At 47.1% G+C, this 121,896-nt stretch overlaps 3 protein-coding genes, 1 long non-coding RNA gene and 1 pseudogene across 6 annotated transcripts in view; 2 read left to right on the top strand and 3 right to left on the bottom strand.

The window, feature by feature from the left end:
• Nucleotides 1-14,623: 14,623 nt before the first annotated feature.
• Nucleotides 14,624-82,130, bottom strand: JPH2 (junctophilin 2). The gene is made up of 6 exons (XM_077168151.1): nucleotides 81,249-82,130; nucleotides 62,343-63,141; nucleotides 19,134-19,252; nucleotides 16,570-17,282; nucleotides 15,856-15,950; nucleotides 14,624-14,925 (listed from the first exon to the last, which is right to left on the bottom strand). Exons 1-5 carry the CDS (start codon nucleotides 81,625-81,627, stop codon nucleotides 15,870-15,872), a joined length of 2,091 nt encoding a protein of 696 aa, XP_077024266.1. The 5' UTR covers nucleotides 81,628-82,130; the 3' UTR covers nucleotides 14,624-14,925; nucleotides 15,856-15,869.
• A 7,336-nt stretch (nucleotides 82,131-89,466) lies between these two features.
• On the bottom strand, nucleotides 89,467-100,858 carry OSER1 (oxidative stress responsive serine rich 1). 3 transcript variants are annotated; one of them, XM_077168143.1, is made up of 4 exons: nucleotides 100,699-100,858; nucleotides 96,824-96,939; nucleotides 92,445-92,558; nucleotides 89,467-90,296 (listed from the first exon to the last, which is right to left on the bottom strand). In XM_077168143.1, exons 2-4 carry the CDS (start codon nucleotides 96,898-96,900, stop codon nucleotides 89,609-89,611), a joined length of 879 nt encoding a protein of 292 aa, XP_077024258.1. In that variant the 5' UTR covers nucleotides 96,901-96,939; nucleotides 100,699-100,858; the 3' UTR covers nucleotides 89,467-89,608. The 3 variants fall into 3 exon arrangements, with proteins under 3 accessions (XP_077024258.1, XP_077024259.1, XP_077024260.1); XM_077168144.1 differs by lacking the exon at nucleotides 100,699-100,858 and adding an exon at nucleotides 99,326-100,610; XM_077168145.1 differs by lacking the exon at nucleotides 100,699-100,858 and adding an exon at nucleotides 98,074-98,862.
• A 160-nt stretch (nucleotides 100,859-101,018) lies between these two features.
• LOC143690233 (uncharacterized) lies at nucleotides 101,019-105,790 on the top strand. Its single transcript, XR_013179052.1, has 2 exons — nucleotides 101,019-101,354; nucleotides 103,086-105,790. It is a non-coding gene; the product is annotated as an uncharacterized LOC143690233 (long non-coding RNA).
• Nucleotides 105,791-109,702: 3,912 nt separating this feature from the next.
• Nucleotides 109,703-110,698, bottom strand: LOC143680031 (E3 ubiquitin-protein ligase RNF113A-like; annotated as a pseudogene).
• Nucleotides 110,699-119,365: 8,667 nt separating this feature from the next.
• The window catches only part of GDAP1L1 (ganglioside induced differentiation associated protein 1 like 1), a 24,706-nt gene continuing 22,175 nt past the window's right edge, over nucleotides 119,366-121,896 (top strand). Inside the window, 1 exon segment of the mRNA XM_077168139.1 lies at nucleotides 119,366-119,605. Within this exon segment, the coding sequence (XP_077024254.1) occupies nucleotides 119,426-119,605 (180 nt within the window). The 5' untranslated portion in view covers nucleotides 119,366-119,425.

The raw sequence follows: 121,896 nt of genomic DNA, 5'->3' as shown, positions 1-121,896 counted from the left end.
AAAAATATCCATAATTTTTTCACTCCTGTAATAAATGCACAGTGAGTTACACATTTAGGGGATAATATTCCTACATTTGTGAAGGCTTTAGGGTAACTTTCCTTTGAGTCCCTCTTGTACAGTGAAGGCTGACTTCTGGCAGCATTTCCACATATATCATATTTATAAGGTTTCTCTCTAGTATACCTTTTGTGATATACAACAAAACAGGACTTCTTGCCAAAGAATTTCACTCTATATAAACGGTTTCTCACTTGTGTGAGTTTTCTGAGAAGACATGATTTCTTGGCAAAGAATTTCCCACATTCATTACCTCCCTAGGTTTTTTCAACTGAGTCCTCTGAAGTGCCGTGGTTTCCATCCTATATGAAATATCTCATGCACACTACAATGCCCCTCTGCTTGAAAGAACTGCCACATTCATTACACTCATAGGGTTTCTTACACACGTGAATTCTCTGATGTTATAAAATGAGATTTAACAGTCGTGCAATTTCCCACACACAACACAAATGCTAGAAGGAGCAAAGAGTTGAAACCTTTGATTTAGACCATTTCCACAATAATTCAATCTATAGGGTTTCTATCCTATATGAGTTCTCTGATGTACAGTGAGGGTTGACTTACGGTTAAATGATTTCCCACATTCATTACATTTATAGGGTTTCTCTTCTGTTTGAATTTTTTGATGGACATTGAGGATTTCCCACTGATGGGAGGATTTCCCACATTCATTGCATTCGTAAGGTTTTTCCTCTGCTTGGTTCTCTGATGTTCCATGAGGGATAATTTGAGGGAGGATTCCCATGTATATTATACTCACAGGGGTTCTCCCATGAATTAATTTTCTGATGTGTAAGTGGCCTGCCTTCCTACCAGAGGGTTTCCCACATTCATAGCGTATGTGAGCTTTCTCACCTGTGTGAGTTCCCTGACGCACAATGAGATACTCTCTGTGCCTGAAACATCGGCCACATCCACTACATTCATAGTTTCCCCCACCCCACGAATGAATTCTTTGATGGACAGTGAGATTTGACTGCTGCTTTGACTGCTGCTTGAATGATTTTTCTGCACTCATTATACTTATTGGTTTTCCCCGTGTATGCTCTCTGATGGAAAACTATGTCTTATTCCATAAACTTTGACCACATTTACTATAGTCACACAATTTCTCTCCTTCAGGAGGTCTCTTACATGTCAGAAGAACGGCCTTCTTGAGGAAGACTTTCCCAGATCCCTTAGATGCAAAAAGATCTTCATTTCCACTAAAGTCTTTGTCATTTTGATTACTTTCCATCTTTAATTCCAGAAAACGTTTCTCTTTCTTGGTATCACGGAGAGTTTCACCACATTCAATACTATTATTGGGACACTTTTACATACAACTTACCCTTCAAAAAATTATTCCCACATTCAGTTTCAAGCTTTGTCTATATAAGTCACCTTCGTGGGATATTTTACTCCAGGAGTTGTGCCAAGATGAAATGGTTTCTCAAGTACATTACCTCTTTCTTGAAGCAGTCCTTTCTTGGGCAGGGATGCACTTCTCTGCAAATGACCATTTTTGTTTTCTTGATTCTTCTCTGACAGGTCAACAAAATTCCAGGCTTTTCTTTAGAGAAAAGTAAAATTAAATATTTCTTGTAAAGTCTTTGCATATTTGTTGCTTAACAGGATTTCTCAGTGAATGTCATGACGTGGGGCTGAATCTTATATTACAAGATTGGTCTTACAGGATGAAAGAAATTACAATCACAAACGTCCCCCATCCTCTTCCTTTACTGGGGAAGGTAAACTAATCAGGTATCTTGGAAAAAATAGGGAATAAACTTACAAAATATATAAGTACCTTAGGCACTTTAAAATATGTCCCGGGCGGGCCGCGGTGGCTCAGCGGGCAAAGTGCTTGCCTGCTATGCCGGAGGACCTCGGTTCGATTCCCGGCCCCAGCCCATGTAACAAAAACGGAGAAACAGAATACAATAAAAACAAGAAAATGTTTAAAGATGTTTCCCTTTCTTCCTTCCTTCCTTCTCTCTGTCTTTCCTTTAAAAAAAAAAAAAAAAAAATATGTCCCTTCTACACTAGAAAGAGTAGATGAAATGAAACCGAGAAACACTGAAGATAAATTAGATTCAAAGAGCAACTAATATAGTATTTAACCTGAAGGTAAGATGCATGAAAAACCACTTATTGGAAAAAGGTATGTCCAAGCAAGGTAGTGATGTGTAACCAAAACAAACGAAACAAATAAATATCAATAAAAAACATGTTAACCTTGATTTTCAGGAAGATGGTATAAAACCATCAAATGAAGTTTAATGGTGCATTAAAAAAGTAACATACTGGAAATAATAATTCTGGAAGAGGCATAAAGATTTTGAAATTGGACTGCACATCCTATAAAACAATGAAAAATCAAGCAGACAGAGCATAAAACAAGTCTGAGGAATTTCTTAGTGAAAAAAAATGGGCAGTGTCATGGTCAGGTTCATGTGTCAACTTGGGCAGGTGGTAGGACCCGTCAGTCTGGTTGGGCAAGTGCTGGCCTGTCTGTTGCGATGAGGACATTTCATAGAATTAAATCATGACCATGTCAGCTGCATCCACAGCTGATTCCATTTGTAATCAGCCAAGGGGAGTGTCTTCTGCAATGAGTGATGCTCAGTCTAATCACTGGAAGCCTTTTAAGGAGGATTCAGAAGAGACAGGCTCTCTTCCTGCTTCGGCCAGCGAGCCTCTCCTGTGGAGTTCGTCCAGACCCTCCATCGGAGTCGCTGGCTTCACAGCCTGCCCTGCAGATTTTGGACCCTGCGTTCCCACAGTTACGTGAGACACTTTTATGAATTTTATATTTATGAATATTTCCTGTTGATTCTGTTTCTCTAGAGAATCCTAACATAGCAGAAACAGGAAAAAAGTCAAATGATAATGTTTTAAAGGAATATCTATAAGTAACTCAAAACAAAAGCAGTCTAGGGTGGGCCACAGTGGCTCAGTGACAGAATTTATTTTTGCCTGCCATGCGGGAGACCCGGGTTCATTTCCTGGTGCCTGCCCATGCAAAAAAAAAGCAGTTTAAAAAACAAGGCTTTTTATAATTGGCAACTATGAAATGTACAGAATAACCAAGATGTAGAAGGAACTAACTAGATCCTAAATATAGGTTAGTGAAATGGTAATAGCCATGTATTTTGAACAACAACCAAAAAAAAAAAATGCATTTAGGGGTCAAAGACAATGAAGTGTGTGGCTTACCTCTGAGGCATGTAGAACAACTTTCTCCTGTATTTCACACATCTGGGGCCTTTAAACAGACTCCTAAAGAATATGTCAAAATTGCCACTCCCTCACTGTCCATCTACAGAATGTAATTTCTAAAAGCTACCATCTGCTTGGTTCTCACTAACTCACCTGTGAAATTCTGACTTGGCAACACACATTTTATATCTGTGATGGTCAGGTTCATGTGTCAACTTGGCCAGGTGACCGTGCCCAATTGTCTGGTCAAGAAGGCACTAGCCTAGCTGTTGCAGTGAGGACATTTCATGGACTTAGATCATGGCACACTGGTTGCATCCATAACTGATTACATCTGCAGTCGGCTAAGGGGAGTGTCTTTGCAATGAGTGATAATCTAATCACCGGAAGGCTTTTAAGGAGGGTTCAGAAGAGACGGTCCCTCTTTCTGCTTCAGCCCAGCTGGCCTCTCCTGAGAGTTCACTGAGGAACTTCATGGGGGCTGCCAGTTTGTGGCCTGCCCTACAGACTGGTCAAAGAGCTACTCTTTGCGAGCACGTCCCTTGACATTTCGGAAGGGGTAAGGAGGGCATGTTCAGGTAGCACCTGTCCATTTATGACACTGCTTTCTCCCTGACTTCAATTATTTACATTTTTTAACTAACTAAATGTGGCCATTTTTCCCACTAGTTTCACAAAAATTTAGTAACCCTTTGAGTAGCACAGAAAATTTTTAAACTTAAATATCTAATAATCAGATGATTAGTTAAACAAAGTTTAGTCCATTAAAAGAGTAAAACACTCTGCTGCCATTAAAAAATATGTTATAGAAAATATTTACTGAATGGAATGATGCTCACCTATTTTCCTGCTAACAGTTTTATGCCCTGGAGATCAGAACATCCACAAGACCTGAAAATTGGATGAGAGTCTAAACTACCAGAACTAAATGGTAATTTTGTTCTCCCTTAGTTGCAGTGGCTCAAAATGATCTTCCACTTAAAAAAAATGTGTTCTGACTTTCCTGTGGTAAATTGGACACAGCACTACTGTGGAAGTCAGATCTGAGTTCCAATTTTTACTCTGCCTTTTACAAACTTGATGAGGCTAGACTAGATACTTACCCTATCAGGCAGACTTTAATGATATTCAAAATTAAAAAGCAGGATTATGTAAATCCAGAAGACTTTAATAGTATCTTGATTTTGTGATTCGGAAAGGGTCAGAATTGAGGAGAAATCAGCATAAGAAATTATGTGTGAGAGCATCAGCTTAGAATCTGACAAGTATAAGAGAGTGGAGTGGCTGGGGGAAGGGAATGGTGAATAAAAGTGCAGGATTTGTAAGGAGACACACTGTGGTGACAGCACCCGAGTCTTGCTTACTCCTGAACAAAACAGCCAACCATCCTTCTATTACCTTGCCAGCCAGGGATCTGCTCCCTTCCTGGAATACTTCTGCCTCTGATCTGAAGGTCTGTTGACAGGCATGTCATTGAAAGTATCATCAACCCCTTCTCTCTCAGAAGAGCTGATTGACATTATGGAGATGGAACCTAGGTGTCTGTCCCTCTCAGACTGAACCTTATAACCTCAGATATGGGCTACGGGAAGCTCTAATCAGGCTTGCGGGGGTCTCATCTGGGTGGAAGGCGGAGCAGGGGTCCACGCTCCTCACAGCACAGTTTGACTAATTGCTCCAAAGAAGTTCCAAGGCTTTGTGAACGTAACGGCCCCAGAAGCTAAGCTGTCCCACTTTCCCTCCCTCCACAAAGATTCTGATGTGTGTATACTGCGTGTGTGTGTGTGGATACATAATTGTGCTAATTTGTACACGGTAGACAATTTGGGATATAATTAAAATCTGCTCTAGGCCCCGTAATTATCTAATTCTAGGTTAGAATTCCAGCCCTCCCACCTTCTAGTGAAAGAACTTGGGTTAATTTCAATATCTTTAGCCTCAATTTTTCTGTTTAAAAAAAAAATGGCAATGAGTCTTATGACTTGGTTGCTACGATTAATTAAAATCACTAAATGAATTTAACAAAGTAAAGCATATGTGTGCTTATACCAGACCAGAAAGTTTCCCAAGGATTTATTTACATCCCCCTAAATCATTTAATCCCCACAACACACTAGCAACTAGGTATCCTCAGGTTAACCGACAAGGAAACGAGGGCTTCCAAGGGTCTTCTGGGCTTAACAGACAAAGTGGAGTGAGGCGGCTGCACTGGGCCTGGAAACCCTGTCGGCCCGCTCCGAGCTGCACGTTCTCCCAAGAGAACAAGAACAGCGCAGCCCCCCACCCTGCCCCCGGGCCCTCCAGGCCAGCCCCCCCCAGGCGTGGGGCAGCATCGGTCACCCCGGGAACAGGGAGGCCAGAACAAGCTTTCAGCCTGTGCTGACCACACCCGGCCACCGCCCCGGCCTCTTCTTGGGCCAGGCTCCAGCCGTGTCATGTCTCCACATTCCTACGTGTCAGCCATGGGGATCGCCACTCGGTCCACGTCGCCTGCATGCTGGGCTCAGCTTGTTTATGGGGGTTACGTGCTGTCCCTTGGAGTTTCCACTTTGTCATCCTTTCATTCCCATTGAAACCAGGAGAGACCAGTTTGAAAAGAATGATGGCACCAATTATGGGCATCGGTGGTACATCGTGGGCAGACGGAAGTTAACCAAAAAGGCGCATCCCTAATCTCATGGAGCTGACAGTCTAGGGGGGAAAGCCAGATAAACAATAACCGCACAAGCTCTTTTTTATTCCCACCCCTTCACTCTCTGTAAAAGAATTACACAACCACGCCATTTGCATTAAGTATCTCACTCTAGATTGAGAAAACTTTACTTTCCCACCCCCTGGATACCGGGCTTAGGCATGTGTTGCTTTGGCCAGGGGGATGCGAGCAGACATGACATGCACAGAGGCTTTAAATGTGCTTGGGCGGCTGGCTTCCCCCAGGTGGCTGGTGGTCCCAGGATGACAAACATCTAGAGGAAACCTTTCCTGAAGCCTGAAGCGGAGCCAACCCAGCCAAGCTGCAGATTCGTGAGCAAGAAAAAGAAGCATTTGTCCTAAGGGGTTGGTTTGTTATGCAGAATTATCACAGCATCATTTCACTAATACATCTGCCTTCCTTTTTAAGAATTTCACTCTGCTCTCCCTTTTTTTTTCTATCTTACTTGCAGGTGTCCCAAATGATCTTACTATTTTTAAAAACATTTTCGAGGAGACTCAGGGGACATTCTTTCCCCCTCATCGAGGTACCCAGAAATCATCTTCTGAACATAAACAATACCACCCATTTGTTAATCGCTCCCCTTCCCCGCCCCCTCCCCCCGCCACACCTCTGCCCGGGAAGTCTCTGAGTAAAGCAGCAGCCGTGAGCTGTGGGAAGAGCTTCGGTGCTAGAAAGATCTCACCAGAAACATGAGGTTTGGAAGAAATCGTGTAACTTGCCCAGTCGTGTATTGTAACAGTTATTGTTTACTTAACAAGAAATTCTAGAGGTCGGTAGTCAAAGGACTGATTAAGCAGGCTCAGAAAGCTAGAATCCCAAGTTGGCATCCTGACAAATTTCTTGACCTTTCTCTCATGGTGGCAGGGTGGCTGCCACAGCTCCAAGCATCAGTAACTTTCCCTGCAAGTTGCATTTACAGCGGGGAAGTAGAGAGGAAACCAGGATAATGGGGAAGATTTTGTTTGCAACTTTTCTTTTACTGGAGAAGAAAGTCTTTTTGAGGACTGTACACCGCCCCTCTCCCCCCACCCGAATTAAACATCATGGCCAGTTATATCTTTTGGGTCACACGGCTACTCCTAGAAGCCAAGGAGCATAGGAAATGCGTTTTCCTTCTCTAGATTCTACGGCGGAGTCAGGAGTTAGAAATAACTGTTGGGTAGTGTAGTATACATAGAGACACATCCTCCAGACTGCCCTTGAAGGAAGGACCTGCTGCTCAGCTGTGGGCGAACCAGCTATCAGCTACTTCGGGGTCTGCCCTAGCATCACAGAACTGTTCCACCCAAAGCCACATCCTTCCGAGCCCATAACCCATGACCAAGCAAGACAGGGGCATGAAGGTCCAGCAAAGGACTACAGACAGTGCTTGCTCTGAAGCTCCTGCTGGGTTGGCCCGGGCTTCGTCGGTTACATTAGGGTTAGACTTCTGCCTTTGCCTTGTTCTGCTTCCTCCCCCTTCTTCTTGCAGGTGATGGTTCCTCATAAACTTCCTGCGGCCTAAATTTCTCTGTTTCTGCTTCTGAAGGTCCATGGCAGGTGGCCAAGCAGTAGGGTCTGCCACATGCAGCAAGGACGTAGTAGAGCCAGGATCAGGAACGAGGTTGTCCAGCTCCAAAGCCCCAACTCATCCCTCTCTACCACATCGCCTCTCACAGCCACCATTATTTCACCTAAAGCACCCAGGCCAGAGGAAATCAAGTTCTTTCTGGATGAACTTCAACAAGTACCCATTTTCTCAGTAACCACTCCCTGAACGTCTCCTCTGTGCCCCCAAACACTGAGTGGGACAATAGGGATGGTGCCAGAGACTTCTGGCTGTTTACCGAAACCCACATCCTTCTCTTCTTCCTGGGCACACGTTTAGTCCCTATTTCCCAGCCTCCCTTGACACTAGTTGAGGCCGCGTGACCTGAGTTCTGGCCAGTGGAACTGAGCAGAAGTGACGTGTGCCATTTTTTCAGGCAAAGGCATTTAGGAAGTAGATTGCCGCCTCCATGCTCCACACTCTCTTTCCCCTTCCGACAAAGCCCTAGGAGGTGGTGGGGCCACAAGATGGAAGGAACCTGGATCCCTGAATCACCATGCTGAAAATAACTAGTCTGCGCTTTTCTGTAAATAAGAAACAAAATTCTATTGTGTCTGTTACTTCAACCGGGCATTTCCCAACCAAAGCAGGTATAGGGGGAAGATTCAGATATGTCCCTTTCTCCAGGAACTTAGTTTCATGGCTTCTTGAATGCTAAAAAAAAAGAGAGAGAGAAAGAGAGAAATAAGGTAGAGCTTATTCTCCTATCCACCTCTGGACTTAGATGTATGGAGACAGGAGGTCTGGCCTAGCAGCAGCCCCCTGTATCTATGAAGAAGGTTTGCCCAAGTATACATGTCCGGGGCAGCAGGACAGACAGATGAAGGAATCTCCATTACTGCTGCCCTGCAGCCGCCTACCTCCAAGTTTCACATTTTTAAAAAATGAGTAGGGCATGAGATTTTGTAGGTTTGTCCACAGCGATGCCCCGATAAATCCCAGAGTGATTTGAACAGTGAATAAAAAAGTATTTGCAAAGTCCCCTGGGGGAAATGGTGAGAAAGGGGCAAAATTAAACTTCCCCAAGTGGAGAATTCTTGATATTCTCACAAGCAGTGGGGACAACCAAAGCAATAGGCTTAGCCCCCAAACTTGGGGTTTGTTCATGTGACACTTAACCCCACAAAGGATAGGCTAAGCCTACTTAAAATTAGACCTAAGAGTCACCCCCAAGAGAACCTCTTTTGTTGCTCTGATGTGGCCTCTCTCTCAGCCAACACAACAAGCAAACTCACTGCCCTCCACGTTTACGTGGGACATGACTCCCAGGGGTGTGGACCTTCCTGGCAACGTGGGACAGAAATCCTAGAATGAGCTGGGACTCAGCATCAAGGGATTGAGAAAACCTTCTCAACCAAAAGGGAAAAGAGCGAAATGAGACAAAATAAAGTGTCAATGGCTGACACTCTAAGATTCCAGAGTTGAGAGGGTATCCTGGAGGTTATTCTTACACATTAAATAGATATCACATTTTTAGTTAAGGTGTAATGGAGAGGCTGGAGGGAACTGCCTGGAAATGTAGAGCTGTGTTCCAGTAGCCATGTTTCTTGAAGATGATTATGTAATGATAGAGCTTTCGCAATGTGACTGTATGATTGTGAAAACCTTGTGTCTGATGCCCCTTTTATCTACTTTATCGACAGACGAGTAAAACATGTGGATGTGGATGAAAAATGAGTAAATAATAGGGGGAACCAAAGAAATTTAATAGGTTGAAATGCTAGTGATCAATGAAAGGGAGGGATAAGGGGTATGATATGTATGGATTATTTCTGTTTTCTTTTTTATTTCTTTTTCTGAATTGATGCAAATGTTCTAAGAAATGATCATGATGATGAATATACAACTATGTGAGGATATTGTGAGTTATTGATTATATATCAAGAATGGAATGATCCTATGTTTGTATGTTGGTATGTTTAATAAATAAAATTTTTAAAAATGTGCCACAAAAAAAATTTTTTTTAAAAGCATGTTAAGGCTTTTTCTAAGTTGGGTTTTCCATTACATGCATCAAAAATCACGGTTTGTGCCTAGAATGCCTGGTTTTCATTTAACACACACAAGACGATGCCTTTGCTCGGGGATGAATTCTGAGAAGGTGAACAAAGGGGAAAGAACGCGGCTGCAGAGCTCTCTTCTGCCCACTCGTACCTTTTTCTCCAGGGAAGTTGCCCCCGATGGCCTCCTCCTCTCTCACTCCCCTTTCCCGCTGGAGGCACACTGGAAGCATCAGCCTGGCCTGGGCCTCAGCACCAGCCACCAGGCAGCCAAGGCCAGACCCCCTCCCCAGCGGGTGGCATGGCGCCGTTGTCACAAGAACACCTCTGAAGCCAGGCTGTGTGGTCTTCAAGCCTGGCCCTGGGTGAAGCTCAGCATCCTCAGCTGTAAAATGGGCACAATCGTGGTGTGTATCTCACAGGCAGGTGCCTGGCCACATGATTCCCCAGGAGATGGTGGCAGGACCAACTGCATGGCATGTGGGACCCAGTGCAAAATGACAGGGGGGGCTTCTCAGACAAAAATTTATTAAGAACTTCAAGAGAGCAACAGCAGAGTATTAAATGACAGGTGGGGTCCCTAAAGCCAGCCCTGAATGGTGGCCATTTTTATTCTTCCTTCCGGCAGAACTGCTGTGTGAGTTTGAGAAGCTCGACTCCCCTCTCTGAGCCTGACCTGCAAAGGAGCTGGGTTAGATGGTCTCTGAGCCTCTTTCGGCTCTGATGGTTATTACCCATCACGTCAGTCTTCTGGCCCCTAGTGGACGCTGGGAGCTGAGCTCCCGCCCCCTTCTGAGAGGCAAACAGGCCCTCTTGCCACCTGCAGCTGCCAGTCCCCCCCCAAGCCCCCCTCCCGCACCCCTCTTGCCACCTTTCAGTGGATTGGCTCCAACTCCTTCTGGTAACTTGCTTTCCTCACACCATCAACAAACTCAACCCCAGAAGGTGGTTCCTGTGTGACCCAGGCCCCTGGAGAGGTGGGAGACAAGGCTCAAGATGGTGCCTGGGCTGACCACCCAGACCCGAGGCATGGAGAGCACAAACCAGTGACGGATGGAGGAATCCCCAGTGCCGGCTGAGACAGGCTGGAGTGGGCAAAGGGTCACTCGCCCTTCAGTCCTGGCTCTGTCACGGACTTGCTGTACGGCCCTGGCAAGTCACGACCCTCTCTCCAGGCCTCGGTTTCCCCGCATGACTTATAAGGGGGCCAGATGAGCTGAGATCTTAGCTCCCCTCCACCTCTGACAGCCTTGGCAGTCATTTTCCCAAGCTTCTGGGGGGCCCATCCTCCATCCCTGAGTTCGTCAGGAAACTGGATTATCTTGTCCTCCTCTGTCCAGTATATGATTCCTTTCTGCAGCGACCCTACTGAGTAGCAGTTTGGCCTCACCTGGCTTATCCCAAGTGACAGGGAAGTCAATGTGGGAGGCAGTGTGGTTCACTGGAGAGAACACAGACCTTGGTTTTCAGTCCAGCTCTGCCCTCCCCTCACTCAGGTACCGTGAGCCAGTAACGCCATCTCTCCAATCCTCGACTTCCTCATCTGTAAAGTGGGCGCACTGATATCTACCTTGCGGAGCTGCGGTGAGAATCGAGTAAAAAGAGCGCATTTATTGCGCGCTCCCTCCACTCGAGGCATTGCTGTAAGTGCTTTGCTCAGATTTTTCATCTTAAGAGGAGGCGCTTGTCCCTGAAAAGGAACCAAGAAGGCTCAAGATGTTAAGGAAGGGACAGAACCAGGATTTGACTCCCCACACAGTCCACGCTGCCGTTCTGCCACCAGAGAGGGGCAGGCGTCAGCCCGTGCCTGACCCACAGCCCACGCGGCTCCAACCCGGGTGGCGTTTTCTCCTCTCCTGCGGGACCAGAAAGATACGGAGCGGGGCCGACGTTCCGCCTGCGTGGACATATGCAGAATTTGTACACAGAAAAAAAAAATTGAAGCTATTTTAATTTCACCATGTATGCAAATTTTGTGATTTACAACTTAAGTATGATTTTTATTTTTATTTACACACTAGGGGCTGTTCCATATGTTTCAGGCATGGAGCCTCCAAGCTTGCCCTCTGGGCCTGGGCCTCTTCCAGCACACCTGGGTCCTCCGTGGGACTGTCAGAGATTATGAAAAGTGTTTTCTTGCCTTGAATGCTAAATCTGACTCCCCCAGCTTCTGGGCTCCGCCCTTTTCCTGCCTGGAAAAGAGTCCTGCAGAGAACCGAAGGGGGTGGTCAGTGCCCACAGGTGCCGGCAATGCCTGGAAGGCAGTGCCAAGTTCACTCCTTAAATGAACCAGGACATGGCAGACACCCACAGTCTTCCTGGGTACGCCGTGTGCCGAGCCTGGACGTGCTGGCACCTGCCTGCTGTGTCCACGCTGAGCCCCCAGGGGGCACCAGGCTCCCAACAGCTTCACCTGATTCTGGGTGGCCCGTCCAGGGACTCCAGCACACCTGCCTTCTTTACAAACCATACAGGGTGGTGCAAATGCAGCCATCCACCTTCCAGCCCCTCCTTCTGCAGCCAGTCTGCAGACCACAGCTGGTACCACCCCCTGGCCCCCGTGGGTCTTGCCAAAGCCTCTGCAGATTACACAATTCCCCCCTTTCCAATCTCACCACCCCTCCTCCAAGCCCATCCTCTTCCTCGGAGTCCCTGGATCGTTCCAGGGTTTTGAAAACCTCCTTACCGTCTATAATCAACCAAGTCTGATTATCACAACTGTGTTACCTGTGAGGAAGACATTACGACGGGGATTGTAGCTTCTTAGGCAGAAGAGGAAACTCAGGCACAGAAAGGGGGACACACAGAAAGTCTGGCAACCCAGGGTTCCTGATGACCAAATCGCTGCAGGACCAGCCAGAACTCAGCCTACTGATGGGTGAGGCACTCTCCCCAGAGCCCCAACCCTCCTTGAGAGAGGTTTTGAGAGAGCCTTGGTGGAAAGTGCTTATCCATAAACAAGTTGAGACAACTTCCCCCACTGACCCTGCCAGCAGTGCTGTGCAGCCCTGGGCACGTCCCTTCTCCTCTCTGAGCCTCTGCTGAGTAAATGTGAAGATGGCCTCCAGATGTCCTTGCTGAAGCATCCTGTGACTCTACAAGTGGTGCCTGAAGCATCTCCACCCCTTTGTGGCTTCCAGAGTCCTCAGCCAGAGTGCAAGAGAGCTTGGGAGAGCTAATGACCGTTGTACAGTATAATAATAAGTCTACATTTCTCAACCGGCCTCTACTGCTGAACTTCATATGAACTTCAACATTTAATGTAAGCCTTGTTACAACCCCCATGAGGTAGACTGTCTTATCATCTTCATTTCATAGATGAGAAAGCTGAGGCTCAGAGTGAAATCAGTGGCTGAGCCAGGATGGAAGCCCTGGGTGACCTAAGCTCAAAGGGCAGTCTCTTTCTCCTTCCATACACTGCTCAGAGACGCCTCTGGAAGTATGCTTTGGAAACTCAGGTTCTACCCCAGGAGGTCTGCAGCCTGAGCACGGCCCCTCCAGGACTGAAGCCCCCCAGCTGTCCCTCAAGAGGTGCTACAGGAACTGCAAGAAAGAGCGAGGACCCCCAACCAGCAGGACCCAAATCCCCCAGCCTCTCCCCAGCCCACCTTCAGCCGGTGCCTCATCCTGGGCCCACAAGCAGACACTGCAGCCCAGCCAGAGCCCGTTGGCAGATGCGGGTTTATTATTGCATAGACTGCGGCATCCTGAACCAAAGCCGGGCCCTGGAGCCCCAACAGCCAAAGGTCTGTTCCGAGCACTGGACTAGACCAAAAGCTGCGGACACTGGCCTCGGTGTCGAAGCCTGGAGCCACAGCTCTGAGCAAGGTCCCCACCCCACCCTCCCCTGCCCCCTCATTCCCTAGGAATCCAGAAAATCCCACAGACCCAGATGCAGAGCCACGGCTCAGGTGGGCTGAGAATGGGAGAATCCATAGGCTCCTCTCCACAGAAATGCAGCTCAGGTTTCCAGTGAGGCCACCAGGCCCCGACAGTGCTTAAAACATCAAGTGTGAAGCTGGAGGGGCAAGTTCCCAAGTTTTGAGGCCAAAATGGAGAAGCTGACCCCATTAAGAGGCAAACTTCTGGGAGGCAGAGCTGCCTGGGCAGACCTGGCCACACTACCAGAGCCCTAAGATCCAGAGACGCAAGGCAGGACAGCAGCAGCTCCCCCAAACTCTGCTTGGATGCCATCCCCGCATCCTTCCTGGGCTCTCAGGGGCCCAGCAGACCTCTCCATCCATTCTCCTTGGGGCAGGACTACCAGCCCTTTCCTCCCCGCCCCAGGCTCCACCCATGCCCGGCAAGCACCAGGGCCCAGAGACCCTGTGTGGTACAAACATCTCTAAATGAGGTTCATGCCAATATCATCTTCTGCCAAGCAAGCTGAGGGGCACCCCCAAGCACCCAGTCAGAGCCCCCGACTCCCTTCTCTCTTTCTGGGAAATGCATCTTGGCATTCCCTGTCTTCAGCACCTGCCTGATAGTGGGCCCCAGGGAACTGCCCCCACTTCCCATGAGGAAACCTGGTGGGGGGAGCAGACAGGTCAATCCACAAGGCCACACCGAGTCACCCCGTCTCACCAGCCTCAGGGTCCTGCAAGGTGACCTCTCTCAGCGTCTCCCACCCTGAGCACCCGGGAAGCTCTAAATGCAGGCCCCACCTCAGGGTGAGGTGCACTCAGAAACAAGGACGGTGGGACTGCCCCTTCCCGTTTGCTCACACTCCTCCCCGGGCCATGTGGGCGGCGGTTTCCCAGCCAACCCTACCAGCTCCCCGGGGGCTCCCCTCTTCCGTGGGCCCAGGCGGGAGCTAACTGGACCAGTGGAGGGGAAGTATAGGGCAGGGGCCTTCTGGGGTGGGGCGTGTCCGCCCCTCTACTGTCACCCAGGCCGTCTGTGACCACGGGGCCGGGCGGGGGCAAGTCTGCAAAAGGAAGGGCGGCTGCACTGCTCTGAGGTGCCCCCCACAAGGGATTTCGTGCTTCTGTGGGAGACCTCAGCCCACCGGCTAGAAGCTTTAAAGAAAAAAAAAAAAAGAAGAAGGTGGGGGAATAAGAGGAAGAGGGGGTGGGATTTAATATTAAGAACTTGGTTCAGTGACATCTTCCAAAACACACGAAAGCCCAGGGAGGGGTAACTTGGGACAAGGCCGGGGGGGTGGGCCCCTCAGGGCTCTCCATGCGGCCGGGGGTCCCCGAGGCCGGAGGCGGCACCGACCAGTCCTGGGCGCCTCCTTTCCCCGGCCGGCTGCGGGGCGTCCGCGGTGAGCGGCTCTGGGGCCAGCGGCCTCCTCGGCACCCCCGGCCGGCCTCGCAGAAGGACGGGTCCCGGCTCCGCGGCTGGAACTCCTGGCCCTGCGGAGAGACAGCAAGAGAGTCGGGGCGCCAGGGAGGGCCCCGGGGGCTGGGCCCCAGCCGGGCACGGGTCAGGCCTGGCGCGGGCTCCCCGGGCCCTGCGGTCCCCACTCGGCGTCTCCCGGGAATGCTCCTTCCCAGCCTCCAGGTCACCGAGCCCTCCACGGTCAGCAACTACTCACAGGGCGACCGGCCGGGCATCTCCCCCCACCCCCCCTTCCTCTGGCCTGGGGTGGGGGTCCAGCCCACACTGAGCTAGCGCCTGGGGAGGGGGGGAAAGAGGCAGAAACTGTCAGCACCGCCGAGGACAGGACGAGGGTGGCGAAGGCAGGGCCGGACAGCACAAACGGCTCATTCACCCTGCAGGTGCTTCACCCCGCGCCCGGCGAGGGACGCTACCCCCAGCGCAGGCCCCCACCCACCTCCTCCTTACACGGCCTCACCCAGGAGATGACCAGGAGAAGATTGGGACCAAGCCTAGCGGGAGGCTTTCTGGAAGTGGGGGCTGGAGGCGTGGGGGGCAGACGGATCAGAGACTAAAGTGGGGCAAGGGAGAGAGGGCAGAGAGAAGACAGCCCTGCCCGCCCCACGCAGGCTCGGCCTAGACTCACAGGGACGCAGGGGGAGGGAGCCAAGAACAGTTCTGCTCAATGTTTTAACTGCAAGACTGTCACATAAGCAGCTAAGGGGTTTCTTTTGCTGAGTTCACCCTGTTTCTGAAGGCAGGGCCAAGTCCCTGCTGTGCCCCCAGCTCCCAGCAGGACTGCTGCTCAGTAAAGGCTGGTCAAGTGAGTGAATAAACGAATGAGGAAATGGGAGAATGCAGAGCTCACTGCTTCTGCTGGAAAAAGGGCATCCGGCAGGTCCCTCCTCCACGACCCTGGTGCCCAGGCCTCCCCCCGGGCTCCCACCGCCTCCCCCCATCCGCACCTGGCAGGCGAGGGTCAGGTGAGGAGGTGAACGAAGAGGATGGCCAGGCCGATGTTCAGCAGAATCACCATGCAGATGAGGACCGTGTTGGGGACCTGGGGCCAGTGGAGAGTCTGCCTGAGTCCCCAGGCCTCGAGACCCCCCAACCCCATGTCACAAAAATGTGGGACAGAAAAACGGGAACTAAAAGGACCCTACTTTTGCTTATCCCCGGTTTTGCTGTATCCCCAGAGCCTGGACCGAAGGCCATCAGAGTGGGAAGTGGTCCTGGGAATAGTTAACTTCAGGGCCAGAGAGGGGCAGGAACATGTCGCAGATCACACAGCAGGCAGAGTCAGGCCTGGGACCCTGAGCCCTACCCCCTCTCCTGCTAATTCCTCTTGGGACACATTCTGCAGTCCCTCAGAATCTAGTGCACTCCGACCTGCTGTAGCTCCACGTTTCCAGCCCCAAGGCCCAGCACCCAAGTCCTGCCCGGGTGGGTGTTCACATGGGCCCCTTCTCCAGAGAACTGCCCCCTGCTGATGAGAGCCCCGGCACAAAAGGCAGGGAGGCCTGTGCGGTGGAATGTATGCTACAGAGGCCCCCATGGGTCCGTTTACTGGGACCTGCCCCTGCTCTGACGAGCCTCCATCGCCCTCCGAGAAACCACCGCGGGAATCCTGCCTCCAGCCCCACTGCCTGCGGGCGCGCGGCTCCTGCCCACGGCCTCACCTCTTCCACCTCGACCTCGGCCTCTGCCACCAGCGCTGCCTCCTTCCGGGACTTCTTCTTGGGCCCGGGCTTGGTCAGCCCTCGGGCCTCAGCCCTGCGCGCCTTGGCCTTGGGCTCGGCTCTGGGGACGATGGGCTTGGGCTCCAGCCTGGCGGGGGACTCGGGGCCGTGCGGCGTGGGGACGCGCGCAGGGGCGATGGCCGGGGAGGGGGGCTCCGAGTCCGCCGAGGGGACCTCGGGCTCGGGCTCCTCCTCGAAGGGCGGCGGCTCGGGGGGCCCGGTGCGCACGGCGTAGCTGTGGTAGCCGCGGTACAGGGCCACCTCGGGCTCGCGCGCGGGCGCGGGCGGCGTCTGCAGCGCCTCGATGGCCATGTGCTCGGGGGCCGGGTGCGCGGGGCTGCCGCGGGCCGCGCCCTCGGTCGGCGTGACGGGCCGGCTGCCCCCGCCCCCGCCGGGCTCGCCGTTCCAGGCGCCCGGGCTCAGCAGGCCGTCCTTGGACGCCCGGGGCTTGGGCCGCTTGGGCTGCGGGGGCGTCCCGGCCGGCGACGGGGGGCCAACCTCGGGCCGGGGGGTCTCGCGCTCGTGCAGCTGCGGGCTCTCGCGGGTCGGCCCTGGGAGGCCCGCGGGGCCCCGGGCCCGGTCGGGGGGCTCCAGCAGGCTCTCCGAGTTCTCCAGGATCTCTTGGAGCAGCCGGCGCTTCTGATACTCAGGACCTGCCGGGGGCGGGGGGACACAGAGAGGCTGGGTCAGGATCCGCGTCCCACCACCGGGTAACGGTGGGCAAGCCACCTGACCTTTCCGAGCTTCATTTACTTACCCAAGCAGCACCCATAGAGCATTTTCCAAGTGCCAGGCACAGTGCTAAGCAATTTCCAAAAATCAGATGGTCCTTTTCCAGTGCTATGATGTGGTTGCTATTATTAACCTCCATTTTACAGAAGAAGAAACTGAGGCTCAGAGAAGTTAAATCTCTTGCCCAAAGTTACACAGCTGACAAAGGGCAGAACCAGAACCAGCATACAACACCGGTCTCTTTCCATTCCCTTATCTGTAAAATGGGCCTAAGGGCAACCATTATATGAGAACTGAGGGAAGGATGAACTGAAAAACTGTACGTAAAAGAGAGCGTTCACTGCCTGGCATAGACATGGAGCCCTTCCCAGGAGCAGCGGGGGTGGGGGGTGGGGGAGCACTGTGTCGGGAAGCTGCATGTGCAAATGGTGCTCATCCTTCCAGGCACAGAACTGCGCTCCAGGGCCTCCCACTCAGACCCCCTCTGGTCTCTCCTTGCTGCAGCCAGAAAAATGTTTAGAAAACGCAAACCTCATCACGGGATTCACCTTCAAACCCTTCAATATCGAGACCACCCCTTGTCCTTCGGGGCTGCCACTGGCCGATCCTAACGAGAAGTGGGTCCAGGCCCGGAGACGCACCGTCCCCCACAGCCTCACTTCCCACCACCCGCTGCTTGTGTCACGGCCAGCTGCCCGGCGTGCCATCCTGTCTCAGGGTCTGTGTACCTGGAGCTCCCGCCTCCTGGGTCCCCTGTCCCACCCGGCACAGAGGGATGTCATCGTTTTCAAAGTGCAGTCCCCATGCAAACAGCAGCAGCACCCCAGAAAACTTGTTAGAAATGCAAACTCCTGGGCTCCACCCCAGCCCTACTGAATCAGAAACTCGGGGTGGGCCCAGCCATCGGTGTGAAGCCTTGAGACCCACGGGCCTGGGGAACTTCTCCCAGCCTTCAGGATGCAGCTGAAACGGCTGGTTCTGAAGGAAGCCCTCCCTAACCCTTCCACTCGCCTGCCTCAGGAAGGGCTTCCGATGAGTCCTGCAGCCCCTGTTCTAACCACACAGCCTTCCTCACCCTGGGTGGGAGTTCACCGTAAGAGTGAAACCGGAGCTAACAGCTTACTAGGACGGGGCAAGGGGTTTCCCACCTGCCATGCATTTAATCCACACAAAACAGTAGCTGCTAATCTTATTCCCATTTTAGAGATCAAGAAACTGCCCAGAGTCCCACGGCTGGTAAGCAGTGGCATCAGGATTTGAGTTCACACAGTCTGCAGGCTCCCCCCGCCCCCCAACCACGTCATCTTTGTGATTCCTGCTCCTCTGGAGTCTGGATCCCAGTTGCATCTGCAGGCCCAGCCCAGTGCTTGGCCCCTGGACAGCGCTCAATTAATGCTTGACCACAACTGTTGTGCAAGAGCAGGAAGCCGTCCTGGCCCCTCATCACCCGGACTCCCCTCCCTCCTCTAGCTTCATCAGCTCCAATGTCTGCCCTGATGTGAGTAGAGAGAAGAGACCGCCTGGCACAGGGCCAGTCCCCGGATGGGCGCCTCTAATGCTCTCACCAAAATCTCAGCAATGAGAGGGCAAGGGTGTGTCCCCCCCCAGTGTCCCGGCATCACATACGGCCCCACATGCGAACCATGCCCAGTTTCCAAAGCTCACAGGCATTCAGGGACCAGCTGGGCCTCCCAGCTCTCCCGCAAGCAAAGTGCGGGGGTGCCCCCCTCCCTGCCCTGCCCTGCCCCCCACCCTGCCCTGGCCGGCCCTACCTGGCTGGTAGAAGTCCGGAGCCAGCTCCCTGGCCAGAGTGCGGGCAATGCTGGACTCTTGGTTGGCGGCCAGGGCGGCCTGTTCCGCTGCCCCAGCTTTGGCCTTAGCGTGGCTTGTCCTGAGGAGACAAGAGACTCAGGCTCCCTCCAGAGAACCAGGCCTCTGCCCGTCCTCCCCGGCCCCACCAAGGGCACAGCCTGGACGGCGTGCTCAGGCCGTCGGTCAGTGTCCGTTCAGCACTGCGGACCGTTTCCCCTCCTTTCGGGGCACACAGAGGGACCACTTCTCCGGCCTCCCTGGCGGTGGGGTGCGGCCAGGTGACTGAGTTCTGACCGGTGCCGTGCGGGCAGACACGATGTCCGTTATTCCTAGGCCTGGTCTACAAAATCTCCACTGCCATCCTCCATGCCCTCCTTTCCCATCACTGGGTGGACGCCGAGGAGACAGAGGCCCTAGAACAGGACACGTAACCTTTCTAGAACCTTTCTAGATACTTTTTTTGTGTCACAGATCCCTGGTGAAGCCTATGGGCCCCATCTCAGAATTTTAAAAATTTTCAAAATGCATAAAATACAGAAGACTACAAAGGAATACAATTATACTGACACACTGTTACCAACAGTTTTAAAGAAAATTTGTAATATAATAATGTTATGTCCTGGGCAGCGCGACAGTGGCTCAGGGGCAGAGTTCTCGCCTGCCATGCCAGAGACCCACTGCCTGTCCCTGCGAAAAAAAAAAGAAAAGACAGAGAGAGAGAGAATAAAATAATGTGTGTCCTTTTACAACACATTAAACAAAAAAGCTAGCCGGTCTATTAACTACTGTAGTTTTAAAGTGTAGATGAGTATAAAGGACATTCAAGGATATCTGCTATCACAGTAATGTGTCATAAAAATATATGTGATTTCTGTTGGTGATAAATTCACCGTCGCTGCTGATGTTATTGCCTACTTCCATTATTGGAGAAAATGCTAAATTGCAGTTAGAGGAAAACAGTCAAAGTCAAGTTGTAGCTCTTCCCATCCCCAGTAGACACTTGAGGTGCCCCCACCCAGAGCCCTTCGCAGGCCAAACGTGCCCACCCACCAGCTGCTGTGATGCTGGCTGCTAACAGGGTTCACTGCTCCCCCAGAGAATGCAGCCAGGCCCTCTGGTCCCAGAATTTAAAACACTCCACCCCCACCCAGGCAGCTCACAACCAAGGACAGACTGACACCAAGTCCAACCCAGTCTTCTTGTCCCAAAGAGAACCAACTCTGCAGTATAACCCATGCCCGTGGCCCCTCGTGTGCGGGCTGGAGCTGGACTCCAGCTGAGACACATCCTTGCTCTGCTCCCTCCCATCCTCTCCGTCCCCCTCACTCAGCCTCTCTCCCAGGAGCACTCGTCCACAAATCACCTGCGCAAGAACCCCCAACCCAGGCCCTGCTTCTGAGGACTCTAACCTCAGACACCACCCAAGTTCATGGGCCCCCTGAATTCCACCCACGGAACCACCACAGACCCAGGGTAAGAAATGCAGTGGAGGGAACCTGAGTCCATAAATGATTGCTTGGAGCAGAGCCCTACCCCTCAACCCGTGCACTCTGGGGTGCGAGATGAGCAAGATCTGGGGATGTTTCTTTGGGCTGCTGTCTCGCCTCCCTCACCCAAGCACCGACAACATGATCCCAGCCCCACTCACCACGGGCCAGGCAGGGTTCCAAGCGAGGTGCCTCCTCGCCTCGGGAAGTGGAGCCATCAAGGCTACCCCGATTTTCCACAAAAGGACACTAGGCTGCAGTGGGTTAAGGAACCCGCCCGCAGGTGCCTGAGCCGGGGTTTTGAACCCAGGCACTGTGCCCGGAGAGCGCATTTGGGCACTACTCCAGAGGCCACACTGGGAGCTGAGGACAGACATGTGGACAAGGCAGACCCGGCCAGGCCCTCGCCAGGTCACAGTGAAATGAGGAAGGCATCCAAAACTTCGTTAACGAAATGGAATTAAAGTACCTAGCTGTAATCGTGAGAAGAGTCATGAAGGAAGAGTACTGAATGCATTGAAAATGTCCAACAGGGACGCTGGGGTGGGGACACGTAAGCTGAGACTTGAAGAGACCTGTGGATATAGCCTATAGAAGGATGGCGTTGGGGGGGGGACAGAGACACAGGTCAGAGAAGGAGCATGTGCAAAGAGCTTGGTGCTTTGTGGGGCTGGAAGGCAGGTCGGAGCGTCAGCAGCTTTGCTCCTGCGGGGAGCTACGCTGTGTGTCTCTGTACCCAGGTTTGCTAGCACAGAACTGGGCCTACAGTAAAGGAGGCCAGTTTTATCAACCAACTGTTACATGCCAGGCCCTTGACCTATGTCACCCCTTCTCAATCCTCAAAACTGGTGGTGAGGTAGTTTAACTGTCCCTCCTTCACAGGTGGGGAAACTGAGGCTCAGAGAGGTATCTTGCTCAAAGGTGCAAAATAATACTAACACAGGGCACTCATTGCATGAGATTTACAGAAATTACCTCACTTCTTCCCCTCGATAACTCTACGTGGTGATGTTATTATTAGCATTTCTCTTTATAGAAGAGGAAACTGAGGCACAGCAAGCTTTTAAGGAACTCACCCAAACTCACAGAGCTAGAAAGTGACAGTGTAGGATTCAAAGCAAGGTACACAGGGATTTAGAGTCAGTGCCCTGAACCACAAGCTGGACCACCATTCAGGAACGAGAGTGGAGTAAGACTTTAAATCCAGACCATCTGATTTCCAAGCCCCCACCCTCTCCACTACGCCACACTGCCACAGTGACGTTTACCAAGTCAGAGACTAAGTGAAGGGGTGCACACGGCATGCGTGCGCGGATGCACAGGCAAGGAGAAGGCAGAGGGCCCAGCTTCAGAATCAGCAGCCCTGGGTTCCAATTTTGGCTCTGCCAAAGCTGGAACAAGGGTGAGGAAAGTGAGGCACTTGCCTCAGGAACAAAATTTAGGGAGATGCCAAAAAATAATAAAGTTTTAATGCAATATTTTTTATGATAGTACATTTCTAAAATTGTGCTTAATGCAATATTTTTAAGTCAAAATCAATGCAAAAAAAAAAAAAACTATGAAGCAGCTACGTGTAGTAAAATTTTAAAGACAGGATTGGACCCTGCACTTGCACAGCTCACCTCCCTCAGCGCCGCTCGCCCTGGACCTACCAGGATTCTAGGACATTTGGTGCGTTGCTTTATCACTCTGTGCCTCACTCTCTGTAAAGCAGAGAGCATAATTCTCCCCTTTGGGAGTTGCTGTGAAAACTCGCTGAGTGACAGCCTGTGAAGGTGGTTATCCTAGGATGGGGCAGAGAAGACACCCACTGCGTCACCTGCTGGGGAGAGGAAGAGGAGGACCGAAGGAGGATGGAGGAGATAGAGGATGGCACTTGTGACATCAAAACTGAGCGTGTCCAGGCGCATTCCCGGCTCAGCTGTGCCTGCCGGTGGATGCGTGTGAGACAGGGTCCTTCACTCTTCACAGCCACTTCCCTGGGAACCTGAAACCGCAGGTGGAGGCAGGAGGGAAAGGGCTGGGCGAACCTGCAAGCTGAGAAAATGCCCTTTCCTGGTCCTGTGAGCCCAGGAGCGCTTTTCCCGGGGCCCTGAGAGGCTGAGTCGAAGGACTCTGCAGGGTAGCCTGCAGCCTCCTCACAGCCTGGGAGGGGTCTGGGGAAGCCACTGGGGACGCTCCAGGGTGGCCAGGGCAGGGGAGGGGTCTCCTGCAGACGGGAGGGGACGGCCACACAGCCTATGGCAGTGACGGCCCCTGTGCCCCTCCCCGTCAGAACCTCTAACACCCCCCGCCCCCAACCCCTGCTCTCAGAAATGACTCCCCAGTTTCCCAGCCAGGAATCCTAGTGCTCTCCCAGACCCTCCCTCCCTGTCTCTTCCATCCCCTCTGTAGCTCTTGAAGCTGCCCATGTCACCTTCTGCCCTCCTCCTGCCACTTGCCCCCACCCACACCTGCCTCTTCCCCGCCTCCAGTGAACTTTCTTAATCCATCACCTGGTGGCCTCACCTCTTGCTTACAATCTTTGCAAGGCTCGCTACAGTGCTCAGAATAAAATCCAAACCACCTAGCCTGGCACTCAAGGCTCTCCAGAGCCTCTGCTTGACATGCTCTCGGCTGAAAAGGAGCAACTCTAGCGGGGGTGCAGGCTGGACTGCTGTTTCCCAGAGGCCCTCACTTCTGGTCCCTGCTGCTCACGGCAGGGTCCACGCCCCATCAGCATCCTGATCCCCTGAGAGCCTGTCGGAGATGCAGGTTCTCAGGCTCCACTCAGACCGGCTAAATCAACATTTCTTGGGAGGAGCCCAGGAATCTGGGTTTTAACAAGCCCTCCAGATGCTTCTGATGCTCGTTAAAGTCTGAGAAGCACATGTTGGACCGGACACCCAGCTTCGTCCCGGGCTGTTCCCAGCTGTTCAACCCTCAGGAGCCTCAGATGTCTTTCTTTAGGCACCAGGGCCCCTCACTGAGACAAGGCCCGGCTAGAGAAATGCAGGAACCACTTCTTCTCCCAAGCTCACTGTCTGTCTGGGCTGAGGTGGCTGGGCGAGGTTCTCCTAGGATGGCCCTGACCCAGCTTAGGGATGGGAAGGGGGCAGTAGCTCGGGCAGGGGGACAGGCAGGGATAAGTCAGTCTTCTTGATTTCATGTGGATTCTCTCTCTTCAGCAGGCTGAGAAAAAAGACCAGTGGTTCTCAGCTATAACCCAACAGAAGCATGCACGTGAGGCATCTACCCCTACCCTTGCTTCCCTTCCCTGTCCCCAGTTCTCTAACTGCGTGATTCCAGCCAGCCACCTGGGCACTGATCATTTCATGTGGCCAAAGGAGGACACTCACTGAACTTACCCATGACTCCAGGCCTTTGCTTGGGCCATTCCCCCACCTGGAATGCTCTTTCCCCTCCTTTCACCCTTCCAGCCTTCGAGGACCAGCTCAAGTCCCAGTTCCCTGTATTGGTTTACTGCACGCCTATCTATGGAGCACTTGCTATGCACTAGGCATTGTGCCAGGCACTGTGGGTACCACAAAACCAACACCCCCAAATCCCTCTGTGGAGCTTACATTCTAGTGTGGGGGTCAGCCAACTGCAGGGGCAGGCCCAACCCAGCCAGCTGCCTGTTCTCGTACCCACCCACAAACTATGAGTGGTTTTAATGTTTTTAAGTGATTGGAAAAAATCAAAAGGGTAATATCCATGAAAATCATATGAACCTCAAATTTTAGTGCCCATAAAAAAAGTTTTATTGGAACACAGCCACACTCATTCATTTACATATTTTTGTACAGTAATTGTTTTCACCCAGTAGCAGAGTTGAGTAGTTGTGACAGAGACTGAATGAACTGTAAAGCTGTTTATTATTGGGCCCTTTACAGAAAAAAAATTGGCCAACCCCATTATAATGCATCTGCTCAACAAATGTTTCTAGACTACTATTATTAACGATATTAATCACAATTGTTTGTTGAAAATTTTGTGCCCAGCTCTGTGCCATGGCCTACTTTACACATATGACCTCAGAGAGGTGGAGTCACTTTCTCAAAGTCACACAGCTAGAAAGTGGAGCTGATCCTGTCCAATTCCAGAGCCCAAACTCTTCCTCATCACAGCATCATGGACCATCTCTGAGAGTCCATGTAGGGGGAAAACAGACACTCAGAGCAAAGCACAGTGGAGAAGCTAAGAGGGGGCCCTCCGGCCAGGTTGCCTGGGTGAGAGTCTGGCTCTGCCCCTTACAACCTCAGGCAAATTATCTGACCCCCCAAGCCCCGGTTTCCTCATCATAGGGATGACACTAGCAGCTGCCTCAGAGGAGTGGTATAAGGATGAGATGCGCTAACCACACCGGACTCTTGGACTGCTGGCTAGGACACAGTCAACGCTATATAAGTTCTTGTTCGATAAAGTCAGCAAGATGTGCAATTTATTGGAAGGACAAAAACATTCCTTGGGAACAAGTAGCTCGTTGTAGGTTGGCGGCTGGCTGCCAAGCTCAGGGACAGGGACAATGCTGCCAGGTGTCTTCCTGAGGGGGGAGGGGCTTCTGATGCCCTGCCCTGCGCTCTCCCCAAAGCGCTCCATGTAAGTATTTGCAAAATGTTCAGAGTTCCAGTTGAAGCAAGGAGTGAGGGGCGGTGCCACTCCTCGGACCCTCTGCACAATTGGCTCACCTGGACTCCCCCAGCCCAGGGCCCCAGTGAGTGGGTGAGTGGGTGATGCTCTGGCCTAGTGGGGGGCAGGCAAAGGAAGAGGAGTTACTGCTGAGTGAGCACTAACTATGTGCCAGGCACTTGACCTCTGTGATAAGCCCTATAATGGCCCTAAAGCTATCCAGCCTTAATCCCCGGAACTTGTGAACATTCCCTTATACGGTAAAAGGGACTCAGCAGATGGGATCTGGTTCAGGAGCTCGAGATGGGGAGATTACCCTGGATGAGCTGGGTGGCCCTAAATGTAATCACACGTGTCCTTATAAGACGGCGGCAGTGGGAGCTGGGACAACAGACAAGGGTGAAACCATGTGATGATGGAAACAGAGGCTGGATTGATGGGCTTTGAATTTGCAGGAAAGGACCATGAGCCAAGGATGCAAGCGGAGACGGGAAGCCAAAAAAGGAAAGGAAACGGGCTCTGGCACCTCGACTCTAGCCCAGGGAAACTGACTTCAGACTTCTGACCCCCAGAACTGTAAGAGAGTAAATGTGCACCGTTTCAGTTTCTGATCATTTGTGACAGCTGCAACAGGCGACTAAGCAACCTGTGCAATCTCACAGCACCCTCAAGACAACCGCGTGGGAAGGTGTTATCACATTTTAAAACCGGAGAAGCAATGCAGCCTCGGAAACTTCATTTGCCCAAGGTTCGTAGCTAGTAAGTGGCAGAGGCAGCACCAAAGCCTGTGACTGTCCATGTATTCTTTCCTGCTGCTTCAGTTCAAGCCCGTTTTCCAGAAGGGCCCAATAGCTGGCCCTGGTCCCAGCCGGTCCTCTTCCCCGAGGGGCGGATGAGGCAGTGTTCACTCTGCCTGCCGCAGGGCCCGGAGCCAGGGGTGCTGGCGACGCCACCCTGCACCCCGAGGAAGGGCTGCTTCTCTGGGGCCTGGGCAATGCCCGGCCGGCTCGGTGTGAACCCCAGACAGAGACCCACGGTCCAGCCTGGAGCCTCGCTGCGGCACGGAGGCCTTCAGTGAGTGAGTTGGCAGAGGGTTCAGTGCTGGGGGTCAGAGCCCGGGCCTCTGGCTCAGCAGGGTTAGGGAACCTTCCTTTCATTAAAAAACAAACAAACAAAAAACCACAAAAAACATCTACAACTAATTTCAAATTACATTTAAAAAAATGTGAAAACAGTAATTGAAAGCAAAAGCACTCTGAAGCCACTGCATTAACACACCAGCTATTTTAGCTCTTGAATATTCTTTTCTAGCCTGGCCACATGTACACTGACTTTTTAACAGGGCTGTGAGCACAATGAAGATGCAATTTTGAGGCACTGGAAAATAGAAGTTAAGAGCAGGGAATCTGAAGCATACTGTGTTCAAACCCCTGACTCAGACACTTACTAGCTGTGTGACTCTGGGCCAGTCACTTAACCTTTCTGTGCATCTGTTTCCTCTTATGAAAAACAGCTGAGGCAGGCAGATGTCTCAGATGGCTCCCAACTTCCTGATATTCACACCCTTGTGACATCCTTTCCCCTTGAATGTGGATTGGACCTAGCGACAGGCTCCTAACAAACAGAATATGGCAAAAGGGACGGGATGTCGTGTCCATGATTATTATCCAATACAAAATTGTGACTTCCATCTTGCCAGCAGACTCTCTCGCTGGCTTTGACAAAGCTGCCACGCTGGGGAGGCCACGTGGCAAGGAACTGAGGGCAGCCTATGGCCAACAGTCAGCATGAAACTGAGGCCCTCAGCCCACCAACGTGCGAGGCACTGAATCCTGCTAACAACCACAGGCATGAGCTTGGAAGTGGGTCCTCCCCCAGTGGCACCATGAGACGGGACCACGGCGTGGCTGACACCCTGATTGCACCCTCGTCATGCGAGACTGAGCCTGGTGACCCAGGTGAGCCGTGTCCTTGATTCCTGACTCACAGGAACTGGGAGACAATGAATGCAGAGTTTTAAGCTGCTAGTTTTGGGGGCTAATTTGTTACACAGCACAGATAACTAATACAGTGGGGAACTTGGAAAACTTCAGTTGGTAACAGAGACCATCAGGAGATAGAAATAGGGTAGATATTGGGCAATTGGAGCTGAAGGGATACAGATTGTACAACAGGACTGAATATAAAAACTCAGAAATGGACAGCACAATACTACCTAACTGTAATATAATAACGTTAGAACACTGAATGAAGCTGAATGTGAGAATGCTAGAGGAAGGAGGGTTGGGGGCACAAATGAAATCAGAAAGAAAGATAGATGATAAAGACTGAGATGGTATAATCTAGGAATGCCTAGAGTGTATAATGATAGTGACTAAATGTACAAATTTAAAAATGTTTCTGCATGAGGAAGAACAAAGGAATGTCAGTACTTCAGGGTGCTGAAAATAGATGGTAATTAATATTTTAAAACCTTAACTTATGTGTGAGACTAAAGCAAAAAATGCTTATTTGGTACAAAATTTATATTTTGACCAGTGCATTTCCTAATATAACTTATGTGGACAGCTTAATTGAACACCATAATACTTGGAACCTTGAGTAGGGTATGAGATTTTGTAGGTTTGTCCAGAGTGATGCCTCGATAAATCCCAGAAGGATTTGAACAGTGAATAAAAAAGTATTGGCAAAGTCCCCTGGGGGGAATAGTGAGAAAGGGGCAAAATTCAACTTCCCCAAGTAGAGAATTCTTGATATTCTCACAAGCAGTGTGGACAACCAAAGCAATAGGCTGAGCCCCCAATCTCAGGATCTGTTCATATGAAACTTATAGGCTAAGCCTACTTAAAATTAGACCTAAGAGTCACCCCCAAGAGAAACTCTTTTGTTGTTCAGATGAGGCCTCTCTCTCCAGCCAACACAACAAGCAAAACTCACTGCCCTCCCCCCCTCTACGTGGGACATGACTCCCAGGGGTATAAAACTTCCTGGCAACGTGGGACAGAAATCCTAGAATGAGCTGAGACTCAGCATCAAGGGATTGAGAAAACCTTCTCGATCGAAAAGGGGAAGAGAGAAATGAGACAAAATAAAGTGTCAATGGCTGAGAGATTCCAAACAGAGTCAAGAGATTATCCTCAAGACTGGGTGGGCCGCGGTGGCTCAGCGGGCAAAGTGCTTGCCTGCTATGCCGGAGGACCTCGGTTCGATTCCCGGCCCCAGCCCATGTAACAAAAAACGGAGAAACAGAATACAATAAAAAAAACCAGAAAATGTTTAAAGATGTTTCCCTTTCTTCCTTCCTTCCTTCCTTCTATCCTTCCTTCCTTCTCTCTGTCTTTAAAAAAAAAAAAAAAAAAAAGAGATTATCCTCGAGACTATTCTTATGCATTAAATAGATATCACCTTTTTAGTTAAGGCGTAACAGAGAGGCTGAAGGGAACTGCCTGAAAATGTAGAGCTGTGTCCCAGTAGCCATGTTTCTTGAAGATGATTGTATAATGATAACAGCTTTTGCAATGGGACTGTGTGATTGTGAAAACCCTGTGTCTGATGCTCCTTTTTTCTACTTGATGGACAGATGAGTAAAACATATGGATTAAAAATAAATAAATAATAGGGGGAACAAATGTTAAAAAATTTTAGTAGATTGAAACACTAGTGATCAATGAAAGGGGGAGTAAAGGCTATGGTATGTATGAATTTTTTTCTGTTTTCTTTTTATTTCTTTTTCTGAATTGATGCAAATGTTCTAAAAAAATGATCATGATGATGAATATACAACTATGTGATGATATTGTGAGTTACTGATTATATATGTAGAATGGAATGATCACATGGTAAGAATGTTTGTGTTTGTTGGTATGTTTAAAAAATAAAATAAAATAAATCAATAAATAAAATATTTTAAAAAAACTAATACAGTGGGGATAATAACAACGCCTGCTTTATAGGTTGTTGTGAGCATTAAATGAGTTAATGTATATTAAGTGCTGAAACGATGCCTTGCACGAAGTAAACACTATAAAAGTGTTAGGTATTATTATTATAATACCTTTTTTTCACTTACAAATAATTTCCCATGTTTTCATAGATTCATATTTATAATTTCAAATTGCTCAACCCTTTTTTCTTTAGAAATCCAGCATCTACATATCCTTGTGCAAGTGATTCCACTTCTGGGGATTTGGCCCACAGATCCACTCAAATTGTGCACGATGACACACGTACAAGGGTACTTATTGCAGCACTGTCTGAAATAGCAAAAGACTGGAAATAAATCCTAAGTCCAGTGTAGGGAATTAAAGTATGGCACAGCCATTTGAAAGACTATTGAGCAGCCATTAGCAAGAATGAGATTGATCTTTATTTATTGATACAGAGTAAATTCCAAGACACGTAAATTAAAAACCAAGATATGAAATGGTGTAGATTGTATTTAGCACTTGTGTAAACAAACACGTTTTCTCCTCTCTGTAGTGTATATAAATAAACCGGTAGCACAGGTTGCCTACTGGCAAGGAAACCAGGTGGCTGAGGATCAGGTGGAAGGGAGGAAGCTACACACACACGCACATGGACACACAGGCATGCACACTTGTGCCCACACGCACGCACATGTGCTCCTTTGGGTGATTGTGTCCTGTTCTCTCCACCGCCACCACCAGGCACTCTCCACCTGCTCTCCACCTGTCCGGGCCGGCCCTCTCCAGCCTGCACCTCCCAGGGCCCTTGTCCTTCCTGCTTCCAGCTGGGTTCCACCAATGCGAAGCACCAGCGAGAGGATGGTTTGATCCCCTCTTCCTTTTCCCACCCGGTTTCCTCCTCCAGGGCCCTTCCCACTGCTGCAGCTCTCACGGGCCCTGCTGATATCCGTCTCCTACAATTGCTAGTCCTGGGTGCCTGGACCCTCTGTCAACTTTCTAACCCTGCCCACATCTCTGCAAACAGTACCTTCATTAAACTCTCTCCAGTTAAATCTTTTGAATATACCCTTTCCTTCCCTGCAGCACCCTGACTGATGCAATCCTTTTGGACCTTTAGAGTGTGCATGTAGTATACCCCTTCCAAAAAAAAAAATGTTTAAAAATGCTAGCACCAAGCCTAAGTATAATTATCCCTAGGAGTTACTTCCAGAAAACCTCTTGTGTTGCTCAGATGTGGCCTTTCTCTCTCTAAGCTCAATTCTAGCAAGGAAAATCATTAACCTACCTCCTACGTGTGGCATGATTTCCAGGGGTGACAGTCTCCCTGACAATGGGGAAATGATTCCCAGGGATGAGCCTGGCCCTGGCACCATGGGATCCACAATGCCTTCTTGACCAAAAGGGGGAAAAGAAATGTAATAAAATAAGATATAAGTGGCTGAGAGACTTCAAATAGAGTCAAAGGCTATTCTGGAGGCTACTCTCATGCAAGCTTCAGCTAGATATTGCTAATCGCCATGGTTTGCCAAACCCCAACCGACACCATTTCTATAAACTCTAAAGAACACCCAGGGCTCTATCTGAGATTTTACAAAAGTTTCTGCACTAAGTTTACTTCCCCAAACCTATAACCTCCAGATGGTTTCTAGGCCAGATGAGTCCTGAAACCCAGCGGGGCCAGCCTCTCCAGGAACATCAACCAGTTCCATCCCACTATCCTATATTGTTGACACCCCTTTTCAACATGAACCACTTAGAATGGGCATAGTCCAAATATCCCCAAAGGTTGGGAGAAGGATCTAAGGAGAAGGAGGAGTTATAACAGAGAAGAGAGGAGTTAACAAATGAGTACGACTGCCGAATCATTATATTGATATTTCTTGTTAGTCTCCAGTGTCTTGGAACAGCTTGAAGGATAAACCTGAAACTATGGAACTGCAACTCATACCAAACTCTGAAATCTGTTCTATAACTGCTTGTTGAAATGTACTTTGAAATTTATCACTTTTTTTTATATATTTCACAATAGAAACAACATTAGAGACTACCAGCATCTGCATCCCTGGGGGGCTGGGGTCACTGTGCACGAGGCAGAAGCAGGAATGAGGCTTGAGCAGCAGGATTTGTGGGTTCCAGCTGGGTTCCACTCTGCTGCTACCACAGCGTGACCACACACCCAGGAAGTGCCGGGGCTGGAGGTACCCCTGGTCTGCCCAACTCCAAATCCCGCGCCAAGCCTCCCCGAGGGACCACCCCAGCCCTGGAGGATATGCCAGTCTATCCTTCTCCCTACCCAGCCAGAGAAGGGTGAGGACTGGGCTCAGCCAGCCTTCCCACGCTGATCCGCTCTTCTCATGTTCTCTGATGCCTTCTGGAGCTGGAAAGCTTGACTGGGATGAGAGCAGGGGGGTGGCATTAAAGATATCTAGCATTGGGCACCCCAATAGAATGGTGCTCGAAGCCCCCCTGCTGTGCTGGTGGTTAACCATTTAGTTGCTGGATTCTGGGCAAGTCGGGTGTGCTGGGGAAGGGAATAGGTAAACTGGGCAGCAAGGGATGCTCAGGGCAACCAATGGTTACAAACAATGCAGAATGTTTCGAAACTTTTTAACAACTGGCCTGGCCCTCCTGGAGTGTCCAGCCAGACACTGAATTGGATCTAAGTTTCCTTCTTATGACCAATCTGATTGAAGCCACCAGAAGGCACGCCCAGCAAACTTGACCTTGACCCTCTGCTTAAAACACCACAACACCTGAAGGGTAATGTGGAAAAGCTTCAATATGCCTTCCTGCAGAGCTCTGCACGCGGACTACAAACACAGTCCCCCAGACGGACGGAAACTCCCAGTCCCCCCAGCGTGCCCTACTGCTTCTACGTCTGGGAGATTTAGACAGGCTGTTTCCTCTCTGGGAACGCTTGATCCCACCCCCATCCTTTGCCTGTTTATTTGGGGAACTGCCGTCCATCCCTCAGCACCCCTCTCGGGAACGCCTAGTTCTCCGCTTTTGCAGGGCCCTGCAGTTACCGGCCTCTGACCGATCTGTGAGCCCCTTTGTGGGCTTTATGCTGTCACCTGCCGCCCAGAACAGAGGCTGGTGCAAAGAAGGTGCTCGGTAAATACTTCTCGAATAAATACTGGCTTAATGGAGCATATGTAACTGACTGTGAGACTCACTGAGCTGGCAGGACCTTCAGAAAGCATCTCATCTCTTTTCATACTCTCACAGCAGTAAGACGGGGGGAAACTGACACCCAGAGAAGCCACCGTGATTGTTTTCAATCACTGCACATGACTCATCGTGATCGCTGCTCTGTTCCAGACATGCTGGAAAGGTCACTTGCTGTGCGACGGGCTCTCGCCTAAGCGCTGGCGCAGATTACATCACTGGGCAAACCCCCATCTTACAGAGACGCGCATCAGTATCATCCTCGGTGCACAGACGAGGAAGCTGGGACCCAGAGCGTTTCAGCAACTTGCCCAAGGGCACGCCAGGAAGGGGTGGGGACCCAGGCAGTCGGGCTCCGGAGTCCTTGTCTCCACCATTCCCCTCCGCTGCTAGCACAGTGTGACCACTTACCCGGAAAGCTCTGGGCCCCTTCCAGCCTCCCGCTCCGGGAACCTGAAGGCTTCACATGGCCCAGGAGTAATGAAATGTTCCTACGGGAAAGCAGAGGCACTGCCCCACTGTCACGGTGCCCCAGGAACGGGTGGAGCCTGCGAGGAAATGGCCTCCTCTTGGTCACCTCCTCTCCTTGGATCTGGGAGCATCTCCTTCCAGCCAGGAAGATGCTAAATGCCGCAGAGCCCATCATCATCCTCCTCATCACCCCCACCACCGTCATCAATAGGAAGCACTTGCTGAGCGCCTACTGCATGCCCGGCAGGGAGCTAAGACGCTTGCGTGTGTCATTCCATTTGAGCCGCGCAGTGTTCTCCAAGGCAGACGCTCTCATTACTCCCACTTCATAGATTGGAAAACCGAGGACGAGAAGGTGATGAAACGTGCCCGACTCACACAGTCAGGAAGGGGGACATCCAGGAATGCCACAGCGGCTTACACGGAAATTAGAAGGTGGAAGCAAAGTTAGAGCTGGAGTCACATGACCTGGTTTCAAATCCCGCTTCCTTCACTTCCAAGTTGTGTGACTTTTGCAAGTGATGGACCTTCCCCCAGTCCTCAGTTTCCCCATCTGTAAGATGGGTTAATAAGAGCACTTAGCTACCACCTAGGATTATTGTGAGGATGAAACGCGACCTGGCATGGAAAGTGTTTTTATTCATTTGTCACAGGTGCTTAATAAGCAGCTGAGTGCTGGACCCTCGGTGGGATCTGGGGGAGCAACTGTGAGTGGGAGAAACAAGGTCCCAGCCCTCCTGGCACTCACAGATTAGCCTAGCATCTGAGCCCAGCGCGTAGTAGGCACTCCAGAAAAGGGAGCTTCTGTTTTTGTTATCATTTAGGGGGTGACTTTTCTCCCAAGGTGCATCCTTCCGTCCCTGGGTTGCTGGGATTCGCGGGGATCAGCTGCCCAAGAACCAGCTGGCCTGGCTGTGGGCGAGCTCTGCACGGTGAGCCTGCCCGCAGCGACGTCGCATGGGGCTGTGTCAGCAGACGCCTCCTGCCTAAATAAGGAGTGGGCACCCAGGAGAGCTTTCTGTGATCCACAGGAATGTGACAGCTGAGCCTCCCTGCCCAACACTCTCCCCCCACCCCCCACCCCCTCCGGCAATGCCCCTGTGTCACCAACACCCCCTCTCGCCCCACCCGAGGCTGCTCTGAAAACTGATAAGGAGCCCAGGGAAGGAATTCCAGGCAGCTCCATCTGCCCTGGGGGCTGGCACCTCTGCTCCCACGGGGTCAGGGGAGGAAGAGGACACCGGGAGGGGCCAAGCCTAGCCCCCAGCACTGGAAAATCTGCATCCTTTGGCTGAAAAGGTGTTTTCAGAGCGCTTACCTAGCCCCTGGCACCATGCCAGGCACTGGGGCTCCAGAGGAGATTCCGACCCATCTCAGCCTTCAGGTTACAAAACCCTGGCAGAGAGGTCGTGACCAGGTGGGGTCCGGTGCATAAAAGCTAGGCCTAGCCCAGAACATGGCTGCAGGGGATCTCTTAGAGACATTCCTGCCAACACAGGGTGGCTGAGCAGGAAACATCTGGTGCCACATGATCTGAGTTTGAGTTTTAACTACTTCTTCCTAGCTGTTTGAGCTTGAGCAAGTTACTTTCCCTCTCTGTGCCTTAGTTCCCCCACTTGTGAAATGGGGATAGTAAGAGCACCAACCTCAGAGGGTTGGGAGGACCCAGTGAATTGGCCTTAGAACAGGGCCTGCCCAGCATGCAGCAGGGGCCACACAAGTGTTTGTCAATGACTATGGCAAGTTGTAAAGATTGATGAGGAGTCAGCCAGGCAAGGAAAAGGGTGAAGGGCACCCAGGGAGGTGGAGTAGGTGAGCAACTGTGCATGTGGGGAGCCGAGTGTGGTCCTGCACCACCAGGGCTGGTGGGGGAAGGTGGGGCCATGTCCTCAGGATGATCCCAGAGTTTCTCTTTGGGACCAGAGCAGCTGTGAGTGCAAGGGGCACGAGCCAGGGCCAACGCAGGCCCATGAGCCACGTGACCACTGGGCTTGTCAGCCATACTGGGGAGCCAATTGAGGCCGGCAGCCCCGACTGCCTCTCTCATCCCTGTGGGCAATGCACCTGCGACAGTGAAGCACCTGCGCCAATGAAGTCCGGCCCGGCACACAGCAGGTGCATGCAGGGTGATAAGGTCCTCTTTGTTTTAGCAGATCTGACCTTCAGGGTTCCCAGGAAGAATAAACAACCCCAAGCACAAGGACACTTAAAACACAGATTTGACCTGGGGTGCAGGGAAAAATTAAGGAATTCAGTGCATTAATGAAGACATTGTGATTGAGGGGGTGATGAAATCAACACATGGCAACATAAAAAGCTACTGAAAAGCTCTCCTCGGAGGTGCAGTGTAAAAAAAGAGCGATTCTGAATTATCCAGAAGCCTGGAGGAGGCTATGAACTGGGGAGGAGCCCTACAAATTCCGAACTGAAGAAACAGAAGACTATCAGGTAGGAAGTCTCTGTCCTGGGCTGGCCGGTCCTCCCCCCACCCCTCACGCGGTATCATGGGATGGAGACACAGATGGGGACACAGAATACGTACTCTCTCACAGCAGTGGGACAGACCCTCAAATGTTGGAGACCTGGGGGACAGGGGAGAGCATTTCAGGGCCCATGTCAGTGAGAGCCAGAGGGTCTGAGCAAGCGTGGACTGAAGCCGTGTCCAGCCCTGGGTCCGAACGTCTGCCTCCCTTGTGAGGAACGCAGCAAGAGACCTGATTCCTACCTGGGGGGAGCCAAAGACTGGGACAGCTACAGGTGCTCTCTGCCACAAGCAAAGTGGGGGACACAGACCCGTATTGAGCTAGATTTGGGCCGGCAAAGACAGTGAACAGGAAACCTGCTTTTTGCAGCAAGACCTGGCGACACAACCAGGGTGCTGAGGGCAATTAAGATATCGAACTGGGGAACAGAAGGTGAAGGGAATTGCAGGCTTTTCCAGAGCTGACCCAGAACAGTATTTCAGGGCAGCTGGAGCAGGCCTGGACCCCATGCACGGGGACCCACTTCTCTTTTGGCTGAGAAGCATGTATGACCCAACTTTAAAGCAGTGCCCTAAAACAAACCCAGGCCTTGCAGGCTGGTGAAAAACAGAGCACCACTGGGAGGCAAAAGATGTGTTCTACCCCCAAACAGAGTCCTTGCTGTATATTCAGTGCCTACTCCCATCCCTGAGACAGGCCATTACAGGTACCTGGTTTTGGGGGAGGACTGAAAAGCAGAATAAATAACTGGCTGGTGAGCGAGATGAACAGACAAAGAACAAATCCAACCAGTACGAAAACCCCAGACAAAAGAGATATAATAACCTCTAGAATAAACTAAGCAAAAAAATCAGATGTCTCAACACCAGCAGGAAATCATGACTCATACCAGGAAGATCAAAGATATGGTCTAACCAAAAAACAAATTAACACCTCAACTGAGATACAGGAATTGAAACAACTATTAATGATGTTAAAACACATCTTCTAAATCAGTTCAAGGAGTTGAAGGAAAATATGGAAAAGGACATGAAGGATATAAAGACGACACAGGGTGCCATACAGAAGAACGTGAAAGTTTAAAAAAAACAAATGGCAGGACTTATGGGAATGAAAGGTGCAACAGAAGTGATGAAAAAGAAAATGGAGACACACGACCACAGATCTGAAGAGGCAGAAAAAGGATTAGTGAACTAGAAGACAAGACATCAGAAATTCTACAAACAAAAGAACAGATAAAGAAAAAATGGAAATTAGAGCAAGGTTCAGGGAACTGAATGACAACATAAAGCACACAAATAAATGTGCTATGGGTGTCCTAGAAGGCGAAGAGAAGAGAAAGGGGTAGAAAGAATAATGGAGGAAATAATCCATGAAAATGTCTCAACTCTTATGAAAGACATAAAACTATAGGTCTAAGAAGTGCAGTGTACCCCAAACAGAATAGATCCAAATAGACCTACTCCAAGACACCTACTGATCAGATCGTCAAATGTTAAAGACAAAGAGAGAATCCTGAAAGCAGCAAGAACAAAGTGATCCATCACATACAAGGGAAGCTCAATAAAACTACCTGTGGATGGATCTCTCAGCAGAAACCATGGAGGCAAGAAGCCAGCAGGATGATACATTTAAGATAATGGAAGAGAAAAGCTGCCAACCAAGATCTCTATATCTAGCAAAACTACCCTTCAAAAATGAGGGAGAGTTTAACTATTCACAGACAAACAGACACTGTGTTCATGAACAAGAAACCTGCTCTACAAGAAATATTAAAGGGAGTACTATAGGAAGATAGAAAAAGGAGGAGAGAGAGGTCTGGAGGAGAATGTAGAAATGAAAATCAGCAGGAAGAGTAAATAATAGGTTTAATTGAGAGAAAAAAATTTAAGATGTGATGATACAATCTGAAAGGGAAAATGGTTGAAGAAAGGACAGCCTTTACCATAATAACATTAAATGCTGATGGATTAAATTCCTCAATAAAAAGACACAGATTAGCAGAATAGATTTTTAAAAAACAGGGTCCATCTATAAGCTGTCTTCGAGAGATTCATTTAAGACCCAAGGACAAAAACAGGTTGAAAGTGAAAGTTAATAAAATAGATGGACCCTTAGCTACGCTGATACAAAACAAAGAGAGAGATGTAAATAAATAAAATCATAACTACTGTTCCTGCAGAAATAAAGGAGAAAATGAGAAGATACTATGAACAACTATGTGCTAACAAACTAGACAAATTAGATGAAATGCACAACTTCCTAGAATAGCAAGAATAACCAACATTGACTCAAGAAGAAACAGAAGATCTCAACAAAGAAATCACAAGTAAAGAAATTGAATGGGTCATCAAAAAACTCCCAAAAAAGAAAAGTTCCAGATCAGATGGCTTCATATGTGAATTCTACCAAGATTCAAGAAAGAATGAGTAGCAATCCTACTCAAACTCTTCAAGAAAATTGAAGAGGAGGGAAACCTACCTAATTCACTTTATGAGGCCAACATCACCCAAATACTAAAGCCAGACAAAGAAAATTACAGACCAATCTCTTTAGAATATAGATGCAAAAATCTTCAACAAAATATTTGCTAACTGAATCCTGCAGCACATTTTTTCCTTTCAGATCATAGTGGAATGGAACTGAAAATCAGTAACAGGTGGAGGCTAAACAACACACTCTTAAACAACCAGTGGGTCAAGGAAGATATTTCAAGAGAAACCAGTAAGCATTTCAAAGCAAATGAAAATGAGAACCCAACATATCAAAACTTATGGGATGCAGCAAAGGCAGTACTGAAAGGGAAATTTATTGCTTTCAATGCCTACATAAAAAAGAAGAAAGAGAAAATCAAGGAATTAGTTGCTCACCCGAAGGAACTAGAGGAAAAAACAGCAAACTAACCCTAAAGCAAACAGAAAGAAAGAAAGAACATAGATTAGAGCAGAAATAAATGAAATTGAGACCATGAAAACAACAGAAAATCAACAAAATCAGAAGTTTGTTCTTTGAGAATGTTAATAAAATAAATAAATAAACAATAGTAGAGTAGCTGGGCATTGGGAGATTTTGGTGTTCTTATTTACTTTTATTTTTATCCTTATTTTTATTGTTTTTGGAGTAATGAAAATGTTCAAAAAAAAAAAGAGAGATTGATTGGGCCTTTCCTTTGGGTCCTTGCCTGGGCCCTGGGGTGTGGGATGAGGGGACATGGCAAGACGTGTCACAAGGGAACAAAACGGAGAGGCACAGGGTTCCATTCCTGGTGAAACCGTGGCTGACAGAATGACAGAGAAGGATTTGGTGACAGAGCCGGAGATGTAGAAAAGACCCCCTGCAGGCGGGCCTGAGGGACGTGGGCAGTGGAGCAGGTCAAAGCAGGGTGAAGCCACCCTGAGGAAGGACAGGGGGACAAGCCTGAGCGAAGGCAGAGAGGTGGGCAGGCGTGGGGCGTGCCGGAGGGGAGGGCGGCGTGATGGCTGAGAACACGAGTCTGGTCCCAGCTGTACCCCTAAGCACTAGCTGACCTTCTGCAATTCACGAGACTTCCCTTCGCCTTATGACCCACAGCAGTAGATGGAGCTAACAACGCCTCACCCTTCAGGTTGCTTGGCCATAAAAGAGATGATGCCTATGAAATTCCACTCAGTTTGTGACATGCTGCATTTACTCAGGGCCTAGAGCAGGGTCTGGCCTACAGGGGAGGCTTAATAAAACTGCTGAATAAGCAGTAGCCATTTCTACTGTCACTATTATAATTACCGGGACTCCTTATAAATGAGGAAACAGGGATTTGCCCAAGGTCACAGTGCCAAAAGCACAGCAGGAACCGACCCCCATGCCTTCTGTTCTCCTTCCTGACTTCCTGCCCGCCTCCCACAAGCATTTATTGGATGCAGCAGACAATGCAATTGGGATATAAAGAAAATCAAACCAAAGTTCTGGGCTTGAAAAGCTGACGACTAGTAGGGAAGATCTAGAGGAAAACAATGCAATTAAAGAATGTTCAAGCTTCTAAAAGAAGGAGCCTAAAAGGAAAAGGGACCAGGAAGGCTCCCCTGAAGATGAGATCTTCGAGCTCCAGTTTACAGCAAAGCAGAGATGAAGACGCGAATGGGCTCGGTGGTGTGCTGGGGCCACAGTTCACATAAGCTCACACCTGCTCACGGCGGCAAGGACTCCAGCTCCTCCCAGCTCCGCATCCACTGGCATCAAGCGGGCAGCACGAAATCGGCTGTGGCGTAGTATTTACACCATGGAAACTGGCAAACCCTACTAATCAGAACTTCCTCCTCCTGCCCCCAGGGCACTGTTTTATCTGAACACTACTTCTTGGAATAGACATGAACTAGAGAAAAGTTCTCAAACTCAACAAATTCAGACCTTCATGTTTCACATCTTCCCTGGACAGTTTCTGTGAACCCCCTGTGGAAAACAGGTTACTAGCTCTCTTGACAAAAACTTGGCCATCGAAAACCACGAGACCCCTTCGCCGGCGTACAGGTGTCCCCTCTCCCCCCTGCCTGCAGGTCCTAGAAAACCACAACGTCTTCTTTTACGTTCTGAGGCTGTGGTCCTGGTTCCCACAAATGTGTGAGCTGGTCAGTGAGAGAAGAGAGGAAAGGCGGTTATGGACCACAATAAGATCCAACACGCAAAAGGTCCCGAGACACACATACACACCAAGCATGTTTAAGAAACTGAGAAAAGTCCAGCCTGACAATGTCAAGGGTGAGTGGAGAGAGAGGAGGGAGGCACATGCTACAGGGTGCCCAGTACCCTGCTCCCGGGGTGTGGCAGATACCGCCCGGCAGTTCACAAGCCGGTTTCCTCTCCTTGCTGGGCATACTCGGAGCCTGCTCCCCCGACGCCCCAGCAGGGGGATGCGGCCATGTGACAGTGGAACGTGAGGGGACATGAAGAGCCCTACTTCCTAGCCTGGCCCATACAAACCATCCACGTGCATCCTTCCATGTATTTTCTCTTTTCACCGCTAGAGGGAGCCAAGCGTGACGACCCTGGAAGCCATCTGCTGAAGACAGCAGAGGCACAAGGTGGAAGGAACCTGGGTCCCTAAATTGCTGCCTGGAAGAGAGCAGCCTGTTGGTGACGGCCCCCGTTTTGGACTTCAGATGGGCAAGAAATAAACTTGTGTGTGATCTGTTCTACGTGTGTGGGTTTCTGTGCTTCCTACTTAGTGCGAACAATGGAAGGAACGGGAGAGGATGAGGGAACATGGCAATGAGGTCCCAGGAGCCTCCTCTCCATTTTGGGTGACTCCTACTCCAGTGCTCCTCCAGCAAGCCTCAGCTGCAAGAGAAACCATTTTCCCTGGGACGACCGAGTGAGGGGAGGGGGTCTGCTGTCTTTGGAGGAGATTCGGGAAGGTGCCTCTTGGTCCAGATGTCTAATGTCCTTTCGTTAGAGGACCTCAGACAACTAATGAGTCAGAGGCCGACAAGCATTTAGTGAGCGCCTGTTGTGTCAAGGCTTGTCCACGCTGGAGCTCCTTCTCCCCACGGCTCCTTTCCTGGAGCCCAGGCCCTTCCAAAATTGGCTCTCCCTCCCTCTGAGGCACAGGGCACGGGGGCAGGTGGAGCCTGTGTCCCAGCCCAGTGTCTCTGCAGTGCAAGGTGCTTACAGCCCTGGCACCACAGATGACATTCACTAGGTAACAGTGTTCCTATAAAATTCTATTTAAGCATCCTGAGTTTGCCACAGAGAGAATCTTACTTGGTGCTAACATGTCTTGAACACCTTCCTTCCACCCCCTTTTTTAACTGAGAATCCAGGAGCAGGCAACCTTGAGTCTGAGCTGTTAGTAGCCTATACTGAGAGGAGATTTGATGATGTTTTTCTTTCTTTTCAGTTATCTTCTTTTTATCCAATATTAAATTTCAGTTTAAGGTAATGATCTAAAGTGCCTTCATAAAAATAAACTTAGGTTTAAGAAAATTAAAAGGTTTTGAATCATAAGGAAATAATAATCCAGATGGCATTTTGGCTATGACAAGCCTCGGGAAGGCATGCCAGTGACCGGCATTTGGGAAATGTACCTTGCCCCACAGTGTCCCACCTCTGTGTCCTTGCCCAGGCCAGTCCCTCCACCTACTCCCCAAGGCTGACCTCACTGGGCTGCCCTGGGCTCTGTCTGGGCTGAGGTCATTTCCCAAAGAAGCCCTGGTGACAATAGCTGCATGTGGCTGGGGCGTGGGAAAGGCCAAGCGCAGAGGTGAACCTGAGACAGCTGGTCTCCCAAGGACAAGGCAAGGAGAGCTCAGGGCTCCAGGAATCAAGGCTCAGAGAAGGCCAGGGACCTGCTCAAGGCAGGCCCTGGTCGGTGGCAGAGGCCTTCTCCCCCTCAGTGTGGAAGGGAAGATAAAATGGAGCAACTACTGGAGAGAACTGCAATTGCCCTTTGGGGAGTTTATGCTAGAGATACACAGACTCATGGGTAAGTGCTGGGCTACAACTTTATCTAACAAAGCATAAATCCGGAAGCCACCCAAACAACCACGCTCTGGCGGGACCTGATTAAATTACAGCTCAGCTATGGAGTGGAATACTAGGCCGTGCGAAAAACAACTGGGAAAACAGTTAATTTCATATAATTTCACTACCACCCTCCCCCACAAGAAAAGAAACTAAGTTCTATATTTGGAAAGCTCTCCAATATATACATGTGAAGAGAAAAAAGCAAAGTTCACTGCATATAATATGCTACATTCTGGACAAGAAAACAAAAAGCAGAATCTAACTTTGCATGCTCTTCTATCAGGTTGCACCACATGAAAGGGCCATTTCGTAGGTTAAACACGGTCAAACGTCAGCCGCTCCCACTGGTCCAACTTAATCTGTGAGTAAAACAGCCTTGGAAGGAAAGGAAAGAAACTACAGACAGGAGTAGCATGTGGGGTCTGGAGGTGGGAATAAGGAGCAAGCAGAGAGAGCAGCAGACTCTACATTTCTGTAACTGTGGAGTCTGGAAGCATACAGATATATAATCTGTTCAAAATTAAATTTTAAAAATGAAGAGGAGATACGTAGGGCCCCCAGTGCAGATTCTCTGTGGCCGGACGCAGGTCTGCATGGCCAGCTCAGCGGGAGGGAAGCACCGTGCAGGTCCGGGGCCGAGGAGGCGGCCCAGGTTGGCCTCTGACACATTCTCTTCTAAAGGACCCACTCTTTGGCCTGTCGGATCCTCTGCCTGTAGGGAGGGGGTTTGGCTAGACGACAGCGAGTCCTGCAGCAATGGCTGGGCATGGAGCTGCTGTGACCTTGCGGCCATGCCCCTGTCCCAGGCAGGGCAGGCGAAGCCAGGGCTGACCGGCTCAGCGGCAACGTGACAGCCCCTTGCCAGGGGGACGCCTTGGCCCACAGTGGCTTTGGAGAAGGAGCCTCACTACGTCTTCCCCCCAAGTCCAATCTGCGGTCCTGTGCACCCTGGCTCTTCACCCAACTACACCAGAAATAATCATCATCATAAGAGTGAAAGTCAAGAAAAACGAGAGTTGCTCCTCCTGGGTGGTTCCTGCAAGTGGGGCACTGATTACCACCCCCGCCCCCGGGAGGTGCGGGATGGCCCGGGTCGCCGGGAAGGCCCCACTGGGGGCACATCCACCAGGGCTCTGGCAAGAAGGAAGACGTCCTGTGGCCCCAGTGGCTACTCGGCACTGGGCATGTGGCTCCTGCCACTGAGGAGCAGTCCTTTAAATTTATTTAGCCTTCATTAAGTTAAAATTAAATGTAATTTTAATTTTAATTTAGTTTAAACATTCCTTCTTTCCTGCGGCTAGTGGTGAGTGTACTGGGCAGCTCAGCAGTCTGCCTGGCTCATCACCGCCTGCCTCTGGCCTCTTCTCCTACCCCTGTCACCCCGTTACCACCCGTGTCCCGGCTGCCCCCACAGCACACAGGCACCTTCCTGCCTCAGGCTCTGTACCAGGCCCTCCCCCCGAAAATCCCCCAGGCCAAGTCTCCCAGCTCCTTCAGGCTCTGTTTACGCTTTCTCCACAAGGCCTTCCCTGACCGTTATTTTAAAAGGCAGCCTGCCCCCTCCCCTGCCTCGGCCCTCTCCACTCCAGCGTCTGCTGATCCCCATTTAAGCTGCCCTGAAATCTCTTTGTCATGCCTGCTGTCTGCCTCCCCACAAACACCGCTGAGTGTGGCTGAGGCCTTCAGGGGGTAAGTGGGAGGAGGCCGCTGTGCTCTGGGTTTTTCCCATTATAAGGTGCTTGAGACCTAATGTCAGTCCACAACCACTTCCGGAGCCTTGCCCAAGGGCCAGGCACGGCGCCAGCACTGGGACCTGTCAGAGAATGCGACAGACAGGATCCCTGACCTCAAGACATTTACAGCTAACAGAGAAGACAGGACAGGTAAGGAGAGCAGGAGTGGGGGTGGGGTGGGGGGGGTGGCAGTTGAGTCAGGGGCACACAGGATGCCAGGGTCACATAAGCCAAGGAAACCCAACTGCAGGGGCTCTGATCTGGCCCTGTCAAAAGACAAATTCCAGCTGAGCAAGGCCCAATAAGTGAACAACGGTTAGCAAGATAAAGAGGAGGGGAAAAGCATTTCAGACAAATGGAACAGCATGTTCAAAGTCTGCAAGCAGGAAAGAAGACGGCTGTTTGGAGGAACTGGAAATGAAGGTGAGTGATGGGGGAGCAGTGCAAGGTGGTGCTGGGGGGCTGGGGGCAAGCTGGAGCCAGGCTCCCAGGGTCCTACGGGCCAAAGAAAGGAATCTGCAATTTCTCCTGGGGCCCACATCACATCTCCTCAAGCTCCCTCTAGTTTCACCCAGAGCTGTGGTGGGAGGCCCACGGAAGATAAGGTCGGACTCAGCGGGCCCTGCCAGCACCCCGCCCTATGCACGGCCCTCACTTTCTTCTCGGAGCCTGCTCTGAAGCGGCAGGAGCTCCCCACCCTCACCCCAAGTGCAAACACAGCCCAGAAGGGCAGGGATTTATGCTTCCAGGGGAACTCTCCACAAATGGGGGACTGGGGCCATCGGGTAGTGCTTTCGGGGGACAATCCCGGCAGTTTTCCATGCCCGCCGGTGGAGTGCAGTCACTGGGTCCACGGCCATACCCCCACAATGCACGATGCCGCCGGCTGCTCCTTCTTTCCTGTCTCACTCCCCACCCACCTCCACGCCCCTGCGCCCTCCCAGCATCAACTCCCACATCAATGACCTGCATCCAAATCCTTCCCTCCGGCTCTGCCTTTGGGGAAACTAAACTAAGGGGCCGTGAATGTCATGATCAGCGTCACCCGTTTAAAAGCTCGTTCTGGCCGCCGTGCCGAGGAGAGGGTTGAGGCGAGAAGAGGCGCAGAGGGACCAGGAGGACCCCAGGGTGTGCAGGTGAGAGAAGGTGGTGGGACACAGGGCTAGCGACAGTGGCGAGAGAGGGGGGACCTGAGAAAAAGAAGGGGCCCTCGGCTCCGCTCGAGACCAGAAGCTCAAGAGGTGAGAGGCATGGGTGCGGAGGCCTGGCCTGGGCGTGCCCGGCTGCGAGAACCAGCCTGGCCAGCGTGGCATTCCTTGAGCTTGGCCTGGCCCTGAGGATCTGTTGCAAAGGGGCTATTTACAGAGAGCTGAAGGCTTACTTGAGCCCTTTGAAGACTGGGCTTCATTTTCGACGCCCCCATGCAATGGCAGGTTTGGCTGCCGAGGGCCAAGGAAGCCTCGGTTGGAGAGGACTTGGACACCCAGGAGAGACAGCCCTGCGCCGAGGGGAGCAGGAGCCTGCTGGCCCCTCCGAGCCCCGGGCGCCGGGTCCTTGGGTAGGAAGGGTGAGCCAGCCACGGCCCCCACGTCCCGAGCTCAAGCTGGGTGGTGCCAGGCCACGGAAGCCCTGCACACGCCTCATGGCGCTGAGCCCTCACAGCAGCCCTGGGAGACGGGGCTCTCACCCTCCCCATTCTGCAGATGAATAAAGTGAGGTTTGGAGGGGCCCAGGGACACTCAGTAGACGAGTAATAAAGCCGGGGTTTGAACCTAAATTTCATAGTCTCCCCAGCCCATGCTCTCAACCCCTCTGACATGCAAAAGCTATGGCCAGTCCCAGGCAGAGACTATTAGGCGGGCAGGACAGTGACCCAAAATCCCAGAGCCGAAGGCCTTTCTCCCCCGTCATGACTGAGAGGGCAGGGTGTGGAGCAGAGGGCCTGAAGCCTGATGACTCAGTGGCCCCCTCTGCGAAATGGGCTGATGTGGTGAACAGTACTTCCCTCCTAAGGATGAAACGCGATGCGGCCTCCGAAGGGCCCCAGCCGGAACCTGGCAGGCGGGATGCGAATGGGGCCCTGACTCACATCTACAAAGCTGCACCCGCTCCTCACACGCCCACGAGGCCCTCGCATACCTCTCGTGAGGCCCACCTTACCTGTGAGGAATGGAGGGACAGAAAGCTTGATGGGGGACGGGTGCCCTCTGCCGAAGGCCCTGCGGCCAGCTGGCGTCCAGGAGCAGAGTCCAGGCGGTAGCCCCGAGGCTGGGTCCCCGGGACACCCCCTCGGCAGCCACTACTGGGGCCTCGTGTCCAGGCCCATTCGTGCTGACCCGAGGCCCCGGCACTCCCGGGGCTCAGCCTAGAGGCCAGGGTCGGAGCAAAGCACCACCCTGATTTGGTGGCCCCTCCACGGAGAAGTGGGGGGACCTTGCCCCAGGGGGAAGGGGCAGTTTTCTCTTGAAGGTGCAGGTTGTTGGTAGCTCTGATCTCTGACGCTGCCATTTCAGCTACAAAATAAAGCTGAAAAGGTTCTGGACCTGGGCCCCAAAGACTCATGGAGCTGGAGAGGAACAGTTTGTTCCTCTCCAGCTCCCGCAGCCCTGCCACTTTCCTATTTGATTTATTAAACGTGACCAAGAAGCCAACTGGGGTGTAAGGAGGGCATCCCACTGTAACCCCCACCCTGGCCCTTCCGGAGGCTCTCCCTGCACGGCCCTGGGGTGGGGTGGGGGGTGCTGCCCCTCTAGGCCTTGGCTTCTTCATGTGAAATGATCACCCAGGGCCCGTCCTTCCTGAGGGGCTTCCGGCTGGGACCGGCTTTTCTGAAGGGAGCGTGCCAGGTTCCCTCTCGTTCTCTACTCTCTGAGCTTGGAAGGCCCTTCTCCCAAACACCCATTTTCCCAGTGGTTTTAACGTCTTCCCTGCTGCCAGGGACCCCGCAAGCCCTCTCCTCTCTATCCCCAGACCATTCAGCTCAGAGGTCAGCCCTGGAGTCCCAGCTGCCTCCTGTAGGTCACGAGAATCTGCCTCTGACACTCAGAAAGTCCATCCATCCCGGTCTTTAGTCTCTGGGAACAAGGGATTTTGTCCCTCTCAGCTCTTCCACTCACTCGCTGTGAGACTGTGGGCATACAGAATCTCTCTGTGCATCGCTTTCCCCATCTGTAAACGGGAATCACATGAGGTAATTCAGCTAAACACTCAGATCAGAGCCTGCCACCCAGGACGTCCTCCGTGCTCGTTATCCATAACATTAGCCATCATTAGCCGAGCTCTCCTGTCGTCCTCCGAGACAGAGGAGGCTCAGAGAGGTGCCAGGGCCTTCTATAAGCTGAAACGCGAATGGTTGCTGGTTGCTGTGGCTGGGCCAGTCCCAGGTCCCCTGACTCTCATTCCAGTGCTCCTTCTGCCTCTGTTTGCCACTCAAGGGCCTGCTCCTAACAGACGAGTAAAGGGAGCATGGTGAGAAAGCAACGGAACAAAGGATCATTGGCCTCTGTCCCACCTGCTGACAATGTCCTGGATGCCCGGAGACAGGGAGTGGGCAGCGTGAGGTGACCTTGGATGTGCTGCGTGACTTTGGGTTCCTATCAGCCCGTCTCTGTGTGTCTGCTCTCCTCTGCCGCCATGCTCTCCTGCCAACATTTCGGTCTCTATCATCTTCCCTCGACCCCAGCACCCTCCTCATCACTGACCCCAACCTCAATTTGGGCTCTGCCACCCAAACCCTCACACTAGCAGAAGCATGATGGTCCAGAAACACACATCTGACCAGTCACTGCCCTGCTCAGCAGCCCCTCATGGCTCCCTACTGCCTAGACAAGGCTCACCAAGGGGGACCCATGAGCAACCTAGAGTCCACATATATGATTTGTTTGGCCTGCATGGTTTTTACACGTCTGTGCATGTGTATGTATGCGCATGCACCCATGTTGGTGGGTTCTCACACGTGGACGTGAGAACTCTAGAGTTTACTGAGAGATGTGCTAGGTCTTGCTCACTCTAACAGTTTCCCAGCCCTCCCTCTCCTTCCACACCTCCTCCTTCACACCCCACCCCTCCCCTCTTTGCTCTTCCCTGCTCTCAAACCAAGTTCACCCAAACTCAGTTCCTCCTTTTGCAAATGCAAGGATTTACAAAAACTTGAGAAGCTCAGACTTGTAAGAGCCCAATTAGGTCTGTAGCCAAAGGCCACCTCTCCTCCCCCTGCCCTGTGGGAGGTGGGCCACACGAGGTTTTTAAAAGAATTTAAATTTGCTGCCAGTACCTAAGAATGGAAAGATTCTGGATCAATCAGAGATTAGGCACCTCCTGATGGGACAGAATATGAAGCATAGAGAATCATATGTGAGGGGACCCAAACCCAAGACAATCTTAGAAAAGAACAAAGTTGGAGGATTCACGCTTTCCACCTTTGAAACTTATTGCAAAACTATAATAATCAAGATAGCGTGGTACTAGCATAAGGACAGTATGTAGCTCAATGGAATGGAACTGAGATCTCAGAAGTGAACCCCCACATTTTGGGCCACTTGATTTTCAATGGAGAGCCAAGGCAAATCAACAAATACTGATGGGACAACTGGGTCTCAGCATGCAAAAGAACGAAGCTGGATCCCTATATCACACTATAGACAAAAACAAATCTAAATGGATCACTGACTCTTGTGGTCAGGTTCATGTGTCAGCTTGGCCAGGTGGTAGTGGTCACCTGTCTGTTGCCATGAGGACACTTCATGGACTTAAATCATGATCACATTGGCTGCATCCACAGCTGACTGCATTTGCAATCAGCTAAAGGGAGTGTCTTCTGCAATGAGTGATACTCAATCTAATCACCAGAAGGCTTTTAAGGAGGACTCAGAAGAGACAGTCACTCTTCCTGCTTCAGCCAGCCAGCCTCTCCTGAGAGTCTGCTGAGGACCTTTGTTGGAGCTGACAGCTTGGAGTCTGCCCCTACAGACCTTGGACTCTATATCCCCACAGTTATGTGAGACATTTTTATAAATTTTATATTTACAGATCACTCCTGCTGATTCTGTTTCTCTAGAGAACCCTAGTTAATATACTGACCTAAATGCAAGAGCCCAAACTATAAAACTCGTAGAAGAAAACATCAGCGTATATCTCTGTGACCCTGGATTAAGCAATGGCTTCTTAGACTTTATACCAAAAGCACAAGCAACAACAACAAAAAAATAGATAAACTGGACATCATCAAAATTAAAACCTTTTGTGCCTCAAAGAACACAATCTAGAAATTGAAAAGAAAGCCAACAGGATGGGAGAAAATATTTACAAAGCAAATATCAAAGAGGGACTGAATTCAGAATATATAAAAACTCTCACAATTCAACAATAAAAAGATAGATAACTCAATTTAAAAATGGGCAAAGCTCCAAAGAAGATTTATGAATGGCCAATAAGCACAAGCAAAGATGCTCAACATCATTAGTCGTTAGGGAAACGCAAATTAAAACTACAACGAAATAGCACTTCACACCACTAGGATGGCTATAATCATAGGACAGACAATAACAAGGGTTGATTAGCGTGTGGAGAAACTGGAACCCACATGTATTGTTGGTGAAAATGTAAAATAATGCAACTGCTTTGCAAAACAGTCTGGCAATTCCTTCAAAAGTTAAACACAGAGTTACCATGCGGCCCAACAATTCCACTCCTCAGTATATACCCAAGAAAACTGAAAGCATGGATCCACACAAAAACACGTGCACGAATGTTCACAGTAGCTCTATTCACAATAGCCCAAAAGTGGTGACAACCCAAACGTTCTTCAACTGATGGGCAGATAAACAAAATGTGGTCTACACACATGATGGAATATTATTTGGCCATAAAAAAGAACGAAATACTGATGCATCCTATACCATGGATGAACCTTGAAAACATGATGCTGAGTGAAAGAAGCCAGACACAAAGGACCATCTGTTGGATGATTCAATTTTATGAATTGTCTAATGTGGGCAAAATCATAGAAATAGAAGGTACATTAGTGACTACCAGGGGCTGATAGCAGATACAAGGTTTCTTCTCGGGGTGAGGAAAATGTTCTGGAATTAGATAGTGGCAGTGGTTGCATAATGCTGTAAATATACTAAAACCCCCTGAATTGTACACTTTAAAAGGGTGAATTTTATGGCATACGAATTGTCTATCAATAAAGCTGTATGGGGGGACCACAGTGGCTCAGCAGGCAGAGTTCTCGCCTGCCATGCTGGAGACCCAGGTTCAATTCCTGGTGCCTGCTCATGCAAAAAATAAATAAAAATAAAGCTGTTATAAATATATATATATATATATATATATACTCGGGGAGGAAAAAAGAGAGACATGAAACTTCTCATTTGAATAAACCAGATATAAAAATATATTTTGGGTAAAATCAAGGAAAATTTATCCTTAAGGAATTATTATAAATCTGTTAGGTATGACCATGGTTTTAGGGTTATGTAGGAAACGCCCTTACCTTTTAGAAGTGCAATTTGAAGTACTTAGAGGTGAATTGTCACAATGTCTATAATTTACTTTAGAATATTTCACCCCAAAAAAGGAGCACAGCAACTATGGCAAATGGTCAACCCCGGCTGGTGAATATTTGGGTGTTTATTATACCAGTCTTTCTATGTTTAGGTAAGTTTAAAATTTTCATAATAAAAAGTCAAAAGAGGGCGGGCCACGGTGGCTCAGTGGCAGAGTTCTCGCCTGCCATGCCAGAGACTGGGATTCGATCCCCAGTGCCTGCCCATACGAAAAGAAAAAAAAAAAAAGTCAAAGGAAGGAAGATTTTATGTTAAAACGAGAAATCCCAGCTTCTCTTGAAAAGTCAGGCGCTGTGGTGCCATGGGCTGCAGGTGCCTCCGGGGCAGCCCCTTCTGGGGGACGCACGGGTGCCGCCCCCCTCCACTGTCCAGGACGCGGGCCGGCTACCTGCCTGGCTCCCAGGGCACTTAGGCTCGCAACCCCTGGCCTTGGACTTCGGCTCCCACGCCTTACCCTGGCATCTAAGTCTGTCCCGATCTGCCCCAGTCGCCTACCCAGCCCCCTCCCTCCTCTCCCCGCCCACTCCAGCACGCTCAGTGACTCACGGCTCCCAAAATACACCAGGCACATTCCTCCGACCTGCCTGTGCACATCCGGGTTCCTCTACCTGGGACGACCTCTGCCTCCACCCCCACCCCCACCCCAAGGCAGCACCTGCCTGCTGGAGCTTGCCCAAACCAGCCCAGGGGCCACTAGCTTCTCTTCGCTTTGGGCTCCCTCCACTCTTTCCTCCCTCGGATCCTAGGTGGGTTGTGCAGAATCCCGTCTGTCTGCACCCCTGGGACCCACTGATTCGGGCTCAGGGCCTCACAGACCAGGCCTCCCGACCTCAGCTCCCAGCATGGCCACTACCCAGCTTGTTTGAGACTCTTAACCTGTCTTTACCTCGGTTTCCTCATCAGTAAAACAGTAGTAACAATGGTACCATCCTCATGAGGTGCACTGAGGATTAAATAAATTAAGGCACCTAGGAGTGTGCCCGGCTCCCAGAAATAAACCCCATATGAATAATGTCTGTTTATAAAAATGAAACCGGCTGAGGCATGGGCACTTACCAAGCCCTTCCTTAGACCCGACTGGGGGCCAGTCACCCTCCCCGGGGTCACCTGCACACCTGGTGGTGCTGGGGCGAGCACTGGCAGCTCCGAGTCACAGTCTGGCCTAACAGCAAGTCATCCTTTGACTTGGTCAAGGGAAAGACCTCCGTGAGGCCGCACAGGGCCTGCAGGCGTCGCCATCTCTTGCCAACAGCTCTTTTTTTTTTTTTTTTTGCATGGGCAGGCTCCAGGAATCGAACCCAGGTCTCCAGCTTGGCAGGTGAGAATTCTTGCCACTGAGCCACCACTGGCCGCCCCAAGGGCTCTCTTTTAACAGGAAAAGTGTCTTGGCCACAATAGCTGGACCTCAGACTCAAAACGATACTGTTTTGTTTTCCGAATATTTTAATACGCCCAACCCCTGACATTGTCTCCCATGCACGGCAGTGATAAGAAAGTTTTCCTTTTTTCAACAAATGTACTTAAGTGTTTCTAAATAAGTTGATTTAAAAATAGAGAGAGGGTGCACGGGCGGTTCAGCAGAAGAATGCTTGCCTTTCACGCCAGCCCGTGCACCCAAAAAGAAAAAAGAAAAAAAAATAGAGATTCAAGTAAGAAAGTTAGTAGAGGTGGTACGTGGGTGTAGCAAAAACTGGGATTGTGGCCTTGAAGATGAAGGCGTGGGAAACAGCTGGAGGGCCAGTGAGAGGAGAAAGGGCCTTCCTTGGGGTAATTCATTCCCTCTCAAGATGGTTGGATCAGGCTAGAAGGACACAGGCTTCAGAATGAAACCTTGCAAGTCCCTGTGTGCCTGCAAAGCGCTGGTCACTTCCCACGGGCTCATACAGAATGAATATAATTCCCATTCGATGGAACGGGAAAGGGAGGCCCGGAGAGGTGAGGTAACTTGCCTGGAGGTAACACAGCACGGAAGAAGGTGAACCAGTCTCAAACCTGGGTCTGGCCACTGCCACAGCCCAAGCTCACAGCCACCACCCCAAGCGGGCTCCTGCTCCCTTGAGAATTCCAGCCCCTAGCAATTCAAAAAGTCAACTCGAAGGCCAGTGCTCAACTTGGGAGTTCCACGGCCAGCCTGGGAGGTGACGGAAAGGGGTGTATGCGGAGGGCAGACCAGTTCAGGAGCCCCTGTCTTCCGTGCCACACTGACGACACCTTGGTGCAAAACCTGGGACGTTTCAAACCTCACCCCCTGGGGCCACCAGGACCCTGCAGGCCCAGCCCTGCCCTGCCTCGGGGCGCGACAACATCAGGCATCACGGATGTTTACGGACTGCTTCCTCCTTGCCATCTGTGCTGAGACTCTGATTTAACCTTCGGGAAAACACTCAGAGAGGGAAGGCGTCGTTATTTTCCTTTTGGAAATGTGGGGAATGAGACCGGGGAGACAGGATTCGGCAAGTAGGAGGCACAGCCAACGTCCCTGCTCTTTGCCACTCACTCCTGAGCAGGAGCCATTTGTGCGGGCGTTGGCATGCCAACAAGTAAAGTTTAGGCACCTTCTCAAACATCTCAATTTCCTTCCGTGGCCCCGTATCCATCACCTTAAAAGGCGTTACAAAAAGAGTCCTTGGCTACAAAATCAGAAGGCACAGTCTAGTTCCCCCTGGAGCACGTTTCTTTGCCCCTTTCTGTGCCTCAGTTTCCCCATCCTGCCAGTGAAGAGGTTGGACTATCCCCACGGGCCCTGAATGGGTGCAGAGCAGCGTCGTCCAATAAAAAATATAATGAGTCACATATGTAATTAAAAATTTTCTAGTAGCCACCATAAAAAAAAGTAGAAGGAAACAGGAGAAATTAATTTTAATAATATATTGTATCTAACCCAACAGAGCTAAACTATAATAATTCCACCATGTAATCAATATAAAAAACGATGAATAGGCTACTTCACATTCTTTTCAAGCTAAGTTTTCAAAATCTGGTGTGTGTTTCCCACTTTGAGCACAACTCAATCAGATGAGCCGCTTTTGAGTGCCCAAAACCTACTTGTGCCTTGTGGCTGACAAACTGGACAGCTCAGGGCTGGAAACTTTTTCAATCCATCGTCCATTTTAGGGGAATGAGCCCTCCTGGTTTGCTCCCTCCCCCCCCAGCTGTCCTGATCCTAGACGCTGAGCTGAGGGGCTCCACACACGCCTCAGACGAAGAGCTGGGGGTCACAGTGGACAGAAGCCCCAGGCCCGGTGAGACTTGGTTGGGGGGAGCACCCATGTTCAGCTTACTCACCATAGTCCGCAGAGAGGAGAAGAGTCTCTGAGGAAGACAACCCTGCTTCTCCTCCGAACCCAAAGATTCCCTTAATTGGAAATTCAGCCTGAGCTTAAAATTGGAGCCAGGCAGCCGCCCCCCAAAGGGTGCCAGCCCTGTGGCCCACGAGAAATCCAAATCTCCCCTGGGCTTCCCTTGTGGCAGTGCCCCGTGGAGGGAGCTGGACACCAGCTTCTCACTGCAGAGAAGCAGCCGCGGTGGGAGCTCAGTACCTTATTTTATTCAAGGACCTGGGCCGTGGGGCAGGTGCCAGGGGGACAGGGGCAGAAAAGGGCACGAGTGTGCTCCCAACAGGCTCTCTGCTGGAGCTCGGGGAAATCCCTCTTTCTCCCCAGGTTTCCATGTCTTCACCTTTAAAAATGAGCATGACGGATGATGACAAGGACAGCTCAGCGCCAGGCATTCTACATGCATGAGCTCATCTGCTCCTCAGAGCGGCCCTGGAGAAGGCAGGCTCAGAGTGGGGACGCAGCTCGGGCAGGTTCTGCAGCGATGCCACGACACAGCCACAGCTCTCATCCACGGTCTCCCAAACCAAGAGCCCAGGCTCTCATCCACACCACTCGAGTGACCAGGGCAGTCCCGGCTGACACCTGTCATAGCTACATACATTTTGAGTAATCGTTACAAATGCTCCTCTTGGGAGGAGATGCAAATCTTCTTTACAGAAAAGTCCAAATCATTTCTGTAGATACTCTGTCTTGCAAAAGTAAAGCTTAATTTCCAGTCCCTCCTGCCCTTGAGAATGGGCTGGACTTAATGACTCAGTTCCAAAGAATAAGGTCTGGAAAGGGGAAAGTGGTAACTTTACAGGAGAGAAACCTGGCAAACACCACCTTAACCCAGTGACCAAGGCTGCGTCACCTTGAGAAGGCATGTGGGTACCATGTGTCCCCAATGGGATGGGGTGGGATGACAAGGGCACCTCACCTCTGCAGTCTTCTTTCCCAAAGCCTAAAACCTCATATAATTATGAGGAGAAAACATCAGGCAGAACCACTCTACAGAACACTGCCCAGCATTCCTCAATCTCGGCAAACGTCATGACAAACAGGCCACGATGGAGAAACCGTCACAGATCAAACAAGGAGACCAAAAACTGCAAGGTGGGATTCTAGAACAGAAATATGACATTAGCAGAAAAACTAGTGAATTTCAAATAAAGTCTGGAGCTCAGTTAGGAATATGCCGATGTCGGTTTTGACAATGTATGATGACAATGCAAGAAGTCAACATTAGGGGAAACTGGACAAGGAGTCTGTGGGTACTCTCTGTTCTCTCCTTACAGCTTTTCAGCAAATCTAATAGATTCCCCAAAGCATCCAGGTTTGGACAATAAAATACCCTGGTCAAAAGCCTGGGTATCACTCACATCTTCTTTCCTCCTTATATAAATATCCCCTTTTTCGTTTAAGGTGTACTAGAGAGGCTGGAGGGAACTGCCTGAAACTGCAGAGCTGTGTTCCAATAGCCATGTTTCTTGAAGATGATTGTATAATGATATAGCTTTTGCAATATGACTGTGTGATTGTGAAAACCCTGTGTCTGATGCTTCTTTTATCTACTTTATGGACAGATGAGTAAAACATATCAATCAAAAATAAATAAATAATAGGGGGAACAAATGTTAAAACAAATTGAGTAGATGGAAATCCTAGTGGTTAATGAAAGGGAAGGGTAAGAGGTATGGTATGTATGAGTTTTTTCTTTTTTCTTTTTATTTCTTTTTGTGGAGTGATGCAAATGTTCTGAGAAATTATCATGGTGATGAATTTACAACTATGTGATGATATTGTGAGCCACTGATTGCACACCAAGTATGGAATGTTCATATGTTAAGAATGTTCATGTTTGTATGTTGTTTCGTTTTGTCAATAAAAATATAAAATAAAAAATATATATATATCGTCTTTCCTCCTTGATGCTACTATCCTACACATTTGTGGAAATTTATGGGTACAAAGTTAGAGGTAGAGGATGTGCTGGTTAAAGCTGTGGAGTCAGAAAGCTTCAGCCCCGGTTTTCCCACTTGTTGGCCAGTTGGTCCTGGGCATATGCCATTCCTTCCTTCTCTAGGCCTCAGTTCTGACATCTGTAAAATGAGCTCATTGAATGATGACAACTACCAATCTTTACTGAGCCTTGCTAGGTGTCCAGTACCACCGGGATTCCTTGTCAGGACTGAAGGACTTATCCCCAGAGCTGTTCCGAGGGCTGCCAGCTGTCAGCCTTCTGCAGGTGTGTTAGTTTGCAAGCTGCTGGAATGCGATATGCCAGAACTGGAACAGCTTTTACAAACGCAATTTTATAAGTTACAAGTTTACAGTTCTAAGGAAGTGAAAGTGTCCAAATTAAGGCACCCGTAAGAGGTCACCTTCACTCAAGAAAGGCCGATGGGTCAGGAACCCCTCTGTCAGCTGGGAAGTCACGTGCTGGCATCTGCTGGCCCCTTGCTCCTGGCCTCCACTGCTTTCAGCCTCTGTCCCTGTGGGGGCTCCTCACTTTGCTTCCCCAGGGCTGGCTTTCATCTCTTGGCTTCCCCTGGCTCTCTCCAGGTTCTGGTTTGCATAACATCACATGGTGACGTCTGCTGGGCTCCAAGCATCTCCAAACATCTGTGTCTCTGTTCTCCATGTGTCTGCACCTGTGGCAGCCCTGGGCTTCGTCGGCTCCGAGGCTTCTGTCCTTTCCATCAGCTCTGAAGTTTCTCTCCAAAATGTTTCCTCTTTTAAAAGGATTCCAGTAAACTAATCAAGACCTACCTGGAATGGGTGGAGTCACATCTCTATCTGATCATGGTCACACCCACAACTGGGCATGTCACATCTCCATGGGGATGATCTAATCAAGTTCCCTGTTGAATCAGGACCAACATTATTGAATCAGGACCAGAAGAAGTGGCTGCCCCCCACATGACTGGGTCAGGATTAAAATATGGCTTTTCTGGGGTACATAATAGATTCAAAACAGCACACGGGGGATGGCCTTTGGCTGAAGAGAGCCGCCCAGCCCCAGGCCATGCCCCTTTCCCCGCAGATGATCCTGACAGCACTCCACCTAAACCTCCTCCACTCAGCCGCCTTCTCAGAGTCTGCTTCCCAGGGAACTCACCCCATTACAGGACTGTGAGCCCTGAGAACAACTCCATTTCTATGGATTTAGAGAAGAAAACTGATTTGCACAAGCACATAAAGAAATGGTGGCGCCACGGACAGGGACTCTGAAGTTCAGACAGGCATTTGATTTGTGCAGGTCACTAACCGAAAGGGTGGCAGGCGAGGGGAGGGCCCTAGGTCAGCTCAGCTCTGAGGACCGCATGCCCCTGCCGCTGTGCCACGCCCTTTAGAGCCACTAGCAGGACTGTGGCAGGCATGGGACAGGTGTGTGCCTCTGACCACTTCCCAACATACCTGCTGCTGTCCCTGCAGCTCACGCCGAGGCGCAGGCTCCTTGTGTGCAAAACGGGAGTGATAACAGCACCTACCTCACAGGGTACTGTAAAGATTAAATTAGTTGGTACGTATAAAGATCTCAGGACAGTGGCCAGCACATAGGAAGCGCTCTGTAAGTGGTAGCTTAAAAACAAGTCACATGGATGTCATCAACCCGGCGACATGCACAGCTACTGAAACCTCTCCCCAGAGATTTTTAAAATGGGACAATTCTGATTTGCTTGGAACTCTGGAAGGAGGTACAGATTGGAGAAGGACCCTACAAATGCCAAACTGGAGAAAGAGAAAAGCATCAGGTAGGAAAATACGGGTGCTCTCCCCTGCCTCTGTCTCACGGGGCGCAGGAAGCGCACAGAAGCAGCGGCCAGGATTCCTCTCGCCTTCCACCGGCGACACACACTATAAAACTGCCCCAACATTTGGAGACCTGGGGTTCAGGGGAGGACATTTCAAGGTCCAGATCAGTGCGACAGGAAGAGTCTGAGAAAATGCAGAGACTGCTTCCAGCCCTGGGTCCGAAAGCCCCTTCCCTACCCTGGAGGGAAACCACAGCAGGCGGGCTGACCCTTGCCTGGGGGAGCGGCTGAACACTGGGGTGGCTGGGGGCGGGGGCGGGGGGTCCTCTGCTGCAGCTAAACTGGGGGACACAGTCCCACACTGAGTCAGATTTTGGCTGCAAACTGAGGGCACGGGACCCCGCAGCCTGCCTGGGCACAGGGAGGTAAATGCCTTCTGAGGACAATTACGTTACCGAATGGCACCACCTGCTGGGCAGACTGGGAAGTGCAAGGTAATATGACGGATTTCAGAGCCTCTCCAGACCGTATTCCAGGTCCATGGAAGCTGGTCTACTGCGCTGCACGAAACCCCGCCCTGTTTCGGCCAAGAAATATGGATGACTCAACAGTTAAAACAGTGTCCTAAAACAAACCCAGGTCTTGCACCACTGGGAGCCGGTAGATGTGCTTTACCCACACTCAGACCCTATTGCAGCAGCCAGGGCTTATCTCCATTCTTGAGCAGGCCATGTGGGCACCTGGTTTGGAGGGGAGACTTGCGGGCAGAGCCAATCCGACCACCAGCCAGCGAGAGAGACAAAGAACAGAGAGAGAGCAAAGCCAACCAACAAAAGAGAGAAAATGACCTCCAGAATTAACTAATCAAGAAAATCAGATACCTAGGAACCAGTAAAAGATCACTGGTCATACAAGGAAGCGTGAAGATATGGCCCAGTCAAAGGATCAAATCAACACTTCAACTGAGATAAAGGAGTTGACACAACTAACTAAAGATGTTCAAACCAATCTCCTAAATCAAATCAGTGAGTTGAAGGAAAATGTGGCAAAAGAGATGAAGGAAATAAAGAAGACATTTGGTGACCACACAGAAGAACTTCAAAGCTTGAAAAGACAAATGGCAGAACTTGTGGGAATGAGAAGCAGAAAGGAAGAGATGAAAAGTACAATGGAGACATGCAACAGCAAATTAAAAGAGGCAGAAGAAAGTATTAGTGAACTAGAAGACAGCGCATCTGAAATTCTACATATAAATGAACAAATAGGGAAAGAATGGAAAAATATGAGCAGGGGCTCAGGGAACTGAATGGCAATACAAAGCACAAGAACATACATGTTATGAGCATCCGAGAAGGAGAAGAGTTGGGAACAGGACAGAAAGAATAATGAAGGAAATGATCAATGAAAATGTCCCACCTCTTATGAAAGACATAAAACTATGGGCCCAAGAGGCATAGCGTACCCCATACAGAATAGATCCAAATAGACCTATTCCAAGACACTTACTAATCAGATTGTCAAGTGCCAAAGAAAAAGAGAGAAGAATGAAAGCAGCAAGAGAAAAGCAACCTATCACATACAAGGGAAGCTCTTATGACTAAGTATGGATCTCTTAGCAGAAACCATGAAGGTGAGAAGGCAGTGGGATGATATACTTAAGAAACTGAAAGAGAAAAACTGCCAACTAAGAATTCCACAGCTGGCAAAACTGTCCTTCAAAAATGAGGATGAGTTTAAAATATTTACAGATAAACAGACACTGAGAGAGTTTGTAAACAAGAGACTTGCTCTCCAAGAAATACTAAAGAGCCAATCAGACAGATAGGAAAAGGCAGGAGAGAGAGATTTGAAGAAGAGTGTAGAAATGAAGATTATAAGTAAGAGTAACTAATGGGGTAAAAAGAGAGGAAAAAATAAGATAGGACATATAAAATTCAAAAGAAAAAGTGGTTGAAGAAAGTTCTGCCCTTACAGTAATAACATTAAATGTTAATGTTTTAAACTCCCCAATCAAAAGACACACATTGGCAGAATGGATTTTTTTAAAATACAGGGTCCAGTTATACACTGTCTACAAAAGTCTCACTTTAGTCCCAAAGACAAAAACAGGTTGAAAGTGAAAGGTTGAAAAAAGATATTTCATACAAACAACAACCAGAAAAGAGCAGGGGTAGCTATACTAATATTGGACAAATTAGACTTCAAATGTAAAACAATTAAAAGAGACAAAAAAGGGCACTATGCATTTTAAAAAGGGACAATCCATCAAGAAGACATAACAATCATAAACTTATGCACCGTGCCAGAGTGCCCCAAAATGCATGAGGCAAACACTGACAACACTGAAGGGAGAAGTGAATACATCTATATATAATAATAGTTGGAGACTCTAAGAAACCGTTCTCATCAATGGATAGGACATCTAGAGGATCAATAAGGAAACAGAAGTATTGAATAGTATGAGAAATGAACTAGATTAAACAGACATTTGTAGAACACTGCAGCCCACAGCAGCAGGTACGCAGTCCTCAAGGGCTCATGGATCAATCTCTAGGTTAGACGATAGGTTGGGGCACAAAGGAGGTCAAAGTAAATTTTAAAAGATCAAAATTATAAAAACACTTTCTCCTCAAAACTTCATAATGGATGAAGTTGGAAATCAACAACAGGCGGAAGGCTAGAAAATCCACAAATTTATGGAGACTAAACAACACACTCTGAAACAACCAGTAGGTCAAGGAAAACATTACAAGAAAAGTCAGTAAATATCTTGAGGCAAATGAAAATGAGAACACAACATATCAAAACTTATGGGATGCAGCAAAGGCAGTGCTGAGAGGGAAGTTTATTGCCCTAAATGCCTATTTTAAAAAGAAGAAAGAAAAACTTAAGGAATTCACTGCTTACCTGGAGGCACTAGAAAAGGAACAGCAAACTAACCCTAAAACAAACAGAAGGAAATATATAACAAAGATTAGAGCAGGAAAAAATGAAATTGAGAACATGAAAACAATAGAGAGAATCAACAAAACCAGAAGTTGGTTCTTTGAGAAAATTAATAAAATCGATGGACCCTTAGTCTAGGCTGTCAAGAGAGGATGCAAATACATAAAATCAGGAATGGGAGAGGGACATAACTACTGTCCCTGCAGGAGATAATGAGATGGGACTATGAACAACTGTACACTGACAATCTAGACAACTTAGATGAAACGCACAGCTTCCTGAAAAGCAAGAACAACCAACATTGACTCGAGAAGAAATAGATGACCTCAACAAACCAACCACAAGTAAAGAGATTGAATCAGTTATCAAAGAAGTCCCCAAAAAAGAAAAGTCCAGACCCATATGACCTCACATGTGAATTTTACCAAGGATTCAAGAAAGAATTTGTACCAATCCTGCTCAAACTCCTCAAAAACCTGAAGAGGAGGGAACGTTGCCTAACTCATTTTATGAAGCCGACATCACCCTAATACCAAAGCCAGACAAAGCTACTACAAGAAAAGAAAATTACGGACCAATCTCTGTAATGTATATAGATGCAAAAATCCCCAACAAAATACTTGTGAATTGAATCCAGCAACACATTAAAAGAATTATACACCATGGCCATGTGTTTTGTTTTGTTTTGGTTTTTGGCCAAGTGGGTTTTATTCCAGGTATGCAAGGGAGGTTCAACACAAGAAAATCAATTAATGTAATATACCAAAATAATTAAATCAAAGCAAAACAACCACATGATCATCTCAATTGATGTGAAAAAAGGCGTTCGACAAAATTCAGCACCCTTTCTTGACGAAAACACTTCAAAGGAAAGAAACAGAAGGAAATTTCCTCAATACGATAAAGGGAATACATGAAAAATCCACAGCTAACATCATACTCAATGGGGAAAGATTGAACGCTTTCCCTCTAAGATCAGGAATAAGACAAGGATGCCCACTGTCACCACTGATACTCAACACTGTGCTGGAAGTTACAGCTAAAGTAATTAGGCAAGAAAAAGAAATAAAAGGCACTCATATTGGAAAGGAAGAAATAAAACTTTCACTGTTTGCAGATGACATGATTCTATATGTAGAAAATCCCAAAAATCTACAGCAAAGCTAATAAATGACTGCAGCAAAGTGGCAAGGCACAAGATCAACACCCCAAAATCAGTAGTGCTTCTACACACTAGTAATGAGCAATCTGAGGAGGAACTCAAGGAAAAAATTCCATTTACAGTAGCAACCAAAAGATAAAATATTAGGATTAAATTTAACCAAGGATATAAAAGACCTATACACATAAAACTATAAAACATTGCCAAAAGAAACAAAGGAAGACTTAAATAAATGGAAGGACATACCGTGTTCATGGATTGGAAAACCAAATATAATTAAGAAGTCATTTCTACCCAAATTGATTCAATTTGATTCAGAGATTCAATGCAATAGCAATTAAAATCCAACAATTTACTTTGCAGAAATTAAGAAAAAATAATAATAATCAAATTTACTTGGAAGGGCAGGGTGCCCTGTATAACTAGAAATATCTTCAGAGAGAAGAATGAAGGGTAAAGTCTTGCATTACCTGACTTCAAAGCATATTTACAAAACTACAGTGGTCAAAACGGCATGGTACTGGCATAAGGACAGATGTTCTGACCAATGGAATCAAGTTGAGTGTTCAAAGATGGACCCTCACATCTATAGGCAATCGATTTTTGATAAGGTGCACCAATGAACTCCAACTGGGACAGAGCAGCGTCCTCAACAAATGGTGTTTCGAGAACTGGATATCCATATTTGAAAAAATGAAAGAGGACCCCTATCTCACACCTTCTACAAAAATTAACACAAAATGGATCAAAGACCTAAACATTAGAAATAAGACCATAAAACTTTTAGAAGAAAACGTAGGGAAATATCTTAAAGATCTTGTGGTAGGGGGTGGTTTCCCAGACCTTATATCCAAAGAGCGAGCAATGAAAGAAGAAACAGATACATGGAATCTCCTCAAAATTGAATACGTTTGCGCATCAATGGGCTATGTCAGGAAAGTAAGAAGGCAGTCTCCGCAGTGGGAGATGGTATTCAGAAGCCCCATCCGGGATCTCTAACCTGAGAGGGGCCCATCCCGTCTGCCCCAATCTGGGGGGCCTACCTGGAGGCGGCGATCTCAGCCTTCTGGCGCGCTATTGCGGCTGCGCGCTGCGCGCCCTCCACTCCGTGGTCCACCTTCTGACGGACCTTGTTGCTCTTGAGCGGCAGCACGCGGCGTTTGGTGCCCTTGACCAGCACGTTGTGGCGGTACTTGCCCTCCTCGCGGTGGCCGTCGGGCAGCGTGGTGCAGCCATAGCCGTGGCGCAGGTTGTCCAGCCACTCGCCCTCGTAGCGGAGGCCGCTGGAGCGCTCGCTCACGCCGAAACCCGAGCGCTTGTCATTCTTCCACTCGCCCATGTAGGTCTCGGTGGTGGTGGCGTCGATGTCAGCCTCGAAGGGCGCGGCGTCGTCGGCGCCCTCGACGCCCTCGGCGCCCTCGCCCAGGCTGGTGGTGGAGGCGGCATCGCTGGCCCCGGAGCTGAGATCGCTCTTGAGGAAGCTGACGCGGCTGCGCTGGCTGCCCAGGGACGTGCGCGACTCTGCGCGCCGCAGCTTGCCCAGCAGCGCGCCCCGCTGGAAGAAGCCACCGCTCTTGGGCGCCCGGGAGGCCGCGTCGGCGTTGGCCAGGAGGCTGAGCGCGAAGCCGCCGCGCGGGATGGCGGGCGAGGGCAGCGTCGGGCCGTCGGAAGCGGGCGAGGTGGGCGAGTCCGGGGCCACCGTGCCGTTGCTGTGCTCGCTGCGCAGGGACGAGAGCGACGTGCGCAGCGGCGAGCGCACCACCACGGCCATCCCGTAGGGCACGCTCTGGCGCACACCGTAGCCGTGGCGCATGCCGTTGGTGAACTGGCCTTGGTACGTCCCTGCGGGCCAGGAAAGAGTCCGTTAGTGGGGCGGCACCGTGGGGTCCGTGTGCGCGCGCGCGGTGACCTCGGTGTGCCAGGGCAGGAGTGCGCAAGCCAGAGGGTTTGTGTGATGGTGTGCAGATTTCCTTCGGTGGGAACATTTGAGGTCACAAGTGTGCGAGGTAGGGTGAAGCTGTGTCAGAGCATTACAGAATGAAAATGTGTGAGCAGGTGAGGCACCTTGAGTGTGGGAATTTAAAAGACTGTGCACAGTTTCTGGATCCCGCAAGAGAAAATAAGTATGCAAAAGCACGAGTAGGCAGGCCAGGGTGAATTTGTGCAGAAGCATGAATATTTGCATTTGTGAGAGTGTGCAAAGTAGTGGAAGTGTGTAAAACCATAAGTGTGCAAAGCAGTGTGTGCACAGAAGGTCGAAGGTTTAAGATCATATGAGTGTGGCATTATAGGGCTGTATAAGGATCATTGAAGATTTTGAATGTACAAGAAGGTAAAGTTGAGTGAGGATGCAAGGCCATTAGAGGGCCAAAGAGTGCAAAGCTGTGTGAGCAAGTAAGGCTCTGTAAACATGAGAGGTTGCATGTGCATTATTCTGGTGTGCAAGGTGATATAAATATCCAAGGTCACAAATGGTTAAGACAGTGAGAGTGAATCATAGCAAGAAAGCTGAGGCGCATGGGACTGTGAGAGTGTGTATTTGTGCAAGGTCATATGTACAAGAGACATTTATGGGCCTGCATACCAGTGTGAGTGTAAGAAGTCTTTTGACTGGGCAAGATCATGGGTGTGCAAGACAGTGTACACAGTGGGTAAGTGACCGAGGTCCTGTGGGGGTGATATTGCAGAAGTGTGCCAGTTTACATGAGTGCGTAAATTCTGAGTGTGCAAGGTTATTTGAGTGCAAAGTAGTATGGGGCTCTTGCAGTTGAGTGAGTCTGTGACAGGGTGGGTTTTAGTGAAACTGACACCATGTAAAACTATGCGCATGTGTACAAGGTGTCAGAGGCTGAGGCCCTCTTTGTACATGGGGAGCTAGAGGGTCCAGGCGTGGGCCACACAAGTCTTCCACAAGTTGAAAGGCAGCATAAGTAATGGTTAGGAGCACAGATTCTGTGACCAAATCCTGTCCTCTGCCCCCTCACTAGCTGTGTGACCTTGGGCAAGTGACTTAACCTCTCTGCCTGAGAGTCCTCATCAGTAAAACAGATCATAATTACATTTTACCTCCAAGGGTTGTTTGAGAGTTAAATAAACTAATATCTCTGAAGAACCCTGAAAGAAAAGGTATGTGTGTGATACTGATTCCACAAGTTGTGCTAGTATTTGAAGCTACCCGGATTGTCTGAATGATCCAATATGAAGCTGTCAAAATATCTTCAAACTCCACCCCAGGACTCTGTCCAGAGCCTTCTCTCCACTCGTCCTCCATGTTTGTGTCATGTAGTGATTTATAACTTCCATCTATGTACTGCTGATTCCCCAAAATATATCCCCAGCCTCTTCCCCTCCCCTCTGCAGTCCACATATCAGCTTGGGGATGTGTCTCTTAGTGTGACACAGGTACAGCACGCATCTTCCCTCCAAACACACACACACACACATTCCACTTCTTCCACTTTCTTGGTCTTTCTCTCCTGTGGCATTTTCACTTAAAACCAGTTCTCTGCCTTTATCATTGTACCTCCAACTTGGAAAAGAATACATGTTACATAATGTTCACTGAATTGAAGTGGGATATTCAGAGCATTTGTTTTAAACACAAGCTGATACTTTCCCCTGGTTAACAAAAACAAAAGGGCTTCTTCCCAACAAAACCCGGGAGCAGATGACTGGCTATCTAAACAGCCAGCTAATTAAGGGATGCCTAAGCTCAACCAGCAGGCACGCTCCAGTCAGGGCCTTTGCACTGGCTTCCCTCTACCTGCAACTCTTTTCCCCCAGATATCCTTTGAGTCTTTGCACAATGAGGCCTCTCCTGACCACCCTGCAATCTGCCTATACCTCCACCAGCGCCCCAGACCTCCCCTTCCTGCTTCCTGATGTATTTTTCCATAGCATTTATCACCTTCTAAAATACTATATAATTTATTTGTTATGCTTATTGCTTTTCTCTCCCTGCTAAAAATGAAAGCATAATGAGGGCAGGGATCTTTTCTTACATAGAGGAAGGTGGTGGCATGAGAGGTTAAACGATGGACCAAAGAAGTTGGTTCAGAACCCACTATCTGAGCCTGTGGTTCTCAATCCTGGCTGCACTTTAGAAGCACTAAGCAAGCTTAAAAAAAAAAAAAAAAAACTGTCCCTTGGACCCCATACCCAGAGATTCTAATTTTTGTTGGGGAGGGTCCCTGGTGTTTCTTTTGTCAATGCTGGTATTTGTCCGGCCGGCAGGAGCAGCCCAGGGTGAGAGGGACACCAGGGCTCTCTCTCCTTCAATGACAAGCCATGAAAACCCAGTACTCGTGGAATATCAGCTATAAAAGACCAAAGAGAAATGGTAGGACTGGAAGAAAAGAGAATTGGGCATTATCTTATGAAGGAAGATGCAAATATGATCTCCTTTTCATAGATGGATTAGCGTTCAGAGAGGTTATGTGACTTGCCCAAAGTCACACAGCAACAAAAAGCAAAACTGGGATTTGAGCCAAGGTCTAACTCAAGATGAGGAAGTAGGAAAATGGGATTGTGTGGGGACTACAGAGAAGAGAAGAATAAGGAAGTGGTACAAAGGACAAAAAATGAAGATATGGATAGATATAAAACTAATATCTTCCAGTTTCCAAGTTCATTTTCATCTGATCACATTGGATGGAAGGCAGAAAGAGAAAGGAACATAGCGTCAGAGACACCTGGTTTCAAATATCTTCTAAGCTGTGGAACCTTGAACAAGACACTTCCCTGGTTCTCAAGTTCCTTTCTGGAAAAAGGTAAAAGTAATACCCACTTTCCAGAGGTTTTTTTTGAGGATTAAAAATCAGACAATAAAAAATGGAAACACCCCAAATGTGCATCATCTGGTAAATGGATAAACAACAGCAATAAAAAGTAACAAAGTACTGTTATGTGCAAGAACATGGATGAGTCTCGAAAACACACTCAGTGAAAGACGCCAGAAGCGAAAGTGTACAAAGTATATGGTTACACTTAGACGAAATCCTAGGACAAGCAAAACTAATCTATAGTTGCAGAAGACAGATCAAGTGGTTGCACAGGTGTATATGTTTGTCAACGTTGAACTGTACACTTAAAATGGGAGCATTTTATTGTAGGGAACTCATACCTCAATAAAGCCAAATTTAAAAATAAAGAAATTATATATAGATGAATGAATAAGCAACTTGTAAGAAGAGACAACCCAGAACAATGTTCTGCAAATATCCATCTGGAAATCCTATTTGCTGTCGCTTCTAGGTGAATCTAGAATCTACAACTTCTCACCACCCCTACTGCTATGTCCGAGCCACCACTATGCCTTGCCTGGATTTTCATGATAGTATCAACTCAGGTCTCCTGGTTTCCACCCTTTCCCTCTTTCATCTATTCCTAGAACAGCAATCAGATGAATTCTATTAAAATGTAAGTCAGATCACATCACTGCTCTTCTCAGCACCTTCCAGAGATTTGCTTTCTCACTCAGAGGAAAAGCTGAAGTCCTTAGTGACCCCCAAGGCCCTGCCTGATCTCATTCCTGTCCCCACTCTGTTCTCATCTCCTCCCACTCTCCCCTCCCCCATCACTCCCCTCTCATACATCATCTCCCACACAGAGCCCACCTCTCCTACCTCATCGTGAACTGCAACCCAGCCACAATGGCTTCCCACCTTGGGACATTTGCACATGCTTTCCCCTCTCCTTGGACTGTTCTCCTCCCACTTCCCCTGGCCAACCTTTATTGATATTTCAAGCTTTGGCTCAGTGGTCTTTGCATTTGCCTTTCCCTCTGCCTGAAATGCTCCTCTTCCCTATAGCTGCAAGACTCCTTCCCTTGCAGTCTTGACTCAGATTGTACCTCCTCCATGAAGCCTCTCCTGATCTCCCTTTTTAAAATTTCATGCACCCCTCCACCCAAGGTTTCCTATCTCCCTTCCTTGTTTCATTTTTTGTCCTAGCATGCCTAATACAACATATACTTTGCTTTTTATTTTGTTCATTGGCTATCTCCCCCATTGGAACGTAAGCTCTGTAAGGACACAGATTGAGTTATTTATTTTATTCACTGCTGTAACCTCGGTGCCTAGAACAGTGCCAGTTGGTGGTCATAGATAGCTGTTGAATGAATGAATGAACAGCATGCATTCTATAAAAGTGGATTCTCTTCTTTGTGCTATTTCCATCTGAGAACAGCCCTGTGAAAATGACTGGGCAGGTGTTTGATGGTTCCTGTTTTTTACAGATAAGAAAAAAATAAGGCCCAACAAGGACAAAGGACTTGCCCAAGATGATACAGCTAGTGAATATGCCAGAGCCAAAATTCACATCCCTGTCTAGCTTTATTCCTTCCACTTCCTCCCAGAAAAATGAATAAAAAAATATGAAAGGGGAAAGTGAACTAGAATAGAGCAGAGAAGATGATAAAGAGAAGGCATCTCTGTGTTGGATCAGCTTGTGAAATTGAATCCACCAACCTACCTTTAGCTTAAATTGGCATGAGAGGGGCTGACATGGTCCCTTTAAGTCCAAGAAAAAAACTGAGATTGCAATAGGAGAGCAGCTCTTGGCCACCAGTCTGAAGGAAAACAGCCAGGCTATATTAGGAAACTTACAAGCAAGTGGCGAGGGGCACTGACACCCAGGGGAGGCTGGAGTGACCGGGCCCTGGGAAGGGGTAAAAGCCAAGCGCCCGAGCCATCCCCAGCTTGACTCTCTCTAAGACAGGACAGTTGTCTCTGGAACGGAAGGGACACAGCCAAGGAAGGAGAGGAGGAGGCCCCCGCCCACAGACGCCTGGCTGAGAGGGGCCTTTCCGGAAGGAAGTGCCTCTTGACATGACTTTTGGGCTGGCCCACTCACTAAACCCTCAGTGCTTCCCAGGCTGAGGACCAAGAGCCCCAGCAGCCTCCAAGGCCTGGCAGGGTCCGTCCCTCCCACCTCTCCTGGCCCATCCTGAACCACTCCCCAACCACAGCAGCCTCCCACCTCAGGGCTCTTCTCCTTTCTCTTCCCTTAGCCAACTCCTATTGGTACGCTGCTTCCACTTAAGGCTGACTTCTCAAAGATTTCTTGAATCCCACTCCCTAAGCCACTTTTTCCTGGCACTTTTCACAATTGCAGTTAAGGAATTATTATGACTATTTGTTCACTGTAAGCCTCCCCTTCCAAGTTTGGTTCCAAGTGGAGTCATATCTAGCTTATCCGCTCTGATCCCAGCACCAAGCACTGTTCCCAAGTCCAAGGATGTCCTCAGGAAACGTCTGATGAATCTGTGTCTGTTGAGTGTTTTCTCTCCCAAACGCCACTCTTCTGTTCTTCGAGAGCATACAGTAGGTGCTCAGTATTGAAAGGCAGTGGCTGCCAAGAGCAGTGTAGGTCTAGAGAGTCAGCAGTTCAAACCTCAGGAGTCAGCAGGGCAAGGGTGAGAGGCCAGTGAGGGTGGTGAGTGCAGTGAACTCTGCTCCACCTCTCAGAAGGGGCGCCTACATTTAATATAACACTCTCTCTGGAGTGGCCCTTTTGGTTTAGGACAGAGGGACCTGGGTTTTAACCTTAATTCTGATGCCAATTCGTTCTAAAACAAATTACATAGCCTGCCGGATCTCAACTTGTCCTCCTGTAAAATGAAGGTAACGATTCTTATTTCATATGGTTATTCGTTCATCCTTTTGAATTTGACAAATATTTGCTGGGCATGTGCTAAGGACCTTGCATTCATCGTTCCAGGTGCTGGGGGTACAGCGGTGAACTAAATAAACTCAATCCCTGTCCTCAAGGGGCTTAGAGTCTAATGCCTGGAATCGACTAAATGGAACCAGCCAGTCACAGACGTGAATGCTGGGAAGCCATAGCAGCTGTCCAGAGGGGGAATGGCAGCGTTGGGCAATGTGGAGGGGGAGGGCTGGCTGACCTAAGGATTAAGTGAATTAGCATATGCGAGGCGGATAGCACAGGGCCTGGCACACAGCAGGTACTCAACAAAGTCCAGCTTTTTTGGCAGGTGAGAGTCTTTGCTCAGAAAAACAGGCCCAGAAAGGATTAACTAGAAAGAAGACGAGAAATCAAGGAGGACAGAGAGAACTCAGAGGGAAAGGGCAAGACGGGTTCTAATTCTCTGCCCATGTCTGGGGCTTAGAATAGAGTGCCCCTGGGCCCTGGGATGCTGAGGTCCTTACAAGGAAAAACATTGTGGGGTCAGCTCATCAGCAAAGCCATCAAAAAGCACACACTGCGGGGTAGTTTCTGGAAGCCATGCTTACACTCTAAGGCCTACCTTCCTGGCCACACATTATGACTTGGGCACTGGAGTTTTTTAAAGCACTTCAGATGATTCTTATATGCAACCTGGTGGAGAGCTGTAAAACCTCTCAACTGACCTCCAACAACCAACTGGTTGGATTAACCAACCTGCTAACTGCTGCCCTCAGCATACCGGTGCACCCAGCTGGTAGACCAGGCTCTACTTTCTGTACCCACCTGTGGAGGTGAATCTTTATTTTACACCTCTTCTCAACCCCTTTGACTTCAGTTGTCCTCATTATTGGGAGGTTACGTGATTTATTTATATTTATTATGTAAAGCAATGGAATATTAGTGTACAAAGAGGATTGTTATTTCTCTGAAAACAAGCTTTTGGACATCCGTAAAGGAAATCCCTAAAACACTGCTCTCAGAATAGGTGTGATTGAGATAACTATCAAAGATTCAGGGTGAAATTGTAAAAATCCAGCTTTTTTCTTTACTCAAATTGCTTGGTGAGTGGCTTTAACTTCTCATTCCACTTGAAAGAAACTGGAAATTGTAGGTGATGTATTATGGAAGTGCAGGAAAGAAAATGAGAAACTCTATTCAATAAAATTTGCTGGCAAAAGATCAGGGACTGGAACAGAAAGACTGAATGACCACACATATATGCAATTTAAATGAAAATAAAAATTATAAGATCTAAGTATCACTTCTAAGTTTCCCTGGCTTCCATGGACTTATTTATTGATCACCTTACCACTGGTGTTGATGACATCAGCTGAGAGGGCTTCTACTGGGTTTTCAACCTCAGCATGGGGGCACCTGCATTGACAAGGAACTCCGCCCATCTCAGGAGGGAAGATACCAAATGAATCATCAGGGTGAAGGCAAGAAAAATGTGCAAATAACCAGACGCCAACAGCCTTGTGAAATTTCGCCACAGGGTGTGGATTCAAGATTTGGATGCACTTAGTGAGGAGGAAACTGTACTTTTTGTTCTTTCTCAAAGAAAGGATGGTTGTGACCCAAGCCACTGGCTGCTCTGTTCTTGATTTAGTCTGTAGGAATTCTCCCAGTCTGTTTGGTACAGGCCATTCAGTTCCAGCCACAGGAGTCCCCACGGGGGACAGATGGCCTGGGGAGGAGTTCTCCCGGTATACAACGTAATAATCCATTTGGGCAGGATCTTCAGAATGTGTTCCTTCAAGCTTGTGTTAATAAATTTTATCATGGAAAAAAATTAAGCAGTTCTGAGGTCAAATTAGTTTTAAGGAAATCAAGGTTAACTAAAATTAAAGGTTTCCTTATGGCAGAACTTGTCAGAACCCTTATTATGCTCATGTGTACTGTGAATCTTCAGGGGGTGGTTATTTAATCAGAAGACTTTTCTTTTTTTGCAGAACATCTGCCAGGATTAGTGTTCCATGGAACCACTTTGGAAAACTACCTGGAGGCTATAGTCATTTTTGCAGAGATAGAGTTGCTGAGAGACTGAAGAGAGATAGAGAGAAAGGAGCATGTTAGTATTGCATGTGAGAGAAAATGGGTTCACTCTTAAAGGTGTGGTCTAGCCCTCTTGTTAAAAAGAGAAAGAAGATCAGGTCCAGAGAGGGCATGAGACCACACAAGGTCACACAGTCAAGCAGGAACTCATCTGGGATCAAAGAACAGACTCTGTTTCCAGTGCTCATTCCATCCTGCTTTGCCAGAGCTGACTACCCCAGAGTAGAGAGGAACAAAGAGAGACCATTTGTATATTGGGATTCTGAGCCTAGATTCTGGGAAGCACTGCTTAGAGCCCCTAAACACGTTTTGCACCCTGAGAGTTTCTTATCATATTCTATATGTAAATGTTGCATGTGTGTGCATGGTGGTGGAGGGTGTTTTTAAAAAAATTACAAAAGTAGTACATCCTTATTGCAAAAAGTTCAAACAATAGAGGAGTATAAAAAATAGCAGGCCCCAGGGTAGGCCACGGTGGCTTAGCAGGTAGAGTTCTTGCCTGCCATGCCAGAGACCCAGGTTCAATTCCTGGTGGCTGCCCATGCAAAAAAATAATAATAATTACAGGCCCCTGTACTCTCTTTAGGTGTAAGCACTGTTAACAGTTTAGGTGCTTCCAGGCCTTTTCTTATTCATTTACAAGCTTAGATGTACAACAAATGGACAAAGAGGTGGCTTTCCCCAAGACACAGAGAACACTACCCAGTATACAGTAAGAACTTTGTAAATATTTGTCAAATGGCTTTTGTTTACTTAAAATAGATAATGGCTTTCTTTTTTTTCCCTTAAAATGTCTTGGATTCCTTTCCATACAAGCATATGTTGATCTACCTCTGTCTTTTTAATGCCTTTATCACTTTCTCATAGAGTCTCCTGAATTAATTAAACAGTCCCTTTGGGTGAGCGTTTAGATTGCACTGCAGCTTTCCCAGGACAATCCCAAGGCTTTGCTTTCTGGCTCGCCTGCAAGGCTGGCATCTAAGTCCCTTCTCATGGCTTCAGTGCTGCCACCCACCAAATCCCGTTTCCCAGGATCACTGACAGGCAACCCAAAGTGGAGATGCTGGTGGCACTTGTGACCAGCTCCCGGGAGCAGGGGGTGGGTTGAAGCAGGTGAATGACAAGTCCACTTGGTCTGCAAGGCTCTGCCACCCCCACACGAGCCCCCGCCAGCCAGCTGCTGGTCCGGGCACTGCCTCACAGCTTGCACAAGAAGCAGAGGATTAACCAGGAGACATCATGTGGGTGCTGACAGCCCTGGGCCTGTGGCCTGGGCAAAAGCCCCTTTGCCAAGCCCTGGGTCAGCTCAGCAACACGGAGGGCTGCCAGCCACCCTGAAGGCCTAAGAAACCAGAAGCGGATGGGAAAGGGGGAAGCAAGAGAGACGAGGGGAGAGGGGTCTGGGTTCAGGAGGAGGCTGCCGGCTATCCACACTGCCCGTCTGCCCAGGCTGGCCCTCCACCCGCATTGCACCCATGAGGACCCACACCAGCTCATGACCCTCCCTCCTTAGACTCTCCTCCCAGGTCAGTCTTCCCCCGGCTCAGGCCCAAATCCCTGCTACCATCCTGGATACCTGTCTTTTGATCACTCCCCGTCTCCGATCTGTCAGCAAAATTTGCTGACTCTACTTCAAAACAGATCCAGAGTCCAGCCACTTCTCGCCCCCCGCTGCTGTAAGGTGGTGGTCCAGGATGCCATCAGCTCCCCTGCATTCGTTTCCTGAACTCACAAACTGGCCTCTCTGTTTCCACCCTCGCCTCCCATCAACAGAAGGAAGATCGTGTCATTATTAGGTTCGCCATTTTTCTAAGTAAATGCCAAATTCTTACAATGGCCTTAAGGCCTGCGAGAACTCCCCCTCCCCACGCTTTTTGGAGAAATGCTATATACATAACCTGTCCTTCTCGTACTTCCCATGAGGGAAGTTTGTCCATTGGTATCTTCAAAGGAGACCAATGTAATTAAACTTTATGACTTTGTAGTCTTAAGAACATCATGCCAACCAAACAGAGCACTGCTTGCAGGGTGGACAGAGCCCTCAGGCCGGGGGCATGGGCAGCCAGCACATGCTTGGATGCCTTTCAGCACAGGGTGATCACTACCCGCCTCCTACCAAGCACAGGTCTGGCTGAATCAGCTCTGATCAACTCGCCCTCTAGCAGGGAGCAGAAGTTATGCAGGAGTGACCAGGGTCCTGGACGCTGCCCTCATGATCAGTCCTGACCCCCACCTACACTGTGGCTTGGACAGGGAAGGGATCAGGAGAAAACAAGGGTCGGGGAAGCAACCCCCACTGCAACCCACCCCGCCCCCCGCCCCTCTGACCACACCCTGCCCTCACCTAGGGCCCCAAGACTCTACATTCCTCACGAGGGTGTGACAGGCTAGGCGTGGTCCCAGGAACAGCTGCTGGAGGCCCAGAATTAGCAGGCCCTGGAAGCCAGCAGCTTGGTGAATCCCAAAGCCTGGCCTTGGCCCAGGGCATGTCTGCGGATCTGTGGCCAATTAGAGCCAGGCATCACAGGAAGCGAGGTGGCAGAGAGGAAGGACTGATTACATCCACTTCCCTGTCTCACTAGGGGTTCGCTCTGCTCCCCCTGGGCCCCAGATAAAGCCCAGAAACTCCAGAAGCTCCTCAGGCAGCTGTCACGCTGGGCCCTGGCTGTGAACTGGACATGAGATTTTCAAGATGAGGGTAAATTATGCTGATTCTACATAAGAAATGGAACCGCGCCTGGCAGTAGCTACGTCTTCCTGGCAGAACTCGAGGCAGAACGGTGAGGATCAAAGTCTTGGTTTACCAACTGCTCCAAAGTCAAAAGTTAGTTTTTGAGGTTGAAATACTCTCCTAAAGACAGAGTCCGCCATGGTTTGGGCCATCCTGAATTAATTCACCCTTTGGACGTGAAGGAAACAAAGAGAAATGTATATTTGGGTACTTTCTATGTGTCGGGCATTATGCCCCATGCTTTATGAATATTATCCCATTTCATTATCTCAACCAAATTCCCAGGGAGAGTTTAACATCCCCAGTGGGGAAAAGAAAATGGGAGCTCACAGATGTCACATGGTGTACCCAAGTTCACACAGCTAAGAAGTGGCACAGCTAAGACTTTAACCTAGATCTGGTTACTTTAAGCCCTACATGCTGAAGTGCCACATGTCTCCCTTTAATAATATCAGATTCTCTCAGGGCTTCTACACTTGCTTTTAATAGCAATCAAGACATTTTAAATTGAAAGATGTTCCTTGGAAGTGCGAAAAAAATTTCAAAACAACAAAAAATCCCACTAGAACTAAGAAATTGTTTTATCAAGGTCAAAAGATTCAAAGGCAATATACAAAAATAATTGTATTTCCATTAACAATGGATAACTTGAAAATAAAATATAAAATGCCATTTATAATATCATGAAAAGAAAAATATAAAAAGATATAAAAAATATAAAAAGAAAAATACTTAGGAATGAAATTAACAGAAGATGTGCAAGACACTGAAAGTTCTAAAACATTGCTAAATGAAATTAAAGACCTAAAAAATATACCATGTTCATGGACTGGAAGGACCACTGCTGTTAAGATGTCCGTTCTTCCCAGACTGATCTATAGACATGATGCAATCCCAATCAAAATCCCAGGAGGCCTTTTTGTAGAAGTCAGCAAGCTGATTTTATAGTGGAAATGGAAATGTAAGTGATCTAGGATAACCAAAGCGATATGGAACAAGAACAAAGTTGGAGAATTTAATATATTAGGTTTCAAGACCTACTACAGAGCTACTGTAACCAAGCCCCAGCATGATGATGGTAGACAAATTGATAAATAAAAAAGATATTCCTTTGGGGAGCAAATAAATAAATAATGAGGTTAAGTTCCTTCGAGCTAATCTCTGTAAGAAACACAAATCCACAGGACCAGATAATATGATATCAAGTACTGATCAGTCCTCTGTCTTGGCAAATTCATTGCTCTCCCATGTTCAGATTAAATTGGGTTAGAATGAGCTGAAGTCATCAGATTTGGGTACAGAGCACGGAAATCTGGACTTTTGACCCAGTTGTCACATTCAATCATAAAATTCTCATAATATGTAATGATAACAATTTAAAAAGTACTCCCTACACACTAAACCCTGTTTTAACATATATCACGTCATCATTTAATTCGCTAAACAAAACAGAAGGGAAAATAGCAAGCACTTTATACAGGAAGGTTTTGTGATGATATGTTTCAGCTTAACATTTTTGTAGGTATGTGTATATACAGAATGAGAATATGAAATGCATATACATGCAAATCAAAAAAAGTTAAATAGATAATCGGTAGATGAGTAGATAAGAAGGTTCTTAAGAAGCCTAAATAATGTAATGCATCTAAGATTCCTAGCTCAGTGCCTGGTACATTGTGAAGATCAAATAAATGGTAGATGTGATTACTGTCTCTTGGGCGTGTGACCCATGCAGCTGCACAGGACCCCCGGCCCTGAAAGGCCAAGCACTTGCTTTAATGCCTTACCGTTGCTGAACTGAAATTCTTGATGATTTTTGAACACGGGCCCCACTTTTTCATTTTGCACTGAGTCCTATAAATCACATAGCTGGCCCTGAGCATCATGCATAATAATTGTTTATATTTTATTAAAATACTTATTTATAACTTGAAATATTTTATTGTCATTTATTATTATCAAATTCCACCTTGGCCTCTTACTGGCTAGAGGACCCTGATTTTTCTGCATCTCATTGAGATTTTGCATCTCATCTGTAAAAGGGGGGTAATAACTGTACTTCTCCATAAGGCTGTGGTGAAGGTTGGACTAACACAACACATGGAGAGTACCAAGAACAGTGCCTGGCAGTCCAAGACCGTTGCCTATTATTATTTATTACTAGCTTTATGGCCTTGGGGAAGAAGTCAACCCTGAGCCTGGTTTCTCCACTGCACGTTTTGGGGAGGGGATTTCCGAACTAGATCAATGGTTCTGGAACTTATTTAAGCACCAGAATACTTTGAAAATCTGAGAACTATCAGAGGAAGTGGCTCGCAGAGGATCACAGATAAAACAAGGCACACACAGGGCGGTGCAATGGTGGCTCAGCGGCAAAAATTCTCACCTGCCAAATTGGACACCCGGGTTCAGTTCCCGGAGCCTGCCCATGCAAAAAAAATAAAAAAATACAAAACAAAACACGAGTATAAAAAAGTAATAATAATAAATAAAAATAAACTATGCACATATACACACAGGCTGCCCCCTGCAGCTTTGGGGTGTTTGGGGGTGACAGGTCAAAAACCCAGGAAAGCAAAGATCATTAGCCGCCTTTGTGGTCCTGGAGTCTTTGAGTGTCTGCGGTGGGGAGAGCCAGGCAGCCCAGCAGTACATTACTACTTAAGGGCCTGGTGAGTGTGTCTGTAGGAGCTTTAAATCAGCAGCTATTTTTAGGTTTGCTATATATGGCCGTGGGAGGAATGCAGGCTATGGTGGAGGGGGTGGGGTGCCAAGAAGCTTAACAGGGTTTGGGAGGCCAGAGCTCCTTTGCCTTCCCCATCTTCCCTTCCCATTGGGGAACTGGAGAACTTAACCTGCAGCCAAAGCAACAAGCATGGGGAAGCCGGAGGGTTTATGGGGTTAGGGACTGCAGGGGCTGCCAAGACGTGCTGAGGCCAAGCCACTTGGAACAGTGGTTTTCAAACATTTTTGGCCACTTTTGCAGTAAGAACTTACTTCCTGACTCACATATAAATACGGATGCTATACATACATATATTGTTACCCCTACAAACCACACATATCCCCAAATGAACAAAGGGCTTAGGAAGCAATACAACAATGCTTTAGCTTATTCTCTGTGATGCATGCAGATATTTTCTTTTCTTCCCTATTCATTTACTTAAAAAAGTGCAGGTGATGACCCACTAAATTGATTTTGCCACCCACTAATGGATCTGTATCCATCCAGGTATAGCCAGTGGCCACCTGTCACTGGACTTCAAGGTAAGGTGGGGAGTGGAGGAGATGGGACAGTCCCTTGCCCCCTTTGCTGGATACTTGTCCACATTGGGGACAAGATGTGAGTTTCAGCTTTATCTCCGCAAGTTTTGGACCTCCTGGCTTTTGCACATCCTGCTATCTCTACTTAGAGCTCAACCCTCACCCTCTTCACCAGGCTCAGCTATGCACCTACTTTGGGCTCAGCTCACTTTCTACTCACTCCAGGACGTCCCATGGATGCCTCAGCCGGGTTAACTGCCTCTCTTGTTCCCTCCATCCTGCCCAGCACACTGGCATCTCATTTCCTGACAAATTTTCTGTTAAAGCAGAGACCTTTCTATCCTGTTTATTTCTACCCGCCCCAGTGTCCTGCAGCTCTGGTTTCAAAATAGAAGCTCAATAAATATTTCTTGAATGAACGAATAATAATGGTAGTAATAGCAGCCATCCCTTGAGAAATCTTATGAGAGCTCAAGAGTACTGACCCACTTTCTGGATGGGGAAGTTGATGTTTGAGAAGATTAAACAACTAGCACAAGGCCACACAGAGAGTAAGGGGTACGGCTGGAGTAATCGCCCAGCAGCCGCCTGACTCCCAACTGTTCCAAATCACCGGGTCTTGTTTGTCCACATTCTCCTCCGCGCTTCCCAGGACAGGGCAAAGGGCAGCTCCTTGGCAAACCCTCTGGGGACTGATAACAGGTTGATTAAAGAGATTTTCCGAAGCAGTGGCCACATCTAATTTTGGAGAGCTGCACCTCGTGTGGCTTGGGAGAGAGGATCTGTGAGGCTTCCAGGCTACCCAGATGTGGGCCCAGCTTATGCGGGAGAAGAGCCTGGGCTTTGCTTCCCCAACCTGAAGAGCTCCTGGGCACCCGTGGTATAAAAGCAAGGGTCCTGCCAAGCCTGCCCATCTGGCTCCTGCCCACGACTACAGCCTCAACTCCTGCTGGCTCCCCCCACTCACTTCGATCCTGCTACTCCTGCCAGCCTCTCAACATGCCCAGTCCAGCCCTATCTTGGAGATTTGCAGTTGTCATTCTTTCTGCCTGGATGTCTTTGTCCCCTCCTCCCCCATCCTGCTTCTCAGACCATCCAGTCTAAAACCATCGCCCTCTTCCCTCTCTGTTAGTTTTTTCAAAACACGAGTTTTTCATAACTTCTGGAAATTACGTATGTGTTTATTTCTATCTTCCCCACTAGACAAGAAGCTCCTTAAGAACCTTGTCTTGCTTACGGCTCCAGCCCCCAGAACTCACATGAGATAATATCTGGCACACAGTAGATGCTCAGCGATATTGGTTGCATGAATGAATGAATGAGTTTTCTCCCTTTTCAGTGCATAGCTTCCCACGCTCATGTCAACCCAGATAAGCATGTCCCTGCAACTCAGGTCCAGAGCCCCAACACACACAGAGTTTGGTTTGCAGGGCAGGCAGGTGGGAAAGAACTGACATTCTATGCAGACCTACTGTGCACCCTTGGCACAGATAACTGAGGTCTCCTCAACCCTCAAGGCTCATCTTCATTTTATAGTTGGGGAAACTGAGGTTCGCTCTGTGCCATGTCCTCTGGGCCTAGGCCAGGGCCTGGCATAAATGTCTAGTGAACTGAACTGCACTGAATTGTAGAAGTTCAGCAAACAGCTCAAGGCCAACAAACTACGAAATGGCAAAGCTAGAATTTGTCCTCAGCGCTGTCCAATTGCAGCCAATGCTGTTGCTATCACACTGTGAGGCCACCATGTGGCTGCAGAAACTGTAGAGGCACAGCCTTGTTAACATTCAGACCCATTCGAGAGCAGGCCCTCACCCAGACACCCACCGACAGGCCTGAGCCCATGTGTGCCCGAGGCTGCCCTCCACCTGCCTGTGCCTCAGCTTGAGCAAATCTTCTACCCTGAGCTGCCTGGTGCCCCACCTGCCCCCACTCAGCCCAGCCCCAGCCCCAGTCCTTTGCCAGACGCCCACCTTCTGTCCCCTGTCATAGAGGGGAGGCTAGTAACACACATGCTCCCTATGCCTCCTGATGCCAAATATGTATTTCAGTAGCCACAGTTTTGAGTTATCTGTGTCAGCTCCTCTTTCCAATGTGGCATATTAGGAAGACTTCACAGAATTATCCTGAGCTAGAAGGGACCTTGATGACAATTTAAAGCAGGGCCATCACTCTATCTAAGCCAATTCAGCAAGTGAACGCACAGCCCTCCTCCCTGTATGGGACATGATCCCAGGAGTGTAAATTTCCCTGGCAACGTGGGGCAGGACTCCCGGGATAAGCCAGGACCTAGCATCATGGGACTGAGAAAGCCTTCAGAAGAGAGGAAAGAGACAAAATAAATCTCAGTGGCCGAGAGGTTTCAGAGTTGACAGGTTATCCTGGAGGTTATTCTTAGGCATTATATAGATATGCCTTTTTAGTTTGTGGTGTATTGAAGTGGGCTGGAGGGAAGTACCTGAAACTGTTGAGCTGTGTTCCAGTAGCCTTGATTCTGGAAGACAACTGTGTAAATATATAGATTTTACAATGCAACTATATGATTGTGAAAACCTTGTGTCTGATGCTCCTTTTATCCAGGTTATGGACAGATGAGTTTAAAAATAAGGACAAAACTAAACAAATTATAGGGGGATAAGGGGTAAAATAAATTAGGTAAATTGAAATACTAGTGGTCAATGAGAGGGAGGGGTAAGGGGTATGGGATGCATGAATTTTTTTTTCTTTTTCCGGAGTGATGCAAATGTTCTAAAAATGATCATGGTGATGAATAAACAACTATGTGATGAGATTGAGAACCACTGATTGTACACCATGTATGGGCTGTATGTGTGTGAAGATTTGTCAATAAAAATATTAAAAGTTAAAAAATTTTAAAAAAAGCGGAGGCCAGAAAACTCTTTCTGAAAAGGGCCAAATAGGAAATGTCTTTTTTTTTTTTTTTCCTTTAAAGTGGTGGGGGGTTTATTTCTGCACTCCCAGGCTCAAATAGGAAATGTCTTAAGATTTGCAGGTCAAGAGGCAATATCACGGCTATTATGTAGGTACTTTCATATAATTTCCATGTCACAAGATATTGTTCTTTTGATTTTTTCTCAACCATTTTAAAAATGTAAAAACCACTGGTGGGTTGCAGGCTGTACTGAACAAAGCGGCAGGCTGCATCTGGGCTGTTGGTCTAGAGTTTAAAGCAATACTCTTAAACTCAGCTGACAACTTGATAAAACAGATCACTGGACTCACCTTCAGGGTGGTCACTGCCCTCAGGGGTTCTGACTCAGGAGGTCTGGAGAAGGGCCCCTGAATTTGCATTTCGAACAGGTGGACAGATGATGCTGATGCTGCCCAGCCAATGTCACCTTCCGAGAAGCCCCGCTCTTCTAAGCATCCCATTCTATGGATGAGGTAACTAAGACCTGGAGAAGCGATCTGTTCAAAGTTATACCCAGCACACAAGGGATGGATGCCTGCTCTGCCACTTTCCAGGGCTGTCATGCCACGAAGAAAACTCCTCTCCGATTCCTTAACCCATGGAGTAGTCTTAGCACACACTCTTCTCTCTGCCTGGACCACCCCCACTCCCATCCTCACAAGTGCAATTGTCCCATCAAGATCCAGCTCAGCTGTCACCGTCCCTAAAGCATTTCCCAACCTGCTATCTCAGGGCACCCTGGACATACTGGCACAAGATTGTCTTCAGGCCTACCTGTGACACCAGGGTCCATATCTTATTTCTCTTTACCTCTAACTCTTTGTACAATGCCTGGCAAATAGGAGGTGCAACATAAATATGCAGTGACTGAAAGGATAGATGGCTGGAGCCACCGATAGGTGAGCGAATGAATGAATGAATGAACAGTTTCCATGATCTTTGGTTCAAAAGAATTTTCATGCCCCAGCTCTGCTGATGCACAAGCTAGAATACATTCCACACTATTTATATACCTGGGATGCAACAGTCGCGGTTACATTTTCTTGAGTATGTACCATAGGCCAGGCCTTATTCCAAACTCTCCTGCGGTTCTCTCAATAACCCTTTGATTTGACCCCTTCTTTGCCAACAGGAAAAGGGCTACCGAGAGGGGTAGAGCAGCTTGCCTGAAGCCACACTGATACAGGTGCAGACCTTTGGATGTCCCCTCTTCCCACCCTCCACCAGTGCCCCTGGCCCTGCCGGCCCCCCATCCCAGCTCCGCCGGCCCCGGGCTGGGCTCACCTCCATCCGCATAGGTCTCAGTGCCGTAGCCGTCCTGCAGGCCATTGTTCCAAGTGCCCTCGTACTTGGCGCCGCTGCTGCTGCTCTGCCGCGTCCCGTAGCGCCCCTTGAAGCCGTGCGTCCACTCGCCCTTGTAGAGCCAGCGCCCCTTGGTCTCTATGCCCAGCCCGTGCCGTTTGCCCTGGCTCCAGTATCCCTCGAAGGTGTTCCCGCTGGGCCAGGTGTAGACGCCAGCCACCTCGAAGCCAAAGTTCCAGGAGCCCGAGTACTCGCCCTGGCCCTTGGGGCCGGTACACAGCCCGTGCCCGTGGGCCTTGCCCCCCTCCCAGCCCCCGCAGTATGCCCCGCCATCATCAAAGTCGAAGCGGCCCCCACTCATCTCATCATAGCCCCCCACAACCTCACCGGTCTCCAGCGTGGGTGGAAGGGGGGAGGTGGGGGTACCAGCGACTTTCTCCAGGCGTGCTCAGGGCTGGGCCCCCAGACTCACCAGCACACCCCAGGAGGTGGGGAGCAAGACACCGGCAGAGGCTGAATGGGCCTGGCCAAGCCAGCCTTGGGGGCGCTGCTCAGTGCCATGCCTGGAGGCCCCGACTCAGTCAGCCAAAGGAAGGCGGCCAGGTGGAAATGAAGCAGGAGGAAACTATTCAAAGTCCCCAAAGCGTCCCAAGTCAGGCTTCCATGGAGTCAAAGGAAAAAACCGCATGATCCCTTTAAGCAGCACAGCTTTTTTTTTAAAAAAAAAAAAGGGTCGGGGTGGAGGGGACCGCAGTCTGTTTCAAAGGGTGACAGCCCCCAGCCCGAGCCTGCATTCCCACACCCCAGTGGGTGTGCGGGGCTGTCGCTCTCCCGGCCGCCGCCCCGCCCCTTCTCCAATCCTGCCCTCCTCCTGGGATGGAAAGGTCAGTTGTTGCCCTAACAAGGCTATTGGATCTCAGAAGCTGCTCCCAAAATAACCCCCCTGGCCAGCCCTGCCTCCTTCAAAGAGGGAGGGGGTGTTTCATATTGGGCTAGTGCTTCAGAGCCAGGGAGTGGCTTGAGGCATGAAGAAGGGAAGCAAAGCAAGTGTAGACACCCGGCGCAACTTGGTGTCTTCTTCCCTGGGTGAGAGCTGCTTTCCACCCTCGGAGTCTACGGGCAGAGAGGGGGAAGAGGAGGAGGAGTCCGGGAAGGGAGGGAGAGAAGACTTGCAGAACACCCAGTCCTGGAACACTGCAAATCCCCCTGAGTGCAGAGGTTGGCAATCTCAGCCCCATACCGCTGGCGTCCCTCACAGCCCCGGGGCTCCAGCACCCCGGCCAACCCCAAAAAGGAATCCGGTGACTTAAAGAGAAAGCAATGGGAGATGGTTTCACCTACACTTTTAAAAGCAGAGGAGGGAACTCAGTAAGAGACATGAGGTTCCGCAGACAGAGTCGGGAAGAGAGAGCGAATCCGAGTCCAGCACTCAGGCACAACCCCTAATTCCCTGCACTGTAGGATCCCTGGGGAAACCCTGGGAGGAACCCAATACAAAAGGCACCTATCTGCTCCCTATCTCTCTCCCCCAAAAGGTGAGCACCTCCTCTGAAGGACAAGGAGCCCAACCTCCTGCCTCTGTCGGTGAGACACAGGTTGCAAGTTGTATAGGAATGAGGTCCTCTCAGAAATACTTGGGGATCATAATTCTTCTTTATTTTATTTTTTTCATTTTCTTTTACAAGCTGCTTTTTGCTCTAGTGTCCTAAGAGCCTGGGGGCCAGACTTCAGAAAGCTTTGGGGGCAGGGTCAAGAGGGTGGATTCCCAGCACTCAGGTTCTCACCAAACTCCAGCAAAAAGGACAAATAAATCTCCATTGACATCAAGCTGTGGCCAGGACTATTGACTGGAAGTCCCACAGAGCCCAGGGTTAACAGGAGTGGAGAGTAATTCTGGGAAAGGTGAGAACCACCAAGAACTGGAAGCGGGGATGGGGGTGGGGGTAAGTGTGTGGGGAAGGGGACAGGCAGAGGTGGGGGAGGGAGGAAAAGAGGGAGAGAAATTACCAAAAAACCAAGCACAGGAGACACTTGAGAACATCAGACTGGTATCTGACTTAAAGTTATCTGATATACTCCAAATCCCATGATGACTTAGGCCACTTAAAGTCACTGCAGAGGTTTTTACCTCGTTTCCGAAATGGGGTAGAAAATGATTTCCAGTTCTTATGACCTGCATCCTCCATTGTTCATAACCCCCCAGCCTCAAGGAGCCCCTCCTGTGTCCATGTTTTCCCGCCCAGTCCAAACACCTGGCCTCTTGGGGCACTGCCATGGCTGTCAGGCGGACAGGCAGCAAACAGCAGTGACTGAAAGGTGGCATCAGAGGGACGGTCTCATGCCCCGCCCAGAAGGTGACTGACACCTCCCTGCACAGGTCACCTCGGAAGACGCCTCCACGCAGCCCCCAGAGAGTTCTGCTTTGCTGCACTCCCTCACCTTGGTTTTCAGAGAATCACAAGTTTCCTTCAGGCTCCGCTCTCAGAGGGAGAGGGAGGAGCGTCTCAAACTGGAAGCTAGAAGGGTTTAGGTGGCCTGAGTTCAATCCCATGTCGTCAAATATGGAGCAAATCAGCACAATGCTCTTCCAAGGCTGGGTGGCTGTGTTGGCCTGGCAAGCTGCTCTGCCTATGTAAATGTAGTTATTTTTCATCCATAGCAGCTCCCAGCCGTGGTTCCCTACCAGTGGTGGATACCATTGGAATCACCTATGGAACTTAAAAAAAAGGGCTTCAGAGCCCTCCTGCCAGACTTACCAAATTAGATTGCCCTGGACAGACTTGGGGAAGTGCACTTTTTTTTAAGTTCCTCAGATGAAACTGACACATCCCTGGTTAAGAACAACTGCAAAATGTTCCAAGAAATGATCACGATGGTGAGTACGCAACTATGTGATGATATTGTGAATTACTGATTATATATGTAGAACGGAATGATCAAAAGTTAAGAATGCTTGCGTTTGTTTGGTGTTTTTTGGTATTTAAAAAAATAAAATTAAAAAATTAAAAAAAAAAGAACTGCAAGTTTTCAAACCAAAAATCTATCTCTTATTAACATTGCCATAAATCAATTTATGTGCAGGCATTGGTGGATACATGTCAAATCCCATCCTGCCCTCAAGCTGGGTGACCTTGGACCAATTGTTCATTTCTCTAAGCTGCTGTTTCTTCATCTGTAAAATGGGAGGCATAAGAGCACTTACCTCAAAGTGCTCTTATTAAGAGTAATAGCGTTACCTTATAGGACCAGGTGATGATGACATGAGATAATACAGTAAGGAGGCTTGGGAGTGGGGTGAGATGCAAGGGTAGTTCAGTGGTAGAAATCTTGCCTGATTCCGGGCCCATGCACTTCCCAAACGAATAAGAAAAACAAACAAATGAAAAACCGAACGAACAAAAATTCAACAAATGGTGCTGCAATAAGCGGATTCCCACATGGAAAAAGAATGAAATGTGATCCCCGCCATAGAGCATACAAAAAAAAAAGACTTATAACACACTATCTACCTAGTAAATGTTAGTTACTATGATTATTACTCTAACAGGAGAAAGTGCTTTTCAGATCATCCTGCTTAGTAAAATAATCACCGAAGAAGGAAGAGAGAACCTCCTTAAATATTAAATACCTTGGCACTGAGGCACTCCTTACTCTCCCCAATACATGTTTACTTGACATGTATTGGATGTGGATTCTCATTTTCTTAAACTGCTAAACTAATACCCTGGTTCAGGGTCACTCTGAATTCTTAAAAGTTTGAGTAAATTCTTTGCCAAATTTGGTATTGGCCTTACCTGACCACTGCTGAAGCTTTTTGACATTTCCGTTATTTCCTTTATACCAGAACATTTGTTTCAGGGAAAGGGAGACCCCTTGTGACCATATGAGTATCACAACAGATTCCTTAGGAAAATACAGTTTTTCAAACCAAATGGAATTTTCTAAACTTAAAATGAAATTTAAACTGCTTTTCAAGATAGCTATTCGTTCTTCTTTTCTCCAGGTCTTTTCTCACTCCCTGATTCTGTTTGGTCAGAGGGATCCTGGAAGTCAAGTCCTTCTACGTCCTTCCCAACTTCTCATGCTTGACTGCTTCCAGGGGAACGTAAAGGAGAGGGAACAGAAAGTCCAAAACAGAGAGGAGGGCTGCGCACAGAAACCCACTTGCGTTCTTCCCATCCATTGAAGAGTTGGCTGGCAAAGGCTCACTCCAGCTTCACCTCACATTTCCTGACTACAGTTTCTTGGCCTTCCCTCATACTTCCTGAACTTTATCACTGCATTAAAAAAAAAATTTTTTTTAAAGCTAGTCATCTGGTTTCTCCTCTGAACTAAAATTATTTGAAGCAAGGATTATCTTCATTAAAAAAATAATACATGAACACCTACTATGCACCTGGCCCTCTGGTTCATCTAATGTCCTATGCCTGCTCAGCAAGTTCTCCCTCACCTTTTCCTCTCACGAGCATTTGGAAGCTGATCACTCCCTTCCTGAAATGTTTTTTCACTTGATTTCCAAGGATGCCTCTCTTGGTTCTGCTCCTACTTCAATTGCTACACCTACTCAGTCTTTTGCTGCTTCCTCCTCGTTGCCCTGAACTTCAAGCCTTGGGAATGTCCCAGTACTTGTTCCTCTGACCTCTTCTTTATCTCCATTCATGTCCTGGGTGACCTCATCCAGTCTCATGACTTTAAATAACATCCATATACTGACTTCTTCCGAATTTGTATCTCCAGCCTGTGCCTCTCTCCCCAATTCCAGTCATCTATCCAACCACCTACTCAACATCTGTGTGGATAGCTCATAAACTTCTCAAACTTGACGAGAACAAAACCAAACTCCCAATTCCCCTCTAAATTTGCTTCTCCCGTTGACTCCCAGCTCGTGAAAACTTTGTCATCCTTAATTTCTATCTTTCTTTCACACCCTATACTCAAACCATCAGCAAATTCCTTCAGCTTTACTTTCAAAATAATTCCAGAACACATCTTATTTCCTCCTCCACTAATAAAATGTCCAAGCCACCAAAACCATTGTCTAATCTACGGCAATAGCTTCGTCACTGCTCTCCTTGCTTCTCACCTCCTCTGCTTACTCTGCACGTATAGCCAGTGCTCTTTTTTTTTTTTTTTAAAGAGAGAGGGAGGAAGGGAAGGAAGGATGGAAGGAAGGAAGGGAGGAAGAAAGGGAAACATCTTTAAACATTTTCTTATTTTTTATTATATTTTGTTTGTTTGTTTGTTTTTTACATGGGCTGGGGCCGGGAATCGAACCGGGGTCCTCCGGCATGGCAGGCAAGCACTCTTGCCTGCTGAGCCACCGCGGCCCGCCCAGCCAGTGCTCTTTTAACAGGGAATTTGACTATGTCTCTCTCCTTTACTCCAAACTCCCCAAGTGGTCCCTATGTCACTCCAAATAAGAGCCAAAGCCTTAAAAATGGCCTACAAGGTCTTCCATGATCTGCAACACTCCCAAACTTCAATCCTCTCTGACCTCACTTGCTCTAGTCACATTGATATATCTTTGCTGTTCCTTCTGCTAGGAATATTTTCTCCCAACTATACACATAGCTGCCTCCCTCACTTCCTTCAAGTCTCTGCTCAAATGTTACATCAAAGAAAGAAAATAGCAACCCTTACCCCAGCATTTATGTCCTAATCCTTTTCTCTCTGTAGCACTTATATGTGTATGTCTATGGCCTTTCTCCATATGAGAACAAGGACATAGATCTGCTTCCTGGTCTATTTCCACCACCTACTGTAGAGTCTGGTGTGTAGTAGGCACTCATTAAATATTTTCTGGATAAGATGAATGAATGTTTCATGAATATTTATTAAATGAAATTATGTGGAAATCAGGATGCTACTCAAAACATGAGAGTAAAACTCAATAACTTAATCCACAAACTGAATACATTTTCCAGGATGCACTAGTAAAGAAAATTAGTTCAGTAAGTTTACAGCTACAAAAGGTAAAATGTTCCAACGAAGAACACTAATATTTAAGTTGGCCCAACTGGGTATGAGCAGAGTAATTTTTAGCTTCAAGATTCATGGGTTGAGAAAGATTTTAACTGAGATACATAATTCATTCCCACAAATTTGGATCACCTAAATTTTCATTCAAATTTGGATTTCTTCTGTGGGTTACTAGATCACTGGAACTTTGTCCTTTTCAATCTTTAGATCACTCCTCATAACAACTTCCTATGAAAGGAATATGCAAAATTCTTCATTCTCTGGTGACTGTTCTGTTAATACACAGCATCAAGTAAATAGCTAGACTACCGCTTTGAAAGGCAAACTGCAAAAGGATTAAGGATTTAGTGACCCATCCTAACTCAAGTATCACGATAAGCCCTATCTGTTCCACTGCTCTCCAGTCAAAAAAGGTGAGGCAAAACACTGGTTGTGGAGGTGGGAATGGGGCAGTACCTTTATGACAAGAAGCTATAGTGGCCTAGATCAGTGGTTCTCAAAGTGTGATACATGCCAGTCCCCAAGACCCTTTTAAGTGGTGTGCAAAATCAATAAACTATCTTCATGGTATAAACACATCATCTGCCTTTTACAACTCATCCTCTCACAAGCATACAATAAGCAGTTTTCCAAGAGCCAATCAAGATATCACAAGAGATGAAACGCAGCAGATACAAGAATCTTCCATTAAGCCAATCACTAAAGAAATTCACAAAAACGTAAAACAATGCCTCATCTCACTCCATGTCTTTGTTTTGGAGTATAATTTTCATTAAAAAAAATGTTACTTATGTTAACATGTAATGGGTTTATTATTTTTAAAAAATGTTTTAAATTTCTTTTAATTTCTAATATTGGTATAGTAATTGGTAAATATTGGTAGATTTAACTCACATAAACAAAAGCTCTTTAGAGTTTTCAGTTTCTAAGCATAAAGGAGTCCTGAGATCAAAGTTCAAAAATTGTTGCCTTAGATATATGAAGTTGCACATCTTCTGTCCCATTCTTAAGAAACACTACTGTTCAGAGTGCTGTGATGGCAAGGATTCTGCTCTCGTGCTCTAAGCACACCTTCAGATGTGTTATTAAACCCATACTAAACCAGTAACTAGCAGTGGTCTCCCACTACTTAAGTCCAGAGGTATTTTTTTTTCTAATAAATACATTCCGCCCCCCTTCCCAGGTACAAGTCACCTATTTGTGAAGTCCCGACCCCATTGTCATGAATCAACAGCACAGCCAGTAGAGCTGTTTTAGTAAATAGTGAAAACTTATTTATGATCTAAATAAAAGTAAAACAAACCTCTGACTACATATTAAAACAGCTGGACAAATTTTCACCAAATTTGGTGGGAACGCTTAAGAAAATCTAAATTAAAATATAAACTGACATACGCGAAATTCATTTTGGAGCCACCTGATAAAGGGATCTGTCTTTCAGCTAAAACTGAGGACAGACTTTTTGCCAAACTTTGGAAGAACTTTGAGGTGGTCTACCAGAAATACAGAATACAGCATGTACAAAATTCACTTCTGGAGTTGCTGGGGGTGGGAGGGCAGTTCAAACAATCATCCAGAACTGAATTGATGAAACAGGTAATAGGGACATATGTAATGTCTGAAAGAACATGCCACATACATGAGAACACCACAAATGGAGGGGAGACACTCATTTCAAATATCACTCCCCTCCCTCCAACTGAAGCGTCCCACTCTAAGCTGCTTCATACCCAAGAAACCTCACGTAGCAGGCCTCATAGTGACAAGCAGCAGCAGGGGTTACTTGGTGATGGTTAATGACTCTCAAACAATATTGGGCAAGCCAGCTAGTTTATTCATATTTAGTCTAAACCTTCAATCTGTGGCTTAATAATAACATAAGAAACCTTCAAAGACACAGTAAATCTTGTTTTAATAAGAGATGGTTTAAATCAGTCACGTAACTTCTAATACCTGGGCTGGCAACTATGGTATGACAAATGTTCCGTCCAGTTACAAAACTACATTTGATTTTCCTTGGCCACCAAATCTCAAACAGATCTGAAAAATGCATTGTTTTACAAAGGTTTTTTTACCATATTCCCACTACTCCCAGTCTCAAGTAATTATGGTTTCTTCATCATCCAGGAACATTTCTAAGTGAGAAGGATTTTTGTTTTTAATCTGATTGTTTTAGTGGATGTAAGAACACAGACAGTAAATTTAAAGAATGAAAATTAACTGAAATGCCAAGAAATATTTTTATTGCAAGCACAGTGAGCAGGAGATGTCTTCTCACACAAAGTGGCTGCAAGGTCTGCCATTAACTAAATCTCTCTGACAACCCTTCATTGGTTTAAAGCATATTAATTAGCTTCTTGCTATCAGGTGTACATCATTTCTGCCATGTGGGACATTTTCTTGGGAATATACAAGTAATATTCCATGTAGCCTGACAGGTCCTCAATGGTCACATCATCCACATAGACTCGAGCTTGCTCAGAACAGGAGCGGGGAGAGCCAGAGAGAGTTCTGGAATGAAGCGACTGAGAGTAGTCCTCAAGTGCAGATCTTCGTTCTGGGGCCAAAGGAGGGACATTCTGCAGGCCTGAAAAGGAATACACTTCCATATCATGCCATCGTTTACACTGGCACTCCTTGCCTATGCATGCACATGGCTTGCCCTGATTTAGCTTGGAAACAGACTGAAAGTCAGAGAGATCATTGGCCTTGAGACTTGCTTGGGAGACTTGGGTAGGTTCAGAAGAATCTTCATTCTTACTCTTTGATGGGAGCCTTGGAACCGAAGTTCTCAAAGGCTCAACGACTGCCCCTGTGTGATTAGCCTCAAGAGGAGAAGCAGAACATTCTCCTGCACTGAACTCTTTAGGGGTTGAAATTCCCAGCCCACTGCTGCCATCAGGGGAGTCAGTCTGGCTTTTGTGCTTGAGCTGGTTGCTGGAAGAAGTTATTGTACTGCAATGTATAAACTTTGGAGGATGAAGGACAGGAGACTTAGAACGTCGACGACGCTGGGTTCTCACTGCTCCTCGTGAAGACTTCCTTGTAGACCTATGAGGAAAAAATATACAAGGTGTTGGGATATGAAACCTTCCTAAACAGGTTCTTTATGATAGCCGGGAGTTTACTTCCAGTAGGGTTTATGAGTCTGAGGTCTTAAATTTCCCTCAAAGAAATGCCTGCCTCCATTTCCAAGCTACCTAAGTTTCTTTGTTTCACAGACTTCCACATCTTATTAGTAAGCTTTGAGAACAGGTGAGATAAAGGTAGTTTTTACTGAATCACTTGGGCCAAACATTTGGTGCAGAACATCTGCCCTGCCCCAACCCCAGGGTGAGAACCTCTGACAAACGAGTGTGAGAGAAGCAACCTGCAGACAACTTAAAATGGAATTGTAAAACCTAAATGTTGTGCCACAGGCCCTGAATATAGCAACTTTAGTGCTACTATGAAGGTGATGCTGCAAAGGGTCATTATGCCATTATTAATAAACAGGGCATCAGATTTAAGATTCATTTCTAACACTAGCACCTGCTGATAAACAGAGTTAGATTTCCTGAGGTTTTCAGATACAGGGAATTATCAGACACTCTACATACTCCACATTTTATTAGAAGATTATTTGTAAAATATTTAAATAAATAAAAGACTTGATCAAAAGAAAAAAAGAGTACCAAAATTGCCAAACAAATTTTTGATGACTTTTTTTTTTGCACGGGCAGGCACCGGGAATTGAATCGGGTCTCTTGCATGGCAGGCGAGAACACGCCACTGAGCTACCATGGCCCACCCTGCCAAACAAATTTGAAAAAAAAACAGAACATTAATAAAAAAATTTATTGTTGAAATTAAACTAAATGAGTAGGGTTAAATAGTAGAATACATATAGCCTAAGAAAGAATTCATGAACTGGAAGATAAATCTGAATTGCATACAATTCAGGCAGCAAACTACAGCCTGCGGGTCCAATTCTGCCTCCCACCGGTTTCTGTGCGGTCTGTGGGCACCGCTGCGGCAGGGGGGCACTGTGAGCCATGGAGACCAAGCTGAGTGACCTCTCTCCACCATTCGCCTCTCTGCCATGTCAGAATTCTACTGTCAGCAATGGCTGGGTACTAAGAGGTAGAATCTCAGTCGGAAAGCCCATCCAGATGCCCAAGTTGAGACAGGCTGGCTCTCCAGAGGATGGAAGAGCACGCTGGGATCTGGATAGGTCGCTGAGGCACAGTGATCCACCCGCCCATCCCACAATCCCTCTTTTCTGAGTTGGTCATTTAATCCTGAGGAGTCTCAGTAATTGAGTGCAAAGGGTGCCCACCAGCCAGAACAGCCCACTCCAGGGAAATGGGGGAAGGCAAGTATTTTCTCTCATTATAATATTAAGTACCTGCATAATCTCTTCAATTTTGCCTCTTGGGCCCCAGAGCCTAAAATATTTACTATCTGGGTCTTTACAATAAACCTGTGTCAACCCCTGACCTAGAGAGTTGCAGACACAGGATTTGGAAAAAATGTACAAGAGATACGGAGGAGTCTGGAATCTCTGATGGAAAGAATAGAGAAATGGAGGACAAGTGATTTTTGAAGACATAATGGCTGAGAAATTTTCTGACTTAGTGAAATAAAACAAATTATAGATATAGTAAACATGTTGAAGCAGAAAAAATAAGAAACCTACAACTAGATACACTGTGGCAAAACTGTACAATACCCAAAACAATAAGAATATCTTAAAAGCAGCCAGAGACTAAAGACAGATCATTTCCAAAAGAATAGCAATAAGATTGAAAGTAAATTTTTCATTATCAACAATGAAGATTTAATAGACATTTATAGAACCCAGGACGCAATGGTTAGAGAAGACCCATTTTTCTCAAGCACACACAGAACATTATAAAAATCTGACTATGAACCATGCGCCATCCAGTAAGTCTGAGCAAATCCCCCAAATCAGCAGATTTTTTTTTTCACATGGGCAGGCACCAGGAAACAAACCCAGGTCTCCGGCATGACAGGTGAGACTCTGCCTGCTGAGTCTCCGTGGCCCACCCTAAAATATAAATTTTTAAATAAAACAATTTTCATCATTGTTTCAATACTACTAAAATTCATAACATACTCCTTCCTGGACACTGAGGAAAGAAAATCCATTATTTTCAGGTAATGGGATAAAACTAATCTGCAATCAGAAGCTCTTACCCATGCCAACTGTCTTTAGATGCACACGTGGTTTTAGGTTTAGTATCATCTGCAGCTGTTCTGACTGATGCTCTAATACCTGGACTGTCCCCCACAGACAGAGATGCTATAGACCTAAAAGACAAAAACACAGTTTACTGCTACATAAATCTGTAAAATGAGGAGAATTCATTGCTCTTACCAAGCCAAATACAACTTTTATCCTTAACTTTTCTTTCTAGTTTGGATTTCTTTGCTCAGCTTTTAAATTTTCTTCCAAATCCAAATTTAGAGGACCCCTAAAAGCTCACAGATGCAAATTCATATGCCACTAAATGATTCTTAAGTATAACCAGCAGGAGGATATAAATAGACTTTTAGCCTAATTATCTGGGGCAGATTAGGCCTTATGTCCAAGGAGAATGCTAATGATACTGACCAGTTATTTTCTGCTGTGAAGTCAGAGCTATGGGAACTAAGTCCAAAGCAAAAATGAATACATTTTCAAGTATTAAAAAACTTTTAGGAAAGAATTCTAAATTTTGCAACTAACAAACTCGAAATATTATTCATAATTAAATCTTTGTGGTTTAAAATTGCACAGGACGGGGTAAGGAATACAGTGTCTGTATTTTAGACCCACACATACTCTTTGAGATCAAAGGAAGACACGTTTATTTGGTCTGGAACTGAAATTTTCTGTAGTACATAATCTAATTCAACCTATCTGTATAGCTCATTTGAATAACTGAAACATATGAAGCCCAGAATAAGAAATATGTCCTAAATCGTGTCTAGATTAATCCTGTATAGATTATTGTAATGCCTGGATTACATCCTAGAGTATATTAAGCAGATAATCAAAAAGTATTGACAAAGTCTCTTGATGGATGGAAGAAAGAATACGGAACTATTAAACCTTACCATCAGGGAATCCCCTGATACTGTGGTCTAATTTTAGGGGCACCAAAATCAATAAGCCATGCCCTCGATCCTGAGGCTTATTCTTGTGAAGCTTATATAGTGGCAGAGAAGCTTAGACTACCTATAGGCATGCCTAAGAGTTACTTCTGGAGGACCTCTATTGTTGCTCAGGTGTGTCCTCACTCTCTCTAAGCCTAATTCTGCAAGTGAAATCACTGCCCTCCCCCCTACATGGGATATGACATCTAGGCATGAAAGTCTCCCTGGCAATGTGGGAGAAGACTCCCAGGGATGAATCCGGCCCTGGCACCGTGGGATCAACAATTACATCCCCCAACCAGGACCATTCCAGACAATCCTAAAGAACACCTAGGGCAATATATAAGATTCTACAAGGGTTCCATGCACTAGAGTAAATTTCCAGAAACCTACAACCTTCAGATGGGTCCCTTAAGTCCTGAAACCTAGAGGCCTAGCCTATCCAGAACATCAGATAGTTTCATCTCCCTACCCCATTTTAGTGACAGACTCTTCCAATATGAAAAACTTAGAATGGCCATAGCCCAAACACCCCTAAAGAGAGGGATGGAAAGATCAAAGGTGATGGTAGAGTTATACAGAGAAGATAAGATTTAACAAATGAATCTGAATGCTGAATCATTAAATTGATATCTCTTTTAAACTCCAGTATTATAGAGCAGCGATAAGTAAAAACCTAAAATTGTGACATCGTAACCCATGTCAAATTCTGAAATATGTTCTATAACTGATTGTGGTGCTGTGTTTTGAAATTTATAGCTTTTTTGTATATATGTTATTTTCACAAAAAAAGAAGGAAAAAAGTCGATTGTGACAATAAAAAAATATTTAAGCCCTCTAACCTCCTATATTCTGCAACAGCTAGAAGGAAAAGTCTGAGAGGATTGCATGGCAGCCCATGACAAACTCTGGGATCTGTCCTGTAACTACTTGTTGAAGAGTCCTTTGAAAACTATTGCTTTTTTATTTCTTTGCTTTGTATCTATGTTATACTATATGATAAAAAACTTTTAAAAAATCTGTACAGGTAATTTAGCTGTAAAGAACATGAAAAAATTTAAAGCAAGAAAGAAGAAAATCACCTATAAGTTCACAATCCAGAGACTGCCAACAGTAACATCTTGGTGTAAATCCTTCCAGACCTTTTCAATACATACATACATACACACACACAGGGCTTCTACTATACATGCTGTGGTACTAGCAAAAATCCTTTAGAAACAGACACAAATCTCTTAAAGTAGAAAGACATTCACTGAAACATAAAATAACAAGGAACTGGGAATAATCTAAATTCCAAAAGTAAAAAAATACTGAAGTAGTAGTATATAAATTATGGCACATCTATACAATAGAATATTAGGAATTTTAGTATACAAAGAATTTTTAATTATATGTGAAGTGCTTGTAATATGATACTAAGAGGAACCAGGATGGGATAAACACTTGTGTGTCTGTGTATGTATACATCAACTATGAACACAGGTATATGTATGGTATTATTTACAGGTGGTCCAGAAGGGAACCACCAAAAGTTAACAATTGTTATGGCAAACAGTGATCTTTACTTCTTTTTTTTTTTAATACTTTTTTAAAGTATTATTTGGTTTTGTAAATTTTTCTACAGTAAGCACATAGTGTTTTATAGTTAGATAAAAGGGATTATTTTGTTTTATAGTTAAAGATACAGAGATTTATCCTGATAAGACACATGCCATTAAGAATCAAAACCTGTTGAACAGGATCAATTTAAATTCTTGGCAAGGCTTGGTTAGTTGAGTCAGTACATCAAATGCCCCATTTGTAAATCAGCAAAATATGAAACAACCAGCAATGTATGCTGCACTACAAGTCTTAGTCTGCTTAGTCACGGTAATGATTCACCCTTCTACTCTATTTGGTTCCCTTAAATGTTCTCCATTGTTCCTTCTCTTTCTAGAATATTGCCTCAGGAAAATCACATGCTATAAATACATACTTTCAGACCACACTATAGTACAGATGATACTTTGAAAGTTTTTTTTTTTTAAGACCCAAGTAATTTCTAGGGCCACCAAAATAGCTTAATTTTACATTCCAACTTCTTAAACACCAGGAAAGAAGTCTGTGTACCAAGAGTTATTTATATGTTTACATACTGAGGGAAGTTATATGTACATATATGTGTGTCTACTGTCTAGGATTTTCCTGATTTTAAAAACTGATTCTATACAAAGAAATCCAAAGAAATACATTGTGACTACAATCTGAAAACGACCTGCTTCTCTGCTTTGTCTCCAAGCTTTCCAAGTGTTTTATCAAACTACTAATCAATCATTGACAAGAGGTCCATATTGGAGGAGAAGCTGGGAGGAGAAAGGTACTTATCTGACTTAACATGGAAGTAAAACGTGAGCATCTGTAACATCTACTATGTAAATCTATTCAGATAAATCTCATTTGGTAGGCCAAAACAGCACCAGCAACAGGCAGACAACCAAAACTATTTAATTTTTACTATACGCAGGTACTACATGCATTCCTTCAAGTCGTCTTCAAGGTACTGTACAAAGGAAAGGTCAAGAGCACTGATTCTGAAGATATACTCCCTGGACTCAAAGCCTGGCTCTGCCACTTCCTAAAAATGTGACCTTTAGCAAATGACTGAATCTGTGTCACATCTATTAACTGGAATACAGGAGTATCTACCTCTGAGCATAGTAATGAGGATTAAATGAAAAATGTCACAAAACTACTTAATCCAGTATTTAGGGCATAGAGTAAGTAATAATGTTAGCGATTACTATTATCGCAAGTTGTGGTGTGCTCTACTCACAGCTTCTGGTGTTTGGTTTCCATTTATGAAAAGAAAAATTCACATATCTACTAAAAATTTGTGATTTCTTCTGGCATGGGGCAAAGAATTGAGGTGAGAAGAGTCCTGTACAGAATATTTTACAAAGGGTGCAGCTGGTCTGCAGGTGCTCTAATTAGTCTGGCCAGAGAGTCTAAGATTATTGATCTCAGTGACAGAAGCCCACTGAATAGAGGTTTCCATAGTGATCACCTCAGCAATCAGGGCCCACGAAATCTACAATGTCTTTATAGATTTCTACTGAGCCAACTCATTTTTAGTGAAAAATACTGATTCCCTTGAGATGTATGAGGAAATCTCTGATGGCATACTGTTTGATAATCCTGGATCAAAAAGAAAAGGGGATTGGATCCTCCTCAAAGTTAAGTATAAATAAACTGCTACTTTTCAAATTTAACAGAAGGATTTCTTTTTAAAGTTACACAACGCTGGGCAGAATTTGATAGAATGTCATACTATCAATGCATTAATTTCTTTTACAGAAAATGAGGAAATTTTAGAAGAGGAAGAGCGCTTCAGAGGAAAAAGGTTATTTAAATGTGGTAAACAAATAATCCCCAATTTATTATATATATTTAATTACCCTGATGCATCCACTCTTAATTTCTTGAAAGCAGTTTGTAGACTCTCCTCCTCTCCGTCCTTGGCTTCAGATTTCATTGTGAAAGTTTTACACTACTATGGATGTTCCCGTTAATGCTAAAAAATAAAAATAAAAATAAGATGAGCAATGCAAAAACAGACAGGTTCAAAGTATACCTTTTGGGAAAATCTATATTCCAGATATTATTACTGCTTGTTACGGGGGGGAGAAAAGCAAATTTCTATTTCTAAAAGTACGTTTTAGTGTATGCAATTAGGAATCAGGTTTTATCTTAACACAAATGAAATGAAACAGAAAATGTGTATTTATTACAACAGAATTTAAACTGTTCAAATACTTGATGCCAACATCCTAATACACAGTTCTAGAAACTGTATTACCTAAAATCTGTGCTCTGATACACTTTTTAACATGGGGGAAAAATCTTAATTGTAGGAGTCTAGAATCCTACAGACAAAATGACCTTTGCATCAGAAATAAAAGGGAAAAACTCCATCTATAGCACTCTGATTTTTCAAAACACTAGTGAGTGTCTGTCTCGTCTAACCCTAACAGTCCCAGATAAATTAAAGCTCATGGCACGTGGTATTTCTGTAAAGCCCTTCTGACCCAGATATCAACAGTCAAGAAGACATATTTCAAAAAAAAAAGACATATTTCAGAGAACAAGATGTTATCATTATTAAGTCAGGATTAAGGCAGGATTAGAAACATGTTTCAATGATTATTGATTATTCCACATTCTACCTATAAGGTTGATATCCTAATTTGTTTTTTTCATTTCTCTAAATACTCTATTAAACAAAAAAGATTAATGACTCACGAAGATAAAGAACGGAACAAAATTAGCCAAAAGAGGCAGAAAGTAAAGAAAAAATACAAATTACTGTTCCGTTGCTGCACCCTTAAAATGGTCTCCATTTTTTCACCTAGCTTGATGAACCAAAGTTCTCCTTTTTTTCACTTTACTTTTTATGTTAATACAAAGAAAGGGAGGAAGGAAGAACTAACTAAAGCCACAAGAATCACAAAGAGAAGTCCGTTAATAAACTCTTTGGATCTAGCCTCCAAATTATTTTTTTACTTAGGATAATAAATTATTTAATACAAAATCCTGAATTGAAAATAGGCAAACTGGTATCTGTGAACATAACACAGGGAGTAAGAAAGGAAAAAAGGAAAAAAAAAAAAAAAGATGGGAAATTTTTGAAACAAAGGATTCACTTCACCTCTTCTTTATTTCTAACCTCTTACCCTAACCCCATCCCCCCACCCCACCCCTTTAGGCTCTCAGCGGGAGAAGTGCCTCTCCGCAGACCCTTAGGTCTGCTCTGATTCCATATCTGCTTATTTTTCAGGGGTAGATTTGATGTTATTGTGAGACCTCTACTATTCCAAAGGTCAGGTCAGAGTGTCATAATATGTTTGATACAATGTAACCATGAAATACCAACAGCAGAATAAAACAGCAAGGAACCAAGACTATTCCACTTTGTTTACTTGTATATGTTAAGATATTTTGGGGAGCTCTCTTAGGGAACACTGAAAACTGTCTCAAAGAATTTAGTTAGGTGTCCCCTCAACTTAAGACAAAAAGTTTAAATACACTCTCCTCTCATATTTTGTTGGTTATTTAACTGGTACAAAAACACGAGGAAACATTATCTATCCAATTCTGTATTTCACCAGTCCTTAATTCTTCTGGGAGTAGAAGCCTCTAAATACACAAAGTATCCTTGATATCTGGCGGGGTGGAGGTGGGGGATGTGGAGGCAAAGATCATGTATTCTACTATTTTTGAAGCTCCAAAGCATCTGAAAGGGTGTTATCCTCAACTGTAAACAATTCTTCCTTCTGGCAAGAATTAAAGTTTGACTTAGTGTTCCTCAGTTACCTTACCACCAAACAGCTCATTGGCCCCTACAGAGTTAATAAACCATCTGAGCCAGTCTCCCCACCCACCAGACCACACAGGTTGATAAGACTCTTCCACACAGACCCTCTTCCGGCCTCTGTCAAAAGAAGCCAATATTTAAGTAGATATCACATATACATATATACTGCTGAATTCTATAGGCAGAAATTTATTCCTTCCACAAATATTTACAGACTTCTTACTAAGTGCTTGGCACTAGAGTGGATGCCAGGGATAAAAAGGTGAATGTGATACACAGTACTTTCCTTTAAGGCCTGGAATCTTACTCCTGTAAGAACTGGACTTTTATTTCTGCCCTTCAGGAACTTAAAACTAACACTCTGCTAAGATACTTTGCATCCAGATATGTAACTTTTATTTATATAATACTGATGACTTAATAGCCTTCCAGTTGACCATCCTAGATGTTAACACAAACTCAGCTAACATCCTTGTAGACACAGCAAAGAGCTATCATTTCAAAACCAAAACTGACAAAAAGAAAAAGCTGGCTACACAATAAAAACTTCAACGATGAAGCCCATCAAAACTATTTGATTACCCACCTTTTTTTCTCAGTTACTTTAGCGCAGAGCAAAGATGAATTATAGCCATAACTTAAGAGTATACCCGAGCACTGTGGAATTGCAAAAGGCTTACTGTGCTCCTCTGTATTCCTAGCTTCCCATCCACTGGAAGCAAGACCTGTGCAACTCACTCTCTCCGGGAGAAACAGTTATAATTGGTTTGTCCTTCATTAACATTAAATTTGTGGGACATATTCTTGCTACTTTCACTGCACTGACTTTCTGAAGTTGAACAAAGCCCAAAGAGATTGAGCTTTCAAAGCCCAATCGAAGTTACTTTGTATTGTTTTAACTCAAATCACACCAGGCAATTTATCTCTGCCTCGGATTTTCCCCAACCTTTCAAAAACGGCAAAGTAAAATTCTTCTAAGTTCCCCCATTAAAAAGGGCAAAGTCCTGGTTTTTCCTAACGTCTAATAGCGTGTCACCGTTTTATTTATATTCTGCAGCTTTAAGCAAGACCTTCCCGAACCGCAGGCGAAGGCCCAAATTTCCAGGACCCTGAAAAGACCAGAGAATGATCAAGAAAGGATCCGCACGTAAGCACGTCATCACAAAACTAAAGATTAAAAAAAAAACTTTCCCAGACCATAAGGAAGCGTGGAGTCTGCGGCAAAAACCCCAGTCCAGCAACTCTCCGCGAGGCAAACAAGAAAAGATTGAAACAATTAGCCCCTAGGACAAAAACGTATCCACCCCCTCCCTACACGCCCACTCAACCTCTGCAGTCGCTGCGCTACAGCCCCAGAACCACGGTCACTCTTTTCACCCGGAACCTGGACCTTTCGCGGTTTTACGGGAGCGGGGGAAAGGTCAATCTGGAGGGCCCTCGGAGCGGGGGACACCGCCGCGCGGGGAACTATCCAGGACCCCCGCTGTGCCCGCCCGCCGTTTCCAGCTGATAAGTTCTCTCCTCAAGATCCTCCCCCGGCCAAAACAAGAGGCTCAAGTCGGGCCGCGGCTAAAGGAATGGAGAAGGAGACGCGAGCGGGGCCGAAGAGTCAGCCAACGAGATTGGACGAGAGAGAAAGGGCGGGAAGGGGCAAAGAGCGACCCAGAAGAACGAAAAGGGGAAGCCAGGGCTGGGCGGGAGACGACCGAGAAGCGAGACGGAGCGGGGACCGCGAGAGGACAGGAAGGCGGGAAGGGCGGAGAGAACCGGGGCCCGGGCAGGTCCAGGCCGCGACGGCTAAACGAGCGCCGAAAGGCCCAGGCGCGGCCCAGGCAGCCAGAGCCCTGAGGCTACGCGACGAGAAGCGGGCGGATCTAGAGGAAGCCGCCCGCGGCCAGGTCGGGCCCGGAAGGCGAGGCGCCGTCCCACGGCCCCTCCCCGTCACGTCAGGGTACTTACCTCCGCGCAGCCTGGGCGCTCCTGTGATCGGGTCTCGTCAGTTCAGACTGTGTCTACCCGATCGCGGCGCCTGACTGACCCGGATCCAAACCTGCGGAGGGGGCGGCCCGCGCCTCCGAAGTCGCACTGCGCCTGCGTCATTCGGGCACGCGCCCCGCCCCCTACTCATGCTCCTCCCACCCCAGTGACTCGTCTAAGCTGTAGGCGGCAACTGCGCAGGCGCAGAGCAGCTGCCGCGCCCCTCGAAAGCCCCGCACCGCCCCTCTCGGAAGCACGTGCGCTTACGTCATTTCCTGTTATTCTTTTCGCTCCCTCCTACCTCTTCAGTGTGTTTGCTCTAGTCAGGCCTTTGGGGCGTTCCTGCTTCCTCCTCCCTGTCAGGTGAATGACTTGGTGTTATTCTTCGCAGTGGACAAGCAGCCTCCACATCCACGGCATCTCCTTTCCCCGGACTCCTACCTGGAGTCACCAAGGCAACGGAAGTCCTCGGGGAAGAGGGCAGGGTGGGGAAGTCTTCAGGACTACGGAGCCCTGCCTGGGCACTTGGCATTGCGGCCTCCTTGATGCTGGAACCTCGACCGCCTGCGACATTTCTTGGGCTCGACACCAGCCCTCGCCTCCGAGGGACCCATCAGGGCCTGCAGAGAAGCGAGGAGGTATTGGCGCGTTGCCGGGACAATGAATGTGAAGCCGGAGTTGGAATAGAAATGCCTTCGGTTCTGATGTCCCAACTGTTTGACTTGAGGCAACTGCCTTTCTTTCTCTAGGCCTCAGTTCCCCATCTGTTCAGTGAGAAAGTTGGTTTATATCAGCGAGCCTTTTTTTTTTTTTTTTACGCGTGGACGATGGAACGTATAGATCCTCTTGTACAGATACACCAAATTTTGCAAAGAAGTTTAGGCAGTTCATCTAAGCAGGTGATTTTAGGAGTCTTTCCATCTTTGAGGTTCAGGGAGCAGGCAGGGAAGGGGTGATGCACAAATGCACAAAAGCTGCAGCTCCCTCCATCATCAGAACTGGTTCTGCTGATCTACTGATGCCTCTCACCAGCTGCTTCCCAGTTGTATGTCCACTTCTCAGAGCTTTGTGAGAAAAGATGGCTGTCCTCAGTAGAGTGGGCTAGAGTTGGTTCTGGCTCAGCTCTCGGGTAAGGGTTGTTACCTGGCCGCTCTTACCCCCACCTCCCAACACAATATTCTAGTCATCTAATTACAGATAGGCTATTGAAGACAATCTAACTAGATCCCGTTTAATTACAACCAGGCCTTGGAATGCCTGACCCGTGCTTGGAATGGAATCTAGTGTTCATTGTATAAGGTTGTTGAACATACTGCATGTAATGGACCTGATAAAAACATCTGAAATTCTCCTTGTTTATTAGAGAGGCTAAATAAGTGACAGGGGATGAAAGAAAACTGTTAATTGAAAAGTTCCAACATTAAATCTAATTATGCTAATAATGGCTGCCATTTGAAGATGAGCAGTTAAGTACATCTTCTCTCATTTAACATTCCTGTCGTTTTGCATACTCTACAGATGGAGATAACTGGGACGCACATAATTGTTCTAGCTTCCCTTTTCCTGTGTTGCACTTTGTTAGTTCGTGACTGAGTCAGAATTTAAACTGTCTCAAAAGCTTTTCATTTGCTGCTTCCCAATCTCTCAAAATCTCTTAGAAAAGATTAAGAATGAGGAAAATATGATACTTTTTTTCTCAGAAATTTCCAAGTGAATTTCATCAAGACCAGATATGTGTTTTTAAGCTGTCATTCCAAAATATGGTTTCAGATAAATTCTCACACATCGTGGAGAGCAAGGGCTGTAACTCTAATGAATTCCCAGAGCCTCACACAGTTAGTTCCTGGGGACATAGTAGACAGTCAGTACACTTTTGGTGCATTCACATTCATTTTTGCACTCTTCATGAAATTAAATTCCAAAACCTAGAAACTTGAAGGAGAAGAAGATGCGTGTTTTATGAAGGCAGGTCTCCATCATTTAGTTAGATGCTGTCTGAGGATGTGACTCATTTCTCAAGGACTACCGGAAAGTTGAGATCCTCTTGAGGGTACCGAAGTCTGTTAACTCACACCACATGATGTGCTGAAACTTTGGGTCTTTATATATTATATATAGGCCTGTTTTGATGTGGGGGACACCATGACTTGGAATGAAATAGAAAAGCCATAGAACATGTGATTTGAGTGACCAGAAAGCCAGATCTAGCTCCTGTATCAGCAACACAGGAGCTTTCCAAATGAGGGAAAAAGCCTGAGCATAAGTGTTGACTTTATATTCAGGAAATTGACTTTGTATTATGCACACATTTAATCAAAAAGCTGTGGTAAGTGTGAAATTCCTTTAGTAATGTTTTCTTCTTGTTACAGGTATCTTAAAGGCTACAGAATCAGGGGAAAATTCCTATCTAATTCTACCACAAAACATAGAGGAAGATGATATTTGATTTTTTTTTAAATGATGTTGGAGAAGGCAAGTTCAGAACGCTAAAAAAAAAAAAAGTCCATTTCCTTAATCATGTAGATTACCAATTGGGTAATCTGGAAAAGTAGTCTTTTCTTATATTTTAAGGCTCAAATAAATTAATTTATTCCTTACCTCAATTTACGATATAATTTAAAACATGACTTGGAGATGGAAGGTGATAATAGTGAACATTTATTAATTAATTTACAGAGATTATCTCATTTTACCATCATAATCTTGTGAAGCAGGTACTTTGTTATCTCCATTTTACAGCTGAGGAAATCAAGATGCAGACCAGTTAAGTAACTTACCCAGAGTTACATAGTGGCAGAAGTGGCACTCAAATCTAGCTTGGTCTAACCCTGAACTAACTGTGATAGTTTGAAGCTGAATGGACCCCAAGAAGAGCATGTTCTTAAAAGCTAATCCATTCCTCTGGGTGTAAACCTGTTATGGGTGGGACCTTTTGATTAGATTATTTCAGTTGAGGCATGCCCCATGTGGGTTTAATCCTTTTACTAGAGTCCTTTAAAAACGGGATGAATATGAAGAGAAAACACACAGAAGCTGAAAGACGAAGCCACAGAAACAGAGGAAGCTACTGAAGTTAGAAGCAACAAAACCTGGAAGAGAGGGGAGAGACCAGCAGATGCTACTACCATGTGCCTTGCCATGTGACAGAGGAGTCCAGAATCACCAGCAGCTTGTTTTCAGGAAGAAGCTATCGCCTTGACAGTGCCTTGATTTGGACATTTTCGTGGCCTCAGAACTATATTCTTGTAGACTAATACATTCCCATAATTAAAAACCAGCCCATTTCTAATATATTGCATTTCGGCAGCTTTAGCAAACCTAAACACCCACCCTCCTGATCACTGAGTTCTCCAGCTTGTCTTAGCCCGCACCCTGCAACCCCCATATACTAACTAGATCAGGGTTATTTATTGGCTGCCCAGGGTCTGGGACTGTGTTCAGTTACACATGCCTTGTGTTTCCTTAAACCTACTAGGCATATTTCCATCTCAGATAATTTATCGTTGATGTTCCTTCTGCTTGGAACATTGTTTACCCACAACTCATTTATTCATTCAGGTCTCTGCTCAAATATCAATTCCCCAAAAGGGCCTTCCCTGGCCACCCTGTCTAAAATTGCAGCCCTTCCATTTTATCCTTGTATCCTGCTTTATTTTTCTTTATAGCACTTCTCACAACCTAGCAATGTATAGTAATTATCAGTTCCCCTCACAAGAACAGAAGTTTCCGGAAGGCAGAGACTTTGCCTTTTTTTTTTTTTTTTCCACTATTTTTTTCAGTGAATCTAAGGTACATGTTTTCCCATAGTTTAGGACTTTGAAAATCTGGATGCATCTTACAATCAACAGTGTGTCCTACTTTAATTGGTAGCATTTATTCTTTCTTAATCATACCTAAAATAGTCTTCAAAGTGATGGTGTCTTAGAGTGGACGAACATAGAGTATATCCCCCAGGTCTAAAATCTTGTCTGGCACCTGGATGGCACTCGGTTATTATTTCTTGAATGAATGAAATTAATGTCTATGTATGCCAGAAACTAAACATTTTTACTCTGTTATGAAATGCTTTTGGTTACCAGGGCAGGATGACAGTGGTAATTAAATGTGTTAAATAAAAAACACATTTATTTTGGAATACTGAGAGAGTTAAAAGAGCTGTGCCTTAGTTTGCTCTGTTGTGCCGGATGAGCATGTCAGGTTGCCTTTCATTTCCTCAGCACCCCCAGGCCCTTTTCATAGATCTTAGTCAACACCTGCTGCCTGCCTGTGCTGGCAGAGAAGCCCTTGAGGCTCTCTGTCCAGTTGGAGAGCCACAGAGGAGCCATAGGCACAGGAAGCTTGTGGACACAGAAGGTTTGCCTAGTCCAGCATGGTCTATGCAGAAGGGTGTTTCAGGGAAGACTCCCTGGAGGAGGTTATGTCTGAACTGGGTTTGGAAAGTCAGGCATTGGCCTGGGAAAATAGAAAGGGATGAGATTGGAAAGAGAGTCCAAATCAACTGAAAGAAATAATCATATTAAGGAGCTGGATTTTTGTCCTGAAGGTCATGAATGATTTTAAGCAAAATAGTGTATCCCAATTTGCAACTTATAATTTAATTCTGGCAACTAGTTAGAAAGTAGGTTTAAGGGTTGGATGTAGGACTGGCCAGTTAGAAGATATTTGAAATCATTTGGGTGAAGGCCAGAAGTAAAGCAATGGCCAAAGGATGGTGAGGAGGCAGTGGATTCTAAAGAGATTAGCTGACTCGGCAAGGCACGCTAGCAGAGCTGTCTGGCTTGAGTTAATGAGTGGCCAGTAGGTGGCATCATCTACTAGGGAGGGAAATCCAGGAAGACCAGTGGGAGAGAGTTTCCTTTTGGACATGAAGAGTTTGAAGTGCAACTGAAAGCAGGAATCAGATCATGAAGGGTCTCCAAGACCATGGTGAAGGGTTTAGAGTTATCCTGAGTATCGTGGGAGCTATAGGGGAGAGGAGAAATGACCAGATTTATTTCAAAAAGATCACTTTGGTTTGTGCATGAACCAGGATTGAGATGGTAGTGATAAAAAACAAAACGAAACAAAACAGGTGGCTGCAGGAATGAGCACAAAATGAACAGATTCAGACACTGTATAGATCTGCTCTGGGGAGAGTTGGTTGTGAACAGGAGGAGGAGTTGGAGAGAAAGTCAGATGACATTTTGCTTTCTAGTTTGAGCAACTGAATGGGTGGTGGTGCTTGTTTCTAATTTCATTCTGTTTAATCTGGTTGACAGAAAACAGGAAGAACAACATTTAAACAGAGGATAATAATGGCAGCTAATACTTTTATAGCTCTTAACTATGTATCAGAAAACTCATTTTAATTCTTGGAACAATCCTCCAAGGTTACCATTAACATCTTCGAGAATTGATACAAAGAAGAGATGAGTATCTTGCCTAAGGCCCCACAGCTAGGAAGTGATGGAGTTAGAATCTGAACCCAGGCGGTCTGGCTAGAGCCGGTGCTCTGACTGGCTCTCTGCAGGACCAGACATCTTTTTAAATGAGCTCAGTTTGGACATGTTGAGCTTGAGAGATTGGTGGGGCAGTTACACAGAGGTATCCAGGGAGGCAGGAAGATACGTGCGTCTGAAGCTCAAATGAGAGACTTGGGTTGGAGATAGAGATTGGAGTCTGCATGCAGGTGGCCATTGAAGCCACAGAAGAAGATGCAGGCACCCATCTTGCAGGGTGGACAATAAGGGGAGGAAAGAATCCAGGGATACCTTGGAAGGCAAACACAGGCATTCCCTTCTGCAAATTCATAACTCCCCATCTGGTTAATAGTTCTCAATCAACGTTCATGAGCCCCTGAGTTTGGTCAACTCTGGGTACCTCAACAAAGAAGAATTCCCATACTCTTAGATCTAAGGATCCAGCCTGGCTGGTGGAATCCTTCCCACTCTCTTCTACCACACAATTCCACTCAGTAGCCTGGTGGCTTCCCTGAATATCTGTCATTGTCCCTCCCCACAACTTAAGAGTCACCAACTCCTCACCTAACACCTACCAACTCTGCCAGCTCACAGGGCCCCTCTGCATCTCCTCCACTAGGAACTTCAGGTGCCTCGTCGGATTATTTCTTAACCTTTTTACCTTACATCTCTTGTGTGTCTCCAACTGGATTCCAAAATTCTAGGGGTCAGGAAACATGTTACATTTTGTTCGTCAACTTTCCCCATCCCACCCTCAACCCCTCTACCCTGGTGTAGGTTAAATGCCCCTGCACTTTGTGCCCCATAGCACTTCCTGCTTAATCCATCATAGCAGAGACTGCATCTTGTATCCCTGGTAACTAGCACACAGCCTGGCACAGTAAATTATCAATAAAAAACATACTGATTGGGTGAGTCAGTCCATTAATAAATCAATCAGTTATCTCAACAAATTAATTTTCAAATGCCCACTGGCTTCTGAAAACCATAAGTGGGAGCTGTTGACACCTTTGACAGTTGTTTTTAGCAACTGAGTCTTTCAAAATCGTCTCTTGGCTTTGGAGCAGATAGGCAACAGTTGAGGAAGTAGGGGTTAGCTGCTTTCTCCTGTTATTCTCCCCTTAGCCCCAAAGCTATATTTGTCCTTCATTTCAAAGGTTACTTCCCTGAAATGTTAGAAGAAAGAATGGGCAGTGATGAGGATTTGGGGATGCTTTGATATGTGACTTAGCTATACTTCTTGCTGTTTGGGTTAAGTGAGTTCAGAGACCCCGCAGAGCTGGAGGGAGTGGGAGGCGTGCCTGGTGGCGGCAGATCACTAGCAGAGGGAGCCCCAGGATGGCGCAGCCCCTGTGTCCATGTTGAAGCCCAGCGTTGGTGAATTGCTTGCCTTCTCTGTCAGATTTTCATTCATTTGAACTTTGCAATTTAAACTGTGTGATGATATGGAAACAAGAAGTAACACCTTCCTCATATCATCACACAGTTTAAATCGCAAAGTTCATGGAAACAAGAAGTAAAGCTACAGAAGAAACTAATCTGCAAATGGCGAGGACTGGATGAGGGTATTGAGAAGGACTTCTGGGGAGCTGGGAATATTCTGTTTCTAGATCTGAGTGCTGGTTACGGGAATGTGCTCAGTTTGTGAAAATTCATCAAGCTGCACACTTAGTTTATGTGCATTTCCCTGTGTGTGTATTTAGACTTCAATAAAAAGATTTGACAAATTAAAACAAACAAACAAACAAACAAAAGCCTTTGTATGGATGCGACAGAATATTTATTGGATTTTAAAGTGATCTGTCCTTTTTTTCCCCCTATTCCTTTTAACCTTATCTGGATCACAAGACCCCCTGAAAAAGCCACAGACCTTGGGTTAAGAACTCTTGCAGCAACATAATAGAGAAGATGAGCAAAGAATGTGACAGAAAAGAATTCCAGATGGCCCTTAAACATATGAAAAGGTGCTCAACCTCAATCTTCAAAAGGAAAAGTCTCATTAAAAGTGTTCAGAAACCAACACAACAAGCAAACTCACTGCCCTCCCTTGTTTACGTGGGACATGACTCCCAGGGGTGTGGACCTTCCTGGCAACGTGGGACTGAAATCCTAGAATGAGCCGAGACTCAGCATCATGAGATTGAGAAAAACCCTAGAATGAGCTGAGACTTAGCATCAAGGGATTGAGAAAACCCCTAGAATGAGCTGGGACTCAGCATCAAGGGATTGAGAAAACCTTCTTGACCAAAAATGGGGAAGAGTGACATGAGACAAAGTGTCAATGGCTGAGAGATTCCAAACAGAGTCAAGAGGTTATCCTGGAGGTTACTCTTAAGCGTTAAATAAATATCACCTTGTTAGTTAAGATGTAATGGAGAGGCTGAAGGGAACTGCCTGAAAATGTAGAGCTGTGTTCCAGTAGCCATGTTTCTTGAAGATGATTGTGTAATGATATAGATTTCACAATATGACTGTGTGAGTGTGAAAACCTTGTGTCTGATGCTCCTTTTATCTACCTTATCAACAGACGAGTAAAACATATGGAATAAAAATAAATAATAGGGGAAACAAATGTTAAAATAAATTTAGATTGAAATGCTAGTGATCAGTGAAAGGAGGGGTAAGGAGTATGGTATGTATGAATTTTTTTCTGTTTTCTTTTTATTTTTCCTGAATTGATGGAAATGTTCTAAGAAATGATCATGATGATGAATATGCAAATATGTGATGATATTGTGAATTACTGATTGTATATGTAGAATGAAATGATGAAAAGTTAATGTTTGCATTTGTTGTTATATATTTTTTAATTTTTTAATTAATAATAAAAGTGTGCTGAAATACCATTTTTGACCCCTCAGATACACAGAAATCTCAGATATATTTTCTGGGTGGGGCTGGGGTTGGGGGTTGGTCAGCAGGCACTTTCATATGTACTCATGGGATTGACAAAAAGACAAACCTATTGAGAGCAAATTGGTATCTATTAAAATTACAAGTCTAGGAATATACCCTATAGATGACTCTTGCACATGTACAGCATGGCTTATGTAAAAGGTTATCCATTTCAGCCTTGTAATAGTAAAAGATGAAAAATAATTGCAGAGTCCATCAGTGGAGGACTAGGTAAATAAGTTGTGGCATGTCTCCACTATCGAATTCTTTGTGGCTAGAAGAAAAAGTTTGAGGAAGCTCCCTGTGTACTGAGAAAAGCACTTTAGGATGTAGTAAGTGAAAAAAGCATCTTTTGTCCTGCTAAGAATATGTATTTGTGTTGCTTGTATCTACATAAAGAAACACTGGAAAGATACACAAGAAACTAATAATATTTCAAAGAATGGTGGGGTTGGCAGGGGCAACTAGGCTTTTTAATGTGTCCTTTGGGTTCTAGCTTTTGAATCATGTGACTATATTAACTATTCAAAGCAAAAAAAAATTTTTTAACTTATGTTCCCTTTAATTTTTTTTTAAGATTTCCAAAACAACAACAGAATATTTATTTTTGAGATTTGAGAATTAGGAGAAATCTAAATCATGGGAATTGGATGCACATTGGGGTCTTCAGGGAACTCAGAAGTGCTACCCTCTCCCACAGCTTAGTGCTTCTCCAGTTTGGCAGTCAATTCTTTTGCTGGATTGAAGGCACCATTGGTCGGCTAGTCACAGACATAGCAACGCAGAGTGGTGCAGAAATGCTACCATGCACAGGTCTCACAGAAATCATGCCTGCACTTGGTGACAGCTGGGTTTTGGAAGGTCTGGCAGCAGATGAAACACTTGAATGGTACTTCCTTTTCATGACTTCCCATTTCATAATTTTCATCCTCATAGACACCATCGTGAATCTCATCAAGCACACGTAAGATCTACCGCTCATGTTTGTAATCTGAGTGATCACGTAGGAACTTGCATCTGTCTCCACAGAAGCTAGGCTCCTTGTAGTCCTTACAGGTGTTGGACTGGTAATCCCAGAGCACGGTGGCACACAGGTGCTCAGGAGCTTGCATGGGGCCCTTCCTCACCATTCCGGAGGAGGCATTGCCCATAAGTGTGTCTTTGGGGTTCATATATTTCTGATAGTTATTGATTCCTTGATAGATTTTGTCATCTTCCTCGCCCCTCTGACCCTTCCGGGTCTTCTGGCTATGCTCAGAGATGACTTGTGCGTGATGCTCCTTCTCAGTGTCTAGTTCGGAGGCTGCAGTCGCTTCCACATCCTCGGGCCCCAGGGGTTTCACAGAGTGGGTGGACTTGTAGACCACGCCAAGGCTCTCCGGCTCGTCGCTACGCTTCCTTCTGTTCACAGCTGCCAAGAGTCTGCCGTGTCGTTGGATTGTTGATCTTCCGCTTCTTTTCTGGGTGAGCCACAGTGCTGCTTTCCTCACTGCTCCTGCTGCTTGCTCCTCGCTCTGCACCGCAGATCGGCACCTTTTGCCACCTGCAGTACCTTTACATCCAGGTTTTTTGAAGACGAACTTGCACGCTTGGTCTGTATTCCTTCCTGGGGACAGCTGTCCTGCCATTTGGGGGTCTTGAGCTCTGAAACGGCTGCGTGGCTAGGTCGCATGGGGCCTTTTCTCTCTTTAAATTTTTTGAGAGGAAATTTTTATCTAACATTCTAGTCTGATTCCTGAAGTGATTCTTCTTCCAAAGTATATCTTTAATCTACTTTTGTTTTTCATGTTTCTTGCCTTATCTTCTGTGCATATGCGTAACCATTTCATTCCTTATTTTCTGTTCATATGCCCCATGTTGGGCCCTTTCTGCTTATGACTCAGCTTTGAGTGGGGCAGTTCTCTCTGGACCTGCTATTTGCTCAAAAACAAACAACTCTTCTTCCTGCTTACCTAGGTACAGAATATCAATGGCTTGTAATCTCTGTACAGTCCTTTAGCCAATGCCACAGTCCACCACGCAAGGAGGCAGGTAACTCGCCATGCTCGGAAGGCCAGACGCGGCGTGCACCGCTCAGCCCAGACAAGCCGCGCGGAACACCCCTGCCGTGGTCACCGGCCACCGGCCTTACACGTGCAAGTCCCACCACCTCGCCCCTGCTCAGGTAGCCAGACGCAGCACTGCTGCAGGGAGCCCGGATCTCAAAACAAAACAAAATTTCAGAGTCCCTGCTCTGATGCCACTGAGCTATGCCTTTTGCCATTCATACTCATCTGCCCAGTTTCAAAAGGGCCGGATTTGATTTTTCAGGTTGAATTAAGCTTTGTCTTGGTAATAATCTTCAGCATAGTCTACATTTGAACTATTGTAGCACTGTTTCCTGACTCAGCTTAACTCCCAAGAATACTTTCCTTGCCCTATATGTGCCTGAAACCAATCTTTGCCCTCAAGTATTGGCACTCAACTGCATTTTTTTAATGAATAATTTCTTTGTTTTCTGCTTAAACATTCATAAGCACCTGATTCAGCCTGAGAAAGGCAACAGCAGAAAGGTGTGGCTGGCCTGAGACTCCATCAGGTGAGCTCTCACTCTCTTTTCACCTCTGCCCAGCTTTCTGCCCATTTGCCGACTCTTTTCTCCTCTTCTAAAGACCAGCCCCTACACTGACATCCTTCAGTTCACATCACCCACCGTCTCAGGAAAACACACACACTCAGTTTCCATAGATGCAAACACTCGTTGTCTTCTCTCATTTTTATAACAAAAGCAAAACCAAAAAACCTCAAAACCCAAACCCTCAAAACCCACCCAAGATCTCCTAAAGCCACATCTACCCAAGTTCCCCTAAAGCCCCTGCTCTGCCTCAGGGTGTGGGTCCCCAGCGTTCACGTTCTTAGTAGCCTCCCAGGCCTGTCCAGGTGCTTCTCAAAGCCGCGCAGGGGGTTGACTTCGGGGGGGGATGGTGGACCAGAAGGCTGACGTCGAGGATCTGTCCCGTTTTTTTGCCTTGGTAGGACCAGAAGGGCTGCTCTCTTCCTGCTGTATGGAAACTTCTCTTTCATAGTGTATTGTGTCACCTCTATGCTGTGGCTCATAGAAAAACTCTGTTCTCTTACCTCAAGGTTTTGCGCTTAACCTAAAAAAAGGAAAATCTTGAGAATTAGGAAACTTCACTGGGGACTCAGGAAAGTCAAATTTGAAACTCAGGGCTGGGTAGTGACTCCCTGAGAAGCAAAGACCTTTGCTGGAATGACTGGGGACTTGCAAGCTAAGTAGGAATTAGGAATTACAGGAACAAAATACATTGATTTTTAGCTGAGAAATTGTCTCCTTCTGACCTAGATTGGCACCTGTGATCTCTTGGTGGCAGGGCACCTTGATTGTCTCACTGTTAACCATATGGCCTGGGGTGGAATAGTTCTCCAAAGGAAGCAATGATCTGCTGTTACCCAAAGGAAGGGCTAAGGGGTGATGGACAAATAAGAGCAGTAAATGCCTTCCACAGCTTCAAGTAACATCCATATGCTGTTGCCACCACAGCAGTATCTCCAGCACATAGGACTGGGAACTCCACACCCCTCATTCTAGCGTCCTACTGGTCATCTCTGCGTGGGGGTCCCACAAACAGCAGCTGAAACCCAATGTGTTCAAAATTGAGTATGTTAGCTTTCCCTCTAAGCCTATTCTGCTCCCGTGTCTCTTTCAGTTTAATTGAATCAAATTGAATTAGGGAATGACACCACCATTTTGCATTTGTCTAGCTTGAAGGTTATTTATATCCCCCTGTACATTGGAAGATGGTATTTTTAATGTGCTAATATATTCTTTTTACAGTGACAACTAATTTTAAGAAAGGAAAAATAAATCTCTATAGAAAATTTGGAAAAATAAAGAAGATCACATGCCCTTCTGGCCCCCACACTCAGGGATGCCCACCTGCAGCGTTTTGTCCTAGTGCAGCCCAGTGCCTACAGGCGTGGGCTCCTGAGCCAGGCTGGGGCCGTGAGTAGCCCTGCCTCGCCACGCCGCCCTACTGTGTGCCCTGGGACATGCTGCCCAAGCCCCTATACCTCCGTTTACTCCTCTGAAGAATGGGTATAATGATAGTACCTACATGCGAGGCTTTAGAGAGGAGTAAATGAATAATGTGATAGAGGACTGCCTGCCTCAGAGTTAGTGTCCAATAAATACTAGCAGCTGCTGTCAGTTATTTTTCTGTGTGTTTTTAATTGCTGATAAACTATATACAGTTTTATGTTCTTTTTTCACTTCCTATTGTATGCAATTAATAGTCACAAAATAGTCCAAAAATATTATTTTAATAGCTGTGTAATAACCCATCATTTAAATATAACCATAATTCTATATTTAACTATTCCTCTATAATTCTTTATTTAACTATTCCTCTATTTGAACAGTTAAGGTTATGTATATATTTGCTATAATAGTTCTGTTCTGAAAATTTTGTAGGTGTACATACACATATAAACACGTGCATGTGTGTGTGTGTGTGTGTGTGTGTCTACTACTGACTGTAAGTCTAATTCATGGAATAGAATTTTACTCCTGGAATTCTTAGAAGAGAAGGTATGATCTGTTTAAAGTCTCTTGAAACACATGATAAATTGCTTAAAAGAAAGATTATTAACTATTTACACACTCAGTGGTGTGTAATAGGGGTCCACTTTACCCTTTGTTGCATGAATTCACTTTTTAAAGAGTCTTTGGCAGTTGTTGGTGCTATTCCTTTAAAAGCCAGCTTGACCACATTTCCCTGGGATGGCAGTAAGTGGTTCCATGCCCCACTAGCTTCCACATAGCCTTTCTCTCTTTGTGATGTTAATGAATTGACTGAGCCTTCCCATGAACCCTGGTTGGATCTGTGAACCTCAACCTGTTTCCGGTGGATGGAAATACAATTCATGATGCTGGTAATACAATTGGTTCTCTTGTTTCCCTGTGCCCCCTGCCATAGATGTTTAACTTCGTGGCATGTCTCCCTCATGAAAGTGCCCAGTAATAAATTCAAAAGAAACCTACTCAGGTAAGGTACAAATATGAATGAACTGGCCCATAATCTGAACTCTGTATGACCTTTCCAATTTACATTGCCAGTCCTTGTGCCATATCAAATTCAAATTTCCATTCAATGCACCCTCACTTGAAGTTCCCCTACTAGTGTTACTCTAATGATTCAACTAATATTTTAAGTGCTTTATATTTTACAAAATGCATTCACACACGATTGCTTTGATCTGCCAACAACGCTGGAGGTTAAGGTATGTTATCTCCATTGCACAGATGAGGCCCAGAGAAGTGAAGCCACTCGACCACGGTTGTTGAGCTGGTGTGTGACAGAGTCAGATATCAAATCTCTGCTGTTTCTAAAGCATATTGCCTTCAGAAAAGGAGAGCCAGAGGATGAACTTGGGACAGATGATTACCAGCTTTGGTTTAAGGAATAGAAGCAGAGGAATTGATAGAGTGGATGTCTTTGAACAGGGATAGATGTTAGCCCTGTGGTCATAAGAGCCATTCCCCTGTTGCTGGAGCAGCTGCCATTTCTTGGTGCAGCAGAAGGAGCATTAGTCTGGGACTCCAGAGACCTGGGTTGCCTCTCACTCTCTCCAAGGCTACCGCTTCCTGGTCATGGGCCCTTGAGCAAGTCATGCCCACTCTGCTATGTTCACTTACTAATATATTGAGCTTGTTTCTAAATACTGTTTGATAATTTTTAGTTGATTGTTTAGCTAAGCATGATTTAACATTCCCTTTTCTGGGACATTTGGGATATTTTAGTAGTCTTGCTATTGCAAAGAATATAGTACAGATAAAAGCTGAATGAAAAGGAGTTAGAACTTAATGAGAAAACAAGAAAATTTTGAACATCTGACAAAAATGCTTGAAAGGGTACAAAAGGATGCCAAACTGTCCTACAGTGCATGATAATCACCAATAAGAGGCCAAAACGATCAATATTCATTTTCAAACAATTGCATTTAAGTCAACAAATCTATATTGAGCACCTGTTATATGGCAGAACCTGTGCCAGGTGCTGGGGACTCGGTGAGTAGCCCTGTCACTGACCTCTCTGAGTTACAGACTAGTGGAGATCAACGTGAAACTATTTTGTACCAAACAATAGATCATTTTTAACCAAATTGCCTTCATGACCAGTCAAGTCTGGCTTGGGAGAACCCTGAATTATCTTGCCCCCCGTGTTCCCTTCTCACTACGTGATCTGACTTCCCTGCCTTTGAAGAGACTGCATGTTCCATCCTTGAATGGAGGCCTACTTCAAGCTCACACTCCGTCCAAGGGTTGCCTCTGCAATGCCTCTGGATGCAGGCCATTCAACTTCTGCTTGTACTCTTCTCGAGCAGTAGCTCATTGCTCTCCAACACAGCCCCTTACTGCCTATTTAAACTTTTTCCTTAAATTGAATCGGTACCTCCCTCCCCATCTTACTGGTTTCAGAACCTTGCAGAACAAACCTGTCCTCTTCTCCAACCTGCAGAGATCTAAAGGTAAAGATCTTTAGATCTTCTTTAGGGGAAGTGTCTAATCCCCTGGCCTGGTCCTCCGGTGAATATCTTGAATCTGTGATGTCCTTCCCTGGCAGGAAGGGCCTGGGAGCTCCCTGTTGATTCATCATCTCCTGCACATGCCCAGTCCTTCCCAGAAAGTATTCTCAAACAGATGGCCACAGCATGGGAGCAGCGAGGCCTAGATCTTTGAGGGCAGACTCTGCTGATGACACTAGAAATGGTTCTGCAGCTTCAAGAGGTGGGGGTAGGGATGGGAGAGAGGATGGGCAAGTCCCTGATTGGAGGATATAATCTACTTTCCTTCCAAAAAGAGCCTTTGTGCCCTAGAGCAGTGCTTCTCAGATTTAATGTACATGCAAATCCACTGGGGACCTTGTTAACAGGTGAATTTTGATTCAGCAGGTCTAGGGTAGGGCCTGAGACTCTACATTTCTTGTAAACTGATGTGCTGATGCTGCTGTCTTCAAATCACACTGAGTAGCAAGGCCCTAGAGCAGTGGTGAGCATCAAAATCCCCTGGGGGATAATTTCCCAAACAATTCACTGGGAAAGAAATTAAAATGGCTTTTAAACATTTGAAAGGATGCTCAACTAATTTCATTCAATTAAATTCAAATAATGAATGCCAGCTGATAAATGCAGATTAAAGGACAAAATTAGAAAAGCATCATCTTACAACCCCTGATACTTGATTCAATCAAGAATCATCAATGGATGGGGAACTGGACCCTCTCTACCACGGTGCTGGTCAGGTGTACTAAGGTGTCACCGTGGAGAGAACTGGCAGCTGCCACCTTGACCCAGTAATAAACTTGGCAACATGATGAGGAGTGGGACAACCAGGCAGTATGTACCTCCTGATGGGAGGGAAAATGAAGCACATAGCACTATCCATGAACCATTACATTTTTGAAAAAAATAAAAATAAAAAAAACATTTAGCCTGAATCTAATCAGTCATTGAGATCTAAATTCTAGTTTATAGGAAATGCAGGAAAGAAAGAACGAGTTAACGGGCAGCATGATGATGCAGCCAGACGAATCCCGGAGCAGAGCACTACACTGTCCGAGACAACTGGCCCAGTCACTGCACAAGTCAACGCTGTGGGTAGAAGCAGTAGGGACCAGCCTAGATTAAAAGAGAGTTAGAGGGTGGGACAACAAAAGTCATTTGGTGTTTTTTAATTGAATCCTGGTTGAAATAAACCAATTAGAAAAGACATTTCTGGGATAACTGGAAAAATATGAATATGGACTAGATAATAGGGCCTTATTGTTAATTTTTTAAAATGTGAACATTGTGCTGTTTTATAGAAAATGACTATGTTAGACATAAAACATTTAACACTGAAATATTTACTTGGTGAAATATCATGATGTCTCTAATTTACTTCGAAATACTTCAGTCTCCCCCAAATAGTAAGTAAATGTGGCATATTTGAAATTGATTACATCTAGATGGTGGATATATGGGTGTCTATTAAATTATTTTATTTACTTTTTCATGTTTGAATTTTTTTTGTAATAAAAAGTCAAAAAAAGAAATGAAAATAAAAACTACAGTGAGATACCATTTTTCACCCATTGATTCACCAAGAAAAAAGTTTAAAAATATGCTTGAATGGCAAGAGTAAAGATACTTTAGATTGCTAGTGGGGAATATAAATTGATAAAACTTCTTAAGAGGGAACTTTGGCAAAGACATAGCCTTTGATAACCTTTGACCCAGCAACTATACTTCTAGAAATTTATCTTACAGATTATACTCAGACCAGTATATATGAATAAGAATATTCACTATGCAAAACCTAAAATTATGGAACTGAAACCCATACCAAACTCTGAAATCCATTCTATAACTAATTGTTGTGGTATGCTTTTAAATTTATTGCTTTTTTGCATATATGTTATTTTTCACAATGAAAAAAAGAAAACAACAACAAAAAACAAAAAGAATATTCGCTACAGCATTATTTTTGCAACAAAGGATTAGAGACAGCATGTATGTCCATCAATAGTTGTTAGATGAATATATTATGGTGGTTCCGTACAATGTACTCTCTACAGGTTAAACTTGCTGTGAGGATAGGAGACTTTCTCCAAGATATATTGCTAAATGAAAAACAAAAAGAACAGAGCAGCGTCTGTCTTATTTATCACTAAATCTCCGGTGCCTACGAAAGTGCCTGGCACATAGTGGGTGCACGTTGGTTGAGCAAATGAATACACATTTGAGGATGGCTCCTGTGAGGCTCCCTGGATACAGGCTTCCTGGATACAATATGAGGCTTCCTGGATACATTTGGCATGGGCCAAATGTCCAGATTTCCAAAATATTCCTCTCCTAGATTCACGGACATTTGAAGTTTCCCTCCAGACACAGCATATCCTTCTTTGCAAAATCAAAAGAGAACAATAAGACACTTTGAAGAGAAACAAGAGACAAAATTTTCAGAAAAAACGTGAAAAAGGAAATTTGCTGAACTAGGAGGCTAAAGTGGCAACTGACATTTAATAGAAAGCTGCAAGCTTCCTGGTAGCCAAGGGAAACCCACGGGCCACAGAGCCTTTGTTATCTGGTAGAAGGAAACACACTGAGTCCTCAAGAGGTTTGTCTGTCTTATCTAGGGGGTGGTGTGCTCAGGGGCAATTAGTAGCACAACTGGGGGGCAAACTGAGAAGCTTAGCTTCTTGGTGCATCTATTTTGTTCAATGGTACGTAAATTAAAACATAATATTTATAGTAAGCGCAGTATGGGTGTGTTAAGGGACTTTATGTAAACTCCTGTTACTGTTTAGGATAGACCATATTACGGCAAGGCATTACAAGCTTTCTTTGGCTTCCTCCTGTTGTGCCTAGGTCTTCTGGGGTGCAGGTGTGGTCCTGGATCAATGACTTTACCTCTCTGAGCCCCATTTTCCTCATCTAGGAGAAGTGATTATTGTGTAAATGAAATGAGATGATGCATGTAAGTGCTTGAATTAATAAACGCTTGCCATGTTGTTCATTATGATCATATTATCGTGAGCTTATGACTGAGACCATGGACTCCAGGGCCAGACTGCCTAATTCGAATCCCCGCTCTACCACTAATTAGGGAGGTGACCTTGGGCAAGGTCACTAAACCGCTCGGTGCCTCCGTTTCCCCCTCTGTAAAATGGAACAAATAGAACTGTTGTGTGGGTTGAATGAGCTGGTAGCTGTGAAACCCTGACAACAGTGCCTGGGCACCCAGTAAGTGCGAGGTAAGTGTTGGTGTAAAAAATCAGACTTTGTTCCCCTCTGGCCTCAGAGGTCCTTCAGGAGAAAAGTTAGACTATCCCAGCTTCAAAGAGAGACAGGCTGTTTCCAGACACTAATTTTGAAGAGAAACGGATTTCTGTGGCACCCAGAGGTATTTGCTTCTTAGAAGACTGAGCAGCAGGAGTGCTTTGACAGTGGTGGAATCTCCCGGCAGCATAACCGGCCGGTCAGGGGCTACTTGGGGGGGCTCGGCCTACTGCCCTCTGGCCCCCAGCGCCCTCGGAGCCCTGATGGAGAGGGACTGGTGGCTTTTCTGGCCCCAGCCAGGGGTAGGCTCAGGGGGCGGGGAAGGAGGAGGAGGAGGAGGAGGAGGAGGAGGAGGAGGGCGCTCCCGGGATCCCCGGGCCCCTCCCCCACTCGCCCAGTGAGTAATGACTTTCCCGGCGCGGGGAGGGCGGGCGGGACAGCGAGGGGCAGGCTCGACGAGGCCATGTGATGCTGGGCGCGAGAGAGCGGCGCCGCGGAGCCTCCTCCTGCCTTCGTCCCGCCGCGCCTGGGCTGTCATGGCGACCCCCAACAACCTGACCCCCACCAACTGCAGCTGGTGGCCCATCTCGGCGCTGGAGAGCGATGCGGCCAAGCCGGCCGAGGCCCCCGACGCGCCCGAGGCGGCCAGCCCCGCCCATTGGCCGCAGGAGAGCCTGGTCCTGTACCACTGGACCCAGTCCTTCAGCTCGCAGAAGGTAGGGCGCCGGGCGCCCGCGGCTGGGCCGCTGGGAGCCAGCCCGAGGGCCGGAGGGGGTGGGAGACTGGAAGGTGGGGCCTGGGGCTGGGGCACCAGGGAGGCCGGGGGACGCTGGGGCTCCAAGGCTGCCCTCCGGGGAGGGGACTGGCCCCGTCGGGGCCCCAGGAGCACCGGCCCCAATTCCAGGAGCATCTGTACTGCCTCTTTCCCTCTCAGAAAGCCCTAGCCTGCTGGGGGGGGGGGGGGTGCTGAGAAGAGAGACAAAGGCAGGGGAAGGGAACGGGCGCTGCTGGGAGGGTGGCCTGCTTTGGGTGAGGGGGCGCTTCCTAGGGTCCGGCCTCCAGTCTGGCCTGCCTCCCTCCACCCTGCTGTCCCGCCCTGCCGGCATCCCACCGCCCCTCTGCCGCTCGGTCTGGAGGGGGGCTTTCCTCCGGCTGGGGCTTGGAGGGCTTTGCCCTCTTTTGAGCTGGGAATGAAGGAGTTAACCCACCCCTAGACCAGCTAGGTTGCGCCCATCCAATCTGTGCTTTGCTCTTAAAGGCACCAGGATTGTCCCAGCCTCTCGGCCCCTTCTCAGACCCCAGGGAGCTGGGGGATGAGGGGCAGCTGGAAATCCAGCCTGCTGCTGAGTTCTCAGGGTTCCCACTCCTTGGGGGTAAGGGCCAGGGGCTGTGCCTGGGAGCAAGGGCACCTCTACGGGCGCAATCTGCCACCCTGGGTGAGCATCCCTTCTCTGGGGCTCGGATTCAGCACCATGGCTAGGGACCAGTGCTGACCCTCTGTCTCCTCTTCTCCTTGGAAGAGCCTTTTGTTCCATTTGCTCATTTTCCAGATGGAGAAACAGATTCCATAAAGAGAAAAGGTCTTGGGACCAAAAGACTTGGGTTTGAGTCCTGCCCCAGGATCCCCAGCTGGTTATGTGATCTGGTTATGTGGAAAATGGGAAAATAGTAACAGCTAGTTCTTCTAGTTCCAGCCCCTTCTCAGGGCTGCCGAGAGGGTTGTTGAAGAGGCGGTTTGAGTTCGTGTTCTAGACCGGCGCTACTCAAACTTGAGTGTGCCTCACAAGCACGGCATGACCCTGGCTGAAACACACACTACTGGGCCCCACCCCCAGAGACCTGGTTCAGTAAGTCTGGGGTGCACCCCAGATGCTGCATTTCCAACAAGCCCCCAGGCGGAGCTGATGCACATGGTGCACAGATCACCCTTCTGTCAGCCCTGGCTTAAAGTCTAGGCTCTGAGGCCAGACAGTCTGCAGCGGGAGAGCCATCGTCCCCACTAAGCTGTGTGGCCTTGAGGTCCCTTTGCCTCTGCAAAGCCTCAGTGTTATAATCTGTAAAATGGGGCTGATGGCAGTACTTTCCTCAGAGGGCTACTGAGAGGGTGGAATGGGACGATGCACGGAAGGTGCTGATGGCAGTTCCTGGTGCAGGGCCAAGGTTCAGTTAATGATGGGTGCTTTGATGTCATTAGGCAAAGGAGGGGTCTGGGTCAACCAAGGTCATCCTGGGACTCCCATGAATTCTGCACATGCTTGCTGAGCCCTACTGCCTGACAGGTCCTGCAAGGAGCTGGGGGTTTGGAGATGAATCAGATTGGCTCCTGCCCCCCAGATTCCAGACCCTGTCTCACCCACACCTAAGGAGCCAGGCTGCAGTGGCAGGGAGAGGGAAGGAGGTAGGGGAGACTCGTGCTCTTCCCTTCACAGTATATATTTCTATTCAGCCTACACTCAGGGCTGACTTAGAGGCCCCTTCGTCAAGACTGGCTCCACCTGTGCAACCCCAGTTGTGACCAGGCTAGCCTGGGCATCCTCGTGCCTCCCCTTTCATGGTCTTGCCCCTGCCCAGGGGCCCCTCGTGAGTCCTAGAGGCAATGTGGCCTGGCAGAAAGAGTATGGTCTCTGCAGTCAGACAGTCCTGAGTTCAGCCTGACCACTTACTGGCTGTGTGACCTTGGACAAGTCACTTCACCTCTCTGAGTCTCAGCATCTATATCTGGAAAAGGGGACTTTACAGCCTACCCTCCAGAATTCCAGGGAATTTAGAGGGCATGGGAGAGTTCCCTTCCTTCCCTTCAGTTCTAAAGGGCCTTGCTTACACATAAGAAGCTGTCCCCATTGCAGAGCATCTGAGAATCTGACCTTAATGGCACACTCACCTTAACAACTGAAAAATAGCACCTAAAGCTGGGACTGCTGCCCCAGAGGGGCTCTGGGGCACTTCCAGACCCAGAGGGAAGCAGGACAGTGTAGGGGCTAGATTTCCCAGGCTCTACTCCCAGCCC

This window comes from Tamandua tetradactyla, chromosome 1, assembly GCF_023851605.1.
Source record: "Tamandua tetradactyla isolate mTamTet1 chromosome 1, mTamTet1.pri, whole genome shotgun sequence".
Classification (NCBI taxonomy): domain Eukaryota; kingdom Metazoa; phylum Chordata; class Mammalia; order Pilosa; family Myrmecophagidae; genus Tamandua; species Tamandua tetradactyla.
This window is presented reverse-complemented; position numbering and strand designations above follow the sequence as displayed.

Coding starts and splice junctions, on each gene's coding strand:
- JPH2 (XM_077168151.1), bottom strand. CDS start 81,627: ATGAGTGGGGGCCGCTTCGACTTTGATGATGGCGGGGCATACTGCGGG. Junction 63,142..81,248: donor TGAGACCTATGCGGATGGAG/GTGAGCCCAGCC, acceptor CCTGGCCCGCAG/GGACGTACCAAGGCCAGTTC. Junction 19,253..62,342: donor GCTGAGATCGCCGCCTCCAG/GTAGGCCCCCCA, acceptor TTGTCTCCTCAG/GACAAGCCACGCTAAGGCCA.
- OSER1 (XM_077168143.1), bottom strand. CDS start 96,900: ATGAAATCTGAAGCCAAGGACGGAGAGGAGGAGAGTCTACAAACTGCT. Junction 92,559..96,823: donor TTAAGAGTGGATGCATCAGG/GTAATTAAATAT, acceptor TTTGTCTTTTAG/GTCTATAGCATCTCTGTCTG. Junction 90,297..92,444: donor TCTAAAGACAGTTGGCATGG/GTAAGAGCTTCT, acceptor TTTTCCTCATAG/GTCTACAAGGAAGTCTTCAC.